General features: G+C 51.1%; 3 protein-coding genes across 4 annotated transcripts; 2 read left to right on the top strand and 1 right to left on the bottom strand.

The window, feature by feature from the left end:
- Window positions 1-9,548: 9,548 nt before the first annotated feature.
- On the top strand, window positions 9,549-16,812 carry ACOD1 (aconitate decarboxylase 1). 2 transcript variants are annotated; one of them, XM_077343955.1, is made up of 5 exons: window positions 9,549-9,669; window positions 10,588-10,749; window positions 11,474-11,563; window positions 12,531-12,736; window positions 14,672-16,812. In XM_077343955.1, exons 1-5 carry the CDS (start codon window positions 9,658-9,660, stop codon window positions 15,627-15,629), a joined length of 1,428 nt encoding a protein of 475 aa, XP_077200070.1. In that variant the 5' UTR covers window positions 9,549-9,657; the 3' UTR covers window positions 15,630-16,812. The 2 variants fall into 2 exon arrangements, with proteins under 2 accessions (XP_077200070.1, XP_077200069.1); XM_077343954.1 differs by lacking the exon at window positions 9,549-9,669 and adding an exon at window positions 9,677-9,880.
- A 6,116-nt stretch (window positions 16,813-22,928) lies between these two features.
- Window positions 22,929-106,395, bottom strand: LOC143840431 (glutamine amidotransferase-like class 1 domain-containing protein 3, mitochondrial). Its single transcript, XM_077343952.1, has 4 exons — window positions 106,232-106,395; window positions 103,334-103,505; window positions 27,134-27,338; window positions 22,929-23,233 (listed from the first exon to the last, which is right to left on the bottom strand). The coding sequence occupies exons 1-4, from the start codon at window positions 106,337-106,339 to the stop codon at window positions 23,041-23,043; spliced, it is 678 nt and encodes a 225-aa protein (XP_077200067.1). The 5' UTR covers window positions 106,340-106,395; the 3' UTR covers window positions 22,929-23,040.
- A 1,229-nt stretch (window positions 106,396-107,624) lies between these two features.
- Window positions 107,625-117,332, top strand: CLN5 (CLN5 lysosomal BMP synthase). Its single transcript, XM_077343951.1, has 4 exons — window positions 107,625-107,835; window positions 109,410-109,575; window positions 112,511-112,736; window positions 116,162-117,332. The coding sequence occupies exons 1-4, from the start codon at window positions 107,735-107,737 to the stop codon at window positions 116,707-116,709; spliced, it is 1,041 nt and encodes a 346-aa protein (XP_077200066.1). The 5' UTR covers window positions 107,625-107,734; the 3' UTR covers window positions 116,710-117,332.
- The last annotated feature ends 564 nt before the right edge of the window (window positions 117,333-117,896 follow it).

Raw genomic sequence — 117,896 nt, 5'->3', positions numbered from 1 at the left:
ACACAAACAAACATAGTTGCTCTCTCTTGCTAGTGGGAAGACAGAGGTATGTTATCACGTGATGGGCAATTAAATGGGGGGGGTTGATTGGGACAACAGGTAAAGGGGAAAGGACTTGGTACTTGGCGAAGTACTTGCAGAAGTTTCTGGAGTTCTTGCCCTGCTGGTGGCCCCTGGGATTTGGCCATTGGGTAACACAGAGTGGTGGATGGGATGGGCCATTGGCCTGATCCAGCATGGCTTCTCTTAGGTTCTTATGACTAAGCACCTCTTCCAGTCTCTGCCACTCTTCCAATAAAAAACATAGTCTTTTTGCCTCTACTTAAAAAAAAAAACATCTATCTGCCAAATATATGTTGTTCTATGATTATTTTAAAGGGTGGTTTTTTTTTTTTTTTTTTTTGCAGATTTCAGTTGCTAGTGCTACAGTTTCCAGGGGGAAATCTTCAGAGGGAAAGCTTTTTAATATTTCCTCGTGTGCCATATTTTCACCACTGAAAAACGCCACTTCCAAGCTTCTTTTACCTCCTGTGAGAAAGCAAAACAGGGGTAAGTTTTTCTGAGGAAGTAAAAGCAGATCAGAAGTGACCATTTCTGTGTACCAAGAACACGGGGAGATTTTTAAAGCTCATGTTGTCATGAAGCCTCCACTGAATGGAGATTTATTTATAGAGAGAGATTTGCTCCCACACACATCTTGGAATTGAGAACGGCGGTTCTTCTCTGCCAGTCGCATGAGACTCCGAAAGGGACTTTCCCAAGATGAAAATGAAAGGTCATCAGGGCAGGGGACATTATGTGCACCGGGAAACTCCTCTAGACCATTAATCAGGCCCTTTGGGGGGAATTAATCAAGGTGTATTTAGACCAACACAAAGCATTATGGTGCATTAAGTTCTTGCTAACAAAGACCAAGACCTCTGTTTCTGGCCAAAACATTTTCTTCTCACATGATCCAGCTCTGCTTCAGGCCATTCCTGGCTTGTGAGGTTCCTGCCTCCAACACATATCCCACCCCCCACCCCACCCCAACCCCCCACAATTTCTCCTCCTTTCCTTATTTGAAAATGTTCCCAGAAACTGGGAACTTCTTGCTTTCAGCTAGTCAGAGAACATGCCAATAGATTCAAGTGGGTAGACACGCTGGCCTGAAGCAGCAGAACAAATTTAGAGTCCGATGGCACCTTTAAAACCAACCCGGTTTAATCAAGGTATGAGCTTTTGTGGGCATGCACACTTAGTGTACACAAAAGCTCATACCTTGAATAAAAATGCAGAGGACACGCCGCTTAGCTCACATGGATTTCCCTCTCCTCCCACAACCTATAACTGGAGCCAGAATCTGTCCCCAAGGTGTACTTTTTTGCTTTAAAATCCAGAGTTCTTGCAGTGGGCCTCAGTATCACATGGATCTTGCCCTCTCCCTGAATTTGCAGAGCATGTGAATGTTTGTGTGTGCACGTGGAATATGTTCACCTTATGGTGAGCATTCTAGCATATGGTACTGCCTGATATTATTAACCATTATTTTTCACAAAGCTTTGACAAAAAATTCCAACGACTCCTGTTTGTGGACTCCTTAAAACCTAAGGCAGCAATTCCTTTTAGCATAGGAATGAGAAAAGGAGAAGGAAAGCTACTCCCTAAGCCAGTGGTTCTCCACCTTCCTAATGCCGCGACCCTTTAATACTGTTCCTCCTGTTGTGGTGACCCCCAACCATAAAGCTATGCAAGGGTTCTTTCACAGAAATTAAACGGAAACTGGCCAGTGGCGTGAAGATCAAGGGGCTTTTTGCACGCCTTCAAAATAGCACAATGGTTGCCAATTGAAAACGCTACTGATTTGCTGTTTTGCACAACGTCGTCGACAATCTGCCACACACCTGAAACCAATCTGCAAAAAGCGCTTCCTTGTAGCGCTTTCAGGGAAATCCCCAAAAGTGGATTCACCCTCCGGAAAGCGATACAGTCCTGCAACCAATCTGCAACACTAGCAAAAAAGACCTGTGTGTTAACATTGTTGCGGTTTCTACAAAGTCCCTCCCCCTGGCTCTCTTCTCTGATCTTCCGGCGAAGCGATCGCCATTTTTTTTTTCTCCGAGCGAGCGGGGATAAACGCACCAGCGAGCCTCTTTCAGTTTAGAGGCTTCCCCGGCTTCAGTCCCTCCCCTTCAGTCACTAAGCACAAAGAACAGAGAAGCCCGTTTGCTGATGTATTTTCCCTTTATTTTTTACACATTCAATTAGCCAAAAATCAGGCCCGTGAGAGGGGGAGGGATTTTTTTTTTCACTCGGGGGGAGCGTGGCAATGATCAAACGACAGCTCAAACACACCAGGCAGCTGGATGGGTCTCTCCGTTGCAATGAATCAACACATATTCGTTGCAATGGGTCTGTTTTTTTTTTTAAAACCTTTCTTAAAGGGAAAGGGGCTGTTTGGGAGCATGCTAACGGCTGCCCATTGGCTGCTTGATGGCCAGGGGCGGGACGAGCTCGGCAATAGTGCTTCCTTTCTAGCGATTTCTGCCGAGACCGGAAGCCTGTGGGAAACGCTACAAAACGCAACTGGATTCCACTACAAAGGCAGGTATGCATAACGACGAATTCCACTATTTTAAATGGCGATTTTTCATTCAGTGACCAATTTGCTACAAAGATCCCGGTGCGTAAAGCCCCCCCATTGTTCATGATTGTATATAAATTGAGGGTTTTTTCGGGGTTTCTCAGTTCAGTTCTGCCTCTTGTCCCACCATGCCGATCTCACTCTTTTCCACTGCTCCAGGCAGATGAACGCTCTATCTCGATCTACCCCGCAAGGCTGTTGTGTGGATGGTGCTCCCCCGGCCAAGCTGCTTGCCCTGCCGCGACCCCTGTGAAAGGGTCATTCGACCCCCAGGTTGAGAACCACTGCCCTATGCCCAGTGAATGGAGACTGAGCTGGAAAGGGGGCCGGAGGCATGTGACACCTGAGGCTTAGGCAGTACCTCCCCTCTTCAGTCAGGTTCCCGTGGCAATCAGAGCTCCCGCAGCTGCAACCTCTAAAAGAAAAAGAAAAAAAACAGTATCTTCAAAATGCTCACGGAACAATACAATTTCGCACTTACAGTAACAGCAGCCAAGAACGGGAAATGACTGAGAAAAGCAGAAGTTTTCCAAGCAGCGAGAGAGGATGAGAGGGTGGAAAAAGTAAAACAACCCTGGGATGACGTCACCACTGAATTGGTGCCAGGCTGAAGAACATGAGGGCTTCGCGTCTCCTTTCAACTCAGTCGTGTCCTGTTTTCGTCTTTGCCAGCCCCCACTCTGGCACATCAAGGCCATCAGACGACTGTTGTCTACATCTGTGGAGGAATTCTCGGCTGGAGATGTGAGGTGGCCACATCTGGTGGCCCCTTTTGCCCACAGTCTTGCAGCTGGGTGACCCCGCCAGCCTGGCATTAAAAACACTTTCCGGTTTGGATTTTCTTTTCTGCTCAGAGCTGGGGCCCTAAAGAAAACAGGGGGACCACCTTGGACATCTGCCATGGAAGCCGTGGGTATTTCAGAGTATTCTGGGACAGCTGCCCAGTTAATTCACAAGGGGCACTGCCAGGACTCACCATCAACCCACGTGAACTTAAACCATGGTTGTCTGCCAGCACCCATAATCTTCCCCATGGGAGATCAGCAGCTGTGGCTATCTTTCAGGAAAGGTCACCTATCACTACATGTCTTGAACACATGAAGTTTCTTTGTACTGAATCAGGCCTCTGCTCCATCAAGGTCAGTATTGTTTTCTTGGACTGGCAGTAGCTCTTCTGGATCTTATCTGGATAGAGGTTCTTCACAGCACCTACTGCTTGGTCCTTTTAACTGAAGATGTTGGAGGCTGAACATGGGATCTTCCATGAGGGTAGCAGAGGCCCTTCCACTGAGCCACATGTCCTCCCTAGTCTTCTCATTCAAGTAAGTTTCCAAGGAATTTCACAGTGCCCCCAGGACATGGTCTGAAAACCAGGGCTGATCCTGCACTTACTTTATTTTTTCCGATGTCGATCCCGCTGAATTCAGATCGATTTGAACCCAGGTCTTCCTCCCTCCCTGAATTGAAACAGAAAACCTTCTGCCATTGATTGGGGAAACTCAGAGGGGGGAGGGGAGCAATGGTCACAAAACTATTTGTTTATTTTTCTTTTCCTGAATGAAGGGGGGGGTCAGGGAAAGTCCAGCCGGCATTAGTGCTTTAATTCTTCTCTCTTGACTCCCGAGCCAGCAGCAGCCTCTCAAAGAATGAGGCAAATCTCTGCTGAGAGAAATGTGGGCTTCTGGAGTGCAGTCACTTTAAAACAGGGAGGGAAGCCTTGCAACCAAGAACCAGGAAGTCTTTGAACTGATGCCCTGGCCAATCAGGGAAAACTACTTTGCTATATCAATGTTGCAGACGCGGAGCAGGAAGCTAATTCGCAAAAAGCAGAAATTTACACATATTGGTGGTGGTTTTTCAAATATGGTGGCTTATATCCACCATATCATGGGGAAAAGGTAGGTTCACAACAGATCAATCATGCATGTTGCAGAGGGAAAATTTAAAACACCCAAAATTAAAATGGAAATCAAATTCAGTACAGAGGGGAGGGTTTTATTCGGGCTGGGAGTAGATAAAAAGCCTGTGCAGACTCTGGTTCAGTCCCCAGCATAACTAGTTAAAAGATTTGGCAGTAGGTGATAGGAAAGACCTCTTCCTGAGACCTTGGAGAGTAGTTGCCAGTCTGAGTAGACCAAAGCTCTGATTCAGTGGAAAGCAATTTCATATTTTTCATGAGAGGTGGCACAGAAACTCTCCAAAGAAATAGGATGGATAATCCATGCTGCTCTCCAACACAATAGGAGTCTATCCACAACTTTGCATCTGATTGTCCTACTTTCCACCACAGTTATCTAGGAAATTGCTCTCATTAATCCACTTTTATCCTGCATTTTCAGTTTCTTACAGATTAACCCTTGTCGTCTTACATTGTGGGAAACAGAGCAGGCTGCATGCCTTGAACAGATAGGAATTAATATCAGGTGTGTCCCCAGGTATAAAGATGCAGGTGTGGTTGTATGTTTGGCCAGTTGGACTTTAGATGGAGAATACAGGAATCATCAAGATGTCTGAGCCAGATAAGATTATAGAATATGAGGAGGAGTTTCCTAAGATCATTTGGCCTAGTGAAACAGGTAAGCCAAGCTGGGCATGGTACAGAGGAGGAGGAGGAGGAGGAGGAGGAGGAGGAGAAGAAGAAGGAGAAGGAGAAGGAGAAGAAGGAGAGTTGGTTCTTATATGCCACTTTTCTCTACCCGAAGGAGTCTCAAAGCAGCTTACAATTGCCTTCCCTTTCCTCTCCCCATAACAGACACCCTGTGAGGTGGGTGAGGCTGAGAGAGCCCTGATTTCACTGCTTGGTCAGAACAGCTTTATCAGCATTATGGTGAGCCCAAGGTCACCCAGCTGGCTGCATGTGGGGGAGTGCAGAATCAAAGCCAGCATGCCAGATTAGAAGTCTGCACTCCTAAACACTATACCAAGCTGACTCCTAACCACTACACCAAACAAGAAGCCCTCCAAGCCACATCTTCATGTTCTTTTATCTGTTATGAAGACACAGTAACTTCTGAACATGTACCTTTCCTTGAATTTTACCTTATGCATGGAACTCATTTGTATTATGAGTCTGGTAAGGTTTGCGCTGTTCTTTGACCATGATAATAAAGACTTACTTCCGCATAATCAGGGCAAGCAATTTTCAGTCAACGACGCTTCAACATAGACAGAAGCAGAATGTCATGCTCAAACCACACCCTCCCCTGTCCAACTTCATAAGGCCTTGCTATGACCTTTGAAGGTTCCTTGGACTTAGCTGTGGCAGTTCAGATGCTGCATCCCAAACTTTGTGCATTTGTATATCTGAAAACTGGATTATCTCAGTTCTCATCAGGTTATTTATTTCAAGTTTTGAAGAAGTTGAAAATGAAAGGAGAAGTCTGGGGGGGGAAGGTTTCTTGAGTTGCACAACTCAGTGAGTAATTGCTCGAAGCTAGCTGATGTCAAGGAAATTTTGCTCTTGGTGGGGTGTTGTAAGATTAACCATTTACAGCTCTAATGCAGGGTTGCCTTGGCACGGGAACCTTCTTAGAAACTGGCTACTGATGGTCCAGATGGGGGAGGGGGCTGGGGGGGTAAGGAACAAAGAAGAAGAGGCAGGCGAGTGATGGGAAGGTCATCAACCGAACTCTGCTGCAATATTCATAACCTCCCACAATGCAAAATGAAAGGGCATGCATTTGAGGACAATTCCCCCTTTGCGTTCTTGTTGCTACCACAGGCATTCTTAGGAGGAACTGAGTCTCCGCACTGGCCTTTCTCAACATTTCCACCACTGAGAACCCCCTGAAACATTCTTCAGGCTTCGAGAAACCGCAGCATTGGCACGATAGCACGGAATACGGTTGGGAAGCGATGGGTCGTATATCATTTTGTTGACTGGGCAATGTTATGGGCGTATGAAGAAGCATCTGTGGAACAGGAAATATCTGGAATCCCTGTTCAAGTAGCTGCATGTTTAAGAATATTGTCAAGTTTTTGCAAGTATACTATGCAACAATGGCAAGTTTTTAAAAGCTAGTAAAGCTGGGTATGGCGCCATGTTGTGAGACACTGTGCCAGAAAAAGAAAAGGCTGTTTTGCACCTATCACTTTAATCACTCTATTGCATTTGTCTGTTAAATATGAATTGATGGCTTTTTGATATATACATTTGTATTTATGAGGATTTTATTGGCCTTGCATAAATAGTGGAGTTTTGGTTTGGGTTTTTTGCACTCTCGCTGTGTACCATTGCTGAGATTGTGACCTTAGGAAGGGACTCAGCAAAACATCCCCATGGAAGCAAGGAACCCTACTGGTTAATCTGAATCACCCTAAAACAAGAGATGTTCAAAGGTAGGAGACAGCACTGAAGGAGATCCTGAATAGGTTATCCTTCCCTTTGTTGCAGACCAGGCTTTCTTAACCAGGGTTTCATGACGGCCCTGGAAGGGTTTCCCAAATGGGTGGAAATTAATTAATTTCTAACATATATATATCTAAATTAGTTCAACATTCTTTGGGTGATATGACCATATATGGTCATGTTGACCTCCCCCCATTCCTAAATGTCCAATGATAGGCGTGGAGGGGGTGGGAAGGGGAGGGGCCCCAGGTGGGCGTGTCCACAGCTCTGCTTCCCAACCATATTCTGCACAATGGCGCCACTTCTGGGGTTTCTCAAAGCCTGAGGAATGTTCCAAGGGTTTCTCAATGGTAAGAAAAGTTGAGAAAGGCTATTGTAGACTATGAGCAAGCAATCCTGAGAAGCACCTCTGTTTCAGAAGACCTTGGGAAGAGTCTACACTTTGCATGGGGGCACCCCGGAGAATCATGTACATTACATCAGTATTTTCTGGAGCATACACACAAAGCTGGTAGGGGGGAGGATTTTTATTTTATTTATTTATTTATTTATTTATTGTTTATTTTTATTTATTTATTTATTTATTTATATATACCTCCCTCCCCCGAAGGCTCAGGGCAGTTTACAGGGAACAGGGAACTGGTACAGATAACATGAGGTAACACATGTGACAACAGCAATAACAATACAGCAACAATAACCCCAACATGATAACAGCAATAATAGTATGATAGAACAGCAAAGGAGCCTCGGCTCAACTCTTACTGGGACCCAGTGTATTTGGCAGACTAGTGGCAGTCATAATAGTAGGCGGGGGGACCTGAGGGCCAATTGGAAGCGATGGTCCGGGTCAACCTCAACCAAATGCCTGGTGGAGGAGCTCCCTTTGCAGGCCCTGTGGAATTTGAACAGCCATGTCCCCGATAACTTCAGCAGATCCCAGCAAGTTTGAAATCAAGGTATGAGCTCCAGGTGTGCTGCAAGGAACACTTATAGCTCCCTCAGTCCAACCCCCTGAGGGCCAAAAGACATGAGATGCACGGCACAATATGGGGTAGGGCTGTCAAACACCAGGAGACCTAGAGACCTCCTGATATTACAACAGATCTCCAGACTGTAGCGAAGAAGAAGAAGAAGAAGAAGAAGAAGAAGAAGAAGAAGAAGAAGAAGAAGAAGAGTTGGTTTTATATGCCACTTTTCTCTACCCAAAGGAGTCTCAAAGCATCTTACAATCTCCTCCCTCTCTAAAGTTTCCTGCTCCCAAAATCAGGAACGATTTCCAATATGGCGTCCAAACAGAAGTAATAGCTCATGCTGTAGCAGTGCAACAATGCTCCGCTATACTACAGCATAGCATATAGAATGTATAGCATGAACACAACAATCACTTTCGCCTGACAAGAAGTGTATTAAACCCAAGATTTTCCCCAGCCACAAGGAAAAAGGAAAGGCTTCAGGACTTGGGAATGTTCAACCTGAAGAAAAGGTTGAGAGGGGACAGGTTGCTCTCTTTTAAGGATTTGAAGGATTGTCACTTAGAAGATGAAGTGGTGTTGGTTCTTATATGCTGCTTTACTCTACCAGAAGGAGTGTCAAAGTGGCTTCTAATCGCCTTCCATTTCCCCCCACACACACAACAGACACCCTGTGAGGGAGGTGAGGCTGAGAGAGCTCTGATATTCCTGTTTGGTCACAACAGCTTTATCAGTGCTGGGATGAGCCCAAGGTCACCCAGCTTTTCCAGATTGAAGTTGGCTTTTCCAGATTGAACCACTACACCAAGCTGGCTCTCTAGAGGAGGGCAGGGAGCAGTTCCTTTTAGCAGCAGAGGACCTTCCATAATGGCTTTAAACTATGTGTAGAAAGGTACTGGCTAGATATCAAGAAAATATTCCCACAGTTCAGTAGTAGAATCAACTTCCCCAAGAGGTGGTGAGCTCCCCCTCAATAGCAGTCTTGAAGCACCGGCTGGACAGATCCTTATCCTGGATGCTTTAGGCTGATCCTGCATTGAGCAGGGAGTTGGACTAGATGGCCTCTATGGCCACTTCCTACTCTATGATTCTACACAAAGCGGTCTGATTCTGAATCCAATCCTTGGTCCATCAAGATAAATACTGGCAGCAGCTCTCCAGTGTCCCACACAGAGGTCTTTCCCATCACCTTGTCCTGTTAACTGGAAATGCCGGGGATTGAACCTGGGACCTTCTGCATGCCAAGCAGATGCTCTGTCACTGAGCCACTGTTCCGAGGGCAGCCTCCTTGGAGATTTGGGTGCTTTCTGCCTTGCATTATTTAATCCATTTCCTTCTGGCACTGATCCCCCAGGTCTGCATTTTGGAATGACCAAATTATCTGCTCTCAGGCAGCAGCCTAAACTTTCCCTTTGTGTTTGGTCATCCATCTGTCAAGCTACACAAAACTTGCGTCTGATGGGAATTGCCCCACGTCTTGCCGCAATCCGGAGTGCCGGCCATCCATGGCACATGAGAAATTAGTCAGGGGAAATTGTAAATGTTGAAAAGGGGAAACTTCTGGGTAAAGGAAGGAGGGTGTCAACAGTGTGAGAAAGAAACACTGTTCACACAGTATAAAAGGGAGCTACTTGTCCCACCTTAAGGTAGGTCAAGAGGATTCTTCCTGCACATATTTCCCACCCAGGAGGAAAACTGCAGTTGGGGGCACAATGTGGGCAAAGGTATGTTACTGGGCTATTAATCTGAATGGAGGGAAAGAGATGTTGTGGCTTTTCTTTCAGCAAGCCAGTGAGGGAGAGGGGCTGCTTTGGACGTGAAGCAGTCAAAGGTCTGCCTGTTCAACACTGTTGGGTGAACATCCAACTTCTGCCTGGTCCATCTGAGAAGGTCAGAACAGGCAACCTTGACTCTACTGGAGGCTGTTTGTCACAGGTACTGTGGGATATCCTTTGCACTACCTGAATGGAATTTACCTGTTGTGGCCAGCAGCCCATCAAGGGCAGGACAAGCCTCTTGTTTTGGTCACCCAAAGGACCTGGCTGGCCACACTGGATAGCTGAGTTGCTGGGTGGGTCACAAGACGCACAAGACTAGGGCAGAAATGCAGGTCTGTTGCCTCCAGTCAAACAGGTGTGGCAGGTTTTTGAAGCTTTACACAAACAAAGGTTCAGAAATGCTGGGGGGGGGAGGTGAAATGGGACACCCCGAGGAATGAAGGCTCTGTCTTGTTCTCCTGCTAAAACTCTTCCTTATCTCCATCTGAGACCAGCAGCTGGAAACCAGCAAAAGGAAATTGCTAGTTACTAAACTGCAGGTGTGAACCTGTTGCCGAGGTCAGAATTTGGCAGGGAAATAAGCCGGAAGTGAGATGGGGCCGATTGGATTCCTAGCAGATGTTTGTTTGCTTTTAAAATCGAGTTCAAGTTTATTTACACGGCCACAGGCCAGAACACAAAGATTAAGCATGGCAAAAATTTAAAACTTTTAGGCAATATAAGAAGTACGAAAAATTAAATATCAGCAACTAAAAGGACATGTGATTATGATGGTTGTAAGCATTTTATAACCTTCCAGCGGGCTTGAATTGCCTGGGCGCCAAATTTCACTCTCTGGAGGTTGTTTTTGCAATCTCTTGACAGAATGTCACTGGGAATTTTGCTCATGTGATCCACGGGCTGAAGGCCAGCCACCTGACTGATGTGACCCTTCGGAGGAGCAAGCGGATGATTCTCGATACCTTGGGAGTCGGGCTGCTGGGCACCAGAACGGACGTCTTCAAAAAAATGATCCAGTACAGTAAGGTACGGAGTTCGAAAGGTGCACATCACACGTTAGGGATAGCAAACCATTGGTGGCAGATGGGAACCTCCCAAAGGTCATGTTTAACTTGGATGCAGCTTCTTGGTGGGGTTGTCTGTTGCAGTAACGTGAACAGCAGTCCTGTGTCTCCTTGGAGGCTGAGTTGACGATGCAGAAGTTTCCCCAGACTAGAGCCCACTTCTGCATGGGGAGGGACCATGGCTCAGTGGTGGTGGTGGGGGGGCATCTGCTCAGCATCTCAAAGGCCCCAAGTTCAATCCCGGGCTTCTCCAGTTGAGAGGATCCGGTAGACGCAAGGGGATAACTCAGTAAAAGACGGGCTCGTTTAGGGAGGAGATGGTGGCTTGTTAGTTGAGCATTTGCTGACGTGCAGAACATCTCAGGATCCATTTCTTCCTTGTAAAATAAGAGTCCAATAGCACCTTTAAGACCAACAAAAATTTATTCAAGGTGTGAGCTTTCGAGTGCATGCACTCAAAAGCTCATGCCTTGAATAAGTTTTTGTCGGTCTTAAAGGAGCTACTGGACTCTTATTTGGTTTGGCTACTTCAGACCAACACGCCGACCCGCTTGAATTTCTCACTTGTGTCACGATGTGAATCTCAGCCTCTCAAATTCTTATACCCTGATGATAAAATCTTGAAGTGATCATGCTGTTTTGTTGGGTGCTCAATTTCAAAATTAAGCTGTGCTAACCTATTCCAGATCTACAGTTCTGAGGCATCCAGCGCCGTTTGGGGTCACCCTGATATCCGGCTTCCTCCTTTGTACGCAACTTTTGTCAATGGAGTGGCGGTAAGGAAACTCATCGAATGCCAAATTCTCTTCTAGAGGGGGACTGTTGGAAGAGCACGAAGCCCTGCTAGAAGGGTAGCAAATAGAAATGAGAAAAGCGAAAGCTCCCAACTCTGACAACCCCACAGAGAGACAATAACGGGAGGTGATTCTTTGACGTAGGGCTGTTGTTTTATTGTTTGTGATCTATTGTTTTAAGACTGTGGCTAACCACTCTGAGCTAACAGGGATGAGGCAATACAAATAAAATATTTCTTTCATTTATTTACTTTGAGCGTACAAATGAAGGAAGAGAAGCAGGTTAAAAGAGCCCCAAATAAATAAAAACATATACAGGCAATCTCTCTGCAATGGTGGCTCGTGCCCTCAAATCACAGCTGACATGGTGACTCCTGAAGGTTTTCTAGGCAAGAGACATTCAGAAGTGGTTTGCCATTTGCCTGCCTCTCCGTCGTAACCCTGGACTTCCTTGGGGGTCTTCCATCCAAGTATTGACCTGGGCCGACCCTGCTTATCTTCTGAGATCTGATGAGGCTGGATAGCCATCTGACGGAGAGGCTGATTCTGTGAAGGTTCAAGGGGGTGGTCAGTTACAGTGGATGAGCGTCCCATATAGTGCGGGGGGTTGGACTAGATGACCCATATGGTTCCTTCCAACTCTATGATTCTATGATTCTATGAGATTGGGATAGCCTAGCCACCCAGGTTGGGCACACAATGTCTCCATTGCAGAGTGAAAAAATCTCTACCACAGCCTACAATATCAGTCAGTTTATTTGCATGTAGCCATGAGCCATTACAAAATGAATTCAAAGTATTAAAACATTTCAAAAACATAATACGAAATAAGCAATACAATTTAGAAAATACCGACTAATTTAGGTAAACACAAACACCCCCTAAACCTTTGATTTAAAACCAGGGTGTTTTTTTTTTTTCCTTTTCTTATTGCGGTTGACTGAAATAGGTTCACTCCATGGATTTCGACGACACATGGCACCCGGCCACGCACCCATCCGGAGCGGTGCTGCCCGCTCTCCTCGCGATCTCCGACACTCTGTCTGCACAGAGGAAGATCTCCGGCCTTGATCTGCTTCTGGCTTTCAACATTGGGGTTGAAGTACAAGGCCGATTGATGAACTTTTCCAACGAGGCCAGCGACGTCCCTAAAAGGTGTGTGTGATTTTTCTTTAAAGCCCCTATTGTAAAATGGACACTGCCCTCTTCAGAGCAAGGCATGGTCTGAATGCTGGGATTCTGATTGTTCCCAAAGGGTTCACACATGCAAGAGAATGAGATGGCCGGATGGGCCGCACCACTTCCAACTGGGAGTGGAGGCTCATAAAATTTGCTGCTAGATTATGCAGGTGGCCTTGGCCTTCTTGGTCTGAAGAAGCATAACAAAGTTTTGACTCGCCTGCTTTTGCACATGCCCTTACTTCATGGGCACACATCAGAATCTCTTGGCAGCCTGAAAGAAGGGGACTGTTGTCTGATCTATGGGGCATTTTTCATTTGGATTGTTTTTCTCATGCTAAAAAAAAGTCATTGTGTTTTTCTTATCTTACTGGCTGCTCGGTATATTTTGCATTTTATCCATATATGGGTGTCAAAAATTAGACCTCGGGTGGGTTGAAACAGCTCTAATGCCTAAGATTGTATGGTGCATATAATATTTTTGCCTGATGGGCTTTGTCTATGTTTTTAACCTTAATTTTTTAAAGCTGCACACAATAAATGTTTACATTCAACCTTTCAGGTCCTAACTAATTCCAGCTAGGCTTTTTTGTTTTCTGTTCCATGTTGCATTTCTCCCCACTTTGTTCTTCGCACCTTTAAGACCAACCAAGTTGTATTCAAGACACAAGCATTTCTGTGCTTGCACAGTTCTTCAGATTTAGCCTTTAGTTGCTGGGATTTGAAATTGCCAAGTAAGGAGAAGATCAGGGATGGGAGGAGAAGTCTCACTAATGACCATCGCCCATTTCCTCTTTCTGGAGAGAGTTTTACACAATCGGCCATGAAAAAGGGATCCATCGTCTCTTGTGGTGTATCTCATTCATCTCCAAGAGTTTGACAACCAATGTGTCTCCTGCCATCTGACGGCTCCTCAGTCTTGCCGGCTCTACGTTGGGAAATTCCAGAAGAGTTTGAGGGTGGAGCCTGGGGAGGGTGGGATTTGTCCACCCCCACCCCCCACAGCCGCCATTTTCTCAAGGGAAAGTCTTCTCTTCTTCTCTGGAGCTCAGTTGTGATTCTAGGGGAATCTCCAGTCCCCAACACCCCTACTAAAGCATGAATTATGTGACACCAGACTTTTGATTCAAAGCATGGATAGACATACACAGACACACACAGACACACACAGAGTTCATGAGATTTAGAAGTGGGAAACCACAAAAGTGGGATCCTGACATCGCTACTACGGAAGAGCTTTACACTTGAAGCACTGTAAATGCAACCGACCTTTATCTGAATAAGGGTTTTTGTTTAAAAGCCTTAGGAAAATCCCTGAGGTAGAGAGGACAGCAGCTCTTGGTTTCCAGTAGTTCCATCTAAAGCTCCCAAGAAATCAACTCTTAAGCAGGCTAATCTGTGCAAATTTAGGGGTGCCAGTCTCCAGGTGGGACCTGGGGATCTTCCCAGAATAAAAACTCATCTCCAGGCAACAGAGATCAGCACCCCCTAGAGAAAATGGCTGCCTAGAAGGTGGACTGTAGGGCATTATACTCCATTAGTCCCTCTCCGACCCAACCCCCCTCTGCAGGCTCCACCCCAAAGCCTCCAGGTATTTCCGATCCCTGAGTTGGCAACCCTACACAAATAGGAACTGCCCCTTTGGTCTCTGGCTGCACTTTTTAGAAAAGGCCTGGTTGAAATAACTACTCACACCCCTCACTAGGCCAGTCTCCTCTCCACCACACAGTACGAACTTACTTCACAGAAACCTATGAGGTAAAAATTGGGAGAACCAGAAACCATGAGTGGCCCCCAAACCTTCCTTAGAGGGAAGTTGCGGTGAAAGAATATAATAAATGGACTGGTTTTCGGGATGGGTCTTTCTAGAATGCTGCTAACCATCCGTTCCTTTTTCGGTCTTTCCCTCAGATTTCACCCACCATCCATTGTTGGTACTCTGGGGAGTGCGGCTGCGACTGCTAAACTCCTGGGCCTTGACCAGTTCAAGAGTAAGGAGGCCCTGGCTATCGCTGCCTCTTACGCTGGGGCACCCTTGGCCAATGCAGCCACCCAGACAAAGCCTCTCCACATGGGCAACGCAGGCAGGCATGGCCTGGAAGCTGCCTTCCTAGCCTCCTCGGGCCTTCAAGCCAACAAGCGGATCCTGGACATGGAGTCGGGCTTTGGTGCCTTTTATGCCGACTACTTACCTCAGCCTCTACCAAGTTTGCAGTCCTACTCGTGGCTTTTGGACCAACAAGATGTAGCTATCAAGAGCTTTCCAGCTCACCTGGGGACCCACTGGATGGCAGAGGCCGCCCTGGCTGTCAGGAAACACCTGGCCAAGAATAGGGAATCCCTCCCAAGTGGCCGAATTGAGACTATCGTGCTCAAAGTCCCGGACACTCGATATGTCAACCGGCCGTTCCCCACCTCAGAACACGAAGCAAGGCACTCCTTCCAGTTTGTGGCCTGCACCGCCCTTCTGGATGGACACGTCTCTGTGGAGTCCTTCAAACAGCAGAACATCTCCAGGCCCGAGATGAGTGAACTGCTCGGAAAAACGCGCGTGGAGCACTCTTCCGACAACCAGCCCAGCTTCAAGAACCTCTACTGTGAAGTGACGATCATCCTTAAGGATGGGGCCATGTTGACCGAGCGCTGCGACACTTTCTATGGGCATTGGAGGAAGCCCCTAAGCAAGGGGGATCTGGTGAAGAAATTCCAATCTAACGCTGCCGCCGTTGTCTCACCGGAACTTGCCGAAAGCATCGTGGAAGTGGTTGATAACTTAGAAAAGCTAGAAGACTGTGGCTTGCTGACCTCCCTTCTCCAAGGAGCTGAGTCCACAAACAAACTGTTAAAACAAAGCACCAGGCAGATTTGAAAAGGACTTGCTGAGCGTTAATGACTTCTAGGCTCTTATCAAAGTTTAAGGTTTCTGCTAGTTCTCTCTTCTCAAAGGTCTTCTAGAGAGGAAAATTGTAACATGAGGGGAAGTCTGTCTGATACAGTATGTTTCTACATCTACATGTGTATCAGTGCCTCCTGATCTCTGTAGTCGAGAGATGAGCTACAATTCTGAGGGACCCCAGGTTCCACCAGGAGCCCGGCATCCCTAGATTCAAAGCCCCCGGTGGGAACTTAGACTTGCTTCCAAAAACTGTGGCCTCTGGCACCCCTTGGTGGGGGTGAAGAGAGGTTAAAGAAAAAAAAAACACATGTTTATTCCCACAGATGCCCGTGTTTGTAATGACTTGTGAGTGCAAACCCACGTAGTATATAACACAAGGGCTCATAGGTAGCTCTTCGCATCATTGGCAAGATGCATCACAGCCACAGCGTTCTTGGCTAGACCATGCAGCTCAAGTACAGTCCAAAGTTTCAAGGCTCCTCAAATTCACCCGTGAAGCTGGAAGGAGTCAGCTCTAAAACGTCATCTAGTGTTTTGTGACTTGGAAGAACAGACTCCGGCAAATTCGTGCATACTTGCATACAAAACTGAAAGAGATACATTTGGGGGGAAGTAACACAAGGCCAAATTTGTGTGCTGATGGGGGGGGAGAGATATTTGGCCCACAACTGGACAAGGGTCGGGTCTTTGTCCCAGAACACGACAGCTAGCTCCCCTGCTCTAGTTCCATTCTGCACCTGCTAGATAATACACTTTCAATGCACTTTAGCAGATTTTCCTGTTCTGCACAGGAAAATCCAGCTGCCAAAGCACATTGAAACTGCATTATCCAACATGTCCAGAATGGATGCGTGCCAAAGGGAAGAGCAGAATGTTACATACATTTCATTCCTAGATCAAATGATCACAGACCTTAAGCATGCTTGTTACTGGATTTTGGCCTGACTTTTATTGCAACGATACTAATAGAGGGCATTCATAGCCTTACTGCTCATTAGTGAATATTTAATTGTAGACCGAAGCTCGCCCACAGGAGGTGTACAAAAATTATAATTCAGCCTCTTCCCTAGCCTTGCATGAAATACTACACATGCTTCTGTCAGAGAACTTTCAAGACATTCGGAATATGTTTACATTTGGGGAATACGTTTTCGTACAAAGATTGCAATTTTTTTATTTATCGGTTCTCATCTTCTAGCAAATAAATGCTAGCAATAAAACTCTTCAAGGCTGCTTGTATTAATTCGAGACACTTTTGGAGGAATCTAAGAGTGTGCATCAGAGAATCCTCAAGAGGTTTCTGTTCCATTTAAAAGAGTACAGGCAGCACTGGGAAAGGGAGGGGGAGGCCCATCATCAGTATAACTGTATGTGACATGTCCCCTGCTCGGGCAATGGCTGTATGGAATGGGACATGGAAAATGGCATTATGGGTTTGGCAGTGCAGTTGGAAACCAGCTTACCCTTCTCTAAGCCCATTTACTCCAGTTGATACAGAAGGGTGTACCTCTGCGTAGGATTGCATTGACGATTCAGTGAGAGCAAAAGTGTAACTCATTTCCAGACATGTTGCCCAAGAGCAAGGTTACTTAATGCAATCAGTTCAGCCACTTAAGAAGGCAAAGTATCTCACCATGAAGACTTTCCCCCTCCAAAAACAACCAGACAGGAGGGGGAGAGAGAGAGAGAGAGAGAGAGAGAGAGAGAGAGAGAGAGAGAGAGAGAGAGCACAACCCATATTGGAACAATTGCTTTGGCTTCCTATCAGGTTCCAGGCTATGAGTAATCCACAATACAGCCCCCCCAAAAACAGGGGTAGTCAACCTGTGGTCCTCCATATGCCCATGGACTACAATTCCCATGAGCCCCTGCCAGCAAATGCTGGCTCATGGGAATTGTAGTCCATGGACATCTGGAGGACCACAGGTTGATTACCCCTGCCCCAAAACACAGAGAGACTGTTGAATTTGTACTGGGTGGAAACTCAGTTTTCAATTTTAAAAAACAACAGGTCTCTAGTAATTTCAAGCATGGGTGTTAAAGTCCCATGGCAACATTGGGAAAAGCCCCCAGATCCACAATGGGTCTAAGGAGCATCTTCTGTGTTCAGAAGGATAAAGCTGCCAGTGGAGGTTTAGTGTGCAGAAATGGGCAGCTGAAAACTTGCCAGAGCATGAAGGTAAACAACTCATTCAACTTCTAGCACATTCCTCTCCAGTCCTGTAGGCAATCTTAAACAGGAGCTTCATTGCCCTTCCAGTGGGTAGCAGAAGAACACAATGCCTGGAATCCTAAATTAACATTGGGTATCACCCAAAGAGCACAGAACCTCCATCACTTTGAAGATCCAGGGGCGGGGGAAAGAGAGAGAGCATGTTGCTTTAAGCTCCCAGAACCTTCTGACCTTGACCTTTTTCTGAAAGTCTGTGCTGGAGGAGCATTACAAGTAAACACCTTTTTCTCAAAGACATTGCCCTTGTGAGAGCGGTTTGATAGAGACAAGAGAACATGTCTTATTGTACTGCTGCAGGCTGAATCTGCACTGGGATTTTTATCCTTGGTGAACCCAAATTTTAAAAAGTCATCTACACATTATTTGATTTCCATCCTGATATTTAGCGCTTCAGATTTTCCCTCTGCAACATCTAGGATTGATCCGCGCTGACACTACCTTGCCCCCACGATATCCAGGAGAAGATATAAGTTTATACATTTGAGAAAACTGCTCCGAAAACCCCAGTATTAAGTGTAGATCTGTGTGTTGCCGAATTAACTTCATCCCCAGTGCCTCCAACACTGACGTTGCAAAGTAGTCGCCAATTGGTCAGGGTGTCAGTTCAAAGGCAGTTCTTAGGAATGGGCTTTGAAGCTAGTAAAATATAAAGAGAAGTGCTGATTTACACAGCATACGGAACAGAAGATGCACAATCTGACCTATCAGAGCTCCAATGGAGAGGGAGGCGGGAACAGATGAAGGTGATTGACACTGTGCCCAAAGTTCTTTGGAGGATGGAGGGGAGATAAAAGCATGATGGATAATGCAAAGTATTTGATTATGTTTTCAAGTATTCTGAGCATTTAAAGTTCAGGACTTTATCATTGTTACAAAATGACCATGTGAGGTAGGCCAATATTAACAGGCAATGAGGGGCTTCTCCTTAACTTGTGAGCCTTTAGGCTGGCTAGGTGCATGGCACTACCCTGAGCAGTATTCGAAGGGAGGTCTAAAAGGATCCCCTTCCCTGAGAGAACATGCCTCTGTAATTCTGGCCAGGTAGAAGACTTCGAACACGTTTTTCTATATTGTCCTTTCTATGCCAAGGCCCGATCTAAGCTCATCCATCCCTTTGTAAAGCAAAAGTCAGGCCAAACTGTAGCACATAGCACAGGCCTTTTTAATAAATTACTGTCTGACGAATCCCCCCAAATCACTAAACCTGGTGCTAAATTTTGTTCAATAGTATGTAGAGTTCATGGAGCTGGTAGGGTTCGCCATGAAAAATGAAATATGAGGATTTTGGTTCAGGCACAAAATCCACTATACATTCTACTACTAAGTTTTAAAGTAACTTTTAATTATATATATATATATTTGTATTTTAGCTCTATGTTTTATCTGGGATGCATTGTTATATGTCTGGTGTAAACAGTAATAAATTTCTATTTCTATTTCCCTTGTGTTCTCAGCAGAGCCCCAATCTGAATTGGGGACTTTTCGATTTATTAGTCAGCTCAGTCCCTTAACCCTACACTAGATCTCTTCTTGTTGGATTTTGCAAGAGTCACCCCTTCTGTCATGAGAGCGTTTGGCTGAGGTTTCTGTAAATTAAGTTAGCTAGTTAGCGTAAGCCCGATTAGGTGCTGAGTAGATATTTCCTGCCAAAGAAGGGCAGAAAAAGGGCACCTCCTAAAGAGTTGGTCTTTAGACTGACTATTTACTAATAAATACTTTGAAGTTGTGTATATGATATTTTGAATGCACAAAAGGGGGGGGGGTGGAATCTTGGGCAAAACTTGACCTCCTTTGTTCTCTCTCAGTCTGTCTGTGAAGAAGTACCAGCAAGATCGACTAGACCAGTGGTTCTCAACCTGGGGGTTGGGACCCCTTTGGGGGTCAAACAACCCTTTCGCAGGGGTCGCGGTAGGGCGAACAGCTTGGCAGGGGGGGGTGCCATCCACAAAACAGCCTTGCGGGGTAGATCGAGATAGAGCGTTCATCTGTCTGGAGCAGTGGGAAAGAGTGAGATCAGCATGGTGGGACAAGAGGCAGAACTGAACTGAGAAACCCCAGAAATAAACCAATTTATATACAATCGTGAATAATGGATCTTTACGCCATTGGTCAATTTTGGTTTAATTTCTGTGAAAGAACCCTTGCATAATTTTATGGTTGGGTTCACCACAACATGAGGAACTGTATTAAAGGGGCACGGCATTAGGAAGGTTGAGAACCACTGGACTAGACCTAGAAAGTTGAATTGAGGCTGCTATTCTTCTTCTTTCCATCTAACCCTTTTTTTTCCTAATTGTTTAGTAAACCTTTCTTAGAAGTTAAACAAAAGTGCCTCAGCTGTATTAGTTCCACTGTGTTATTTTTGCCTTGCTAGAATTTCCCCAAAATTTCTCCAAGCTCACACTTCCATATAGGACCTCTGGTGCTCTTCTCGGGGTACTTCCAGAAAGAAATGTCTGCCCTTTTAATTTGAATTCTGCACTACTATGGGAAGAGGTCCTATTTAGGTTCACTGCCAAGCAGGAAGCCTGTTAAGAAGAAGAGTTGGTTCTTATATGTCGCTTTTCTCTACCCGAAGGAGGCTCAAAGCGGCTTACAGTCGCCTTCCCATTCCTCTCCCCACAACAGACACCCTGTGGGGTGGGTGAGGCTGAGAGAGCCCTGATATCACTGCCCGGTCAGAACAGTTTTATCAGTGCCATGGCGAGCCCAAGGTTACCCAGCTGGCTGCACGTGGGGGAGTGCAGAATCAAACCGGCTCTCCAGATTAGAAGTCCACACTCCTAATCACTACACCAAACTGGCTTAATGGTTGTTTCATGACTCTTCCTGGGACTGGCCACAAGACCCCTCAAAGAAAGGCAAGGTGAGGACATACAAACAAGGAAGTGACCAACAATCGCAATAGTCTTTGGGCTAACTCAATTTTAGGACAGCTTGAAGTGAGACTTTGCTATATGAATAGATTCCCAGATGTTTGCCTTGGTCTATGCACAGTAAAAAGTTGTTAATTATATTTAAACTAGTAAAAAAAGCCCAGTTTATATGTAAATAAAATGGGCGCTAGCAGGGGAAACTGAGGGGCGCGGGAGCCTTGGCAGCGGGGTGTGGTTGGTGGGGCTGCGGCTTTCCTTGTCTGGGTGGGAGACTGACCTTTCGGAGGCTTTCTGGGAGTGGCGGTGGTCCTCGTCGCGCGTCGCCAGTGGCCTGGCCAGTCCAGGGGGCCGGGAGGGCGTCGGGGCGATGGCGGCCATCAGGAGGCGAGGTTGGAGGCGGCGGCGAAGGCAGGTCGGCGGTCAGTTCCCGGCCCACCCCCCACCCGAGGCTCTCTGGAGCCTTCCCTCGGCCGGCGGAGCGGCCTCGCAGCGTCTATGACGCTGCGAGTCCGCTCCGCCATATTCCCTGGGCGGGTGAAGCAGCCAATGGGGAGCCGCGCCATTGGCTGCTTGGGGCGGGATTGACACTCGGAGGGGCCAATCAGGAGCCGCGAGTTTTTATCCCGGACCGGTCCCGCCCTAACTCCTCCCCACTACCCCTTACTCTTTTATACAGTCCGTGGCGCCACGGGCTGTTTACAGATGTTTACAGATAATGATCCTGTCCCAAACGAATTTATAAAGATCACTTCTGACTACGCTCAAGACACTTCTTAGATTTTAAAATAAGTTTCTAGTCCTCATGACTGCAGAAATGTGCCTGAAAAAGTCTTGTGGGAAACGCCTGCCGAAATCTCAGCAGCTGAAGTGTGGTGGATGCAATCAGGTTTGCAACCATCTAGTATGACGTGTAGTTCGGATTTCCTTCCCCTTCCACGGTCAGCCAAGCGAAAGACAGCTGTGCAAAAAGGGGTTTCATAAACTGTGGAGCAACTAAGGACATCTGTGTAATTTGTACAGATTAACACGTTACAGTTGCCTGGGAGCAGAGCCCCGATCTTGTAAATATGCAGCACAAGCGCCTGAGCCGTACAAGATACCCATCAACCGCTCACAAACATAATGAAGATGGCTTAATGCCGAGATTGGGAACCGGCAATTCCAAAATGAAATCCAAAACGAGCTGTTCCTGGCCAGACTCGTAATTATGGCACCCTCCCCTTCAGGAAAACCAGTGGTTAACTGAGGGCTGTGCTAACATTGTTTATTTCAAGAGGAAGAGGAGAAACCAGAGCCATAACTCTCTAATGTTTTGCCTGAGGCAAGGACTGGGCACCCTACACTTTCCTCTTAATTATTTTTGTTAAAAGGTAAATATATCAATGACCAGAGTAATAGCAACACAACGAGAGCCAATGTGGTGTACAGTGCACTCTAATCTGGAGAACTGGGGTGGATTGTCTGCTCCTCCACATGCAGTCAGCAGGGTGACATTAGACCAGTCACAATTCTCTTAGAGCTTTCTCAGTCCCACCTACCTCACAGGGCGTCTATTGTGGGGAGAAGATGGAAAGGTGATTGTAAGCCCCTTTGAGACATCTGAGGACTTCTGGGTGACCTTGGGACAGTCACAGTTCTCTCTCAGACTGAGCTCTCTCAGTCTCACATACCACACAAGGTATTGGTTGTGGGCAGAGGAAGGGGAAGTGATTGTAAACTGCTTTCAAACACACAAGGCCTGCTGGGTGACCTTGGGCCAGCTGCTGTTCTGTCAAAACACTCTCAGCCTCACCTACCTCACAGGGTGTGTTGTGGGGAGAGGAAGGAAAGGTCATTGTAAGCCCCTATGAGATACATGAGGCTTGCTAAGTGACCTTGGACCAGTCACAGTTCTCCTAGGTCTGTTCTCACAGCGTAGTTCTCTCAGAGCTCTCTCAGCCTCACCTATCCCACAGGGTGTGTTGTGGGGAGAGGAAGGTATTTGGAAGCCGCTTTGAGACTCCTTCAGGTAGTAAAAAGCAGGGTATAAAAACCAGCTCTTCTTCTATTTTAGTCATGATATACTTTTTCTGTGCCTCTCAGTTTCATGTGCCTACTTACCTTGCCCTGGTTACGGCTCTGAGAGAAACCATGTTTTTAAAGGCAACTGAGTGTGAAGACAACTTTTCAACTCAGTGATATGCTTTTATTCGTCTCACCAGTCGCCCAGCTATGGCGATTACAAATTTTCCAGCAGACATCGTGAGGAGGGGGGGGGAGGGAGCAGTTCCCCACCTCAGGCAAGTCTCATGACTTCCCCAACCATCTTTCCAATCCCATCAAAGATTTCATGCAAGGGGGCCTTGCACATGAAAGCACACGTGGTGACAATCCTGTTGGAAGAATCGACGTGGGCTTCACTCACACCTTTGCAAATGTGCTTGCACCCAAGCTCTTCTATGGCCGAGGCTGTCTCAAAGTCAGGAAATCTGCAAAAGAGAAAGAGAACCTTGGATTGAGCTCAGAAACACACTGGCAGCTAAGGCAGGCATAGTTCTGGGGGTTGCAATGGGGAGGCCACTAAATTCCGCAGCAGTTGCAATTCTGGGTTGCCTTCAAGGGCAGCCCCCACGTTACAGTAGTCTAGCTTTAAAGCTGTCGTAGTGTGGATCAACATGGTCAGGTCACTTGGGTCCAAAACAGGGAGTCAGACTGTATACAAGATGAAGGAACACTCTTAGAATAACAAAGGGGGCTGGTTGCTAACAAGAGGACAGAACTGATTCAGCTAAAGCAGGCGTAGTCAAACTGCGGCCCTCCAGATGTCCATGGACTACAATTCCCATGAGCCCCTGCCAGCGAATGCTGGCAGGGGCTTCTGGGAATTGTAGTCCATGGACATCTGGAGGGCCGCAGTTTGACTACTCCTGAGCTAAAGAGAGCTGGACTGCACTTTCCAGGGGACCATTTTTCCACAAAGTACCACCTTCATCTTGTCTGCATTCAGCTTCTACTTGCCCACCCCTTTCCACCACTGGGAGGAGACCTCTGCCTCTGAAGGCTTTGAAAGGCTGAGGGACTTGGGAATGTTCAGCCTGGAGGAGAGGAGGTCGAGAGGAGATATGACGGCTCTCTTTAAATATCTGAAAGGTTGTCACTTGGAGGAGAGCAGGGAAAGGTTCCTGGCAGCAGAGGAGAGGACCTGCAGTAATGGGTTTAAACTACGTGTAGAATGATACTGGCTAGACGTCAAGAATATTTTTTTTCACAGAGTATTTCAGCAGTGGAAACTACCTAAGGAGGTGGTGGGTTCCTCCTCACTGTCAGTCTTCAAGCAGCAGCTGGACAGATGCTTATCCTGGATATTTTAGGCTCAGCCCGCACTGAGCAGGGGACTACATGGCTTGTATGGCCCCTTCTGATTTATGATTGTATGATTTAAAAAACATATAGCTAGCATACTGTCAGGATCAGTCCCCTGCTCTCTGCCAGGGGACCATTTATAGACATGTGCATCCCGTTTTTCATTCCAGCTTGCCGAAACGGGCCCCGCCTCCGGACGACTGGCACTCGGCTACTGCTGCTCCCATCCCTGTTTTCGTAGATAAGGACGCGCACTACGAAGTGAACAAGATCTTGGACTCTCGTTGGCATAAGGGGAAACTGCAGTACCTGGTGGACTGGAAAGAATTCCCCGTGGGGGACAGGGAGTGGGTGGAGGCGAGTGACGTTCGGGCTCCTAAGCTGCTGAGGGAATTTCACCGAGAGTTCCCGCATTGCCTGCGACCCATTGACGGGGGTTAAGGGGAGGGGGAAGGGGCTCTTGGGACAGCAGAATGTCAGGATCAGTCCCCTGCTCTTTGCCAGGTCTGTGCCAAGCTAACCAGAGAGACTCCATCTTTGTGTGTGTGTAACTTCTATTGCTTTTATCCATGCTTATGGTTCTGTAGCATTCCTTTTGAACCTCTATCCTCCCTCTGATGCCCCTGAGCTTTTCACACTGCATGTTCCCCCCTGCTGTGATACTTTGTTGCAAGTACCCCTGTAAACAGCTTATCTACAACTTGAGGCGTCGAGCAGACCAAGGACGCGGCAACAGAGACACTTTGGCAGGAAGCCCAGGATGGCACCTGGTTGGGGGATGTCACCCCTCCCCTGTGAACAGGGCTGGTTTAGGCGGGAGAATTGTATTGAGAACTGCCTGCTTTCCCGATATTGAACAGTCTTGACTTCAGATGTTTGAGTCTTCAGATGTACTTCCAATTAAAGCTTTCTTTCTATAGAAGCCTTGTTGTGAGTTCTGTCTGCCTCTGACACATACTGATGGCATTCATCTCCAAAGCAACAGATGATTTCATTATTAAGAACTTTCATATAATTGTTGAATAACACAGGAGACAATAAAAAGCCTTTGGGCACCTCCCGGGCAAATGCCAAGAAGCCGATTAAGATCTCCCTGCTTAGATTGCTACCCTCTATGGGGGTGGAAGAGGCCATCAAATTACAGGTGAATCCTGATGAACCTGTAGGGTTTTCAAGCCAAGTGACAAACAGAGAAGAAGAGTTGTTTTTTTGTACCCCACTTTTTACTACCCAAAGATATCTCAAAGCGACTTACAATCACCTAATCTTTGTCTCTCTACACCCTGCAAAGTAAGTGAGGCTGAGAGAGCTCTGAGAAAACTGGGACTTGCCAAAGGTCGCCCGGCAGGCCTCATGGGTCTCAAAAGCAGCTTACGATTGCCTTCCCTTCCTCTCCCCATAACAGACACCCTGTGAGGTAGCTGAGGCTGAGAGAACTGGGATTGGCCCAGGGTCCCCCAGTTGGCTGCATGTGGAAGAGGAGTGGGGAATCAAACCCGGTTCCCCAGATTAGAGGCCATCACTCTTAACCACTACACAAGGCTGGTGGTTTGCCATTGTCTGCTTCTGTGCAGTGACCCTGGACTTGATGGTCTCAGATCCAGGGCCAATCCTGGGACTTATCTGCACTGGGATTTTAAAGCTTGGGCTCAAATATTAAAAAGCCATCTGCACCTGACTGCAATTACTACTTTGATGCTGCTCGCTTTTTCCTCCCTCTGCACAGCTGTGGATTGACTCTGCCATCACCCTACTTATTCCCCCTGGCATATCTGTTTTATGGCATTCTCTTGCAGGTGCCCAGCAGTCTTTTGAAGTTTCTTTCCCCACCCCCCACCCACAGCCTCTAGTTGAGACCTCTGCCGATTGGTGGGCTTCCGGCAGCAGCAGACCCTTTTATTTCTGGTGCTGCCTAAAATCTGTCTGAGCTAAGCTGTTTCCCCTAATGTACAAGTCATCCTTAAGTAATGTGAGAAGCACTCATACAAGAAAAAGATCAGTCTACACATGCTTGGGGAGGGCAGAAAAGAAATGGGGTTGCTCTCTCTTTCTAAGCTTGGCAGTTTGTTTCTTAAAATGGGGAGACATTGCCTGTCTTCCTTTGGGAAGAAAAGTGAGAGAAAACACCAGAAAACCTGGCATAAAGACTTTGAATGCAGTATGTCTATAATGGCTCATCAGTAAAGACTTTTGAAAAGTGTTTCCCGCCCCACCCCCCTCTTTACAATAGTTTTTTAAAGAAGAAGAAGAGTTGGTTCTTATATGCCACTTTTCTCTACCTGAAGGAGGCTCAAAGTGGCTTACAGTCCCCTTCTCTTTCCCCACAACAGACACCGTGTGAGGTAGGTGAGGCTGAGAGAGCCTTGATATCACTGCTTGGGGAGAACAGTTTTATCAGTGCCATGGCTAGTGGGGGAGCGCAGAATCGAACCCGGCATGCCAGATTAGAAGTCCACACTCCTAACCACTACACCAAAAGTGTTAAGCATCCCCTTAACTTTAAAACAAGAAGTACTGAAATGCAAAATGCAAAGCGAAAGCAAAGCTGGAAACCAATTAACAGAGACCAATTACCAGGGGAGAAAATTTTTTTGGCAATCCCGGATTTTTTATTAGCATGTAGGTGCAGAGGGAACGAACAGATGCAACCAGGATGAGGATTAAAGAGATACTGCTTCAAACAGAAATTAAACTGTAACCCCAAACAGGGCCCTGGTTAGCTTCCAAGATTTAACCAAATTGGCCTAATCTGGGCCATCCGGGTCAGGATGTCAACCTCTAGACACAAAAAGGAAATGACTTAATGCACCCAAGTGCTTTCCCCTGAACAGCAATGCCAAGTTTAATTGCTTCTAACAAATATGACAGGATCTGCTATATTGAAGGCAGAAGTTAATAAAGAAATGTAGCTCTTATCAGCAAACAGGCCAAGATCATCCACCAGAAAGCAAAAGCCCAGCTCTGACTTGAAGCCAGATTGAAAGGGGTCAAAGCCAAAAAATGGCTTAAGAAATGGTTTCTTATACCTTCCATCTACATTTTTATCGTGCCCAACGGTGACTTCACATCCCGGGAATACTTTAGCTGCCAGCACAGGAGAGATGCAGCACAAGCCAATGGGTTTCTTTGCACCGTGGAAGGCCTCAAGGGTGGACTTCACAAGTTCATTGACGGAGCAGGCCTTTCCGTCCACAGCCCACGAACACAGGTTTTTCGCCACACCAAAGCCCCCTGGAAAGGAAAACAAGGAGGTGATATGAGTTCATTCCTTCAAGTCAAATTAACGCCTGCTTCATTTAACATGTATAGACTATGTTCTAAAGCAGCATTTCTCAACTTTTTACAATTGAGAAACCCCTACACCATGCTTCAGGCTTCAAGAAACCTCAGATGTGGCACAATCATGCAGAAGCACAGCTGTGTTCATACCCACGTGGGTCCCCCCTTCCTCCCTCCAGGCCCATCATAGGCAATTTTGGGAGGGGAGGGCAGGTCGACATGACCACATATGGTCATATCACCCAATAAATGTTTAATATTTTTTTAAATGTATAAACCATTAATTAACTCCCACCCATTTAGGAAACTCTTCCAAGGCTGTCAAGAAACCCCAAGGTTTCTTGAAACCCTGGTTGAGAAAAACCTGTCCCTAAAGATTTATGCCTCCACCTCTGCAATTTACCTGTTCCCACCCAACCCAAGATAACAAGGGGGAAGACAAGGCACCAATTCTGAAGTAATGGCCACTCTGATTTCTGAAAAGGGCAAATGCAAAAACAGTTACAAAACTATTGAGTAATAAAAGGCCTCTGTAAAGGCATGCCTACTATGAACAGCCTTACATTAATACACAAAATCTTATTTGATTCATCTATGCCTCACCTTTCTCCCCAATGGGGGCTTGAAGTAGTTTACATTATTCTTTTCTCCCACATTTTATCAGGACAACAGCCCTGTGAGATAGGTTAGTCTGAAAGAGGGAGACTGGCCCAAGGTCAACCAGCAATTCGTTCATTATTTATTTATCTTACAGCATGTGTAGGGTAACGAGGGTGTAGTCTGCACAGGGCCCTTTATACCCACTCCCAGTTCAAATGAATCTCTCCTGTCTACACTGAATTCAATTTCCATTTTGATTTTTGGTGCTTTACATTTTCTCTCTGCAACATGCATGGTTGATCCAGAGTGACACTACCTTTCCCCCGCGATATCCAGAAGTGAATATAACGCTTGATATTTGAAAAATCACTTTCAGTAAGTGTGCAAATTTTTGCTTTTTGTGAATTAACGTTCTTCTCTGTGCCTATAGCAAAGCATTGGCCAGGGCGTCAGGTCAAAGACTTCCTGAATCCTGGTTGCAAGGCTTGTCTTAAAATGACTGCTCTCCAGAAGCCCAGAGTGGCAGGTAATAAATCCAAATAATAATGATAATGATAATGATAATGATAATAATAATATCCAAATATTAGCCAGCGTCAGCCTTGCATAGCTCCCAAGATCTGATGGGATCAGCGTTGCCAGATAGATTTTATGGCACCAATGGGGATTTGAATCTTGGTCTTCCAGATACTAGTCCAGGCTGGGCTAATTACGGCTCTCACGATGTCCACATTAGCTTAAAAAGCCATTGGCAGATGGGCGTGGTCTTCCTATTGGAGCTCACTATTTCAGAATTCCAGGGTCACCACCAAAAAGGCCATTTAAAAAGAAATTCCCAACCATAATGCAACTTGTGTGGTAGAAACTCAGTCAAAAGTGCAAATAGGTCATGAGAGGGCAAGTAGCCATTTGTCACCTTGAAGGAGCTACTCTGAGGACTTTCTACCAAATAGGATAATTTTGCCTTATATGAAAACAACCTGTAATTAGACAGGACAACCAAGCTCTACTTTTACCAGATGATCCAGTCTGGAAACATGACAAAAATGTTCAGGTCACCACAGAATTCAGACCCAGTAATTGAGGCAATTAAAAAAAAAGAAAATAAAGTTTCACATCAGAGATAATGTGAAACAGATAAACAAAAGTGTTCCTTAAAACAAAGCTTGGTGTGCTACTATGGTTTAGAACAGGGGTAGTCAAACTGCGGCCCTCCAGATGTCCATGGACTACAATTCCCAGGAGCCCCCTGCCAGCGAATGCTGGCAGGGGCTCCTGGGAATTGTAGTCCATGGACATCTGGAGGGCCGCAGTTTGACTACCCCTGGTTTAGAACTTTAAAAAACTCCCTGGTGTGACTGAAAGGGCCTGATTACTCCAGTGGTCCCCAACCTTTTTGAGCCTGTGGAGGCATCTGGAATTCTGACACAGAATCCTAGTAACAACCACAAAATGGCTGCCACAGGAGGAGGAGCCAGTCACAAAATGGCTGCTGCAGGTTACCTTCAAATCCCACAGTGAAGAGCCTTGCGCTTTGGTGGCAGTTGCTGCCAAAGCAACATTTAAAAAAAACAGTTCAGCCAATCAAATCTTCAGTGCCCAACCAGCGGTCTTGCTATCCAAAAGCATCACCTGCTCCCGCCCACGTTCTAAAAATACTTGGTGGGCACCAGGAAAAGACCCATAAATTATATAAGCTGCTCAAAAATAAGACAACATTGTGTCAATGGGAGGGGCAGGAAATAAAACTCTGCTAGGAGACATTTTTAATTTCCACATCTGGGGCAGGTAGGATTCCCTGCTTTCCCCCTCCAGGACAAATCCACAGTGTTGATTAAACTTTTAATAATGCCACTCACCAACTGAACTGAGGCCCACGGAGGTCATGGAAACGCATCCACCCCGTTTCCCCGGGAGGTACTCCTTGCTGAGACAGTCCTGTATTAACTCTACAGGAAACTACCTCCCTGTTTCTCACTCCTCCCTTTTCTCTTCAGGCAGCAGGAGAGGACGGACCGCCCAGGGGAAAATGGTGTTTTTGAGGCCGTGGCTGAAGCCCTCGAAGCTCAGGTAGCCGCCTAGCCCATGATGCTACTTAGCAGAGGGCCCAGCCCTTTTCCAGGATTCTCCAACACACCCAAGGCAAATCCGGAGACTTCTGAAAATGCAACTTGGGAGAGTGTCAGGAATTGTGCCACAAGCCAGCCCAAGGGGAGACGCTGAAGTCAAAACAGCCATAGGCCTAGATACACAAAGCCCTTTGTGGATAAACAGAACCCCCATTCTATTTCAAAGAAAAGAACTGGTTTTCTGTGCCCCACTTTTCACTACCCAGAGGAGTCTCAAAGTGGCTTCCTCTTTCCACAGCAGATGCCATGTGAGGTAGGTGGAGATGAGAAGGCTCTGAGAGAACACTCTGACTAGCCCACGGTCAACCAGCAGGCCTTGTACATCACAAAGTGGCTTACAATCACCTTCCCTTCCTTTTGTCACAACAAACGTTATGTAGGTGAAGATATCAGAACACACTAGGAGTCAGAGGGGGTAGCCAACCTCTAGCTGAAAGACCTACTGAAATGACATCACAAAGCGCTCGCCTCAGTTGCCCTGGAGAAGAGGGGATGCCTGCTACTGGCAGGGGGGATATCAAATACACTAGAAGTCAGAGGGAAAGCCACCCTCCAGCTAGAAACTGGTGTCCTACTGTAATGACATCACAAAGCGCTCGCCTCAGTTGCCCTGGAGAAGAGGGGATGCCTGCTATTGGCAGGGGGGATATCAAATACACTAGAAGTCAGAGGGGAAGCCACCCTCCAGCTAGAAACTGGTGACCTACTGTAATGACATCACAAAGCGCTCGCCTCAGTTGCCCTGGAGAAGAGGGGATGCCTGCTACTGGCAGGGGGGATATCAAATACACTAGAAGTCAGAGGGGAAGCCAACCTCCAGGTAGAAACTGGTGACCTACTGTAATGACATCACAAAGCGCTCGCCTCAGTTGCCCTGGAGAAGAGGGGATGCCTGATCCTGGCAGGGGGGATATCAAATACACTAGAAGTCAGAGGGGAAGCCACCCTCCAGCTAGAAACTGGTGACCTACTGAAATGACATCACAAAGCGCTCCCCTCAGTTGCCCTGGAGAAGAGGGGATGCCTGCTACTGGCAGGGGGAGATCAAATACACTAGAAGTCAGAGGGGAAGCCAACCTCCAGGTAGAAACTGGTGACCTACTGTAATGACATCACAAAGCGCTCGCCTCAGTTGCCCTGGAGAAGAGGGGATGCCTGCTACTGGCAGGGGGGATATCAGATACACTAGAAGTCAGAGGGGAAGCCACCCTCCAGCTAGAAACTGGTGACCTACTGAAATGACATCACAAAGCGCTCACCTCAGTTGCCCTGGAGAAGAGGGGATGGCTGCTACTGGCAGGGGGAGATCAAATACACTAGAAGTCAGAGGGGAAGCCAACCTCCAGGTAGAAACTGGTGACCTACTGTAATGACATCACAAAGCGCTCGCCTCAGTTGCCCTGGAGAAGAGGGGATGCCTGCTACTGGCAGGGGGGATATCAAATACACTAGAAGTCAGAGAGGAAGCCAACCTCCAGGTAGAAACTGGTGACCTACTGTAATGACATCACAAAGCGCTCGCCTCAGTTGCCCTGGAGAAGGAGGGATGCCTGCTCATGGCAGGGGCGATATCAAATACACTAGAAGTCAGAGGGGAAGCCACCCTCCAGCTAGAAACTGGTGACCTACTGTAATGACATCACAAAGCGGCCACCTCAGTTGCCCTGGAGAAGAGGGGATGCCTGCTACTGGCAGGGGGAGATCAAATACACTAGAAGTCAGAGGGGAAGCCAACCTCCAGCTAGAAACTGGTGACCTACTGTAATGACATCACAAAGCGCTCGCCTCAGTTGCCCTGGAGAAGAGGGGATGGCTGCAACTGGCAGGGGAGATATCAAATACACTAGAAGTCAGAGGGGAAGCCAACCTCCAGCTAGAAACTGGTGACCTACTGTAATGACATCACAAAGCGCTCGCCTCAGTTGCCCTGGAGAAGAGGGGATGCCTGCTCCTGGCAGGGGGGATATCAAATACACTAGAAGTCAGAGGGGAAGCCACCCTCCAGCTAGAAACTGGTGACCTACTGAAATGACATCACAAAGCGCTCCCCTCAGTTGCCCTGGAGAAGAGGGGATGCCTGCTACTGGCAGGGGGAGATCAAATACACTAGAAGTCAGAGGGGAACCAACCTCCAGCTAGAAACTGGTGACCTACTGTAATGACATCACAAAGCGCTCGCCTCAGTTGCCCTGGAGAAGAGGGGATGCCTGCTCCTGGCAGGGGGGATATCAAATACACTAGAAGTCAGAGGGGAAGCCACCCTCCAGCTAGAAACTGGTGACCTACTGAAATGACATCACAAAGCGCTCACCTCAGTTGCCCTGGAGAAGAGGGGATGCCTGCTACTGGCAGGGGGAGATCAAATACACTAGAAGTCAGAGGGGAAGCCAACCTCCAGGTAGAAACTGGTGACCTACTGTAATGACATCACAAAGCGCTCGCCTCAGTTGCCCTGGAGAAGAGGGGATGCCTGCTACTGGCAGGGGGGATATCAGATACACTAGAAGTCAGAGGGGAAGCCACCCTCCAGCTAGAAACTGGTGACCTACTGAAATGACATCACAAAGCGCTCACCTCAGTTGCCCTGGAGAAGAGGGGATGGCTGCTACTGGCAGGGGGAGATCAAATACACTAGAAGTCAGAGGGGAAGCCAACCTCCAGGTAGAAACTGGTGACCTACTGTAATGACATCACAAAGCGCTCGCCTCAGTTGCCCTGGAGAAGAGGGGATGCCTGCTACTGGCAGGGGGGATATCAAATACACTAGAAGTCAGAGGGGAAGCCAACCTCCAGGTAGAAACTGGTGACCTACTGTAATGACATCACAAAGCGCTCGCATCAGTTGCCCTGGAGAAGAGGGGATGCCTGCTACTGGCAGGGGGAGATCAAATACACTAGAAGTCAGAGGGGAAGCCAACCTCCAGGTAGAAACTGGTGACCTACTGTAATGACATCACAAAGCGCTCGCATCAGTTGCCCTGGAGAAGAGGGGATGCCTGCTACTGGCAGGGGGAGATCAAATACACTAGAAGTCAGAGGGGAAGCCAACCTCCAGCTAGAAACTGGTGACCTACTATAATGACATCACAAAGCGCTCGCCTCAGTTGCCCTGGAGAAGAGGGGATGCCTGCTACTGGCAGCGGGGATATCGAATACACTAGAAGTCAGAGGGGAAGCCACCCTCCAGATAGAAACTGGTGACCTACTGTAATGACATCACAAAGCGCTCGCCTCAGTTGCCCTGGAGAAGAGGGGATGCCTGCTATTGGCAGGGGGGATATCAAATACACTAGAAGTCAGAGGGGAAGCCAACTTCCAGCTAGAAACTGGTGACCTACTGTAATGACATCACAAAGCGCTCGCCTCAGTTGCCCTGGAGAAGAGGGGATGCCTGCTACTGGCAGGGGGGATATCAAATACACTAGAAGTAAGAGGGGAAGCCAACCTCCAGCTAGAAACTGGTGACCTACTGTAATGACATCACAAAGCGCTCGCCTCAGTTGCCCTGGAGAAGAGGGCATGCCTGCTATTGGCAGGGGGGATATCAAATACACTAGAAGTCAGAGGGGAAGCCACCCTCCAGCTAGAAACTGGTGACCTACTGTAATGACATCACAAAGCGCTCGCCTCAGTTGCCCTGGAGAAGAGGGGATGCCTGCTACTGGCAGGGGGAGATATCAAATACACTAGAAGTCAGAGGGGAAGCCAACCTCCAGCTAGAAACTGGTGACCTACTGTAATGACATCACAAAGCGCTCGCCTCAGTTGCCCTGGAGAAGAGGGGATGCCTGCTACTGGCAGGGGAGATATCAAATACACTAGAAGTCAGAGGGGAAGCCAACCTCCAGCTAGAAACTGGTGACCTACTGTAATGACATCACAAAGCGCTCGCCTCAGTTGCCCTGGAGAAGAGGGGATGCCTGCTACTGGCAGGGGGAGATCAAATACACTAGAAGTCAGAGGGGAAGCCAACCTCCAGCTAGAAACTGGTGACCTACTGTAATGACATCACAAAGCGCTCGCCTCAGTTGCCCTGGAGAAGAGGGGATGCCTGCTACTGGCAGCGGGGATATCGAATACACTAGAAGTCAGAGGGGAAGCCACCCTCCAGATAGAAACTGGTGACCTACTGTAATGACATCACAAAGCGCTCGCCTCAGTTGCCCTGGAGAAGAGGGGATGCCTGCTATTGGCAGGGGGGATATCAAATACACTAGAAGTCAGAGGGGAAGCCAACCTCCAGCTAGAAACTGGTGACCTACTGTAATGACATCACAAAGCGCTCGCCTCAGTTGCCCTGGAGAAGAGGGGATGCCTGCTACTGGCAGGGGGGATATCAAATACACTAGAAGTAAGAGGGGAAGCCACCCTCCAGCAAAAACTGGTGACCTACTGTAATGACATCACAAAGCGCTCGCCTCAGTTGCCCTGGAGAAGAGGGCATGCCTGCTATTGGCAGGGGGGATATCAAATAAACTAGAAGTCAGAGGGGAAGCCACCCTCCAGCTAGAAACTGGTGACCTACTGTAATGACATCACAAAGCGCTCGCCTCAGTTGCCCTGGAGACGAGGGGATGCCTGCTACTGGCAGGGGGGATATCGAATACACTAGAAGTCAGAGGGGAAGCCAACCTCCAGGTAGAAACTGGTGACCTACTGTAATGACATCACAAAGCGCTCGCCTCAGTTGCCCTGGAGAAGAGGGGATGCCTGCTACTGGCAGGGGGGATATCGAATACACTAGAAGTCAGAGGGGAAGCCACCCTCCAGCTAGAAACTGGTGACCTACTGTAATGACATCACAAAGCGCTCGCCTCAGTTGCCCTGGAGAAGAGGGGATGGCTGCTACTGGCAGGGGGAGATCAAATACACTAGAAGTCAGAGGGGAAGCCAACCTCCAGGTAGAAACTGGTGACCTACTGTAATGACATCACAAAGCGCTCGCCTCAGTTGCCCTGGAGAAGAGGGGATGCCTGCTACTGGCAGGGGGGATATCAAATACACTAGAAGTCAGAGGGGAAGCCAACCTCCAGGTAGAAACTGGTGACCTACTGTAATGACATCACAAAGCGCTCGCCTCAGTTGCCCTGGAGAAGGAGGGATGCCTGCTCATGGCAGGGGCGATATCAAATACACTAGAAGTCAGAGGGGAAGCCACCCTCCAGCTAGAAACTGGTGACCTACTGTAATGACATCACAAAGCGGCCACCTCAGTTGCCCTGGAGAAGAGGGGATGCCTGCTACTGGCAGGGGGAGATCAAATACACTAGAAGTCAGAGGGGAAGCCAACCTCCAGCTAGAAACTGGTGACCTACTGTAATGACATCACAAAGCGCTCGCCTCAGTTGCCCTGGAGAAGAGGGGACGGCTGCAACTGGCAGGGGAGATATCAAATACACTAGAAGTCAGAGGGGAAGCCAACCTCCAGCTAGAAACTGGTGACCTACTGTAATGACATCACAAAGCGCTCGCCTCAGTTGCCCTGGAGAAAAGGGGATGCCTGCTACTGGCAGGGGGAGATCAAATACACTAGAAGTCAGAGGGGAAGCCAACCTCCAGCTAGAAACTGGTGACCTACTGTAATGACATCACAAAGCGCTCGCCTCAGTTGGCCTGGAGAAGAGGGGATGCCTGCTACTGGCAGGGGAGATATCAAATACACTAGAAGTCAGAGGGGAAGCCAACCTCCAGCTAGAAACTGGTGACCTACTGTAATGACATCACAAAGCGCTCGCCTCAGTTGCCCTGGAGAAGAGGGGATGCCTGCTACTGACAGGGGGAGATCAAATACACTAGAAGTCAGAGGGGAAGCCAACCTCCAGCTAGAAACTGGTGACCTTCTGTAATGACATCACAAAGCGCTCGCCTCAGTTGCCCTGGAGAAGAGGGGATGCCTGCTACTGGCAGGGGGAGATCAAATACACTAGAAGTCAGAGGGGAAGCCAACCTCCAGCTAGAAACTGGTGACCTACTGTAATGACATCACAAAGCGCTCGCCTCAGTTGCCCTGGAGAAGAGGGCATGCCTGCTATTGGCAGGGGGGATATCGAATACACTAGAAGTCAGAGGGGAAGCCACCCTCCAGCTAGAAACTGGTGACCTACTGTAATGACATCACAAAGCGCTCGCCTCAGTTGCCCTGGAGAAGAGGGGATGCCTGCTACTGGCAGGGGGGATATCAAATACACTAGAAGTCAGAGGGGAAGCCACCCTCCAGCTAGAAACTAGTGACCTACTGTAATGACATCACAAAGCGCTCGCCTCAGTTGCCCTGGAGACGAGGGGATGCCTGCTACTGGCAGGGGGGATATCGAATACACTAGAAGTCAGAGGGGAAGCCACCCTCCAGCTAGAAACTGGTGACCTACTGTAATGACATCACAAAGCGCTCGCCTCAGTTGCCCTGGAGACGAGGGGATGCCTGCTATTGGCAGGGGGGATATCAAATACACTAGAAGTCAGAGGGGAAGCCACCCTCCAGCTAGAAACTGGTGACCTACTGTAATGACATCACAAAGCGCTCGCCTCAGTTGCCCTGGAGAAGAGGGGATGCCTGCTACTGGCAGCGGGGATATCGAATACACTAGAAGTCAGAGGGGAAGCCACCCTCCAGCTAGAAACTGGTGACCTACTGTAATGACATCACAAAGCGCTCGCCTCAGTTGCCCTGGAGACGAGGGGATGCCTGCTACTGGCAGGGGGGATATCAAATACACTAGAAGTCAGAGGGGAAGCCACCCTCCAGCTAGAAACTGGTGACCTACTGTAATGACATCACAAAGCGCTCGCCTCAGTTGCCCTGGAGATGAGGGGATGCCTGCTACTGGCAGGGGGGATATCAAATACACTAGAAGTCAGAGGGGAAGCCACCCTCCAGCTAGAAACTGGTGACCTACTGTAATGACATCACAAAGCGCTCGCCTCAGTTGCCCTGGAGACGAGGGGATGCCTGCTACTGGCAGGGGAGATATCAAATACACTAGAAGTCAGAGGGGAAGCCACCCTCCAGCTAGAAACTGGTGACCTACTGTAATGACATCACAAAGCGCTCGCCTCAGTTGCCCTGGAGACGAGGGGATGCCTGCTACTGGCAGGGGAGATATCAAATACACTAGAAGTCAGAGGGGAAGCCACCCTCCAGCTAGAAACTGGTGACCTACTGTAATGACATCACAAAGCGCTCGCCTCAGTTGCCCTGGAGACGAGGGGATGCCTGCTACTGGCAGGGGGGAGATCAAATACACTAGAAGTCAGAGGGGAAGCCACCCTCCAGCTAGAAACTAGTGACCTACTGTAATGACATCACAAAGCGCTCGCCTCAGTTGCCCTGGAGACGAGGGGATGCCTGCTACTGGCAGGGGGGATATCAAATACACTAGAAGTCAGAGGGGAAGCCAACCTCCAGCTAGAAACTAGTGACCTACTGTAATGACATCACAAAGCGCTCGCCTCAGTTGCCCTGGAGAAGAGGGGATGCCTGCTATTGGCAGGGGGGATATCAAATACACTAGAAGTCAGAGGGGAAGCCACACTCCAGCTAGAAACTGGTGACCTACTGTAATGACATCACAAAGCGCTCGCCTCAGTTGCCCTGGAGACGAGGGGATGCCTGCTACTGGCAGGGGGGATATCAAATACACTAGAAGTCAGAGGGGAAGCCACCCTCCAGCTAGAAACTGGTGACCTACTGTAATGACATCACAAAGCGCTCGCCTCAGTTGCCCTGGAGACGAGGGGATGCCTGCTACTGGCAGGGGGGATATCAAATACACTAGAAGTCAGAGGGGAAGCCACCCTCCAGCTAGAAACTGGTGACCTACTGAAATGACATCACAAAGCGCTCACCTCAGTTGCCCTGGAGAAGAGGGGATGGCTGCTACTGGCAGGGGGGATATCAAATACACTAGAAGTCAGAGGGGATGCCACCCTCCAGCTAGAAACTGGTGACCTACTGTAATGACATCACAAAGCGCTCGCCTCAGTTGCCCTGGAGACGAGGGGATGCCTGCTACTGGCAGGGGAGATATCAAATACACTAGAAGTCAGAGGGGATGCCACCCTCCAGCTAGAAACTGGTGACCTACTGTAATGACATCACAAAGCGCTCGCCTCAGTTGCCCTGGAGAAGAGGGGATGCCTGCTACTGGCAGGGGGGAGATCAAATACACTAGAAGTCAGAGGGGATGCCACCCTCCAGCTAGAAACTGGTGACCTACTGTAATGACATCACAAAGCGCTCGCCTCAGTTGCCCTGGAGACGAGGGGATGCCTGCTACTGGCAGGGGAGATATCAAATACACTAGAAGTCAGAGGGGATGCCACCCTCCAGCTAGAAACTGGTGACCTACTGTAATGACATCACAAAGCGCTCGCCTCAGTTGCCCTGGAGAAGAGGGGATGCCTGCTACTGGCAGGGGGGAGATCAAATACACTAGAAGTCAGAGGGGAAGCTACCCTCCAGCTAGAAACTGGTGACCTACTGTAATGACATCACAAAGCGCTCGCCTCAGTTGCCCTGGAGAAGAGGGGATGCCTGCTACTGGCAGGGGAGATATCAAATACACTAGAAGTCTGAGGGGATGCTACCCTCCAGCTAGAAACTGGTGACCTACTGTAATGACATCACAAAGCGCTCGCCTCAGTTGCCCTGGAGACGAGGGGATGCCTGCTACTGGCAGGGGGGATATCAAATACACTAGAAGTCAGAGGGGAAGCCACCCTCCAGCTAGAAACTGGTGACCTACTGTAATGACATCACAAAGCGCTCGCCTCAGTTGCCCTGGAGAAGAGGGGATGGCTGCTACTGGCAGGGGAGATATCAAATACACTAGAAGTCAGAGGGGAAGCCAACCTCCAGCTAGAAACTGCTGACCTACTGTAATGACATCACAAAGCGCTCGCCTCAGGTGCCCTGGAGAAGAGGGGATGGCTTCTACTGGCAGGGGGGATATCAAATACACTAGAAGTCAGAGGGGAAGCCAACCTCCAGCTAGAAACTGGTGACCTACTGTAATGACATCACAAAGCGCTCGCCTCAGTTGCCCTGGAGAAGAGGGGATGCCTGCTACTGGCAGGGGGGATATCAAATACACTAGAAGTCAGAGGGGAAGCCAACCTCCAGCTAGAAACTGCTGACCTACTGTAATGACATCACAAAGCGCTCGCCTCAGGTGCCCTGGAGAAGAGGGGATGGCTTCTACTGGAAGGGGGGATATCAAATACACTAGAAGTCAGAGGGGAAGCCAACCTCCAGCTAGAAACTGGTGACCTACTGTAATGACATCACAAAGCGCTCGTCTCAGTTGCCCTGGAGAAGAGGGGATGCCTGCTACTGGCAGGGGGGATATCAAATACACTAGAAGTCAGAGGGGAAGCCACCCTCCAGCTAGAAACTGGTGACCTACTGTAATGACATCACAAAGCGCTCGCCTCAGTTGCCCTGGAGAAGAGGGGATGCGTGCTACTGGCAGGGGGGATATCAGATACACTAGAAGTCAGAGGGGAAGCCACCCTCCAGCTAGAAACTGGTGACCTACTGTAATGACATCACAAAGCGCTCGCCTCAGTTGCCCTGGAGAAGAGGGGATGCCTGTTATTGGCAGGGGGGATATCAGATACACTAGAGGTCAGAGGGGAAGCCAACCTCCAGTAGAAACTGGTGACCTACTGTAATGACATCACAAAGCGCTCGCCTCAGTTGCCCTGGAGAAGAGGGGATGCCTGCTACTGGCAGGGGGGATATCAGATACACTACAAGTCAGAGGGGAAGCCACCCTCCAGCTAGAAACTGGTGACCTACTGTAATGACATCACAAAGCGCTCGCCTCAGTTGCCCTGGAGAAGAGGGGATGCCTGTTATTGGCAGGGGGGATATCAGATACACTAGAAGTCGGAGGGGAAGCCACCCTCCAGCTAGAAACTGGTGACCTACTGTAATGACATCACAAAGCGCTCGCCTCAGTTGCCCTGGAGAAGAGGGGATGCCTGTTATTGGCAGGGGGGATATCAGATACACTAGAAGTCAGAGGGGAAGCCAACCTCCAGCTAGAAACTGGTGACCTACTGTAATGACATCACAAAGCGCTCGCCTCAGTTGCCCTGGAGACGAGGGGATGCCTGCTACTGGCAGGGGGGATATCAAATACACTAGAAGTCAGAGGGGAAGCCACCCTCCAGCTAGAAACTGGTGACCTACTGTAATGACATCACAAAGCGCTCGCCTCAGTTGCCCTGGAGACGAGGGGATGCCTGCTACTGGCAGGGGGGATATCAAATACACTAGAAGTCAGAGGGGAAGCCACCCTCCAGCTAGAAACTGGTGACCTACTGTAATGACATCACAAAGCGCTCGCCTCAGTTGCCCTGGAGAAGAGGGGATGCCTGCTACTGGCAGGGGAGATATCAAATACACTAGAAGTCAGAGGGGATGCCACCCTCCAGCTAGAAACTGGTGACCTACTGAAATGACATCACAAAGCGCTCGCCTCAGTTGCCCTGGAGAAGAGGGGATGCCTGCTACTGGCAGGGGGGAGATCAAATACACTAGAAGTCAGAGGGGAAGCTACCCTCCAGCTAGAAACTGGTGACCTACTGTAATGACATCACAAAGCGCTTGCCTCAGTTGCCCTGGAGAAGAGGGGATGCCTGCTACTGGCAGGGGAGATATCAAATACACTAGAAGTCAGAGGGGATGCTACCCTCCAGCTAGAAACTGGTGACCTACTGTAATGACATCACAAAGCGCTCGCCTCAGTTGCCCTGGAGACGAGGGGATGCCTGCTACTGGCAGGGGGGATATCAAATACACTAGAAGTCAGAGGGGAAGCCACCCTCCAGCTAGAAACTGGTGACCTACTGTAATGACATCACAAAGCGCTCGCCTCAGTTGCCCTGGAGAAGAGGGGATGGCTGCTACTGGCAGGGGCGGTATCAAATACACTAGAAGTCAGAGGGGAAGCCAACCTCCAGCTAGAAACTGGTGACCTACTGTAATGACATCACAAAGCGCTCGCCTCAGTTGCCCTGGAGAAGAGGGGATGCCTGCTACTGGCAGGGGGGATATCAAATACACTAGAAGTCAGAGGGCAAGCCACCCTCCAGCTAGAAACTGGTGACCTACTGTAATGACATCACAAAGCGCTCGCCTCAGTTGCCCTGGAGAAGAGGGGATGCCTGCTACTGGCAGGGGAGATATCAAATACACTAGAAGTCAGAGGGGATGCCACCCTCCAGCTAGAAACTGGTGACCTACTGTAATGACATCACAAAGCGCTCGCCTCAGTTGCCCTGGAGAAGAGGGGATGCCTGCTACTGGCAGGGGGGAGATCAAATACACTAGAAGTCAGAGGGGAAGCTACCCTCCAGCTAGAAACTGGTGACCTACTGTAATGACATCACAAAGCGCTCGCCTCAGTTGCCCTGGAGAAGAGGGGATGCCTGCTACTGGCAGGGGAGATATCAAATACACTAGAAGTCAGAGGGGATGCTACCCTCCAGCTAGAAACTGGTGACCTACTGTAATGACATCACAAAGCGCTCGCCTCAGTTGCCCTGGAGACGAGGGGATGCCTGCTACTGGCAGGGGGGATATCAAATACACTAGAAGTCAGAGGGGAAGCCACCCTCCAGCTAGAAACTGGTGACCTACTGTAATGACATCACAAAGCGCTCGCCTCAGTTGCCCTGGAGAAGAGGGGATGGCTGCTACTGGCAGGGGCGGTATCAAATACACTAGAAGTCAGAGGGGAAGCCAACCTCCAGCTAGAAACTGGTGACCTACTGTAATGACATCACAAAGCGCTCGCCTCAGTTGCCCTGGAGAAGAGGGGATGCCTGCTACTGGCAGGGGGGATATCAAATACACTAGAAGTCAGAGGGCAAGCCACCCTCCAGCTAGAACTGGTGACCTACTGTAATGACATCACAAAGCGCTCGCCTCAGTTGCCCTGGAGACGAGGGGATGCCTGCTACTGGCAGGGGGGATATCAAATACACTAGAGGTCAGAGGGGAAGCCACCCTCCAGCTAGAAAGTGGTTACCTACTGTAATGACATCACAAAGCGCTCGCCTCAGTTGCCCTGGAGACGAGGGGATGCCTGCTACTGGCAGGGGGGATATCAAATACACTAGAAGTAAGAGGGGAAGCCACCCTCCAGCAAAAACTGGTGACCTACTGTAATGACATCACAAAGCGCTTGCCTCAGTTGCCCTGGAGACGAGGGGATGCCTGCTACTGGCAGGGGGGATATCAAATACACTAGAGGTCAGAGGGGAAGCCAACCTCCAGCTAGAAACTGGTGACCTACTGTAATGACATCACAAAGCGCTCGCCTCAGTTGCCCTGGAGAAGAGGGGATGCCTGCTACTGGCAGGGGGGATATCAAATACACTAGAGGTCAGAGGGAAAGCCACCCTCCAGCTCGAAACTGGTGACCTACTGTAATGACATCACAAAGCGCTCGCCTCAGTTGCCCTGGAGACGAGGGGATGCCTGCTACTGGCAGGAGAGATATCAAATACACTAGAGGTCAGAGGGAAAGCCACCCTCCAGCTCGAAACTGGTGACCTACTGTAATGACATCACAAAGCGCTCGCCTCAGTTGCCCTGGAGACGAGGGGATGCCTGCTACTGGCAGGGGGGATATCAAATACACTAGAGGTCAGAGGGGAAGCCAACCTCCAGCTAGAAACTGGTGACCTACTGTAATGACATCACAAAGCGCTCGCCTCAGTTGCCCTGGAGAAGAGGGGATGCCTGCTACTGGCAGGAGAGATATCAAATACACTAGAGGTCAGAGGGAAAGCCACCCTCCAGCTCGAAACTGGTGACCTACTGTAATGACATCACAAAGCGCTCGCCTCAGTTGCCCTGGAGACGAGGGGATGCCTGCTACTGGCAGGGGGGATATCAAATACACTAGAGGTCAGAGGGAAAGCCACCCTCCAGCTCGAAACTGGTGACCTACTGTAATGACATCACAAAGCGCTCGCCTCGGATGCCCTGGAGATGAGGGGATGCCTGCTACTGGCGGGGGGGTTATAGAATACACTAGAGGTCAGAGGGGAAGCCACCCTCCAGCTAGAAACTGGTGACCTACTGTAATGACATCACAAAGCGCTCGCCTCGGATGCCCTGGAGACGAGGGGATGCCTGCTACTGGCGGGGGGGTTATAGAATACACTAGAGGTCAGAGGGGAAGCCACCCTCCAGCTAGAAACTGGTGACCTACTGTAATGACATCACAAAGCGCTCGCCTCAGTTGCCCTGGAGAAGAGGGGATGCCTGCTACTGGCAGGGGGGATATCAGATACACTAGAAGTCAGAGGGGAAGCCACCCTCCAGCTAGAAACTGGTGACCTACTGAAATGACATCACAAAGCGCTCACCTCAGTTGCCCTGGAGAAGAGGGGATGGCTGCTACTGGCAGGGGGAGATCAAATACACTAGAAGTCAGAGGGGAAGCCAACCTCCAGGTAGAAACTGGTGACCTACTGTAATGACATCACAAAGCGCTCGCCTCAGTTGCCCTGGAGAAGAGGGGATGCCTGCTACTGGCAGGGGGGATATCAAATACACTAGAAGTCAGAGGGGAAGCCAACCTCCAGGTAGAAACTGGTGACCTACTGTAATGACATCACAAAGCGCTCGCATCAGTTGCCCTGGAGAAGAGGGGATGCCTGCTACTGGCAGGGGGAGATCAAATACACTAGAAGTCAGAGGGGAAGCCAACCTCCAGCTAGAAACTGGTGACCTACTGTAATGACATCACAAAGCGCTCGCATCAGTTGCCCTGGAGAAGAGGGGATGCCTGCTACTGGCAGGGGGATATCAAATACACTAGAAGTCAGAGGGGAAGCCAACCTCCAGCTAGAAACTGGTGACCTACTATAATGACATCACAAAGCGCTCGCCTCAGTTGCCCTGGAGAAGAGGGGATGCCTGCTACTGGCAGCGGGGATATCGAATACACTAGAAGTCAGAGGGGAAGCCACCCTCCAGATAGAAACTGGTGACCTACTGTAATGACATCACAAAGCGCTCGCCTCAGTTGCCCTGGAGAAGAGGGGATGCCTGCTATTGGCAGGGGGGATATCAAATACACTAGAAGTCAGAGGGGAAGCCAACTTCCAGCTAGAAACTGGTGACCTACTGTAATGACATCACAAAGCGCTCGCCTCAGTTGCCCTGGAGAAGAGGGGATGCCTGCTACTGGCAGGGGGGATATCAAATACACTAGAAGTAAGAGGGGAAGCCAACCTCCAGCTAGAAACTGGTGACCTACTGTAATGACATCACAAAGCGCTCGCCTCAGTTGCCCTGGAGAAGAGGGCATGCCTGCTATTGGCAGGGGGGATATCAAATACACTAGAAGTCAGAGGGGAAGCCACCCTCCAGCTAGAAACTGGTGACCTACTGTAATGACATCACAAAGCGCTCGCCTCAGTTGCCCTGGAGACGAGGGGATGCCTGCTACTGGCAGGGGGGATATCACACTAGAGGTCAGAGGGAAAGCCACCCTCCAGCTCGAAACTGGTGACCTACTGTAATGACATCACAAAGCGCTCGCCTCAGTTGCCCTGGAGACGAGGGGATGCCTGCTACTGGCAGGGGGGATATCAAATACACTAGAAGTCAGAGGGGAAGCCACCCTCCAGCTAGAAACTGGTGACCTACTGTAATGACATCACAAAGCGCTCGCCTCAGTTGCCCTGGAGAAGAGGGGATGGCTGCTACTGGCAGGGGCGGTATCAAATACACTAGAAGTCAGAGGGGAAGCCAACCTCCAGCTAGAAACTGGTGACCTACTGTAATGACATCACAAAGCGCTCGCCTCAGTTGCCCTGGAGAAGAGGGGATGCCTGCTACTGGCAGGGGGGATATCAAATACACTAGAAGTCAGAGGGCAAGCCACCCTCCAGCTAGAAACTGGTGACCTACTGTAATGACATCACAAAGCGCTCGCCTCAGTTGCCCTGGAGAAGAGGGGATGCCTGCTACTGGCAGGGGAGATATCAAATACACTAGAAGTCAGAGGGGATGCCACCCTCCAGCTAGAAACTGGTGACCTACTGTAATGACATCACAAAGCGCTCGCCTCAGTTGCCCTGGAGAAGAGGGGATGCCTGCTACTGGCAGGGGGGAGATCAAATACACTAGAAGTCAGAGGGGAAGCTACCCTCCAGCTAGAAACTGGTGACCTACTGTAATGACATCACAAAGCGCTCGCCTCAGTTGCCCTGGAGAAGAGGGGATGCCTGCTACTGGCAGGGGAGATATCAAATACACTAGAAGTCAGAGGGGATGCTACCCTCCAGCTAGAAACTGGTGACCTACTGTAATGACATCACAAAGCGCTCGCCTCAGTTGCCCTGGAGACGAGGGGATGCCTGCTACTGGCAGGGGGGATATCAAATACACTAGAAGTCAGAGGGGAAGCCACCCTCCAGCTAGAAACTGGTGACCTACTGTAATGACATCACAAAGCGCTCGCCTCAGTTGCCCTGGAGAAGAGGGGATGGCTGCTACTGGCAGGGGCGGTATCAAATACACTAGAAGTCAGAGGGGAAGCCAACCTCCAGCTAGAAACTGGTGACCTACTGTAATGACATCACAAAGCGCTCGCCTCAGTTGCCCTGGAGAAGAGGGGATGCCTGCTACTGGCAGGGGGGATATCAAATACACTAGAAGTCAGAGGGCAAGCCACCCTCCAGCTAGAACTGGTGACCTACTGTAATGACATCACAAAGCGCTCGCCTCAGTTGCCCTGGAGACGAGGGGATGCCTGCTACTGGCAGGGGGGATATCAAATACACTAGAGGTCAGAGGGGAAGCCACCCTCCAGCTAGAAAGTGGTTACCTACTGTAATGACATCACAAAGCGCTCGCCTCAGTTGCCCTGGAGACGAGGGGATGCCTGCTACTGGCAGGGGGGATATCAAATACACTAGAAGTAAGAGGGGAAGCCACCCTCCAGCAAAAACTGGTGACCTACTGTAATGACATCACAAAGCGCTTGCCTCAGTTGCCCTGGAGACGAGGGGATGCCTGCTACTGGCAGGGGGGATATCAAATACACTAGAGGTCAGAGGGGAAGCCAACCTCCAGCTAGAAACTGGTGACCTACTGTAATGACATCACAAAGCGCTCGCCTCAGTTGCCGTGGAGAAGAGGGGATGCCTGCTACTGGCAGGGGGGATATCAAATACACTAGAGGTCAGAGGGAAAGCCACCCTCCAGCTCGAAACTGGTGACCTACTGTAATGACATCACAAAGCGCTCGCCTCAGTTGCCCTGGAGACGAGGGGATGCCTGCTACTGGCAGGAGAGATATCAAATACACTAGAGGTCAGAGGGAAAGCCACCCTCCAGCTCGAAACTGGTGACCTACTGTAATGACATCACAAAGCGCTCGCCTCAGTTGCCCTGGAGACGAGGGGATGCCTGCTACTGGCAGGGGGGATATCAAATACACTAGAGGTCAGAGGGGAAGCCAACCTCCAGCTAGAAACTGGTGACCTACTGTAATGACATCACAAAGCGCTCGCCTCAGTTGCCCTGGAGAAGAGGGGATGCCTGCTACTGGCAGGAGAGATATCAAATACACTAGAGGTCAGAGGGAAAGCCACCCTCCAGCTCGAAACTGGTGACCTACTGTAATGACATCACAAAGCGCTCGCCTCAGTTGCCCTGGAGACGAGGGGATGCCTGCTACTGGCAGGGGGGATATCAAATACACTAGAGGTCAGAGGGAAAGCCACCCTCCAGCTCGAAACTGGTGACCTACTGTAATGACATCACAAAGCGCTCGCCTCGGATGCCCTGGAGATGAGGGGATGCCTGCTACTGGCGGGGGGGTTATAGAATACACTAGAGGTCAGAGGGGAAGCCACCCTCCAGCTAGAAACTGGTGACCTACTGTAATGACATCACAAAGCGCTCGCCTCGGATGCCCTGGAGACGAGGGGATGCCTGCTACTGGCGGGGGGGTTATAGAATACACTAGAGGTCAGAGGGGAAGCCACCCTCCAGCTAGAAACTGGTGACCTACTGTAATGACATCACAAAGCGCTCGCCTCAGTTGCCCTGGAGAAGAGGGGATGCCTGCTACTGGCAGGGGGGATATCAGATACACTAGAAGTCAGAGGGGAAGCCACCCTCCAGCTAGAAACTGGTGACCTACTGAAATGACATCACAAAGCGCTCACCTCAGTTGCCCTGGAGAAGAGGGGATGGCTGCTACTGGCAGGGGGAGATCAAATACACTAGAAGTCAGAGGGGAAGCCAACCTCCAGGTAGAAACTGGTGACCTACTGTAATGACATCACAAAGCGCTCGCCTCAGTTGCCCTGGAGAAGAGGGGATGCCTGCTACTGGCAGGGGGGATATCAAATACACTAGAAGTCAGAGGGGAAGCCAACCTCCAGGTAGAAACTGGTGACCTACTGTAATGACATCACAAAGCGCTCGCATCAGTTGCCCTGGAGAAGAGGGGATGCCTGCTACTGGCAGGGGGAGATCAAATACACTAGAAGTCAGAGGGGAAGCCAACCTCCAGCTAGAAACTGGTGACCTACTGTAATGACATCACAAAGCGCTCGCATCAGTTGCCCTGGAGAAGAGGGGATGCCTGCTACTGGCAGGGGGATATCAAATACACTAGAAGTCAGAGGGGAAGCCAACCTCCAGCTAGAAACTGGTGACCTACTATAATGACATCACAAAGCGCTCGCCTCAGTTGCCCTGGAGAAGAGGGGATGCCTGCTACTGGCAGCGGGGATATCGAATACACTAGAAGTCAGAGGGGAAGCCACCCTCCAGATAGAAACTGGTGACCTACTGTAATGACATCACAAAGCGCTCGCCTCAGTTGCCCTGGAGAAGAGGGGATGCCTGCTATTGGCAGGGGGGATATCAAATACACTAGAAGTCAGAGGGGAAGCCAACTTCCAGCTAGAAACTGGTGACCTACTGTAATGACATCACAAAGCGCTCGCCTCAGTTGCCCTGGAGAAGAGGGGATGCCTGCTACTGGCAGGGGGGATATCAAATACACTAGAAGTAAGAGGGGAAGCCAACCTCCAGCTAGAAACTGGTGACCTACTGTAATGACATCACAAAGCGCTCGCCTCAGTTGCCCTGGAGAAGAGGGCATGCCTGCTATTGGCAGGGGGGATATCAAATACACTAGAAGTCAGAGGGGAAGCCACCCTCCAGCTAGAAACTGGTGACCTACTGTAATGACATCACAAAGCGCTCGCCTCAGTTGCCCTGGAGACGAGGGGATGCCTGCTACTGGCAGGGGGGATATCACACTAGAGGTCAGAGGGAAAGCCACCCTCCAGCTCGAAACTGGTGACCTACTGTAATGACATCACAAAGCGCTCGCCTCGGATGCCCTGGAGATGAGGGGATGCCTGCTACTGGCGGGGGGGTTATAGAATACACTAGAGGTCAGAGGGGAAGCCACCCTCCAGCTAGAAACTGGTGACCTACTGTAATGACATCACAAAGCGCTCGCCTCGGATGCCCTGGAGACGAGGGGATGCCTGCTACTGGCGGGGGGGTTATAGAATACACTAGAGGTCAGAGGGGAAGCCACCCTCCAGCTAGAAACTGGTGACCTACTGTAATGACATCACAAAGCGCTCGCCTCAGTTGCCCTGGAGAAGAGGGGATGCCTGCTACTGGCAGGGGGGATATCAGATACACTAGAAGTCAGAGGGGAAGCCACCCTCCAGCTAGAAACTGGTGACCTACTGAAATGACATCACAAAGCGCTCACCTCAGTTGCCCTGGAGAAGAGGGGATGGCTGCTACTGGCAGGGGGAGATCAAATACACTAGAAGTCAGAGGGGAAGCCAGCCTCCAGGTAGAAACTGGTGACCTACTGTAATGACATCACAAAGCGCTCGCCTCAGTTGCCCTGGAGAAGAGGGGATGCCTGCTACTGGCAGGGGGGATATCAAATACACTAGAAGTCAGAGGGGAAGCCAACCTCCAGGTAGAAACTGGTGACCTACTGTAATGACATCACAAAGCGCTCGCATCAGTTGCCCTGGAGAAGAGGGGATGCCTGCTACTGGCAGGGGGAGATCAAATACACTAGAAGTCAGAGGGGAAGCCAACCTCCAGCTAGAAACTGGTGACCTACTGTAATGACATCACAAAGCGCTCGCATCAGTTGCCCTGGAGAAGAGGGGATGCCTGCTACTGGCAGGGGGATATCAAATACACTAGAAGTCAGAGGGGAAGCCAACCTCCAGCTAGAAACTGGTGACCTACTATAATGACATCACAAAGCGCTCGCCTCAGTTGCCCTGGAGAAGAGGGGATGCCTGCTACTGGCAGCGGGGATATCGAATACACTAGAAGTCAGAGGGGAAGCCACCCTCCAGATAGAAACTGGTGACCTACTGTAATGACATCACAAAGCGCTCGCCTCAGTTGCCCTGGAGAAGAGGGGATGCCTGCTATTGGCAGGGGGGATATCAAATACACTAGAAGTCAGAGGGGAAGCCAACTTCCAGCTAGAAACTGGTGACCTACTGTAATGACATCACAAAGCGCTCGCCTCAGTTGCCCTGGAGAAGAGGGGATGCCTGCTACTGGCAGGGGGGATATCAAATACACTAGAAGTAAGAGGGGAAGCCAACCTCCAGCTAGAAACTGGTGACCTACTGTAATGACATCACAAAGCGCTCGCCTCAGTTGCCCTGGAGAAGAGGGCATGCCTGCTATTGGCAGGGGGGATATCAAATACACTAGAAGTCAGAGGGGAAGCCACCCTCCAGCTAGAAACTGGTGACCTACTGTAATGACATCACAAAGCGCTCGCCTCAGTTGCCCTGGAGAAGAGGGGATGCCTGCTACTGGCAGGGGGAGATCAAATACACTAGAAGTCAGAGGGGAAGCCAACCTCCAGCTAGAAACTGGTGACCTACTGTAATGACATCACAAAGCGCTCGCCTCAGTTGCCCTGGAGAAGAGGGGATGCCTGCTACTGGCAGGGGAGATATCAAATACACTAGAAGTCAGAGGGGAAGCCAACCTCCAGCTAGAAACTGGTGACCTACTGTAATGACATCACAAAGCGCTCGCCTCAGTTGCCCTGGAGAAGAGGGGATGCCTGCTACTGGCAGGGGGAGATCAAATACACTAGAAGTCAGAGGGGAAGCCAACCTCCAGCTAGAAACTGGTGACCTACTGTAATGACATCACAAAGCGCTCGCCTCAGTTGCCCTGGAGAAGAGGGGATGCCTGCTACTGGCAGCGGGGATATCGAATACACTAGAAGTCAGAGGGGAAGCCACCCTCCAGATAGAAACTGGTGACCTACTGTAATGACATCACAAAGCGCTCGCCTCAGTTGCCCTGGAGAAGAGGGGATGCCTGCTATTGGCAGGGGGGATATCAAATACACTAGAAGTCAGAGGGGAAGCCAACCTCCAGCTAGAAACTGGTGACCTACTGTAATGACATCACAAAGCGCTCGCCTCAGTTGCCCTGGAGAAGAGGGGATGCCTGCTACTGGCAGGGGGGATATCAAATACACTAGAAGTAAGAGGGGAAGCCACCCTCCAGCAAAAACTGGTGACCTACTGTAATGACATCACAAAGCGCTCGCCTCAGTTGCCCTGGAGAAGAGGGCATGCCTGCTATTGGCAGGGGGGATATCAAATAAACTAGAAGTCAGAGGGGAAGCCACCCTCCAGCTAGAAACTGGTGACCTACTGTAATGACATCACAAAGCGCTCGCCTCAGTTGCCCTGGAGACGAGGGGATGCCTGCTACTGGCAGGGGGGATATCGAATACACTAGAAGTCAGAGGGGAAGCCAACCTCCAGCTAGAAACTGGTGACCTACTGTAATGACATCACAAAGCTCTCGCCTCAGTTGCCCTGGAGAAGAGGGGATGCCTGCTACTGGCAGGGGGGATATCGAATACACTAGAAGTCAGAGGGGAAGCCACCCTCCAGCTAGAAACTGGTGACCTACTGTAATGACATCACAAAGCGCTCGCCTCAGTTGCCCTGGAGAAGAGGGGATGGCTGCTACTGGCAGGGGGAGATCAAATACACTAGAAGTCAGAGGGGAAGCCAACCTCCAGGTAGAAACTGGTGACCTACTGTAATGACATCACAAAGCGCTCGCCTCAGTTGCCCTGGAGAAGAGGGGATGCCTGCTACTGGCAGGGGGGATATCAAATACACTAGAAGTCAGAGGGGAAGCCAACCTCCAGGTAGAAACTGGTGACCTACTGTAATGACATCACAAAGCGCTCGCCTCAGTTGCCCTGGAGAAGGAGGGATGCCTGCTCATGGCAGAGGCGATATCAAATACACTAGAAGTCAGAGGGGAAGCCACCCTCCAGCTAGAAACTGGTGACCTACTGTAATGACATCACAAAGCGGCCACCTCAGTTGCCCTGGAGAAGAGGGGATGCCTGCTACTGGCAGGGGGAGATCAAATACACTAGAAGTCAGAGGGGAAGCCAACCTCCAGCTAGAAACTGGTGACCTACTGTAATGACATCACAAAGCGCTCGCCTCAGTTGCCCTGGAGAAGAGGGGATGGCTGCAACTGGCAGGGGAGATATCAAATACACTAGAAGTCAGAGGGGAAGCCAACCTCCAGCTAGAAACTGGTGACCTACTGTAATGACATCACAAAGCGCTCGCCTCAGTTGGCCTGGAGAAGAGGGGATGCCTGCTACTGGCAGGGGAGATATCAAATACACTAGAAGTCAGAGGGGAAGCCAACCTCCAGCTAGAAACTGGTGACCTACTGTAATGACATCACAAAGCGCTCGCCTCAGTTGCCCTGGAGAAGAGGGGATGCCTGCTACTGGCAGGGGGAGATCAAATACACTAGAAGTCAGAGGGGAAGCCAACCTCCAGCTAGAAACTGGTGACCTACTGTAATGACATCACAAAGCGCTCGCCTCAGTCGCCCTGGAGAAGAGGGGATGCCTGCTACTGGCAGGGGGAGATCAAATACACTAGAAGTCAGAGGGGAAGCCAACCTCCAGCTAGAAACTGGTGACCTACTGTAATGACATCACAAAGCGCTCGCCTCAGTTGCCCTGGAGAAGAGGGCATGCCTGCTATTGGCAGGGGGGATATCGAATACACTAGAAGTCAGAGGGGAAGCCACCCTCCAGCTAGAAACTGGTGACCTACTGTAATGACATCACAAAGCGCTCGCCTCAGTTGCCCTGGAGAAGAGGGGATGCCTGCTACTGGCAGGGGGGATATCAAATACACTAGAAGTCAGAGGGGAAGCCACCCTCCAGCTAGAAACTAGTGACCTACTGTAATGACATCACAAAGCGCTCGCCTCAGTTGCCCTGGAGACGAGGGGATGCCTGCTACTGGCAGGGGGGATATCGAATACACTAGAAGTCAGAGGGGAAGCCACCCTCCAGCTAGAAACTGGTGACCTACTGTAATGACATCACAAAGCGCTCGCCTCAGTTGCCCTGGAGACGAGGGGATGCCTGCTACTGGCAGGGGGGATATCAAATACACTAGAAGTCAGAGTGGAAGCCACCCTCCAGCTAGAAACTGGTGACCTACTGTAATGACATCACAAAGCGCTCGCCTCAGTTGCCCTGGAGAAGAGGGGATGCCTGCTACTGGCAGCGGGGATATCGAATACACTAGAAGTCAGAGGGGAAGCCACCCTCCAGCTAGAAACTGGTGACCTACTGTAATGACATCAGAAAGCGCTCGCCTCAGTTGCCCTGGAGACGAGGGGATGCCTGCTACTGGCAGGGGGGATATCAAATACACTAGAAGTCAGAGGGGAAGCCACCCTCCAGCTAGAAACTGGTGACCTACTGTAATGACATCACAAAGCGCTCGCCTCAGTTGCCCTGGAGATGAGGGGATGCCTGCTACTGGCAGGGGGGATATCAAATACACTAGAAGTCAGAGGGGAAGCCACCCTCCAGCTAGAAACTGGTGACCTACTGTAATGACATCACAAAGCGCTCGCCTCAGTTGCCCTGGAGACGAGGGGATGCCTGCTACTGGCAGGGGAGATATCAAATACACTAGAAGTCAGAGGGGAAGCCACCCTCCAGCTAGAAACTGGTGACCTACTGTAATGACATCACAAAGCGCTCGCCTCAGTTGCCCTGGAGACGAGGGGATGCCTGCTACTGGCAGGGGAGATATCAAATACACTAGAAGTCAGAGGGGAAGCCACCCTCCAGCTAGAAACTGGTGACCTACTGTAATGACATCACAAAGCGCTCGCCTCAGTTGCCCTGGAGACGAGGGGATGCCTGCTACTGGCAGGGGGGAGATCAAATACACTAGAAGTCAGAGGGGAAGCCACCCTCCAGCTAGAAACTAGTGACCTACTGTAATGACATCACAAAGCGCTCGCCTCAGTTGCCCTGGAGACGAGGGGATGCCTGCTACTGGCAGGGGGGATATCAAATACACTAGAAGTCAGAGGGGAAGCCACCCTCCAGCTAGAAACTGGTGACCTACTGTAATGACATCACAAAGCGCTCGCCTCAGTTGCCCTGGAGGCGAGGGGATGGCTGCTACTGGCAGGGGGGATATCAAATACACTAGAAGTCAGAGGGGAAGCCACCCTCCAGCTAGAAACTAGTGACCTACTGTAATGACATCACAAAGCGCTCGCCTCAGTTGCCCTGGAGAAGAGGGGATGCCTGCTATTGGCAGGGGGGATATCAAATACACTAGAAGTCAGAGGGGAAGCCACACTCCAGCTAGAAACTGGTGACCTACTGTAATGACATCACAAAGCGCTCGCCTCAGTTGCCCTGGAGACGAGGGGATGCCTGCTACTGGCAGGGGGGATATCAAATACACTAGAAGTCAGAGGGGAAGCCACCCTCCAGCTAGAAACTGGTGACCTACTGTAATGACATCACAAAGCGCTCGCCTCAGTTGCCCTGGAGACGAGGGGATGCCTGCTATTGGCAGGGGGGATATCAAATACACTAGAAGTCAGAGGGGAAGCCAACCTCCAGCTAGAAACTAGTGACCTACTGTAATGACATCACAAAGCGCTCGCCTCAGTTGCCCTGGAGAAGAGGGGATGCCTGCTATTGGCAGGGGGGATATCAAATACACTAGAAGTCAGAGGGGATGCTACCCTCCAGCTAGAAACTAGTACCTACAGTAATGACATCACAAAGCGCTCGCCTCAGTTGCCCTGGAGACGAGGGGATGCCTGCTACTGGCAGGGGGGATATCAAATACACTAGAAGTCAGAGGGGAAGCCAACCTCCAGCTAGAAACTAGTGACCTACTGTAATGACATCACAAAGCGCTCGCCTCAGTTGCCCTGGAGAAGAGGGGATGCCTGCTATTGGCAGGGGGGATATCAAATACACTAGAAGTCAGAGGGGAAGCCACACTCCAGCTAGAAACTGGTGACCTACTGTAATGACATCACAAAGCGCTCGCCTCAGTTGCCCTGGAGACGAGGGGATGCCTGCTACTGGCAGGGGGGATATCAAATACACTAGAAGTCAGAGGGGAAGCCACCCTCCAGCTAGAAACTGGTGACCTACTGTAATGACATCACAAAGCGCTCGCCTCAGTTGCCCTGGAGACGAGGGGATGCCTGCTACTGGCAGGGGGGATATCAAATACACTAGAAGTCAGAGGGGAAGCCACCCTCCAGCTAGAAACTGGTGACCTACTGTAATGACATCACAAAGCGCTCGCCTCAGTTGCCCTGGAGAAGAGGGGATGCCTGCTACTGGCAGGGGAGATATCAAATACACTAGAAGTCAGAGGGGATGCCACCCTCCAGCTAGAAACTGGTGACCTACTGTAATGACATCACAAAGCGCTCGCCTCAGTTGCCCTGGAGAAGAGGGGATGCCTGCTACTGGCAGGGGGGAGATCAAATACACTAGAAGTCAGAGGGGAAGCTACCCTCCAGCTAGAAACTGGTGACCTACTGTAATGACATCACAAAGCGCTCGCCTCAGTTGCCCTGGAGAAGAGGGGATGCCTGCTACTGGCAGGGGAGATATCAAATACACTAGAACTCAGAGGGGATGCTACCCTCCAGCTAGAAACTGGTGACCTACTGTAATGACATCACAAAGCGCTCGCCTCAGTTGCCCTGGAGACGAGGGGATGCCTGCTACTGGCAGGGGGGATATCAAATACACTAGAAGTCAGAGGGGAAGCCACCCTCCAGCTAGAAACTGGTGACCTACTGTAATGACATCACAAAGCGCTCGCCTCAGTTGCCCTGGAGAAGAGGGGATGCCTGCTACTGGCAGGGGGGATATCAAATACACTAGAAGTCAGAGGGGAAGCCAACCTCCAGCTAGAAACTAGTGACCTACTGTAATGACATCACAAAGCGCTCGCCTCAGTTGCCCTGGAGAAGAGGGGATGCCTGCTATTGGCAGGGGGGATATCAAATACACTAGAAGTCAGAGGGGATGCTACCCTCCAGCTAGAAACTAGTACCTACAGTAATGACATCACAAAGCGCTCGCCTCAGTTGCCCTGGAGACGAGGGGATGCCTGCTACTGGCAGGGGGGATATCAAATACACTAGAAGTCAGAGGGGAAGCCAACCTCCAGCTAGAAACTAGTGACCTACTGTAATGACATCACAAAGCGCTCGCCTCAGTTGCCCTGGAGAAGAGGGGATGCCTGCTATTGGCAGGGGGGATATCAAATACACTAGAAGTCAGAGGGGAAGCCACACTCCAGCTAGAAACTGGTGACCTACTGTAATGACATCACAAAGCGCTCGCCTCAGTTGCCCTGGAGACGAGGGGATGCCTGCTACTGGCAGGGGGGATATCAAATACACTAGAAGTCAGAGGGGAAGCCACCCTCCAGCTAGAAACTGGTGACCTACTGTAATGACATCACAAAGCGCTCGCCTCAGTTGCCCTGGAGACGAGGGGATGCCTGCTACTGGCAGGGGGGATATCAAATACACTAGAAGTCAGAGGGGAAGCCACCCTCCAGCTAGAAACTGGTGACCTACTGTAATGACATCACAAAGCGCTCGCCTCAGTTGCCCTGGAGAAGAGGGGATGCCTGCTACTGGCAGGGGAGATATCAAATACACTAGAAGTCAGAGGGGATGCCACCCTCCAGCTAGAAACTGGTGACCTACTGTAATGACATCACAAAGCGCTCGCCTCAGTTGCCCTGGAGAAGAGGGGATGCCTGCTACTGGCAGGGGGGATATCAAATACACTAGAAGTCAGAGGGGAAGCCAACCTCCAGCTAGAAACTAGTGACCTACTGTAATGACATCACAAAGCGCTCGCCTCAGTTGCCCTGGAGAAGAGGGGATGCCTGCTATTGGCAGGGGGGATATCAAATACACTAGAAGTCAGAGGGGAAGCCACACTCCAGCTAGAAACTGGTGACCTACTGTAATGACATCACAAAGCGCTCGCCTCAGTTGCCCTGGAGACGAGGGGATGCCTGCTACTGGCAGGGGGGATATCAAATACACTAGAAGTCAGAGGGGAAGCCACCCTCCAGCTAGAAACTGGTGACCTACTGTAATGACATCACAAAGCGCTCGCCTCAGTTGCCCTGGAGACGAGGGGATGCCTGCTACTGGCAGGGGGGATATCAAATACACTAGAAGTCAGAGGGGAAGCCACCCTCCAGCTAGAAACTGGTGACCTACTGTAATGACATCACAAAGCGCTCGCCTCAGTTGCCCTGGAGAAGAGGGGATGCCTGCTACTGGCAGGGGAGATATCAAATACACTAGAAGTCAGAGGGGATGCCACCCTCCAGCTAGAAACTGGTGACCTACTGTAATGACATCACAAAGCGCTCGCCTCAGTTGCCCTGGAGAAGAGGGGATGCCTGCTACTGGCAGGGGGGAGATCAAATACACTAGAAGTCAGAGGGGAAGCTACCCTCCAGCTAGAAACTGGTGACCTACTGTAATGACATCACAAAGCGCTCGCCTCAGTTGCCCTGGAGAAGAGGGGATGCCTGCTACTGGCAGGGGAGATATCAAATACACTAGAACTCAGAGGGGATGCTACCCTCCAGCTAGAAACTGGTGACCTACTGTAATGACATCACAAAGCGCTCGCCTCAGTTGCCCTGGAGACGAGGGGATGCCTGCTACTGGCAGGGGGGATATCAAATACACTAGAAGTCAGAGGGGAAGCCACCCTCCAGCTAGAAACTGGTGACCTACTGTAATGACATCACAAAGCGCTCGCCTCAGTTGCCCTGGAGAAGAGGGGATGCCTGCTACTGGCAGGGGGGATATCAAATACACTAGAAGTCAGAGGGGAAGCCAACCTCCAGCTAGAAACTAGTGACCTACTGTAATGACATCACAAAGCGCTCGCCTCAGTTGCCCTGGAGAAGAGGGGATGCCTGCTATTGGCAGGGGGGATATCAAATACACTAGAAGTCAGAGGGGATGCTACCCTCCAGCTAGAAACTAGTACCTACAGTAATGACATCACAAAGCGCTCGCCTCAGTTGCCCTGGAGACGAGGGGATGCCTGCTACTGGCAGGGGGGATATCAAATACACTAGAAGTCAGAGGGGAAGCCAACCTCCAGCTAGAAACTAGTGACCTACTGTAATGACATCACAAAGCGCTCGCCTCAGTTGCCCTGGAGAAGAGGGGATGCCTGCTATTGGCAGGGGGGATATCAAATACACTAGAAGTCAGAGGGGAAGCCACACTCCAGCTAGAAACTGGTGACCTACTGTAATGACATCACAAAGCGCTCGCCTCAGTTGCCCTGGAGACGAGGGGATGCCTGCTACTGGCAGGGGGGATATCAAATACACTAGAAGTCAGAGGGGAAGCCACCCTCCAGCTAGAAACTGGTGACCTACTGTAATGACATCACAAAGCGCTCGCCTCAGTTGCCCTGGAGACGAGGGGATGCCTGCTACTGGCAGGGGGGATATCAAATACACTAGAAGTCAGAGGGGAAGCCACCCTCCAGCTAGAAACTGGTGACCTACTGTAATGACATCACAAAGCGCTCGCCTCAGTTGCCCTGGAGAAGAGGGGATGCCTGCTACTGGCAGGGGAGATATCAAATACACTAGAAGTCAGAGGGGATGCCACCCTCCAGCTAGAAACTGGTGACCTACTGTAATGACATCACAAAGCGCTCGCCTCAGTTGCCCTGGAGAAGAGGGGATGCCTGCTACTGGCAGGGGGGAGATCAAATACACTAGAAGTCAGAGGGGAAGCTACCCTCCAGCTAGAAACTGGTGACCTACTGTAATGACATCACAAAGCGCTCGCCTCAGTTGCCCTGGAGAAGAGGGGATGCCTGCTACTGGCAGGGGAGATATCAAATACACTAGAACTCAGAGGGGATGCTACCCTCCAGCTAGAAACTGGTGACCTACTGTAATGACATCACAAAGCGCTCGCCTCAGTTGCCCTGGAGACGAGGGGATGCCTGCTACTGGCAGGGGGGATATCAAATACACTAGAAGTCAGAGGGGAAGCCACCCTCCAGCTAGAAACTGGTGACCTACTGTAATGACATCACAAAGCGCTCGCCTCAGTTGCCCTGGAGAAGAGGGGATGCCTGCTACTGGCAGGGGGGATATCAAATACACTAGAAGTCAGAGGGGAAGCCAACCTCCAGCTAGAAACTGGTGACCTACTGTAATGACATCACAAAGCGCTCGCCTCAGTTGCCCTGGAGAAGAGGGGATGCCTGCTACTGGCAGGGGGGATATCAAATACACTAGAAGTCAGAGGGGAAGCCAACCTCCAGCTAGAAACTGCTGACCTACTGTAATGACATCACAAAGCGCTCGCCTCAGGTGCCCTGGAGAAGAGGGGATGGCTTCTACTGGCAGGGGGGATATCAAATACACTAGAAGTCAGAGGGGAAGCCAACCTCCAGCTAGAAACTGGTGACCTACTGTAATGACATCACAAAGCGCTCGCCTCAGTTGCCCTGGAGAAGAGGGGATGCCTGCTACTGGCAGGGGGGATATCAAATACACTAGAAGTCAGAGGGGAAGCCACCCTCCAGCTAGAAACTGGTGACCTACTGTAATGACATCACAAAGCGCTCGCCTCAGTTGCCCTGGAGAAGAGGGGATGCCTGCTACTGGCAGGGGGGATATCAGATACACTAGAAGTCAGAGGGGAAGCCACCCTCCAGCTAGAAACTGGTGACCTACTGTAATGACATCACAAAGCGCTCGCCTCAGTTGCCCTGGAGAAGAGGGGATGCCTGTTATTGGCAGGGGGGATATCAGATACACTAGAGGTCAGAGGGGAAGCCAACCTCCAGCTAGAAACTGGTGACCTACTGTAATGACATCACAAAGCGCTCGCCTCAGTTGCCCTGGAGAAGAGGGGATGCCTGCTACTGGCAGGGGGGATATCAGATACACTACAAGTCAGAGGGGAAGCCACCCTCCAGCTAGAAACTGGTGACCTACTGTAATGACATCACAAAGCGCTCGCCTCAGTTGCCCTGGAGAAGAGGGGATGCCTGTTATTGGCAGGGGGGATATCAGATACACTAGAAGTCGGAGGGGAAGCCACCCTCCAGCTAGAAACTGGTGACCTACTGTAATGACATCACAAAGCGCTCGCCTCAGTTGCCCTGGAGAAGAGGGGATGCCTGTTATTGGCAGGGGGGATATCAGATACACTAGAAGTCAGAGGGGAAGCCAACCTCCAGCTAGAAACTGGTGACCTACTGTAATGACATCACAAAGCGCTCGCCTCAGTTGCCCTGGAGACGAGGGGATGCCTGCTACTGGCAGGGGGGATATCAAATACACTAGAAGTCAGAGGGGAAGCCACCCTCCAGCTAGAAACTGGTGACCTACTGTAATGACATCACAAAGCGCTCGCCTCAGTTGCCCTGGAGACGAGGGGATGCCTGCTACTGGCAGGGGGGATATCAAATACACTAGAAGTCAGAGGGGAAGCCACCCTCCAGCTAGAAACTGGTGACCTACTGTAATGACATCACAAAGCGCTCGCCTCAGTTGCCCTGGAGAAGAGGGGATGCCTGCTACTGGCAGGGGAGATATCAAATACACTAGAAGTCAGAGGGGATGCCACCCTCCAGCTAGAAACTGGTGACCTACTGTAATGACATCACAAAGCGCTCGCCTCTGTTGCCCTGGAGAAGAGGGGATGCCTGCTACTGGCAGGGGGGAGATCAAATACACTAGAAGTCAGAGGGGAAGCTACCCTCCAGCTAGAAACTGGTGACCTACTGTAATGACATCACAAAGCGCTTGCCTCAGTTGCCCTGGAGAAGAGGGGATGCCTGCTACTGGCAGGGGAGATATCAAATACACTAGAAGTCAGAGGGGATGCTACCCTCCAGCTAGAAACTGGTGACCTACTGTAATGACATCACAAAGCGCTCGCCTCAGTTGCCCTGGAGACGAGGGGATGCCTGCTACTGGCAGGGGGGATATCAAATACACTAGAAGTCAGAGGGGAAGCCACCCTCCAGCTAGAAACTGGTGACCTACTGTAATGACATCACAAAGCGCTCGCCTCAGTTGCCCTGGAGAAGAGGGGATGGCTGCTACTGGCAGGGGCGGTATCAAATACACTAGAAGTCAGAGGGGAAGCCAACCTCCAGCTAGAAACTGGTGACCTACTGTAATGACATCACAAAGCGCTCGCCTCAGTTGCCCTGGAGAAGAGGGGATGCCTGCTACTGGCAGGGGGGATATCAAATACACTAGAAGTCAGAGGGCAAGCCACCCTCCAGCTAGAAACTGGTGACCTACTGTAATGACATCACAAAGCGCTCGCCTCAGTTGCCCTGGAGAAGAGGGGATGCCTGCTACTGGCAGGGGAGATATCAAATACACTAGAAGTCAGAGGGGATGCCACCCTCCAGCTAGAAACTGGTGACCTACTGTAATGACATCACAAAGCGCTCGCCTCAGTTGCCCTGGAGAAGAGGGGATGCCTGCTACTGGCAGGGGGGAGATCAAATACACTAGAAGTCAGAGGGGAAGCTACCCTCCAGCTAGAAACTGGTGACCTACTGTAATGACATCACAAAGCGCTCGCCTCAGTTGCCCTGGAGAAGAGGGGATGCCTGCTACTGGCAGGGGAGATATCAAATACACTAGAAGTCAGAGGGGATGCTACCCTCCAGCTAGAAACTGGTGACCTACTGTAATGACATCACAAAGCGCTCGCCTCAGTTGCCCTGGAGACGAGGGGATGCCTGCTACTGGCAGGGGGGATATCAAATACACTAGAAGTCAGAGGGGAAGCCACCCTCCAGCTAGAAACTGGTGACCTACTGTAATGACATCACAAAGCGCTCGCCTCAGTTGCCCTGGAGAAGAGGGGATGGCTGCTACTGGCAGGGGCGGTATCAAATACACTAGAAGTCAGAGGGGAAGCCAACCTCCAGCTAGAAACTGGTGACCTACTGTAATGACATCACAAAGCGCTCGCCTCAGTTGCCCTGGAGAAGAGGGGATGCCTGCTACTGGCAGGGGGGATATCAAATACACTAGAAGTCAGAGGGCAAGCCACCCTCCAGCTAGAACTGGTGACCTACTGTAATGACATCACAAAGCGCTCGCCTCAGTTGCCCTGGAGACGAGGGGATGCCTGCTACTGGCAGGGGGGATATCAAATACACTAGAGGTCAGAGGGGAAGCCACCCTCCAGCTAGAAAGTGGTTACCTACTGTAATGACATCACAAAGCGCTCGCCTCAGTTGCCCTGGAGACGAGGGGATGCCTGCTACTGGCAGGGGGGATATCAAATACACTAGAAGTAAGAGGGGAAGCCACCCTCCAGCAAAAACTGGTGACCTACTGTAATGACATCACAAAGCGCTTGCCTCAGTTGCCCTGGAGACGAGGGGATGCCTGCTACTGGCAGGGGGGATATCAAATACACTAGAGGTCAGAGGGGAAGCCAACCTCCAGCTAGAAACTGGTGACCTACTGTAATGACATCACAAAGCGCTCGCCTCAGTTGCCCTGGAGAAGAGGGGATGCCTGCTACTGGCAGGGGGGATATCAAATACACTAGAGGTCAGAGGGAAAGCCACCCTCCAGCTCGAAACTGGTGACCTACTGTAATGACATCACAAAGCGCTCGCCTCAGTTGCCCTGGAGACGAGGGGATGCCTGCTACTGGCAGGAGAGATATCAAATACACTAGAGGTCAGAGGGAAAGCCACCCTCCAGCTCGAAACTGGTGACCTACTGTAATGACATCACAAAGCGCTCGCTTTAGTTGCCCTGGAGACGAGGGGATGCCTGCTACTGGCAGGGGGGATATCAAATACACTAGAGGTCAGAGGGGAAGCCAACCTCCAGCTAGAAACTGGTGACCTACTGTAATGACATCACAAAGCGCTCGCCTCAGTTGCCCTGGAGAAGAGGGGATGCCTGCTACTGGCAGGAGAGATATCAAATACACTAGAGGTCAGAGGGAAAGCCACCCTCCAGCTCGAAACTGGTGACCTACTGTAATGACATCACAAAGCGCTCGCCTCAGTTGCCCTGGAGACGAGGGGATGCCTGCTACTGGCAGGGGGGATATCAAATACACTAGAGGTCAGAGGGAAAGCCACCCTCCAGCTCGAAACTGGTGACCTACTGTAATGACATCACAAAGCGCTCGCCTCGGATGCCCTGGAGATGAGGGGATGCCTGCTACTGGCGGGGGGGTTATAGAATACACTAGAGGTCAGAGGGGAAGCCACCCTCCAGCTAGAAACTGGTGACCTACTGTAATGACATCACAAAGCGCTCGCCTCGGATGCCCTGGAGACGAGGGGATGCCTGCTACTGGCGGGGGGGTTATAGAATACACTAGAGGTCAGAGGGGAAGCCACCCTCCAGCTAGAAACTGGTGACCTACTGTAATGACATCACAAAGCGCTCGCCTCAGTTGCCCTGGAGACGAGGGGATGCCTGCTACTGGCAGGGGGGATATCAAATACACTAGAAGTCAGAGGGGAAGCCAACCTCCAGCTAGAAACTGGTGACCTACTGTAATGACATCACAAAGCGCTCGCCTCAGTTGCCCTGGAGACGAGGGGATGGCTGCTACTGGCAGGGGGGTTATAGAATACACTAGAGGTCAGAGGGGAAGCCAACCTCCAGCTAGAAACTGGTGACCTACTGTAATGACATCACAAAGCGCTCGCCTCAGTTGCCCTGGAGACGAGGGGATGCCTGCTATTGGCAGGGGGGATATCAAATACACTAGAAGTCAGAGGGAAAGCCACCCTCCAGCTAGAAACTGGTGACCTACTGTAATGACATCACAAAGCGCTCGCCTCAGTTGCCCTAGAGACGAGGGGATGCCTGCTACTGGCAGGAGAGACATCAAATACACTAGAAGTCAGAAGGGAAGCCAACCTCCAGCTAGAAACTGGTGACCTACTGTAATGACATCACAAAGCGCTCGCCTCAGTTGCCCTGGAGAAGAGGGGATGGCTGCTAATGGCAGGGGCGGTATCAAATACACTAGAAGTCAGAGGGGAAGCCACCCTCCAGCTAGAAACTGGTGACCTACTGTAATGACATCACAAAGCGCTCGCCTCGGATGCCCTGGAGACGAGGGGATGCCTGCTACTGGCAGGAGAGATATCAAATACACTAGAAGTCAGAAGGGAAGCCAACCTCCAGCTAGAAACTGGTGACCTACTGTAATGACATCACAAAGCGCTCGCCTCAGTTGCCCTGGAGAAGAGGGGATGGCTGCTAATGGCAGGGGCGGTATCAAATACACTAGAAGTCAGAGGGGAAGCCACCCTCCAGCTAGAAACTGGTGACCTACTGTAATGACATCACAAAGCGTGCGCCTCAGTTGCCCTGGAGAAGAGGGGATGCCTGCTACTGGCAGGGGGGATATCAAATACACTAGAGGTCAGAGGGGAAGCCACCCTCCAGCTAGAAACTGGTGACCTACTGTAATGACATCACAAAGTTCTCGCGTCAGTTGCCCTGGAGACGAGGGGATGCCTGCTACTGGCTGGGGGGATATCGAATACACTAGAGGTCAGAGGGGAAGCCACCCTCCAGCTAGAAACTGCTGACCTACTGTAATGACATCACAAAGCGCTCGCCTCAGTTGCCCTGGAGACGAGGGGATGCCTGCTACTGGCAGGGGGGATATAGAATACACTAGAGGTCAGAGGGGAAGCCAACATCCAGCTAGAAACTGGTGACCTACTGTAATGACATCACAAAGCGCTCGCCTCAGTTGCCCTGGAGACGAGGGGATGCCTGCTACTGGCAGGGGGGATATAGAATACACTAGAGGTCAGAGGGGAAGCCAACCTCCAGCTAGAAACTGGTGACCTACTGTAATGACATCACAAAGCGCTCGCCTCAGTTGCCCTGGAGAAGAGGGGATGCCTGCTACTGGCAGGGGGGATATCAAATACACTAGAAGTCAGAGGGGAAGCCAACCTCCAGCTAGAAACTGGTTACCTACTGTAATGAAATCACAAAGCGCTCGCCTCAGTTGCCCTGGAGAAGAGGGGATGCCTGCTACTGGCAGGGGGGATATCAAATACACTAGAAGTCAGACGGGAAGCCAACCTCCAGCTAGAAACAGGTGACCTACTGTAATGACATCACAAAGCGCTCGCCTCAGTTGCCCTGGAGAAGAGGGGATGCCTGCTACTGGCAGGGGGGATATCAAATACACTAGAAGTCAGACGGGAAGCCACCCTCCAGCTAGAAACTGGTGACCTACTGTAATGACATCACAAAGCGCTCGCCTCAGTTGCCCTGGAGATGAGGGGATGCCTGCTACTGGCAGGGGGGATATCAAATACACTAGAAGTCAGACGGGAAGCCACCCTCCAGCTAGAAACTGGTGACCTACTGTAATGACATCACAAAGCGCTCGCCTCAGATGCCCTGGAGATGAGGGGATGCCTGCTACTGGCAGGGGGGATATCAAATACACTAGAAGTCAGAGGGGAAGCCACCCTCCAGCTAGAAACTGGTGACCTACTGTAATGACATCACAAAGCGCTCGCCTCGGATGCCCTGGAGACGAGGGGATGCCTGCTACTGGCAGGAGAGATATCAAATACACTAGAAGTCAGAAGGGAAGCCAACCTCCAGCTAGAAACTGGTGACCTACTGTAATGACATCACAAAGCGCTCGCCTCAGTTGCCCTGGAGAAGAGGGGATGGCTGCTAATGGCAGGGGCGGTATCAAATACACTAGAAGTCAGAGGGGAAGCCACCCTCCAGCTAGAAACTGGTGACCTACTGTAATGATATCACAAAGCGTGCGCCTCAGTTGCCCTGGAGAAGAGGGGATGCCTGCTACTGGCAGGGGGGATATCAAATACACTAGAGGTCAGAGGGGAAGCCACCCTCCAGCTAGAAACTGGTGACCTACTGTAATGACATCACAAAGTTCTCGCGTCAGTTGCCCTGGAGACGAGGGGATGCCTGCTACTGGCTGGGGGGATATCAAATACACTAGAGGTCAGAGGGGAAGCCACCCTCCAGCTAGAAACTGCTGACCTACTGTAATGACATCACAAAGCGCTCGCCTCAGTTGCCCTGGAGACGAGGGGATGCCTGCTACTGGCAGGGGGGATATAGAATACACTAGAGGTCAGAGGGGAAGCCAACATCCAGCTAGAAACTGGTGACCTACTGTAATGACATCACAAAGCGCTCGCCTCAGTTGCCCTGGAGACGAGGGGATGCCTGCTACTGGCAGGGGAGATATAGAATACACTAGAGGTCAGAGGGGAAGCCAACCTCCAGCTAGAAACTGGTGACCTACTGTAATGACATCACAAAGCGCTCGCCTCAGTTGCCCTGGAGAAGAGGGGATGCCTGCTACTGGCAGGGGGGATATCAAATACACTAGAAGTCAGACGGGAAGCCACCCTCCAGCTAGAAACTGGTGACCTACTGTAATGACATCACAAAGCGCTCGCCTCAGTTGCCCTGGAGATGAGGGGATGCCTGCTACTGGCAGGGGGGATATCAAATACACTAGAAGTCAGACGGGAAGCCACCCTCCAGCTAGAAACTGGTGACCTACTGTAATGACATCACAAAGCGCTCGCCTCAGATGCCCTGGAGATGAGGGGATGCCTGCTACTGGCAGGGGGGATATCAAATACACTAGAAGTCAGACGGGAAGCCACCCTCCAGCTAGAAACTGGTGACCTACTGTAATGACATCACAAAGCGCTCGCCTCAGTTGCCCTGGAGAAGAGGGGATGCCTGCTACTGGCAGGGGAGATATCAAATACACTAGAAGTCAGAGGGGATGCCACCCTCCAGCTAGAAACTGGTGACCTACTGTAATGACATCACAAAGCGCTCGCCTCAGTTGCCCTGGAGAAGAGGGGATGCCTGCTACTGGCAGGGGGGAGATCAAATACACTAGAAGTCAGAGGGGAAGCCACCCTCCAGCTAGAAACTGGTGACCTACTGTAATGACATCACAAAGCGCTCGCCTCAGTTGCCCTGGAGAAGAGGGGATGCCTGCTACTGGCAGGGGAGATATCAAATACACTAGAAGTCAGAGGGGATGCCACCCGCCAGCTAGAAACTGGTGACCTACTGTAATGACATCACAAAGCGCTCGCCTCAGTTGCCCTGGAGAAGAGGGGATGCCTGCTACTGGCAGGGGGGAGATCAAATACACTAGAAGTCAGAGGGGAAGCTACCCTCCAGCTAGAAACTGGTGACCTACTGTAATGACATCACAAAGCGCTCGCCTCAGTTGCCCTGGAGAAGAGGGGATGCCTGCTACTGGCAGGGGAGATATCAAATACACTAGAAGTCAGAGGGGATGCTACCCTCCAGCTAGAAACTGGTGACCTACTGTAATGACATCACAAAGCGCTCGCCTCAGTTGCCCTGGAGACGAGGGGATGCCTGCTACTGGCAGGGGGGATATCAAATACACTAGAAGTCAGAGGGGAAGCCACCCTCCAGCTAGAAACTGGTGACCTACTGTAATGACATCACAAAGCGCTCGCCTCAGTTGCCCTGGAGAAGAGGGGATGGCTGCTACTGGCAGGGGCGGTATCAAATACACTAGAAGTCAGAGGGGAAGCCAACCTCCAGCTAGAAACTGGTGACCTACTGTAATGACATCACAAAGCGCTCGCCTCAGTTGCCCTGGAGAAGAGGGGATGCCTGCTACTGGCAGGGGGGATATCAAATACACTAGAAGTCAGAGGGCAAGCCACCCTCCAGCTAGAACTGGTGACCTACTGTAATGACATCACAAAGCGCTCGCCTCAGTTGCCCTGGAGACGAGGGGATGCCTGCTACTGGCAGGGGGGATATCAAATACACTAGAGGTCAGAGGGGAAGCCACCCTCCAGCTAGAAAGTGGTGACCTACTGTAATGACATCACAAAGCGCTCGCCTCAGTTGCCCTGGAGACGAGGGGATGCCTGCTACTGGCAGGGGGGATATCAAATACACTAGAAGTAAGAGGGGAAGCCACCCTCCAGCAAAAACTGGTGACCTACTGTAATGACATCACAAAGCGCTCGCCTCAGTTGCCCTGGAGACGAGGGGATGCCTGCTACTGGCAGGGGGGATATCAAATACACTAGAGGTCAGAGGGGAAGCCAACCTCCAGCTAGAAACTGGTGACCTACTGTAATGACATCACAAAGCGCTCGCCTCAGTTGCCCTGGAGAAGAGGGGATGCCTGCTACTGGCAGGGGGGATATCAAATACATTAGAGGTCAGAGGGAAAGCCACCCTCCAGCTCGAAACTGGTGACCTACTGTAATGACATCACAAAGCGCTCGCCTCAGTTGCCCTGGAGACGAGGGGATGCCTGCTACTGGCAGGAGAGATATCAAATACACTAGAGGTCAGAGGGAAAGCCACCCTCCAGCTAGAAACTGGTGACCTACTGTAATGACATCACAAAGCGCTCGCCTCAGTTGCCCTGGAGAAGAGGGGATGCCTGCTACTGGCAGGAGAGATATCAAATACACTAGAGGTCAGAGGGAAAGCCACCCTCCAGCTCGAAACTGGTGACCTACTGTAATGACATCACAAAGCGCTCGCCTCAGTTGCCCTGGAGAAGAGGGGATGGCTGCTAATGGCAGGGGCGGTATCAAATACACTAGAGGTCAGAGGGGAAGCCACCCTCCAGCTAGAAACTGGTGACCTACTGTAATGACATCACAAAGATCTCGCGTCAGTTGCCCTGGAGACGAGGGGATGCCTGCTACTGGCTGGGGGGATATCAAATACACTAGAGGTCAGAGGGGAAGCCACCCTCCAGCTAGAAACTGCTGACCTACTGTAATGACATCACAAAGCGCTCACCTCAGTTGCCCTGGAGACGAGGGGATGCCTGCTACTGGCAGGGGGGATATAGAATACACTAGAGGTCAGAGGGGAAGCCAACATCCAGCTAGAAACTGGTGACCTACTGTAATGACATCACAAAGCGCTCGCCTCAGTTGCCCTGGAGACGAGGGGATGCCTGCTACTGGCAGGGGGGATATAGAATACACTAGAGGTCAGAGGGGAAGCCAACCTCCAGCTAGAAACTGGTGACCTACTGTAATGACATCACAAAGCGCTCGCCTCAGTTGCCCTGGAGAAGAGGGGATGCCTGCTACTGGCAGGGGGGATATCAAATACACTAGAAGTCAGAGGGGAAGCCAACCTCCAGCTAGAAACTGGTTACCTACTGTAATGAAATCACAAAGCGCTCGCCTCAGTTGCCCTGGAGAAGAGGGGATGCCTGCTACTGGCAGGGGGGATATCAAATACACTAGAAGTCAGACGGGAAGCCAACCTCCAGCTAGAAACAGGTGACCTACTGTAATGACATCACAAAGCGCTCGCCTCAGTTGCCCTGGAGAAGAGGGGATGCCTGCTACTGGCAGGTTGGATATCAAATACACTAGAAGTCAGACGGGAAGCCACCCTCCAGCTAGAAACTGGTGACCTACTGTAATGACATCACAAAGCGCTCGCCTCAGTTGCCCTGGAGATGAGGGGATGCCTGCTACTGGCAGGGGGGATATCAAATACACTAGAAGTCAGACGGGAAGCCACCCTCCAGCTAGAAACTGGTGACCTACTGTAATGACATCACAAAGCGCTCGCCTCAGATGCCCTGGAGATGAGGGGATGCCTGCTACTGGCAGGGGGGATATCAAATACACTAGAAGTCAGACGGGAAGCCACCCTCCAGCTAGAAACTGGTGACCTACTGTAATGACATCACAAAGCGCTCGCCTCGGATGCCCTGGAGACGAGGGGATGCCTGCTACTGGCAGGAGAGATATCAAATACACTAGAAGTCAGAAGGGAAGCCAACCTCCAGCTAGAAACTGGTGACCTACTGTAATGACATCACAAAGCGCTCGCCTCAGTTGCCCTGGAGAAGAGGGGATGGCTGCTAATGGCAGGGGCGGTATCAAATACACTAGAAGTCAGAGGGGAAGCCACCCTCCAGCTAGAAACTGGTGACCTACTGTAATGATATCACAAAGCGTGCGCCTCAGTTGCCCTGGAGAAGAGGGGATGCCTGCTACTGGCAGGGGGGATATCAAATACACTAGAGGTCAGAGGGGAAGCCACCCTCCAGCTAGAAACTGGTGACCTACTGTAATGACATCACAAAGCTCTCGCGTCAGTTGCCCTGGAGACGAGGGGATGCCTGCTACTGGCTGGGGGGATATCAAATACACTAGAGGTCAGAGGGGAAGCCACCCTCCAGCTAGAAACTGCTGACCTACTGTAATGACATCACAAAGCGCTCGCCTCAGTTGCCCTGGAGACGAGGGGATGCCTGCTACTGGCAGGGGGGATATAGAATACACTAGAGGTCAGAGGGGAAGCCAACATCCAGCTAGAAACTGGTGACCTACTGTAATGACATCACAAAGCGCTCGCCTCAGTTGCCCTGGAGACGAGGGGATGCCTGCTACTGGCAGGGGGGATATCAAATACACTAGAAGTCAGACGGGAAGCCAACCTCCAGCTAGAAACAGGTGACCTACTGTAATGACATCACAAAGCGCTCGCCTCAGTTGCCCTGGAGAAGAGGGGATGCCTGCTACTGGCAGGGGGGATATAGAATACACTAGAGGTCAGAGGGGAAGCCAACCTCCAGCTAGAAACTGGTGACCTACTGTAATGACATCACAAAGCGCTCACCTCAGTTGCCCTGGAGAAGAGGGGATGCCTGCTACTGGCAGGGGGGATATCAAATACACTAGAAGTCAGACGGGAAGCCAACCTCCAGCTAGAAACAGGTGACCTACTGTAATGACATCACAAAGCGCTCGCCTCAGTTGCCCTGGAGAAGAGGGGATGCCTGCTACTGGCAGGGGGGATATCAAATGCACTAGAAGTCAGACGGGAAGCCACCCTCCAGCTAGAAACTGGTGACCTACTGTAATGACATCACAAAGCGCTCGCCTCAGTTGCCCTGGAGATGAGGGGATGCCTGCTACTGGCAGGGGGGATATCAAATACACTAGAAGTCAGACGGGAAGCCACCCTCCAGCTAGAAACTGGTGACCTACTGTAATGACATCACAAAGCGCTCGCCTCAGATGCCCTGGAGATGAGGGGATGCCTGCTACTGGCAGGGGGGATATCAAATACACTAGAAGTCAGACGGGAAGCCACCCTCCAGCTAGAAACTGGTGACCTACTGTAATGACATCACAAAGCGCTCGCCTCGGATGCCCTGGAGACGAGGGGATGCCTGCTACTGGCAGGGGGGATATCAAATACACTAGAAGTCAGACGGGAAGCCACCCTCCAGCTAGAAACTGGTGACCTACTATAATGACATCACAAAGCGCTCGCCTCAGTTGCCCTGGAGATGAGGGGATGCCTGCTACTGGCAGGGGGGGTATCAAATACACTAGAAGTCAGAGGGGAAGCCACCCTCCAGCTAGAAACTGGTGACCTACTGTAATGACATCACAAAGCGCTCGCCTCAGTTGCCCTGGAGAAGAGGGGATACCTGCTACTGGCAGGGGGGATATCAAATACACTAGAGGTCAGAGGGGAAGCCACCCTCCAGCTAGAAACTGGTGACCTACTGTAATGACATCACAAAGTTCTCGCGTCAGTTGCCCTGGAGACGAGGGGATGCCTGCTACTGGCTGGGGGGATATCAAATACACTAGAGGTCAGAGGGGAAGCCACCCTCCAGCTAGAAACTGCTGACCTACTGTAATGACATCACAAAGCGCTCGCCTCAGTTGCCCTGGAGACGAGGGGATGCCTGCTACTGGCAGGGGGGATATAGAATACACTAGAGGTCAGAGGGGAAGCCAACATCCAGCTAGAAACTGGTGACCTACTGTAATGACATCACAAAGCGCTCGCCTCAGTTGCCCTGGAGACGAGGGGATGCCTGCTACTGGCAGGGGGGATATAGAATACACTAGAGGTCAGAGGGGAAGCCAACCTCCAGCTAGAAACTGGTGACCTACTGTAATGACATCACAAAGCGCTCGCCTCAGTTGCCCTGGAGAAGAGGGGATGCCTGCTACTGGCAGGGGGGATATCAAATACACTAGAAGTCAGAGGGGAAGCCAACCTCCAGCTAGAAACTGGTTACCTACTGTAATGAAATCACAAAGCGCTCGCCTCAGTTGCCCTGGAGAAGAGGGGATGCCTGCTACTGGCAGGGGGGATATCAAATACACTAGAAGTCAGACGGGAAGCCAACCTCCAGCTAGAAACTGGTGACCTACTGTAATGACATCACAAAGCGCTCGCCTCAGTTGCCCTGGAGAAGAGGGGATGCCTGCTACTGGCAGGGGGGATATCAAATACACTAGAAGTCAGACGGGAAGCCACCCTCCAGCTAGAAACTGGTGACCTACTGTAATGACATCACAAAGCGCTCGCCTCAGTTGCCCTGGAGATGAGGGGATGCCTGCTACTGGCAGGGGGGATATCAGATACACTAGAAGTCAGACGGGAAGCCACCCTCCAGCTAGAAACTGGTGACCTACTGTAATGACATCACAAAGCGCTCGCCTCAGATGCCCTGGAGATGAGGGGATGCCTGCTACTGGCAGGGGGGATATCAGATACACTAGAAGTCAGACGGGAAGCCACCCTCCAGCTAGAAACTGGTGACCTACTGTAATGACATCACAAAGCGCTCGCCTCAGTTGCCCTGGAGATGAGGGGATGCCTGCTACTGGCAGGGGGGATATCAAATACACTAGAAGTCAGAGGGGAAGCCACCCTCCAGCTAGAAACTGGTGACCTACTGTAATGACATCACAAAGCCTCAGTTGCCCTGGAGAAGAGGGGATGGCTGCTCCTGGCAGGGGGGATATCAAATACACTAGAGGTCAGAGGGGAAGACAACCTCCAGCTAGAAACTGGTGACCTACTGTAATGACATCACAAAGCGCTCGCCTCAGTTGCCCTGGAGAAGAGGGGATGCCTGCTACTGGCAGGGGGGATATCAAATACACTAGAAGTCAGAGGGGAAGCCAACCTCCAGCTAGAAACTGGTGACCTATTGTAATGACATCACAAAGCGCTCGCCTCAGTTGCCCTGGAGAAGAGGGGATGCCTGCTACTGGCAGGGGGGATATCAAATACACTAGAAGTCAGAGGGGAAGCCAACCTCCAGCTAGAAACTGGTGACCTATTGTAATGACATCACAAAGCGCTCGCCTCAGTTGCCCTGGAGAAGAGGGGATGCCTGCTACTGGCAGGGGGGATATCAAATACACTAGAAGTCAGAGGGGAAGCCAACCTCCAGCTAGAAACTGGTGACCTAGTGTAATGACATCAGAAAGCGCTCGCCTCAGTTGCCCTGGAGAAGAGGGGATGCCTGCTACTGGCAGGGGGGATATCAAATACACTAGAAGTCAGAGGGGAAGCCAACCTCCAGCTAGAAACTGGTGACCTATTGTAATGACATCACAAAGCGCTCGCCTCAGTTGCCCTGGAGAAGAGGGGATGCCTGCTCCTGGCAGGGGGGATATCAAATACACTAGAGGTCAGAGGGGAAGCTAACCTCCAGCTAGAAACTGGTGACCTACTGTAATGACATCACAAAGCGCTCGCCTCAGTTGCCCTGGAGATGAGGGGATGCCTGCTACTGGCAGGGGGGATATCAAATACACTAGAAGTCAGAGGGGAAGCCACCCTCCAGCTAGAAACTGGTGACCTACTGTAATGACATCACAAAGCGCTCGCCTCAGTTGCCCTGGAGATGAGGGGATGCCTGCTACTGGCAGGGGGGATATCAAATACACTAGAAGTCAGAGGGGAAGCCACCCTCCAGCTAGAAACTGGTTACCTACTGTAATGACATCACAAAGCGCTCGCCTCAGTTGCCCTGGAGAAGAGGGGATGGCTGCTACTGGCAGGGGGGATATAAAATACACTAGAAGTCAGAGGGGAAGCCAACCTCCAGCTAGAAACTGGTGACCTACTGTAATGACATCACAAAGCGCTCGCCTCAGGTGCCCTGGAGAAGAGGGGATGCCTGCTACTGGCAGGGGGGATATCAAATACACTAGAAGTCAGACGGGAAGCCACCCTCCAGCTAGAAACTGGTGACCTACTGTAATGACATCACAAAGCGCTCGCCTCAGGTGCCCTGGAGAAGAGGGGATGGCTTCTACTGGCAGGGGGGATATCAAATACACTAGAAGTCAGACGGGAAGCCACCCTCCAGCTAGAAACTGCTGACCTACTGTAATGACATCACAAAGCGCTCGCCTCAGTTGCCCTGGAGAAGAGGGGATGGCTTCTACTGGCAGGGGGGATATCAAATACACTAGAAGTCAGACGGGAAGCCACCCTCCAGCTAGAAACTGGTGACCTACTGTAATGACATCACAAAGCGCTCGCCTCAGGTGCCCTGGAGAAGAGGGGATGCCTGCTACTGGCAGGGGGGATATCAAATACACTAGAAGTCAGACGGGAAGCCACCCTCCAGCTAGAAACTGCTGACCTACTGTAATGACATCACAAAGCGCTCGCCTCAGTTGCCCTGGAGAAGAGGGGATGGCTTCTAATGGCAGGGGGGATTTCAAATACACTAGAAGTCAGACGGGAAGCCACTCTCCAGCTAGAAACTGGTGACCTACTGTAATGACATCACAAAGCGCTCGCCTCAGTTGCCCTGGAGACGAGGGGATGCCTGCTACTGGCACGGGGGATATCAAATACACTAGAGGTCAGAGGGGAAGCCACCCTCCAGCTAGAAACTCGTGACCTACTGTAATTACATCACAAAGCGCTCGCCTCAGTTGCCCTGGAGACGAGGGGATGCCTGCTACTGGCAGGGGGGATATCTAATACACTAGAATTCAGAGGGGAAGCCAACCTCCAGCTAGAAACTGGTGACCTACTGTAATGACATCACAAAGCGCTCGCCTCAGTTGCCCTGGAGAGGAGGGGATGCCTGCTACTGTCAGGGGGGATATCAAATACACTAGAAGTCAGACGGGAAGCCACCCTCCAGCTAGAAACTGGTGACCTACTGTAATTACATCACAAAGCGCTCGCCTCAGTTGCCCTGGAGAAGAGGGGATGCCTGTTATTGGCAGGGGGGATATCAGATACACTAGAAGTCGGAGGGGAAGCCACCCTCCAGCTAGAAACTGGTGACCTACTGTAATGACATCACAAAGCGCTCGCCTCAGTTGCCCTGGAGATGAGGGGATGCCTGCTACTGTCAGGGGGGATATCAAATACACTAGAAGTCAGACGGGAAGCCACCCTCCAGCTAGAAACTGGTGACCTACTGTAATGACATCACAAAGCGCTCGCCTCAGTTGCCCTGGAGATGAGGGGATGCCTGCTACTGGCAGGGGGGATATCTAATACACTAGAAGTCAGACGGGAAGCCACCCTCCAGCTAGAAACTGGTTACCTACTGTAATGACATCACAAAGCGCTCGCCTCAGTTGCCCTGGAGAAGAGGGGATGCCTGCTACTGGCAGGGGGGATATCAAATACACTAGAAGTCAGACGGGAAGCCACCCTCCAGCTAGAAACTGGTGACCTACTGTAATGACATCACAAAGCGCTCGCCTCAGTTGCCCTGGAGATGAGGGGATGCCTGCTACTGGCAGGGGGGATATCAAATACACTAGAAGTCAGACGGGAAGCCACCCTCCAGCTAGAAACTGGTGACCTACTGTAATGACATCACAAAGCGCTCGCCTCAGGTGCCCTGGAGAAGAGGGGATGCCTGCTACTGGCAGGGGGGATATCAAATACACTAGAAGTCAGAGGGGAAGCCAACCTCCAGCTAGAAACTGGTGACCTACTGTAATGACATCACAAAGCGCTCGCCTCAGGTGCCCTGGAGAAGAGGGGATGCCTGCTACTGGCAGGGGGGATATCAAATACACTAGAAGTCAGACGGGAAGCCACCCTCCAGCTAGAAACTGGTGACCTACTGTAATGACATCACAAAGCGCTCGCCTCAGGTGCCCTGGAGACGAGGGGATGCCTGCTACTGGCAGGGGGGATATCTAATACACTAGAATTCAGAGGGGAAGCCAACCTCCAGCTAGAAACTGGTGACCTACTGTAATGACATCACAAAGCGCTCGCCTCAGTTGCCCTGGAGAGGAGGGGATGCCTGCTACTGGCAGGGGGGATATCAAATACACTAGAAGTCAGACGGGAAGCCACCCTCCAGCTAGAAACTGGTGACCTACTGTAATGACATCACAAAGCGCTCGCCTCAGTTGCCCTGGAGAGGAGGGGATGCCTGCTACTGGCAGGGGGGATATCAAATACACTAGAAGTCAGACGGGAAGCCACCCTCCAGCTAGAAACTGGTGACCTACTGTAATGACATCACAAAGCGCTCGCCTCAGTTGCCCTGGAGAAGAGGGGATGCCTGCTACTGGCAGGGGGGATATCAAATACACTAGAAGTCAGACGGGAAGCCACCCTCCAGCTAGAAACTGGTGACCTACTGTAATGACATCACAAAGCGCTCGCCTCAGTTGCCCTGGAGATGAGGGGATGCCTGCTACTGGCAGGGGGGATATCAAATACACTAGAAGTCAGAGGGGAAGCCACCCTCCAGCTAGAAACTGGTGACCTACTGTAATGACATCACAAAGCGCTCGCCTCAGGTGCCCTGGAGAAGAGGGGATGCCTGCTACTGTCAGGGGGGATATCAAATACACTAGAAGTCAGACGGGAAGCCACCCTCCAGCTAGAAACTGCTGACCTACTGTAATGACATCACAAAGCGCTCGCCTCAGTTGCCCTGGAGAAGAGGGGATGGCTTCTACTGGCAGGGGGGATATCAAATACACTAGAAGTCAGACGGGAAGCCACCCTCCAGCTAGAAACTGGTGACCTACTGTAATGACATCACAAAGCGCTCGCCTCAGTTGCCCTGGAGACGAGGGGATGCCTGCTACTGGCAGGGGGGATATCAAATACACTAGAGGTCAGAGGGGAAGCCACCCTCCAGCTAGAAACTGGTGACCTACTGTAATTACATCACAAAGCGCTCGCCTCAGTTTCCCTGGAGACGAGGGGATGCCTGCTACTGGCAGGGGGGATATCAAATACACTAGAGGTCAGAGGGGAAGCCACCCTCCAGCTAGAAACTGGTGACCTACTGTAATGACATCACAAAGCGCTCGCCTCAGTTGCCCTGGAGAAGAGGGGATGCCTGCTACTGGCAGGGGGGATATCAAATACACTAGAAGTCAGACGGGAAGCCACCCTCCAGCTAGAAACTGGTGACCTACTGTAATGACATCACAAAGCGCTCGCCTCAGTTGCCCTGGAGATGAGGGGATGCCTGCTACTGGCAGGGGGGATATCAAATACACTAGAAGTCAGACGGGAAGCCACCCTCCAGCTAGAAACTGGTGACCTACTGTAATGACATCACAAAGCGCTCGCCTCAGATGCCCTGGAGATGAGGGGATGCCTGCTACTGGCAGGGGGGAAATCAAATACACTAGAGGTCAGAGGGAAAGCCACCCTCCAGCTAGAAACTGGTGACCTACTGTAATGACATCACAAAGCGCTCGCCTCAGTTGCCCAGGAGAAGAGGGGATGCCTGCTACTGGCAGGGGGGATATCAAATACACTAGAAGTCAGAGGGGAAGCCAACCTCCAGCTAGAAACTGGTGACCTACTGTAATGACATCACAAAGCGCTCGCCTCAGTTGCCCAGGAGAAGAGGGGATGCCTGCTACTGGCAGGGGGGATATCAAATACACTAGAAGTCAGAGGGGAAGCCACCCTCCAGCTAGAAACTGCAGACCTACTGTAATGACATCACAAAGCGCTCGCCTCAGTTGCCCTGGAGAAGAGGGGATGCCTGCTACTGGCAGGGGGGATATCAAATACACTAGAAGTCAGAGGGGAAGCCACCCTCCAGCTAGAAACTGCTGACCTACTGTAATGACATCACAAAGCGCTCGCCTCAGTTGCCCAGGAGAAGAGGGGATGCCTGCTACTGGCAGGGGGGATATCAAATACACTAGAAGTCAGAGGGGAAGCCACCCTCCAGCTAGAAACTGGTGACCTACTGTAATGACATCACAAAGCGCTCGCCTCAGTTGCCCAGGAGAAGAGGGGATGCCTGCTACTGGCAGGGGGGATATCAAATACACTAGAAGTCAGAGGGGAAGCCAACCTCCAGCTAGAAACTGCTGACCTACTGTAATGACATCACAAAGCGCTCGCCTCAGTTGCCCTGGAGAAGAGGGGATGGCTGCTACTGGCAGGGGGGATATCAAATACACTAGAAGTCAGAGGGGAAGCCAACCTCCAGCTAGAAACTGCTGACCTACTGTAATGACATCACAAAGCGCTCGCCTCAGTTGCCCAGGAGAAGAGGGGATGGCTTCTACTGGCAGGGGGGATATCAAATACACTAGAAGTCAGAGGGGAAGCCAACCTCCAGCTAGAAACTGCTGACCTACTGTAATGACATCACAAAGCGCTCGCCTCAGTTGCCCAGGAGAAGAGGGGATGCCTGCTACTGGCAGGGGGGATATCAAATACACTAGAAGTCAGAGGGGAAGCCACCCTCCAGCTAGAAACTGGTGACCTACTGTAATGACATCACAAAGCGCTCGCCTCAGTTGCCCAGGAGAAGAGGGGATGCCTGCTACTGGCAGGGGGGATATCAAATACACTAGAAGTCAGAGGGGAAGCCACCCTCCAGCTAGAAACTGCTGACCTACTGTAATGACATCACAAAGCGCTCGCCTCAGTTGCCCTGGAGAAGAGGGGATGGCTGCTACTGGCAGGGGCGGTATCAAATACACTAGAAGTCAGAGGGGAAGCCAACCTCCAGCTACAAACTGGTGACCTACTGTAATGACATCACAAAGCGCTCGCCTCAGGTGCCCTGGAGAAGAGGGGATGCCTGCTACTGGCAGGGGGGATATCAAATACACTAGAAGTCAGAGGGGAAGCCACCCTCCAGCTAGAAACTGGTGACCTACTGTAATGACATCACAAAGCGCTCGCCTCAGTTGCCCTGGAGACGAGGGGATGCCTGCTACTGGCAGGGGGGATATCAAATACACTAGAAGTCAGAGGGGAAGCCACCCTCCAGCTAGAAACTGCTGACCTACTGTAATGACATCACAAAGCGCTCGCCTCAGTTGCCCTGGAGAAGAGGGGATGGCTGCTACTGGCAGGGGGGATATCAAATACACTAGAAGTCAGACGGGAAGCCACCCTCCAGCTAGAAACTGGTGACCTACTGTAATGACATCACAAAGCGCTCGCCTCAGTTGCCCTGGAGAAGAGGGGATGGCTGCTACTGGCAGGGGCGGTATCAAATACACTAGAAGTCAGAGGGGAAGCCAACCTCCAGCTAGAAACTGGTGACCTACTGTAATGACATCACAAAGCGCTCGCCTCAGGTGCCCTGGAGAAGAGGGGATGCCTGCTACTGGCTGGGGGGATATCAAATACACTAGAAGTCAGACGGGAAGCCACCCTCCAGCTAGAAACTGCTGACCTACTGTAATGACATCACAAAGCGCTCGCCTCAGTTGCCCTGGAGAAGAGGGGATGGCTTCTACTGGCAGGGGGGATATCAAATACACTAGAAGTCAGACGGGAAGCCACCCTCCAGCTAGAAACTGGTGACCTACTGTAATGACATCACAAAGCGCTCGCCTCAGTTGCCCTGGAGGCGAGGGGATGGCTGCTACTGGCAGGGGGGTTATAGAATACACTAGAGGTCAGAGGGGAAGCCAACCTCCAGCTAGAAACTGGTGACCTACTGTAATGACATCACAAAGCGCTCGCCTCAGTTGCCCTGGAGACGAGGGGATGGCTGCTACTGGCAGGGGAGATATCAAATACACTAGAGGTCAGAGGGGAAGCCAACCTCCAGCTAGAAACTGGTGACCTACTGTAATGACATCACAAAGCGCTCGCCTCAGTTGCCCTGGAGACGAGGGGATGGCTGCTACTGGCAGGGGGGTTATAGAATACACTAGAGGTCAGAGGGGAAGCCAACCTCCAGCTAGAAACTGGTGACCTACTGTAATGACATCACAAAGCGCTCGCCTCAGTTGCCCTGGAGACGAAGGGTGCTTGCTACTGGCAGGGGGGTTATAGAATACACTAGAGGTCAGAGGGAAAGCCACCCTACAGCTCGAAACTGGTGACCTACTGTAATGACATCACAAAGCGCTCGCCTCGGATGCCCTGGAGACGAGGGGATGCCTGCTACTGGCAGGAGAGATATCAAATACACTAGAAGTCAGAGGGGAAGCCAACCTCCAGCTAGAAACTGGTGACCTACTGTAATGACATCACAAAGCGCTCGCCTCAGTTGCCCAGGAGAAGAGGGGATGCCTGCTACTGGCAGGGGGGATATCAAATACACTAGAAGTCAGAGGGGAAGCCACCCTCCAGCTAGAAACTGCTGACCTACTGTAATGACATCACAAAGCGCTCGCCTCAGTTGCCCTGGAGAAGAGGGGATGGCTGCTACTGGCAGGGGCGGTATCAAATACACTAGAAGTCAGAGGGGAAGCCAACCTCCAGCTAGAAACTGGTGACCTACTGTAATGACATCACAAAGCGCTCGCCTCAGGTGCCCTGGAGAAGAGGGGATGCCTGCTACTATCAAATACACTAGAAGTCAGACGGGAAGCCACCCTCCAGCTAGAAACTGGTGACCTACTGTAATGACATCACAAAGCGCTCGCCTCAGTTGCCCTGGAGGCGAGGGGATGGCTGCTACTGGCAGGGGGGTTATAGAATACACTAGAGGTCAGAGGGAAACCAACCTCCAGCTAGAAACTGGTGACCTACTGTAATGACATCACAAAGCGCTCACCTCAGTTGCCCTGGAGACGAGGGGATGGCTGCTACTGGCAGGGGAGATATCAAATACACCAGAGGTCAGAGGGGAAGCCAACCTCCAGCTAGAAACTGGTGACCTACTGTAATGACATCACAAAGCGCTCGCCTCAGTTGCCCTGGAGACGAGGGGATGGCTGCTCCTGGCAGGGGGGTTATAGAATACACTAGAGGTCAGAGGGGAAGCCACCCTCCAGCTCGAAACTGGTGACCTACTGTAATGACATCACAAAGCGCTCGCCTCAGGTGCCCTGGAGAAGAGGGGATGGCTGCTACTGGCAGGGGGGTTATAGAATACACTAGAGGTCAGAGGGAAAGCCACCCTCCAGCTCGAAACTGGTGACCTACTGTAATGACATCACAAAGCGCTCGCCTCAGGTGCCCTGGAGAAGAGGGGATGCCTGCTACTGGCAGGAGAGATATCAAATACACTAGAAGTCAGAAGGGAAGCCAACCTCCAGCTAGAAACTGGTGACCTACTGTAATGACATCACAAAGCGATCGCCTAAGTTGCCCTGGAGACGAAGGGTGCCTCCTACTGGCAGGGGGGTTATAGAATACACTAGAGGTCAGAGGGAAAGCCACCCTCCAGCTCGAAACTGGTGACCTACTGTAATGACATCACAAAGCGCTCGCCTCGGATGCCCTGGAGACGAGGGGATGCCTGCTACTGGCAGGAGAGATATCAAATACACTAGAAGTCAGAGGGGAAGCCAACCTCCAGCTAGAAACTGGTGACCTACTGTAATGACATCACAAAGCGCTCGCCTCAGTTGCCCAGGAGAAGAGGGGATGCCTGCTACTGGCAGGGGGGATATCAAATACACTAGAAGTCAGGGGGGAAGCCACCCTCCAGCTAGAAACTGCTGACCTACTGTAATGACATCACAAAGCGCTCGCCTCAGTTGCCCTGGAGAAGAGGGGATGCCTGCTACTGGCAGGGGGGATATCAAATACACTAGAAGTCAGAGGGGAAGCCACCCTCCAGCTAGAAACTGCTGACCTACTGTAATGACATCACAAAGCGCTCGCCTCAGTTGCCCAGGAGAAGAGGGGATGCCTGCTACTGGCAGGGGGGATATCAAATACACTAGAAGTCAGAGGGAAGCCACCCTCCAGCTAGAAACTGCTGACCTACTGTAATGACATCACAAAGCGCTCGCCTCAGTTGCCCAGGAGAAGAGGGGATGCCTGCTACTGGCAGGGGGGATATCAAATACACTAGAAGTCAGAGGGGAAGCCACCCTCCAGCTAGAAACTGCTGACCTACTGTAATGACATCACAAAGCGCTCGCCTCAGTTGCCCTGGAGAAGAGGGGATGGCTGCTACTGGCAGGGGCGGTATCAAATACACTAGAAGTCAGAGGGGAAGCCACCCTCCAGCTCGAAACTGGTGACCTACTGTAATGACATCACAAAGCGCTCGCCTCGGATGCCCTGGAGACGAGGGGATGCCTGCTACAACTGGCAGGAGAGATATCAAATACACTAGAAGTCAGAAGGGAAGCCAACCTCCAGCTAGAAACTGGTGACCTACTGTAATGACATCACAAAGCGCTCGCCTCAGTTGCCCAGGAGAAGAGGGGATGCCTGCTACTGGCAGGGGGGATATCAAATACACTAGAAGTCAGAGGGGAAGCCACCCTCCAGCTAGAAACTGGTGACCTACTGAAATGACATCACAAAGCCTCAGTTGCCCTTGAGAAGAGGGGATGGCTGCTCCTAGCAGGGGGGATATCAAATACACTAGAGGTCAGAGGGGAAGCCACCCTCCAGCTAGAAACTGCTGACCTACTGTAATGACATCACAAAGCGCTCGCCTCAGTTGCCCTGGAGAAGAGGGGATGGCTGCTACTGGCAGGGGGGATATCAAAATACTAGAAGTCAGAGGGGAAGCCAACCTCCAGCTAGAAACTGGTGACCTACTGAAATGACATCACAAAGCGCTCGCCTCAGTTGCCCTGGAGAAGAGGGGATGCCTGCTCCTGGCAGGGGGATAACAAATACACTAGAAGTCAGAGGGAAGACAACCTCCAGCTAGAAACTGGTGACCTACTGTAATGACATCACAAAGCGCTCGCCTCAGTTGCCCTGGGGAAGAGGGGATGGCTGCTACTGGCAGGGGGGATATCAAATACACTAGAAGTCAGAGGGGAAGCCACCCTCCAGCTAGAAACTGGTGACCTACTGTAATGACATCACAAAGCGCTCACCTCAGTTGCCCTGGGGAAGAGGGGATGGCTGCTACTGGCAGGGGGGATATCAAATACACTAGAAGTGAGAGGGGAAGCCACCCTCCAGCTAGAAACTGGTGACCTACTGTAATGACATCACAAAGCCTCAGTTGCCCTTGAGAAGAGGGGATGGCTGCTCCTAGCAGGGGGGATATCAAATACACTAGAGGTCAGAGGGGAAGCCACCCTCCAGCTAGAAACTGGTGACCTACTGTAATGACATCACAAAGCGCTCACCTCAGTTGCCCTGGAGACCAGGGGATGCCTGCTACTGGCAGGGGGGATATCAAATACACTAGAAGTCAGAGGGGAAGCCACCCTCCAGCTAGAAACTGGTGACCTACTGTAATGACATCACAAAGCCTCAGTTGCCCTTGAGAAGAGGGGATGGCTGCTCCTAGCAGGGGGAATATCAAATACACTAGAGGTCAGAGGGGAAGCCACCCTCCAGATAGAAACTGGTGACCTACTGTAATGACATCACAAAGCGCTCACCTCAGTTGCCCTGGAGACCAGGGGATGCCTGCTACTGGCAGGGGGGATATCAAATACACTAGAAGTCAGAGGGGAAGCCACCCTCCAGCTAGAAACTGGTGACCTACTGTAATGACATCACAAAGCGCTCACCTCAGTTGCCCTGGGGAAGAGGGGATGGCTGCTACTGGCAGGGGGGGATATCAAATACACTAGAAGTGAGAGGGGAAGCCACCCTCCAGCTAGAAACTGGTGACCTACTGTAATGACATCACAAAGCCTCAGTTGCCCTTGAGAAGAGGGGATGGCTGCTCCTAGCAGGGGGGATATCAAATACACTAGAGGTCAGAGGGGAAGCCACCCTCCAGCTAGAAACTGGTGACCTACTGTAATGACATCACAAAGCGCTCACCTCAGTTGCCCTGGGGAAGAGGGGATGGCTGCTACTGGCAGGGGGGATATCAAATACACTAGAAGTCAGAGGGGAAGCCACCCTCCAGCTAGAAACTGGTGACCTACTGTAATGACATCACAAAGCGCTCACCTCAGTTGCCCTGGGGAAGAGGGGATGGCTGCTACTGGCAGGGGGGATATCAAATACACTAGAAGTGAGAGGGGAAGCCACCCTCCAGCTAGAAACTGGTGACCTACTGTAATGACATCACAAAGCCTCAGTTGCCCTTGAGAAGAGGGGATGGCTGCTCCTAGCAGGGGGGATATCAAATACACTAGAGGTCAGAGGGGAAGCCACCCTCCAGCTAGAAACTGGTGACCTACTGTAATGACATCACAAAGCGCTCACCTCAGTTGCCCTGGAGACCAGGGGATGCCTGCTACTGGCAGGGGGGATATCAAATACACTAGAAGTCAGAGGGGAAGCCACCCTCCAGCTAGAAACTGGTGACCTACTGTAATGACATCACAAAGCCTCAGTTGCCCTTGAGAAGAGGGGATGGCTGCTCCTAGCAGGGGGGATATCAAATACACTAGAGGTCAGAGGGGAAGCCACCCTCCAGCTAGAAACTGGTGACCTACTGTAATGACATCACAAAGCGCTCACCTCAGTTGCCCTGGAGAAGAGGGGATGCCTGCTACTGGCAGGGGGGATATCAAATACACTAGAAGTCAGAGGGGAAGCCACCCTCCAGCTAGAAACTGGTGACCTACTGTAATGACATCACAAAGCGCTCGCCTCAGTTGCCCTGGAGACGAGGGGATGCCTGCTACTGGCAGGGGGGATATCAGATACACTAGAAGTCAGAGGGGAAGCCACCCTCCAGCTAGAAACTGGTGACCTACTGAAATGACATCACAAAGCGCTCACCTCAGTTGCCCTGGAGAAGAGGGGATGGCTGCTACTGGCAGGGGGAGATCAAATACACTAGAAGTCAGACGGGAAGCCACCCTCCAGCTAGAAACTGGTGACCTACTGTAATTACATCACAAAGCGCTCGCCTCAGTTGCCCTGGAGAGGAGGGGATGCCTGCTACTGTCAGGGGGGATATCAAATACACTAGAAGTCAGAGGGGAAGCCACCCTCCAGCTAGAAACTGGTGACCTACTGTAATGACATCACAAAGCGCTCACCTCAGTTGCCCTGGGGAAGAGGGGATGGCTGCTACTGGCATGGGGGGATATCAAATACACTAGAAGTCAGAGGGGAAGCCACCCTCCAGCTAGAAACTGGTGACCTACTGTAATGACATCACAAAGCGCTCTCCTCAGTTGCCCAGGAGAAGAGGGGATGCCTGCTACTGGCAGGGGGGATATCGAATACACTAGAAGTCAGACGGGAAGCCACCCTCCAGCTAGAAACTGCTGACCTACTGTAATGACATCACAAAGCGCTCGCCTCAGTTGCCCTGGAGAAGAGGGGATGGCTGCTACTGGCAGGGGGGATATCAAATACACTAGAAGTCAGAGGGGAAGCCACCCTCCAGCTAGAAACTGCTGACCTACTGTAATGACATCACAAAGCGCTCACCTCAGTTGCCCTGGGGAAGAGGGGATGGCTGCTACTGGCAGGGGGGATATCAAATACACTAGAAGTGAGAGGGGAAGCCACCCTCCAGCTAGAAACTGGTGACCTACTGTAATGACATCACAAAGCCTCAGTTGCCCTTGAGAAGAGGGGATGGCTGCTCCTAGCAGGGGGGATATCAAATACACTAGAGGTCAGAGGGGAAGCCACCCTCCAGCTAGAAACTGGTGACCTACTGTAATGACATCACAAAGCGCTCACCTCAGTTGCCCTGGAGACCAGGGGATGCCTGCTACTGGCAGGGGGGATATCAAATACACTAGAAGTCAGAGGGGAAGCCACCCTCCAGCTAGAAACTGGTGACCTACTGTAATGACATCACAAAGCCTCAGTTGCCCTTGAGAAGAGGGGATGGCTGCTCCTAGCAGGGGGGATATCAAATACACTAGAGGTCAGAGGGGAAGCCACCCTCCAGCTAGAAACTGGTGACCTACTGTAATGACATCACAAAGCGCTCACCTCAGTTGCCCTGGAGAAGAGGGGATGCCTGCTACTGGCAGGGGGGATATCAAATACACTAGAAGTCAGAGGGGAAGCCACCCTCCAGCTAGAAACTGGTGACCTACTGTAATGACATCACAAAGCGCTCGCCTCAGTTGCCCTGGAGACGAGGGGATGCCTGCTACTGGCAGGGGGGATATCAGATACACTAGAAGTCAGAGGGGAAGCCACCCTCCAGCTAGAAACTGGTGACCTACTGAAATGACATCACAAAGCGCTCACCTCAGTTGCCCTGGAGAAGAGGGGATGGCTGCTACTGGCAGGGGGAGATCAAATACACTAGAAGTCAGACGGGAAGCCACCCTCCAGCTAGAAACTGGTGACCTACTGTAATTACATCACAAAGCGCTCGCCTCAGTTGCCCTGGAGAGGAGGGGATGCCTGCTACTGTCAGGGGGGATATCAAATACACTAGAAGTCAGAGGGGAAGCCACCCTCCAGCTAGAAACTGGTGACCTACTGTAATGACATCACAAAGCGCTCGCCTCAGTTGCCCTGGAGAAGAGGGGATGGCTGCTACTGGCAGGGGCGGTATCAAATACACTAGAAGTCAGAGGGGAAGCCAACCTCCAGCTAGAAACTGGTGACCTACTGTAATGACATCACAAAGCGCTCGCCTCAGTTGCCCTGGAGAAGAGGGGATGGCTTCTACTGGCAGGGGGGATATCAAATACACTAGAAGTCAGACGGGAAGCCACCCTCCAGCTAGAAACTGCTGACCTACTGTAATGACATCACAAAGCGCTCGCCTCAGTTGCCCTGGAGAAGAGGGGATGGCTTCTACTGGCAGGGGGGATATCAAATACACTAGAAGTCAGACGGGAAGCCACCCTCCAGCTAGAAACTGGTGACCTACTGTAATGACATCACAAAGCGCTCGCCTCAGTTGCCCTGGAGGCGAGGGGATGGCTGCTACTGGCAGGGGGGTTATAGAATACACTAGAGGTCAGAGGGGAAGCCAACCTCCAGCTAGAAACTGGTGACCTACTGTAATGACATCACAAAGCGCTCGCCTCAGTTGCCCTGGAGACGAGGGGATGGCTGCTACTGGCAGGGGAGATATCAAATACACTAGAGGTCAGAGGGGAAGCCAACCTCCAGCTAGAAACTGGTGACCTACTGTAATGACATCACAAAGCGCTCGCCTCAGTTGCCCTGGAGACGAGGGGATGGCTGCTACTGGCAGGGGGGTTATAGAATACACTAGAGGTCAGAGGGGAAGCCAACCTCCAGCTAGAAACTGGTGACCTACTGTAATGACATCACAAAGCGCTCGCCTCAGTTGCCCTGGAGACGAAGGGTGCTTGCTACTGGCAGGGGGGTTATAGAATACACTAGAGGTCAGAGGGGAAGCCAACCTCCAGCTAGAAACTGCTGACCTACTGTAATGACATCACAAAGCGCTCGCCTCAGTTGCCCTGGAGAAGAGGGGATGGCTGCTACTGGCAGGGGCGGTATCAAATACACTAGAAGTCAGAGGGGAAGCCACCCTCCAGCTAGAAACTGCTGACCTACTGTAATGACATCACAAAGCGCTCGCCTCAGTTGCCCTGGAGAGGAGGGGATGCCTGCTACTGTCAGGGGGGATATCAAATACACTAGAAGTCAGAGGGGAAGCCACCCTCCAGCTAGAAACTGGTGACCTACTGTAATGACATCACAAAGCGCTCACCTCAGTTGCCCTGGGGAAGAGGGGATGGCTGCTACTGGCAGGGGGGATATGAAATACATTAGAAGTCAGAGGGGAAGCCACCCTCCAGCTAGAAACTGGTGACCTACTGTAATGACATCACAAAGCGCTCTCCTCAGTTGCCCAGGAGAAGAGAGGATGCCTGCTACTGGCAGGGGGGATATCGAATACACTAAAAGTCAGACGGGAAGCCACCCTCCAGCTAGAAACTGCTGACCTACTGTAATGACATCACAAAGCGCTCGCCTCAGTTGCCCTGGAGAAGAGGGGATGGCTGCTACTGGCAGGGGGGATATCAAATACACTAGAAGTCAGACGGGAAGCCACCCTCCAGCTAGAAACTGCTGACCTACTGTAATGACATCACAAAGCGCTCGCCTCAGGTGCCCTGGAGACGAGGGGATGCCTGCTATTGGCAGGGGGGATATCAAATACACTAGAAGTCAGAGGGGAAGCCACCCTCCAGCTAGAAATTGCTGACCTACTGTAATGACATCACAAAGCGCTCGCCTCAGTTGCCCTGGAGAAGAGGGGATGGCTTCTACTGGCAGGGGGGATATCAAATACACTAGAAGTCAGACGGGAAGCCACCCTCCAGCTAGAAACTGGTGACCTACTGTAATGACATCACAAAGCGCTCGCCTCAGTTGCCCTGGAGAAGAGGGGATGGCTGCTACTGGCAGGGGCGGTATCAAATACACTAGAAGTCAGAGGGGAAGCCAACCTCCAGCTAGAAACTGGTGACCTACTGTAATGACATCACAAAGCGCTCGCCTCAGTTGCCCTGGAGAAGAGGGGATGGCTTCTACTGGCAGGGGGGATATCAAATACACTAGAAGTCAGACGGGAAGCCACCCTCCAGCTAGAAACTGCTGACCTACTGTAATGACATCACAAAGCGCTCGCCTCAGTTGCCCTGGAGAAGAGGGGATGGCTTCTACTGGCAGGGGGGATATCAAATACACTAGAAGTCAGACGGGAAGCCACCCTCCAGCTAGAAACTGGTGACCTACTGTAATGACATCACAAAGCGCTCGCCTCAGTTGCCCTGGAGGCGAGGGGATGGCTGCTACTGGCAGGGGGGTTATAGAATACACTAGAGGTCAGAGGGGAAGCCAACCTCCAGCTAGAAACTGGTGACCTACTGTAATGACATCACAAAGCGCTCGCCTCAGTTGCCCTGGAGACGAGGGGATGGCTGCTACTGGCAGGGGAGATATCAAATACACTAGAGGTCAGAGGGGAAGCCAACCTCCAGCTAGAAACTGGTGACCTACTGTAATGACATCACAAAGCGCTCGCCTCAGTTGCCCTGGAGACGAGGGGATGGCTGCTACTGGCAGGGGGGTTATAGAATACACTAGAGGTCAGAGGGGAAGCCAACCTCCAGCTAGAAACTGGTGACCTACTGTAATGACATCACAAAGCGCTCGCCTCAGTTGCCCTGGAGACGAAGGGTGCTTGCTACTGGCAGGGGGGTTATAGAATACACTAGAGGTCAGAGGGGAAGCCAACCTCCAGCTAGAAACTGCTGACCTACTGTAATGACATCACAAAGCGCTCGCCTCAGTTGCCCTGGAGAAGAGGGGATGGCTGCTACTGGCAGGGGCGGTATCAAATACACTAGAAGTCAGAGGGGAAGCCACCCTCCAGCTAGAAACTGCTGACCTACTGTAATGACATCACAAAGCGCTCGCCTCAGTTGCCCTGGAGAAGAGGGGATGGCTGCTACTGGCAGGGGCGGTATCAAATACACTAGAAGTCAGAGGGGAAGCCAACCTCCAGCTAGAAACTGGTGACCTACTGTAATGACATCACAAAGCGCTCGCCTCAGTTGCCCTGGAGACGAAGGGTGCTTGCTACTGGCAGGGGGGTTATAGAATACACTAGAGGTCAGAGGGGAAGCCAACCTCCAGCTAGAAACTGCTGACCTACTGTAATGACATCACAAAGCGCTCGCCTCAGTTGCCCTGGAGAAGAGGGGATGGCTGCTACTGGCAGGGGCGGTATCAAATACACTAGAAGTCAGAGGGGAAGCCACCCTCCAGCTAGAAACTGCTGACCTACTGTAATGACATCACAAAGCGCTCGCCTCAGTTGCCCTGGAGAAGAGGGGATGGCTGCTACTGGCAGGGGCGGTATCAAATACACTAGAAGTCAGAGGGGAAGCCACCCTCCAGCTAGAAACTGCTGACCTACTGTAATGACATCACAAAGCGCTCGCCTCAGTTGCCCTGGAGAAGAGGGGATGGCTTCTACTGGCAGGGGGGATATCAAATACACTAGAAGTCAGACGGGAAGCCACCCTCCAGCTAGAAACTGGTGACCTACTGTAATGACATCACAAAGCGCTCGCCTCAGTTGCCCTGGAGGCGAGGGGATGGCTGCTACTGGCAGGGGGGTTATAGAATACACTAGAGGTCAGAGGGGAAGCCAACCTCCAGCTAGAAACTGGTGACCTACTGTAATGACATCACAAAGCGCTCGCCTCAGTTGCCCTGGAGACGAGGGGATGGCTGCTACTGGCAGGGGAGATATCAAATACACTAGAGGTCAGAGGGGAAGCCAACCTCCAGCTAGAAACTGGTGACCTACTGTAATGACATCACAAAGCGCTCGCCTCAGTTGCCCTGGAGACGAGGGGATGGCTGCTACTGGCAGGGGGGTTATAGAATACACTAGAGGTCAGAGGGGAAGCCAACCTCCAGCTAGAAACTGGTGACCTACTGTAATGACATCACAAAGCGCTCGCCTCAGTTGCCCTGGAGACGAAGGGTGCTTGCTACTGGCAGGGGGGTTATAGAATACACTAGAGGTCAGAGGGGAAGCCAACCTCCAGCTAGAAACTGCTGACCTACTGTAATGACATCACAAAGCGCTCGCCTCAGTTGCCCTGGAGAAGAGGGGATGGCTGCTACTGGCAGGGGCGGTATCAAATACACTAGAAGTCAGAGGGGAAGCCACCCTCCAGCTAGAAACTGCTGACCTACTGTAATGACATCACAAAGCGCTCGCCTCAGTTGCCCTGGAGAAGAGGGGATGGCTGCTACTGGCAGGGGCGGTATCAAATACACTAGAAGTCAGAGGGGAAGCCAACCTCCAGCTAGAAACTGGTGACCTACTGTAATGACATCACAAAGCGCTCGCCTCAGTTGCCCTGGAGACGAAGGGTGCTTGCTACTGGCAGGGGGGTTATAGAATACACTAGAGGTCAGAGGGGAAGCCAACCTCCAGCTAGAAACTGCTGACCTACTGTAATGACATCACAAAGCGCTCGCCTCAGTTGCCCTGGAGAAGAGGGGATGGCTGCTACTGGCAGGGGCGGTATCAAATACACTAGAAGTCAGAGGGGAAGCCACCCTCCAGCTAGAAACTGCTGACCTACTGTAATGACATCACAAAGCGCTCGCCTCAGTTGCCCTGGAGAAGAGGGGATGGCTGCTACTGGCAGGGGCGGTATCAAATACACTAGAAGTCAGAGGGGAAGCCAACCTCCAGCTAGAAACTGGTGACCTACTGTAATGACATCACAAAGCGCTCGCCTCAGTTGCCCTGGAGAAGAGGGGATGGCTGCTACTGGCAGGGGCGGTATCAAATACACTAGAAGTCAGAGGGGAAGCCACCCTCCAGCTAGAACTGGTGACCTACTGTAATGACATCACAAAGCGCTCGCCTCAGTTGCCCTGGAGAAGAGGGGATGGCTTCTACTGGCAGGGGGGATATCAAATACACTAGAAGTCAGACGGGAAGCCACCCTCCAGCTAGAAACTGCTGACCTACTGTAATGACATCACAAAGCGCTCGCCTCAGGTGCCCTGGAGACGAGGGGATGCCTGCTATTGGCAGGGGGGATATCAAATACACTAGAAGTCAGAGGGGAAGCCACCCTCCAGCTAGAAACTGCTGACCTACTGTAATGACATCACAAAGCGCTCGCCTCAGTTGCCCTGGAGAAGAGGGGATGGCTTCTACTTGCAGGGGGGATATCAAATACACTAGAAGTCAGACGGGAAGCCACCCTCCAGCTAGAAACTGCTGACCTACTGTAATGACATCACAAAGCGCTCGCCTCAGTTGCCCTGGAGAAGAGGGGATGGCTGCTACTGGCAGGGGGGATATCAAATACACTAGAAGTCAGACGGGAAGCCACCCTCCAGCTAGAAACTGCTGACCTACTGTAATGACATCACAAAGCGCTCGCCTCAGGTGCCCTGGAGACGAGGGGATGCCTGCTATTGGCAGGGGGGATATCAAATACACTAGAAGTCAGAGGGGAAGCCACCCTCCAGCTAGAAACTGCTGACCTACTGTAATGACATCACAAAGCGCTCGCCTCAGTTGCCCTGGAGAAGAGGGGATGGCTTCTACTCGCAGGGGGGATATCAAATACACTAGAAGTCAGACGGGAAGCCACCCTCCAGCTAGAAACTGGTGACCTACTGTAATGACATCACAAAGCGCTCGCCTCAGTTGCCCTGGAGAAGAGGGGATGGCTGCTACTGGCAGGGGCGGTATCAAATACACTAGAAGTCAGAGGGGAAGCCAACCTCCAGCTAGAAACTGGTGACCTACTGTAATGACATCACAAAGCGCTCGCCTCAGTTGCCCTGGAGAAGAGGGGATGCCTGCTACTGGCAGGGGGGATATCAAATACACTAGAAGTCAGACGGGAAGCCACCCTCCAGCTAGAAACTGCTGACCTACTATAATGACATCACAAAGCGCTCGCCTCAGTTGCCCTGGAGAAGAGGGGATGGCTTCTACTGGCAGGGGGGATATCAAATACACTAGAAGTCAGACGGGAAGCCACCCTCCAGCTAGAAACTGGTGACCTACTGTAATGACATCACAAAGCGCTCGCCTCAGTTGCCCTGGAGACGAGGGGATGCCTGCTACTGGCAGGGGGGATATCAAATACACTAGAGGTCAGAGGGAAAGCCACCCTCCAGCTCGAAACTGGTGACCTACTGTAATGACATCACAAAGCGCTCGCCTCAGGTGCCCTGGAGAAGAGGGGATGCCTGCTACTGGCAGGAGAGATATCAAATACACTAGAAGTCAGAAGGGAAGCCAACCTCCAGCTAGAAACTGGTGACCTACTGTAATGACATCACAAAGCGATCGCCTAAGTTGCCCTGGAGACGAAGGGTGCCTCCTACTGGCAGGGGGGTTATAGAATACACTAGAGGTCAGAGGGAAAGCCACCCTCCAGCTCGAAACTGGTGACCTACTGTAATGACATCACAAAGCGCTCGCCTCGGATGCCCTGGAGAAGAGGGGATGCCTGCTACTGGCAGGAGAGATATAAAATACACTAGAAGTCAGAGGGGAAGCCAACCTCCAGCTAGAAACTGGTGACCTACTGTAATGACATCACAAAGCGCTCGCCTCAGTTGCCCAGGAGAAGAGGGGATGCATGCTACTGGCAGGGGGGATATCAAATACACTAGAAGTCAGAGGGGAAGCCACCCTCCAGCTAGAAACTGGTGACCTACTGTAATGACATCACAAAGCGCTCGCCTCAGTTGCCCAGGAGAAGAGGGGATGCCTGCTATTGGCAGGGGGGATATCAAATACACTAGAAGTCAGAGGGGAAGCCACCCTCCAGCTAGAAACTGGTGACCTACTGTAATGACATCACAAAGCGCTCGCCTCAGTTGCCCAGGAGAAGAGGGGATGCCTGCTATTGGCAGGGGGGATATCAAATACACTAGAAGTCAGAGGGGAAGCCACCCTCCAGCTAGAAACTGGTGACCTACTGTAATGACATCACAAAGCGCTCGCCTCGGATGCCCTGGAGAAGAGGGGATGCCTGCTACTGGCAGGAGAGATATAAAATACACTAGAAGTCAGAGGGGAAGCCAACCTCCAGCTAGAAACTGGTGACCTACTGTAATGACATCACAAAGCGCTCGCCTCAGTTGCCCAGGAGAAGAGGGGATGCATGCTACTGGCAGGGGGGATATCAAATACACTAGAAGTCAGAGGGGAAGCCACCCTCCAGCTAGAAACTGCTGACCTACTGTAATGACATCACAAAGCGCTCGCCTCAGTTGCCCAGGAGAAGAGGGGATGCCTGCTACTGGCAGGGGGGATATCAAATACACTAGAAGTCAGAGGGGAAGCCACCCTCCAGCTAGAAACTGGTGACCTACTGTAATGACATCACAAAGCGCTCGCCTCAGTTGCCCAGGAGAAGAGGGGATGCCTGCTACTGGCAGGGGGGATATCAAATACACTAGAAGTCAGAGGGGAAGCCACCCTCCAGCTAGAAAATGCTGACCTACTGTAATGACATCACAAAGCGCTCGCCTCAGTTGCCCAGGAGAAGAGGGGATGCCTGCTACTGGCAGGGGGGATATCAAATACACTAGAAGTCAGAGGGGAAGCCAGCCTCCAGCTAGAAACTGCTGACCTTCTGTAATGACATCACAAAGCGCTCGCCTCAGTTGCCCAGGAGAAGAGGGGATGCCTGCTACTGGCAGGGGGGATATCAAATACACTAGAAGTCAGAGGGGAAGCCACCCTCCAGCTAGAAACTGCTGACCTACTGTAATGACATCACAAAGCGCTCGCCTCAGTTGCCCTGGAGAAGAGGGGATGCCTGCTACTGGCAGGGGGAGATCAAATACACTAGAAGTCAGAGGGGAAGCCACCCTCCAGCTAGAAACTGGTGACCTACTGTAATGACATCACAAAGCGCTCGCCTCAGTTGCCCAGGAGAAGAGGGGATGCCTGCTACTGGCAGGGGGGATATCAAATACACTAGAGGTCAGAGGGGAAGCCACCCTCCAGCTAGAAACTGGTGACCTACTGTAATGACATCACAAAGCGCTCGCCTCAGTTGCCCAGGAGAAGAGGGGATGCCTGCTACTGGCAGGGGGGATATCAAATACACTAGAAGTCAGAGGGGAAGCCACCCTCCAGCTAGAAACTGCTGACCTACTGTAATGACATCACAAAGCGCTCGCCTCAGGTGCCCTGGAGAAGAGGGGATGCCTGCTACTGGCAGGGGGGATATCAAATACACTAGAAGTCAGACGGGAAGCCACCCTCCAGCTAGAAACTGGTGACCTACTGTAATGACATCACAAAGCGCTCGCCTCAGGTGCCCTGGAGAAGAGGGGATGCCTGCTACTGGCAGGGGGGATATCAAATACACTAGAAGTCAGACGGGAAGCCACCCTCCAGCTAGAAACTGCTGACCTACTGTAATGACATCACAAAGCGCTCGCCTCAGGTGCCCTGGAGAAGAGGGGATGGCTTTTACTGGCAGGGGGGATATCAAGTACACTAGAAGTCAGACGGGAAGCCACCCTCCAGCTAGAAACTGCTGACCTACTGTAATGACATCACAAAGCGCTCGCCTCAGGTGCCCTGGAGAAGAGGGGATGGCTTCTACTGGCAGGGGGGATATCAAATACACTAGAAGTCAGAGGGGAAGCCACCCTCCAGCTAGAAACTGGTTACCTACTGTAATGACATCACAAAGCGTGCGCCTCAGTTGCCCTGGAGAAGAGGGGATGGCTTCTACTGGCAGGGGGGATATCAAATACACTAGAAGTCAGAGGGGAAGCCACCCTCCAGCTAGAAACTGGTTACCTACTGTAATGACATCACAAAGCGCTCGCCTCAGGTGCCCTGGAGAAGAGGGGATGGCTTCTACTGGCAGGGGGGATATCAAATACACTAGAAGTCAGAGGGGAAGCCACCCTCCAGCTAGAAACTGGTGACCTACTGTAATGACATCACAAAGCGCTCGCCTCAGTTGCCCTGGAGAAGAGGGGATGGCTTCTACTGGCAGGGGGGATATCAAATACACTAGAAGTCAGACGGGAAGCCACCCTCCAGCTAGAAACTGCTGACCTACTGTAATGACATCACAAAGCGCTCGCCTCAGTTGCCCTGGAGAAGAGGGGATGGCTTCTACTGGCAGGGGGGATATCAAATACACTAGAAGTCAGACGGGAAGCCACCCTCCAGCTAGAAACTGGTGACCTACTGTAATGACATCACAAAGCGCTCGCCTCAGTTGCCCTGAAGACGAGGGGATGCCTGCTACTGGCAGGGGGGATATCAAATACACTAGAGGTCAGAGGGAAAGCCACCCTCCAGCTCGAAACTGGTGACCTACTGTAATGACATCACAAAGCGCTCGCCTCGGATGCCCTGGAGACGAGGGGATGCCTGCTACTGGCAGGAGAGATATCAAATACACTAGAAGTCAGAAGGGAAGCCAACCTCCAGCTAGAAACTGGTGACCTACTGTAATGACATCACAAAGCGCTCGCCTCAGTTGCCCAGGAGAAGAGGGGATGCCTGCTACTGGCAGGGGGGATATCAAATACACTAGAAGTCAGAGGGGAAGCCACCCTCCAGCTAGAAACTGGTGACCTACTGTAATGACATCACAAAGCGCTCGCCTCAGTTGCCCTGGAGAAGAGGGGATGCCTGCTACTGGCAGGGGGGATATCAAATACACTAGAAGTCAGAGGGGAAGCCACCCTCCAGCTAGAAACTGCTGACCTACTGTAATGACATCACAAAGTTCTCGCGTCAGTTGCCCTGGAGAAGAGGGGATGCCTGCTACTGGCAGGGGGGATATCAAATACACTAGAAGTCAGAGGGGAAGCCACCCTCCAGCTAGAAACTGGTGACCTACTGAAATGACATCACAAAGCCTCAGTTGCCCTTGAGAAGAGGGGATGGCTGCTCCTAGCAGGGGGGATATCAAATACACTAGAGGTCAGAGGGGAAGCCACCCTCCAGCTAGAAACTGGTGACCTACTGTAATGACATCACAAAGCGCTCACCTCAGTTGCCCTGGAGAAGAGGGGATGGCTGCTACTGGCAGGGGGGATATCAAATACTAGAAGTCAGAGGGGAAGCCAACCTCCAGCTAGAAACTGGTGACCTACTGAAATGACATCACAAAGCGCTCGCCTCAGTTGCCCTGGAGAAGAGGGGATGCCTGCTCCTGGCAGGGGGGATAACAAATACACTAGAAGTCAGAGGGGAAGACAACCTCCAGCTAGAAACTGGTGACCTACTGTAATGACATCACAAAGCGCTCACCTCAGTTGCCCTGGGGAAGAGGGGATGGCTGCTACTGGCAGGGGGGATATCAAATACACTAGAAGTCAGAGGGGAAGCCACCCTCCAGCTAGAAACTGGTGACCTACTGTAATGACATCACAAAGCGCTCACCTCAGTTGCCCTGGGGAAGAGGGGATGGCTGCTACTGGCAGGGGGGATATCAAATACACTAGAAGTGAGAGGGGAAGCCACCCTCCAGCTAGAAACTGGTGACCTACTGTAATGACATCACAAAGCCTCAGTTGCCCTTGAGAAGAGGGGATGGCTGCTCCTAGCAGGGGGGATATCAAATACACTAGAGGTCAGAGGGGAAGCCACCCTCCAGCTAGAAACTGGTGACCTACTGTAATGACATCACAAAGCGCTCACCTCAGTTGCCCTGGAGACCAGGGGATGCCTGCTACTGGCAGGGGGGATATCAAATACACTAGAAGTCAGAGGGGAAGCCACCCTCCAGCTAGAAACTGGTGACCTACTGTAATGACATCACAAAGCCTCAGTTGCCCTTGAGAAGAGGGGATGGCTGCTCCTAGCAGGGGGGATATCAAATACACTAGAGGTCAGAGGGGAAGCCACCCTCCAGATAGAAACTGGTGACCTACTGTAATGACATCACAAAGCGCTCACCTCAGTTGCCCTGGAGACCAGGGGATGCCTGCTACTGGCAGGGGGGATATCAAATACACTAGAAGTCAGAGGGGAAGCCACCCTCCAGCTAGAAACTGGTGACCTACTGTAATGACATCACAAAGCGCTCACCTCAGTTGCCCTGGGGAAGAGGGGATGGCTGCTACTGGCAGGGGGGATATCAAATACACTGGAAGTGAGAGGGGAAGCCACCCTCCAGCTAGAAACTGGTGACCTACTGTAATGACATCACAAAGCCTCAGTTGCCCTTGAGAAGAGGGGATGGCTGCTCCTAGCAGGGGGGATATCAAATACACTAGAGGTCAGAGGGGAAGCCACCCTCCAGCTAGAAACTGGTGACCTACTGTAATGACATCACAAAGCGCTCACCTCAGTTGCCCTGGGGAAGAGGGGATGGCTGCTACTGGCAGGGGGGATATCAAATACACTAGAAGTCAGAGGGGAAGCCACCCTCCAGCTAGAAACTGGTGACCTACTGTAATGACATCACAAAGCGCTCACCTCAGTTGCCCTGGGGAAGAGGGGATGGCTGCTACTGGCAGGGGGGATATCAAATACACTAGAAGTGAGAGGGGAAGCCACCCTCCAGCTAGAAACTGGTGACCTACTGTAATGACATCACAAAGCCTCAGTTGCCCTTGAGAAGAGGGGATGGCTGCTCCTAGCAGGGGGGATATCAAATACACTAGAGGTCAGAGGGGAAGCCACCCTCCAGCTAGAAACTGGTGACCTACTGTAATGACATCACAAAGCGCTCACCTCAGTTGCCCTGGAGACCAGGGGATGCCTGCTACTGGCAGGGGGGATATCAAATACACTAGAAGTCAGAGGGGAAGCCACCCTCCAGCTAGAAACTGGTGACCTACTGTAATGACATCACAAAGCCTCAGTTGCCCTTGAGAAGAGGGGATGGCTGCTCCTAGCAGGGGGGATATCAAATACACTAGAGGTCAGAGGGGAAGCCACCCTCCAGCTAGAAACTGGTGACCTACTGTAATGACATCACAAAGCGCTCACCTCAGTTGCCCTGGAGAAGAGGGGATGCCTGCTACTGGCAGGGGGGATATCAAATACACTAGAAGTCAGAGGGGAAGCCACCCTCCAGCTAGAAACTGGTGACCTACTGTAATGACATCACAAAGCGCTCGCCTCAGTTGCCCTGGAGACGAGGGGATGCCTGCTACTGGCAGGGGGGATATCAGATACACTAGAAGTCAGAGGGGAAGCCACCCTCCAGCTAGAAACTGGTGACCTACTGAAATGACATCACAAAGCGCTCACCTCAGTTGCCCTGGAGAAGAGGGGATGGCTGCTACTGGCAGGGGGAGATCAAATACACTAGAAGTCAGACGGGAAGCCACCCTCCAGCTAGAAACTGGTGACCTACTGTAATTACATCACAAAGCGCTCGCCTCAGTTGCCCTGGAGAGGAGGGGATGCCTGCTACTGTCAGGGGGGATATCAAATACACTAGAAGTCAGAGGGGAAGCCACCCTCCAGCTAGAAACTGGTGACCTACTGTAATGACATCACAAAGCGCTCACCTCAGTTGCCCTGGGGAAGAGGGGATGGCTGCTACTGGCAGGGGGGATATCAAATACACTAGAAGTCAGAGGGGAAGCCACCCTCCAGCTAGAAACTGGTGACCTACTGTAATGACATCACAAAGCGCTCACCTCAGTTGCCCAGGAGAAGAGGGGATGCCTGCTACTGGCAGGGGGGATATCAAATACACTAGAAGTCAGAGGGGAAGCCACCCTCCAGCTAGAAACTGGTGACCTACTGTAATGACATCACAAAGCGCTCGCCTCAGTTGCCCTGGGGAAGAGGGGATGGCTGCTACTGGCAGGGGGGATATCAAATACACTAGAAGTCAGAGGGGAAGCCACCCTCCAGCTAGAAACTGGTGACCTACTGTAATGACATCACAAAGCGCTCACCTCAGTTGCCCAGGAGAAGAGGGGATGCCTGCTACTGGCAGGGGGGATATCAAATACACTAGAAGTTAGAGGGGAAGCCACCCTCCAGCTAGAAACTGGTGACCTACTGTAATGACATCACAAAGCGCTCACCTCAGTTGCCCAGGAGAAGAGGGGATGCCTGCTACTGGCAGGGGGGATATCAAATACACTAGAAGTCAGAGGGGAAGCCACCCTCCAGCTAGAAACTGGTGACCTACTGTAATGACATCACAAAGCGCTCACCTCAGTTGCCCAGGAGAAGAGGGGATGCCTGCTACTGGCAGGGGGGATATCAAATACACTAGAAGTCAGAGGGGAAGCCACCCTCCAGCTAGAAACTAGTGACCTACTGTAATGACATCACAAAGCGCTCGCCTCAGTTGCCCTGGAGAAGAGGGGATGGCTGCTACTGGCAGGGGGGATATCAAATACACTAGAAGTCAGACGGGAAGCCACCCTCCAGCTAGAAACTGGTGACCTACTGTAATGACATCACAAAGCGCTCACCTCAGTTGCCCTGGAGACGAGGGGATGCCTGCTACTGGCAGGGGGGATATCAAATACACTAGAAGTCAGAGGGGAAGCCACCCTCCAGCTAGAAACTGGTGACCTACTGTAATGACATCACAAAGCGCTCACCTCAGTTGCCCAGGAGAAGAGGGGATGCCTGCTACTGGCAGCGGGGATATCGAATACACTAGAAGTCAGAGGGGAAGCCACCCTCCAGCTAGAAACTGGTGACCTACTGTAATGACATCACAAAGCGCTCGCCTCAGTTGCCCTGGAGAAGAGGGGATGCCTGCTATTGGCAGGGGGGATATCAAATACACTAGAAGTCAGAGGGGAAGCCACCCTCCAGCTAGAAACTGGTGACCTACTGTAATGACATCACAAAGCGCTCGCCTCAGTTGCCCTGGAGAAGAGGGGATGCCTGCTATTGGCAGGGGGGATATCAAATACACTAGAAGTCAGAGGGGAAGCCACCCTCCAGCTAGAAACTAGTGACCTACTGTAATGACATCACAAAGCGCTCGCCTCAGTTGCCCTGGAGAAGAGGGGATGCCTGCTATTGGCAGGGGGGATATCAAATACACTAGAAGTCAGAGGGGAAGCCACCCTCCAGCTAGAAACTGGTGACCTACTGTAATGACATCACAAAGCGCTCGCCTCAGTTGCCCTGGAGAAGAGGGGATGCCTGCTATTGGCAGGGGGGATATCAGATACACTAGAAGTCAGAGGGGAAGCCACCCTCCAGCTAGAAACTAGTGACCTACTGTAATGACATCACAAAGCGCTCGCCTCAGTTTCCCTGGAGACGAGGGGATGCCTGCTACTGGCAGGGGGGATATCAAATACACTAGAGGTCAGAGGGGAAGCCACCCTCCAGCTAGAAACTGGTGACCTACTGTAATGACATCACAAAGCGCTCGCCTCAGTTGCCCTGGAGAAGAGGGGATGCCTGCTACTGGCAGGGGGGATATCAAATACACTAGAAGTCAGACGGGAAGCCACCCTCCAGCTAGAAACTGGTGACCTACTGTAATGACATCACAAAGCGCTCGCCTCAGTTGCCCTGGAGAAGAGGGGATGCCTGCTATTGGCAGGGGGGATATCAAATACACTAGAAGTCAGAGGGGAAGCCACCCTCCAGCTAGAAACTAGTGACCTACTGTAATGACATCACAAAGCGCTCGCCTCAGTTGCCCTGGAGAAGAGGGGATGCCTGCTATTGGCAGGGGGGATATCAAATACACTAGAAGTCAGAGGGGAAGCCACCCTCCAGCTAGAAACTAGTGACCTACTGTAATGACATCACAAAGCGCTCGCCTCAGTTGCCCTGGAGAAGAGGGGATGCCTGCTATTGGCAGGGGGGATATCAGATACACTAGAAGTCAGAGGGGAAGCCACCCTCCAGCTAGAAACTAGTGACCTACTGTAATGACATCACAAAGCGCTCGCCTCAGTTTCCCTGGAGACGAGGGGATGCCTGCTACTGGCAGGGGGGATATCAAATACACTAGAGGTCAGAGGGGAAGCCACCCTCCAGCTAGAAACTGGTGACCTACTGTAATGACATCACAAAGCGCTCGCCTCAGTTGCCCTGGAGAAGAGGGGATGCCTGCTACTGGCAGGGGGGATATCAAATACACTAGAAGTCAGAGGGGAAGCCACCCTCCAGCTAGAAACTGGTTACCTACTGTAATGACATCACAAAGCGCTCGCCTCAGTTGCCCTGGAGAAGAGGGGATGCCTGCTATTGGCAGGGGGGATATCAAATACACTAGAAGTCAGAGGGGAAGCCACCCTCCAGCTAGAAACTGGTGACCTACTGTAATGACATCACAAAGCGCTCGCCTCAGTTGCCCTGGAGAAGAGGGGATGCCTGCTATTGGCAGGGGGGATATCAAATACACTAGAAGTCAGAGGGGATGCTACCCTCCAGCTAGAAACTAGTGACCTACTGTAATGACATCACAAAGCGCTCGCCTCAGTTGCCCTGGAGAAGAGGGGATGCCTGCTATTGGCAGGGGGGATATCAAATACACTAGAAGTCAGAGGGGAAGCCACCCTCCAGCTAGAAACTAGTGACCTACTGTAATGACATCACAAAGCGCTCGCCTCAGTTGCCCTGGAGAAGAGGGGATGCCTGCTATTGGCAGGGGGGATATCAAATACACTAGAAGTCAGAGGGGAAGCCACCCTCCAGCTAGAAACTGGTGACCTACTGTAATGACATCACAAAGCGCTCGCCTCAGTTGCCCTGGAGACGAGGGGATGCCTGCTACTGGCAGGGGGGATATCAAATACACTAGAGGTCAGAGGGGAAGCCACCCTCCAGCTAGAAACTGCTGACCTACTGTAATGACATCACAAAGCGCTCGCCTCAGTTGCCCTGGAGACGAGGGGATGGCTGCTACTGGCAGGGGGGAAATCAAATACACTAGAGGTCAGAGGGGAAGCCACCCTCCAGCTAGAAACTGGTGACCTACTGTAATGACATCAGAAAGCGCTCGCCTCAGTTGCCCTGGAGAAGAGGGGATGCCTGCTACTGGCAGGAGGGATATCAAATACACTAGAAGTCAGAGGGGAAGCCAACCTCCAGCTAGAAACTGGTAACCTATTGTAATGACATCACAAAGCGCTCGCCTCAGTTGCCCTGGAGAAGAGGGGATGCCTGCTACTGGCAGGGGGGATATCAAATACACTAGAAGTCAGAGGGGAAGCCAACCTCCAGCTAGAAATTGGAGACCTAGTGAAATGACATCACAAAGTGCTTGACTAAGTTGCTCTGAATTGGAGGTGATGCCTGCCACTGGCAGGGGTGACATCAGAACCCAGTAGGAATCACTGGTGTAGCCAACCTCCAGTTAGAAGCTGGAGACCTACTTAAATGACTTTGCAAAGTGCTGTCTTAAGTTCCTCTGGAGATGAGGGGATGCCTGCTACTGGCAGGGGGAACACCACAACACACTAGGCAGAGGGGATGCCCAAGGTCTGGCCCAAGGTCACCCTACTGGCTGCATGTGGAGGAGGAGTGGGGAATGAAACCCAGTTCTCCAGATTAGAGAATGCTGCTCTTAGCGTCTACATCAAGCTGGCTCTCAATGTTGTTATCTCTTAGTCAGGGTGGCTCTCCAGATGTCCATGGGCTGACTACATGTCAGTTGTAGCTCACTGCCATATGGAGAACAAAAATAGATTCCAGAAGCTCCGTTAAGAAAAACAAAACTTTTTTTCAAGACATGAGCTTTCGAGTGCATGACACACTCGAAAGCTCCTGAATAAATCTTTGTTGGTCTTAAAAGTGCTACTGGACTTTATTTTAGACATGCTACTTAGAGCAACGCGGTTACCCACTTGAATCTGCCACATAGAGAGTCACTGTTTGGCCACCCTCCCTTGCAGCACTCCCCCCCCCTGTAAATAAAAGGATAGAGAGGTGCCTTTTAATTTGTAAAAGATGGAACATCTCTGAGGCGGCCAGTCCCCGTCCCTCTCCAGGCTCCAGCACTGCTGACCTCTTTCACAAACCAGCCCTGCGGTCCTGCAGCAGACGATGAGCCAGAGAAACAAAACAGAGGACGGTTCCTTTGGCAAGGAACACCATTTAATGCAGGGCACAAAAGGACGAAAAAGAGCTGCAGCGTCCAACTCTCCGGACCCCAAAAGACAAGTGGAGGGCGAACGCTGGACTGGAGAAGGATTTTTGATGGCGTTGCTGTGGAAAGCCAGGGTGGGGCAGGGCAGGGAGCTCACCGGGAAACAGGACTGCATCAAATTCGCCTACTTTCAGTTCTGCCAAATCCTGGATGTTGCCTCTCGCAAGCCGGGCGCTTTCCACCAGCACGTTCCTCTTTTCTTCACTTGGACTGCCTTTTAAATGGTCTACCACGTCCCTCTGCTCTATATTGGGCGCAAAGATCCTCACCTGAGAAGGAACAGAGTGACAGGGGTGTTATCCAGAAACTTCAGCTTTCCAGGTTGATTAACCCTTGAATGGACCCATAGGCAACCAGCCAGTCTGGTGTAGTATTTAGAGTCTCAGGCTAAGAAAGGGGAGTTCTGGGTTCGAATCTCCACTCGATGGGTCAGACCCTCTCAGGGTAACCAACCTCACAGCAAGATTTAAGTCCAGGAGCACCTGAGAGAACGACAAATTTTTCAGGGTGAAAGCTTTCGGGAGTCGATGCTCCCTTTGTCAAATAACAGGGAGCTCTGACTCTCAAGATAGAATCATAGAATCATAGAGTTGGAGAAGACCTCTAGAGTCATCTAGTCCAACCCCCTGCAGAACACATATCCTAAGTCTCTGAAGTGCTACTGTACTCAAAGCTAGCTGTTTGGCTGCAGACCAATACCGCTACCCTCTGAAATTTCTTCACAGCTAGGGATGCCAACCTTCAGGAGGAGCCTGGAGCTCTCTCGCTATTACGCCTGACCCCCAGATGATGGAGGTCAGTTTCCCTGGAGAAAAATGGGGGTGTGGGCAGGTAAACTCTACAATATTATATTCCCCCAATGTCCCATCCTCCCTAAGCTCTGCCCTCACCAGGCTGCCCCCCTTTGAATCATCAGAGTTGGCATCCCTACTCACAGCTAGGGTAAAATGGAGATCAATGTAAGCTATTTTGGAGGATCGCATGGAGAGAAAGGAAGGTGTCAATGAAATAAAGAAATGAATAAATACTCTGAAAAGATATACTGGAATTGTGGACAGAGGGAAGCATTAGGAGAGAGCTCATCAAGCCGTCACCAACTGGCTTGCAGAGTCCCTCAGGGAGCAGTTCTCTCTCCAATCTTATTCAATATTTGTGTGTGCCCTCTTGCCCAACTGGTACGGAGGTTTGGGCTGGTTTGCCACCAACATACGGATGACACCCAGCTCTTCCTCCTGATGGATGGCCACCCTGACTCTGCCCCAGAAACATTAACCAGCTGCCTGGAAGCAGTGACCGAGTGGATTAAGCAGAGTCATCTGAAGATCAACCTTTCAAAGACAGAGGTCTGGTGGCTAGGCAGGAAACTCACCTATCCATGGAGAAGTTATCAGTGGCCCACTCCGCCAGGAACCTGGGATGATCTTAATCTGGAAACTACAACTGGTCCAGAACGCAGCCGCCAGGGTCCTCACAGAAACACCTTTGAGGTCCCACATCCAGCCCATCCTCCATCAGCTGCGCTGCTTCCAGTAGAATTCCAGATCAGGCTTAAGGTTTTAGTTATCACCTTTAAGGCCACACACAGTCTGGGCCCAGTGTACCAAAGGGGTCACCTCTCCACCTACTCCCCTCAAAGAGCCTTGTGATCCATCGCCTCCAATCTCGTGGTGGTCCCTGGCCCCAAGGAAGCCCGCTTGACCTCAACCAGGGCCACAGCTTTCTCCATCCTGGCCCCCACTTGGTGGAAAGAGTTCCCAGAGGAGTTCAGGGCCCTGAGGGAATGCAAACAATTCTGCAGGGCCTGCAAAAAGGTGCTCCTCTGCCAAGCATTTGGTTGGGGTCAACCTAAACCATCACTTCCCATTGGCCCTCCTCAGCCTCCCTCTCACAACCTTCATTGCAGACCCGCCCAACCCACTGGGCCTCAGTACAAATTGAATTCAATGTTCCTCCCAGTATTCCGCTGCTCTATAGTCTTTACTGTTACTACTTTGTTGATGTTATTGTTATCACCACATTATTATTACAAATGTATCTGTTTCGTTCCTTTCAGTTCTGCCAAATCCTTGCCCCGAGCCTTCAGAGAGGACGGTATATAAATGCCATAATAAACAAACAAAAACAGGGTTCTTCTACCGCAAAAGGCTCATATTTTGACACATAGATGACCCTTCCATACGAGGGCCACACTTTCAGAAGAGATGGGCGGTTGAGCATGTTGGGCATCAACCCTGCATTACTGCACTGCTCAAAGGACAGAGAGCATAAAGTAATGTTTTGAGGCTGAACAGAGTCCTCTTGGGCCCTTTAAGACCAGCACATTTTTATTCTGCAGGCGCAGGAAGGTTGATATACTCAGAATAAAGCCTGGTTAATCGTCAACGGGACTCCAGCTTTGTAGACCAACACGGCGACCCACCAGAATCTCTTTTTATTATTATTGCCGTCTTTATTGCACGGCTGTCCTTGCGGCGTTGTTAAAATCGCTTCCACTCAGATTGCTTTCGACAAACTTCTAGGCCGCCTTTTCACAGGGGCTTCCCGCTTAACTAAAACGTCCCTCGGGTCCTTTCAAAAGGTAGTTTCACTGCGAAGGAAGTTTGGAGAGATTCCTTCCGTCGCCGGAAGCAGTCGGGAGCGGATGTGTGCCAATGAGTGCAACGGGAGGAAGGGAAGCAGGGCAAGATCCCCCTGGGATAGCTTGCCCGAGGGGGAGCAGGGATGCCAGCCTCCAGGGGGGACCTGGAGACCCCCACCCCCCGGAATTGCTGCTCACCTCCAGACTGCAGAGATGCAGTTCCCCTGGAGAAGATGGATGCTTTGGAAGGAGAGCTACAGGGCACTGTACCCCAGGGAGGTCCCTGAGCGCCCCAGCCAGGCAACACCCCAAATCTCCAGAGGGTTCGCAACCTGGAGGTGGCAACCTGAGCCCACCATCACCTGCCGGGGGATGGAGGGGGGAAGGGCGTACAGGGCGCCCCCTCCGCAGCCTCACCTCCGCCCCAGCCCTGCTGAGGTGAACCAGAACGGCCGAGGCTTCGTGCACCTCGCTGCCATCGAAGACGCCGCAGCCGGCCAGGATCAGGGCCACTCGCTTCCCCATCGCCGCCTCCTTGCGCCCCTTCTTGTAGCTACTGCGCAGCTGCCGGGCTTAAAATAGTAGATCGTGACACGCCCCCCCCCTTCCGGGAGGGGGCCGACGAGGTCTTCCTGGCAGGCGCCCCCGAGTCTCGTCCCAGGGGTGCTTACTCGGGAGTAAGCCCCGTGGAGGATGCCTGCCAAGTGTGCCTTTGCACGTTTGTACGCGAGTGTGTCCGCCACGCTTGCCTGGGTAGCCAGCGTTTACAGCAGACACGTAGAGAGTGACGGACACACAAAGCGCTGGTCTGTTTCTAAAAGGGGAGAGGGGGTCCTTTGTTAGTGCCAACTAATACCACTCAAAAAAGTGAGCCAGTTTACAAAGAAGGCAGCCTGGGCACTAAACAAGAAAGCGTGCGGGGATGCACGGGGATAGGTGCTGCTGGCCAAAAGCACGGTGCAAGGCTCCTTTGGAAAATAAAGGCTGGTTTTTTGGGGGGCTGGGGGCTGGTAGGGCCTGGGGCCGAGTGGCAGAACCTCCGCTAGGCATGCAGAAGATTCCTCTTCAATCCCCGGCGTCTCCTATTCAAAGATCTGGCAGCAGGTGATGGGGAAGATCTCTCTGCTTGAGACCTTGGAGAAGGGGTAGTCAAACTGCGGCCCTCCAGATGTCCATGGACTACAATTCCCATGAGCCCCCTGCCAGCGAATGCTGGCAGGGGGCTCCTGGGAATTGTAGTCCATGGACATCTGGAGGGCCGCAGTTTGACTACCCCTGAGGGCTGCTGCCGGCCTGGGTAGACAGCACTGTCGTTGGTGGACCCAGAGTCTGATTCAGTGGAAGGCCGGTTCATGTGTTCAGATTAACAGCACAATCCTAGGAAAGTCTTTAGCGCCAGCACACGCTGGAAGGTGGGACAAGTATCTGGGAGAGCTGGGTTCAAATCCCAGCTTGTGTGCCATGGCAGCACTCTCTGCCTAACGTACTTGACAGAATGAAATTCAAGTCCAGTGGCCCTTCAAGAAACTGGGTTGATCTTGAAGCTGTCTCTGAACTCGAACTCAGTACTGACCAACAGGGCTGCCCTCCTGCCCTGACTCCACCTCAACGGGGTTGTTGCGAAGACAAAATGCAGGCGAAGAAAAGGCTGCAAGCCCCTTTGGGTCCCCACTGGGGAGAGGCGACAAATGACACCCACAGCGCCTCGGTCCAGAGGAACGCGCATGACTGCAAGCGAAGCCGCCCGGTCCCTCCTTCCCTGCTTCAGAATCCACAGTGAGCATGTGTAAGAAGGAGGTGGCAATGATCATGTGGCCGGCTGGCTGTCAGCTGACTGCCGGGTGCGCCTCCAAAATAAACCAGCGCCAGCCCGCGCTGCTGAAGGAGTCGGAGCGCTTCCCGCCTGCCTGCCTGGGGAGGATGGCGACGCGGCCCCTGCTGCTCCTCTGCTGCCTGAGCCCGCTGCTCCTGGACTGGGCGACGGGATGCTCGCGGTCGCTTCGCTGGCCCGTCCCTTACAGGTGAGTCTGCTGGCCCGGGAAGCGGAAAGACCGCGCGAAGGTGCTTTTTGGGCCGGCTAGCGGGGCAGGAGGCGGCCCTGGACCCCCGAGGAGAGACGCCCGCCGTGGGTCCTGGAGCCCTTGGCCCGTCTGCCCCCAGCAGCCAGGGAACAAGGAACAGCGGGAGGCCTCAGGTTGCCTAAAGTGGGGGTCTGTTGGTTGTGGTGCGCACGTTGGAGAATGCACTTTCAATGAGCTTTTGCAACTGGGAAACAAAAAAAAAGAATCCACTTCTAAAATGCATTGGAAGTGAATTTTCCAACATGTGCAGAAACAGCATGGGTAAGGGTTTGAATTCCTTCAATGGATTTGTTACTCATTTAAAGCAGGTAGCGATTTGCTTTGAACCCATGGAGCTGGCTCACCCTGAAACAGACCATTGGTCTGTCAAGATCAGACTGACAAGCCGCACTCCGTGGTCTTTCCCATCACATCCTGCCTGGTCCTTTAACTGGAGATGTCAGAAGTTGCATATGGGATGCTAAGCAGATGTACGGCTCCGTCAGATGGCTATCTAGTCCATCCCTCCTAATTTAAGACCGCTGTTGTCCTCCTTTGCCTTGCATGAGCAAAAGGGGGGGGGGAGAGATTTTGTTAAAACTGACTTTAGTGTGGTTTTTAAAACATGTCCTTCCTTAAAATTCTAGGTAGGCTTATCTTCTTTGCATTCTCACAACCACCTTGTGGAGAGGTCTGTTAGGCTGACTGCCAGCATGAGTCTGCTGGCCCAGGAATTGGGGAGAGGCATATCTGGAGACCTGGCAAGGGTGCTTCTCGGGCCGGCTGGTGGGGCAGGAGGCAACCCTGGACCCCCGAGGGGCTGGTGCAAGAATGGTAGGACTGGCTAAAGAACGGTGGGCTCTAATCTGGAGAATCAGGTTTCATTCCTCACTCCACCACATGCAGCCAGCTGGGTGACTTTGGGCCAATGACAGGTCTCTTAAATCAGTTCTCTTAGAGCTTTCTCAACCCCACCTACCCCACAAGGTGTCTGTTGTACAGGGAGGAGGGGAAAGTTGTTTATAAGCTGCGTCGGGTTGTGAGAACTGAGATATAAAACTATTGAGCTCTTCTTCTGAATGTGTGAGACCCTTCTGGTGTCACCTAAAACATTTTGTAGTGGAGGCAGGATCTGAACCTCGTTCTCTGATCCTAATTGGGACAGTCTACTCCCTGAAGCACCCCAGCCCTTTCCTCCCCTTCCTGATTTCGGCCTGTAGGGAAACTGCCCACTAGACCAGCCCGTCATTTGAATGGCCTGCCATGAGCATTGGCCATCCTGGGCACCCTTAGGTGGCAGGTGGCGCAGGAGTGCTAAGCACTGGATGGGTGCAGGAGCCCTGGGGTGGCTTGCCCCACAGCGTTTCCAGGAGGGGTGGTTCCTGCTGGGAGTCAGCCAAATGTCGCATGTTCAAGCGTCAAAGGGCTGACGGGGAACTCCTTGCCGGGGCGGGAAAGAGGCAGGCCTGGCTGTTCGCTAATTGGCACTGATGAAGTGTTGGCTTTACAAAAATATTTATATGAATGGAATGCAGGCGCTTTGATCACCGTCCTCCCGTGGATCCCTACTGCCAAGCTCGCTACACTTTCTGTCCAGCCGGCTCTTCCATCCCGGAAATGAACGATAAAGATGTCTTCGAGGTGTATCGGCTGCAGACGCCGGTCTGGGAGTTCAAATATGGGGATCTCCTGGGCCGCCTGGTAAGCTGATCTCCCTTCCCCTTCCCCACCCTTTCCCTTTTGCCTCAGTGCAGAGGACACATCAAGCGGCCTTATACAGAATCGGACTCCCCGAACCATCTAGAATCATAGAGTTGGAAGGGACCTCATGGGTCATCTAGTCCAACCCCCTGCACTATGCAGGACACTCACAACCCTACTGCTTATCCACTGTAACATGCCACCCCCTTGAGCCTTCACAGAATCAGCCTCTCCGTCAGATGGCTGTCCAGCCTCTGTTTAAAAATTTCCAAAGGGCAGGACAGTCTTCTCCAATAGGCATCAACTCTCCAGGGACTCAGGCTGAGGGTTTTCACGTCACCTGTTGTCAGATCCTTTAACTGGGGATGTCGGGGATTGAACCAGGGACCTTCTGTGTGTCCAGCTGATGCTTTACCACTGAGCCAGGGCCCATTGTGACTGTCATCGCCTGGGTTAGACGACTGGTCCATCATGTTCTGTATTGTCTACTTACATTGGCTGCGACTCTCCAGGGTCTCAGAATCAAAGAGAAGAGCTGTTTTTTTTATACCCCGCTTTTCACTACCAGAAAGAGTCCCGAAGCCACTTACGATCGCCTTCCCTTCCTTTCCCCACAACAGACCTCTAGTGAGGTAGGTGGGGCTGAGAGAAGTCTTAAGAGAATTGCTCTGCAAGAGCAGTTCTAAATGAAGTGAAAGTGACCCAAGGTCACCCCACTTGCTGCATGTGGAGGAGCAGGGAATCAAACCTGGTTCTCCAGATTAGAAGCTGCTGCTCTTAACCACTATGCGAAGCTAGTACAACACATCAGCTCCAATGCACCTGATGAAGTGAGCTCTGATTCTCAAAATACTTATGCAAGAATAGAGTGTTAGTCTCTAAAGTACCTGGGGACACCTGGTTATTTGGCTGTATTCCTGCCATTCTCCTGGCTTCTTTGGGAATCTTCCTACACTTTTTGGGGAATAATAATAATAATAATAAATAATTGTATACCACCCTCCCCAAAGGCTCAGGGCAGTTCACATAAAACAGAACAGAAACAATTATTATAAAAGGCAAAAGGAACTCTTCACACTTTATAACTTTAAAACATCCAGGACAAATTCCAGCTGTTCTCCTGAGCCATGCAAATTACTGGCAAAGTATAGTAACAGCACAAATTTGCTTCTTTGGTTTTTAAGGTGTCAAATCTACACATCCTAGAACCCCACCGCTTTAGACAAAAACGTTTCTTTAAAATGCTCTCTTACCTTTCACTCCCTTCTTGGCATGTTGCAATAAAACACCAATCACAGCACAATTAGCACTTTGGCATTCTCAGCCTGTATGCGCTTCCCTTTGGATCCACTCAGAGGTAACTCAGAACAAACTTATGTACTACGGAAAAAAAGTGGTACAGACAAGGTTTGTGCATTCCCAAGCCTTAGGGCAATTGGCAGGACATTGCCTTGTGGGCAGAAGGTAATTAATCTGGATCCTGGCAACTCCAGCTAAAAAAATGACCTTGCAAAGGCCCTGTTGGAGGTCTTGGAGAGATGATCCCCATTGGGGTGAGCAGCCCTCCTGGACCCAACGGTCCAGCCGTCAGACACTGTGTAAAGATGGCTCCATATGGAAGCAGCCTCATATTGTGAGTCCTATTCATAAACTGGCTTATGCATTTAAAATCTGCATCTTAATTCCTTAACAGGCCAGTGTTTTTGCAGAGCTGGCATGTCTAAGCCGGTTAATTTTAATGTATTTAGATGTGCTTCATTGGGTATAGGATTGGGCTGCAAAGTGCTGTTGCTCAGATAAGCCATTCTCAACCGTCCCCCCCCCCCATGGCCCTTTTAAGTGCTCTTCTCAGGTGACTGGCTGCTTGCACAGTGAGCTAGGCTTTAAAAGGCCTAAGCTAAGAGTGAATTGACTGGATTTAATGTACCTTGTCTTTTATAAATACGAGACAGATTTCTAGAACATTCAATCCAGAGAAGGATGTGTATCCTTTTTTTCTTGAATGCATTAATTCATGCACACACAAAGGAACGGACTGTATAATTTCTGTTATTTTCTTTTGACGAAGGTTGAACTTTATTTTTATTTATTTTATTTTCAAATTTTTAGACTGCCATTCCCAGAAATGCTGGCTCATGGCTGTTTACATAAACCTAAAAACCCATAAAAGAATAAGATCCCAGTAAAAACCCAAGAGGGCGGTAGAAACACAGCAATAGGATGAGACCACTAGACCAGGGTTAGTCAACCTGCGGTCCTCCAGATGTTCATGGACTACAATTCCCATGAGCCCCTGCCAGCAAATGCTGGCAGGAGCTCATGGGAATTGTAGTCCATGAACATCTGGAGGACCGCAGGTTGACTACCCCTGCACTAGACCATACCCACCCCTGGTAATTGTAGTCTATGGTCCTCTGGAGAGCCAAAGTTTGGCCACTTTACATAAACATCAGGAGCTTAGAGATCAGCAAGATTCTGTTTTTGGTATGTGTGTGGGGGAACTTTCCAGCGACAATGCTCCCTTCATCAGATACAAGTGGAAATGCAGATCCCAGAGTCCTGCTATTCCAGTCACAAGACAGAAAACAGGATGCAGAGCTACCAGGCACCTTGTAATCAGCTTGATTAAAGCAAAGAAGAAATGCTTAATGGCAGAGTATTACCATTTTTAGTGAGACAAGGATCTCATGTCCCTTATTCAGCTGGGTGGGGTGTCCATTGTTCTGAATGTGCCAATCTGTGAGGTTATCAGGGGAATGGGTGAAGGAGCACCTGAGAAGAAGGCACAAATGTTCCCCTTTGTGCATCCCCAGTGAGTCTCGGAACAGGAGTTCCCAGTTCAGCGTGATGCATGGAGGTACCGCATTTCTACTGCGAAAATTTGTGTCTAGGAATGGCTACAGAGGGCCGACTGTCCTCTTTTCTCTCTTTCCAGAGAATCATGCACGATGCCGTTGGTTTCAGGAGTTCTTTAACAGGGAAGAACTACACTGTGGAATGGTACGAACTCTTCCAGCTGGGGAACTGCACGTTTCCACACCTCCGCCCCGACATGCCGGCACCCTTTTGGTGTAACCAAGGGGCCGCCTGCTTCTACGAAGGGATCGACGATGCCCACTGGAAAGAGAATGGGACACTGGTTCTCGTTGCCACCATCTCAGGTAACGCAAGCCAAACTTGGTTGTGGGGACTGCTTAAGCCAGGCTTGCTCAAGCAAGGTTTTGTGAAGCCACGGGGGTTCTTGACAGCCCCGGGTTTCCTGAATGAGTGGGAATTAATTTTTAATATATTATTTATATTTATTATATTTGTATACCAGCCGCCCTGGAGGCTCGGGGCAGTTTACATAAAACGTAGAAAACGATACAAGAAACAATACATAACATATAGCTATAACATTAATACTGTTAACTGATAATTGTAACAGGGGTAATAGTGCAACAGGTCCAGGAGCAGAATGCATTGATGGATTTCTGGGAGGGAGGGAGCAGGGTCCCTGCAGATGTTGGTTATGCCTGGTCTCAACCAAATGCCTGGCGGAAGAGCTCCTTTTTGCAGGCCCTGCAGAATTGTTTTAGCTCCGTCAGGGCCCTGATCTCCTCCAGGAGCTCATTCCACCAGGACCGAGAAGGCTCTGGCCCTGGTCAAGGCCAAGTGGGCTTCTTTAGGGCCAGGGATAAACATTTGACTCCTTCCCCCCATGTCCACAGCTAGTTTTGATTCCCTGCTCCTCTTCCACATGCAGCCAGCTGACCTTGGGTTCGCCACAGTCCTGATAAAGCTGTTCTGACCGAGCAGTAATATCGGGGCTCTCTCAGCCTCACCCACCTCACAGGGTGTCTGTTGTGGGGAGAGGAAAGGGAAGGAGACTGTAAGCCACTTAGAGACTCCTTCGGGTAGAGAAAAGTGGCATATAAGAACCCTTCTTCTTCTTCTGTTCAGTATCCACCCCTTCCTGAACAGCCTTTCTCCAGAACTAAGGCTTTTTATTATGATATAATGAATTTTATTTATAACCCCGCCTTCCGTAAAGGCTCAAGGCAGGTAACAGCATATATAAAACAGCAAAATAACAATTATCACACTAAAACCACATTGCACATCCAATTCCCAATAGTTACGCATGCTATGACCGCTGACCAAATGCATTTTGACCCAGATGTCTAGTAAACTAGACACACAAACTCTCAACATACATAATTAAGGCCCTGCGGGTCTTTGCCTAACACATGAGAACACACAGTGAGGACTTTGGCCCAGGACAGAAAGGTGGCTTTTGCCCACTACAATTTCTGGCTGTGAGCTCCATATTCTTTGCAAATTGAATCTGGGGCTACACTTTTTATGACCTACTGGGCTGAGGTTTAAGACATGTTTGAATGTTATTTCTGTATTTTACTGTTGATTTTACCCATGCTGAGCCTCCCAGGAAAGGCGGGTTACAAGATTTTATATTGTATGTTGCAAGTTTGGATTGTTTACCTGATCTCTGGGTCGAAATACATTTGGAATTGTTGTTCATAGGTTGTTGTAAATGTGCATTTGTATTTAATGATATTTGTTTGAGGTTTTTAATCTTATTTACGTGCACGAAACCATGAATAATTGTATTGTAATTGTCAGTTTGCTCAACCTTCAGGATGGTGGCTTGATCTTTCAAGTTGGGTATTTGTTCCCTTTTCATCTATCTAGATCCAACCATTCCTGTTTCTTGCTCATCTGGCCCAGAAGTGTGATGTTTAATCTCTTGTCCTAAACATGGCAACTTAAAAAAATATGCTGCATTTCAAAGCAGCAACCTGCACAAGGGATCTGCTTCTACTCCTAAACTCTATATGCCGTCTTTCCAGTGCCCTTGTGGTGATCTAACTAAACTGCTGCTGGAGTAAAGTTAACCAGTGATAGCAGACCCCCAGCAGTAAATCAGAGTAAATCTTGGAGTAATATCGGACCCACTTGTTACAGGATCACTGCTGTAAGACAAGACTTACACCAAAAGTCTCTTGTCCTTCCAAAACCGTTGGCTCTTTCTTCAGTTGTTGAGTAACCTCTTGAAGATCTAAACCAGGCTTTCTCAATCAGGGTTTTGTGAAACCCTGGGGTTTCTTGATGGCCCTGCCTTTCCCAATTGGGTGGGAGTTTATATATATAATTTGGTAAACATTTATTGGATATGGCAATTTATAGTCATGTGGACCCTCCTTCCAAAATGGCTAATGGGCCTGGAGAGGGTGGGAAGGGGAGGAGCCCTGGGTGGGCATGTACACAGCTGTGCTTCCCAACCATATTCTGCACAATCGTACCACTTCTGGGATTTCTCGAAGTGTGAAGAATGTTTCAGGGGGTTCTCAATGGTAAAAAAAGTTGAGGAAGTCTGGCCAAAGAGAGGTCAGGGGTTCTTATCCCAGAATCATCTTGTTCCGTGTGTCCTGTGGTACAAGAAGAGGAACAGGAAAATGCTCAAAAAGAGTGAGGGGTACCATGGAGGGTTGTTTCTCGAAGAGCACTGCAGAAATTGCCAAGTTTGGGTGGGGGCATACCTGCTGGGGAGAGGTTCAAGTAGAAATAAACATGGGCAGGCCTCTACCTAGTCATCCTGTGGCAAGAGCTTGAATTTCTAGTTAGTATTTAAGATCAAAAGTTCACATTAATCCTGTAATGATGAGTTGGAAAAACCAAACCAAGTAGTTGATAATAGCTGAATTGGAGGTGGTAAGGCAGCCGACATGCTGTCTGAAGCTCTGACCATGAGGCTGGAAGTTCGATCCCAGCAGCTGGCTCAAAGTCGACTCAGCCTTCCATCCTTCCGAGGTCGGTAAAATGAGTACCCAGCTTGCTGCTGGGGGGTAAAACGGTAATGACTGGGGAAGGGAATGGCAAACCGTTCTGTATTGTGTCTGCCAACAAAACGCTAGAGGGCGTTACCCCAAGGGTCAGACATGACTTGGTGCTTGCACAGGGGATGCCTTTACCTTTATTTTAACAAACACTTGGGATCTTCAGGACTCCTAGGATTTGTGGTCCTTGTTTGGGCCACAAGGCTAATTTCTTGACTTAATATGGAGAGCCCAGATATTAGAATATGACTAAAGTTAAGCTCTTAAATCCCTCTAATATCAACTTGGATTTTACTCCATACTTCTGTTTAAACTGGATAGCTGAACTGGGCTCAATGCTTTATCGTCCTGGAGAAAAACCTTCCAATGAAAAACAACCCGTGTCTGTTTTAATGAAACGATCACGCTGTTGGGACTAGGGATGGGCACAGTCTGAACCACAAAACAGAATTCATCATCAGTTTTGCCCTGTTCATGGTTCACGCTGGGTCTACTATCGCAAACTTCCATGACCTTCTAACGTTGTTCATGCATGGAGCAGAAAACGTGGGTTTCAACACAAAAGTTGCAAAAGGGCAGCTGAGTAAGATAACCATTATGTAATAGGCATGGCTCCAACTACCCCTGCAAAAGAAGGGAGGAAATGCAAGCTAGCACATTGCTAGACATCTGCTACTATTAAGGAATGGATGCTGTTGTTTTCCTCTCAGGTGTGACTCTTGAATTGTTATTTCTCTCTCCCCCTTTAGGAGCTATGTTTAACCAGATGGCAAAATGGGTGGATTATGACAACAGAACTGGGATTTACTATGAAACCTGGGTGGTCAAGGAGAGTCCAGAAGAACAAGCCAGGGTGTGGTTTGAGGCCTACGAATGCTCCAAATTCGTCCTGAGACTGTATCAAAAGCTGGCGGATATGGGAGCAGTATTCCAAAACATACAAACCAATTATACCACCTTGACCGTCTTCAGTGGAGAGCCCATTTGTCTCGGGAACGAAACCTCCATCTTTGGACCCCAAGGCAACAAATCGCTAGCCTTGGCGATCAGGGACTTCTATTCTCCCTTCACGCCTTACCATTCCTTAGAGGAATTCTTACAAAACTTCTGGAGGGTATTTGACAAAGTGATTCTGAAGCGTCAGTTCTATCTCTTCTACAACTTGGAATACTGGTTTTTACCCGTCAAGTTTCCTTTTGTCAAAATAGCCTATGAAGAAATCCCATTACCTACTTCAAAAGCCAGGTGGCTGAATCCTCCCGCAGAAAGGACATTTGCAAATGGAACCCTCTTGTGAGAACAACCAGTGACTGCCTTTGTTTCTGTCAGGAATGAGACCCTTAGGAAGATCTCACATTCCAATCCATCTTGCGTTAGAGCAGGAGATTCTTTTATAGACTAACTTGACTTGTGTCTCCAGTACTGTAAGATAATATATAGCTGAATGCCCTCGCTAGGCCTACTCTTCCAAAATGGCGCCTTATGCCTGGTTGAGGCCAATCGTTTTAATGAAAAGTAATCAGCAGGCCTGAAGCAGAATTATTCATGTGTTAAAGAGTTTCCAGTTTAATTTTATTATATTCTGTAGAATTCCTGGGGTCGTGACTCAGAAGTATTCAAACCAGAATTGGCCAATGTAAATACTATATGACAATGCTTCCTAGGCAAACAAGGACAAACTGTTCACAGTTGACGACTCGGCATAGGAGGGAGCTATGCAAATTTTGCTTCGGCAGCAGGAGCTTGGATCCAGGCATTTCCATGGGTGCAAGAGCACTCCTGTTCCTATGGCATCCTCAGCCCCCCCCCAAAAAAATCCTGTTCTTGGGGGTCCTCTCTATGGGAGGTGAAAATGATGCTCGTGTAGAGGTCCTAGTGCCTATAAAAATTCATAGAAAACTATGAATAATGACTTCGGAAGCATAATGGTGGTTTGTATGTTTTGTTTTGTTTTTTAAAAAAGCAAACATTCTTCAGGTTCTAATTTCATTGCATGAATGAATGGCTACCTTGAAACACTCTCCAGTGTCTGCCCTCACTTCCCCCAAAATCTGGGATTAGAATATTAAAGGATTGAAGAGGGGTAATAAACCAGCAGGTTTAAACTCCAGAAACTTTCACTACAGCAGGAGACTAAAGAAGGAGGGTCAGAATAGCCAGGTCATCTCAGACCTGGTCCCCTCAATATTATGGACGCAAGGTCTTTGGCAAGTCTTCAATAAATGTGTTGAGGACAATTCTCAGCAGCATGCATTTCCCTCGCTGTGCAGCAACAATGCATGTTTACCCACAGGGCACTGGGTGCAGTTGCTGGGTTAGAGGAAATGATTTGCAGGAAGCAACAGTTTAAGAATCTGCCATTCTGATTATTAAGGCAAGGAGTAATTGCTGTCCCTCACTCCACCCTGCCACCCCAACAGTTTTGAATTTTCTGCGTGTCTCATGCTCTGAGGCATCTCTTGAGGTAAGGAGGAACTTAATTAA

This window comes from Paroedura picta, chromosome 6 (assembly GCF_049243985.1).
Source record: "Paroedura picta isolate Pp20150507F chromosome 6, Ppicta_v3.0, whole genome shotgun sequence".
Taxonomy (NCBI): domain Eukaryota; kingdom Metazoa; phylum Chordata; class Lepidosauria; order Squamata; family Gekkonidae; genus Paroedura; species Paroedura picta.
Note: the sequence above shows the minus strand (reverse complement) of the source record. Positions and strands in the feature narration are given on the sequence as shown.

Excerpts from the sequence above, each read along its gene's own strand:
- ACOD1 (XM_077343954.1), top strand. The coding sequence starts at position 9,695 with ATGGAGGGAAAGAGATGTTGTGGCTTTTCTTTCAGCAAGCCAGTGAGG. Across the intron at positions 10,750-11,473 it reads AAATGATCCAGTACAGTAAG|ATCTACAGTTCTGAGGCATC; the intron begins GTACGGAGTTCG and ends AACCTATTCCAG. Across the intron at positions 12,737-14,671 it reads GCCAGCGACGTCCCTAAAAG|ATTTCACCCACCATCCATTG; the intron begins GTGTGTGTGATT and ends TCTTTCCCTCAG.
- LOC143840431 (XM_077343952.1), bottom strand. The coding sequence starts at position 106,339 with ATGGGGAAGCGAGTGGCCCTGATCCTGGCCGGCTGCGGCGTCTTCGAT. Across the intron at positions 27,339-103,333 it reads TGATGCAGTCCTGTTTCCCG|GGGGCTTTGGTGTGGCGAAA; the intron begins GTGAGCTCCCTG and ends TTTCCTTTCCAG. Across the intron at positions 23,234-27,133 it reads GATAAAAATGTAGATGGAAG|ATTTCCTGACTTTGAGACAG; the intron begins GTATAAGAAACC and ends TCTCTTTTGCAG.
- CLN5 (XM_077343951.1), top strand. The coding sequence starts at position 107,735 with ATGGCGACGCGGCCCCTGCTGCTCCTCTGCTGCCTGAGCCCGCTGCTC. Across the intron at positions 107,836-109,409 it reads CGCTGGCCCGTCCCTTACAG|GCGCTTTGATCACCGTCCTC; the intron begins GTGAGTCTGCTG and ends AATGGAATGCAG. Across the intron at positions 109,576-112,510 it reads GGGATCTCCTGGGCCGCCTG|AGAATCATGCACGATGCCGT; the intron begins GTAAGCTGATCT and ends CTCTCTTTCCAG.